Below are 144179 nucleotides of genomic sequence, written 5' to 3' on the forward strand. Positions count from 1 at the left end.
TCCTCCCACATCCCAAAAACATGCATTAATTGGAGACTCTAAATTGCCTGTAGGTGTGAATGTGAGTGGGAATGGTTGTTTGTTTGTATTTGCCCTGCAATTGGCTGGCAACCAGTTCAGGGTGTACCCCGCCTCCTGCCCGATGATAGCTGGGATAGGCTCCAGCACAGCCGCGACCCTAGTGAGGAGAAGCGGCTCAGAAAATGGAAGGATGGATATACAAACACACACAAACACAAACACACACACCCACACACACACACACACACACACACACACAGTGGGGCAAAAAACATCACTGCTCTAGAGATCTGCATGGAGGAATGGGCCAAAATACCACCAACAGTGCGTGAAAACCTTGTGAAGACTTACAGAAAACGTATGATCTCTGTCATTGCCAAAAAAGGGTATATAACAAAATATTGAGATGAACTTTTGTTATTGACCAAATACTTATTTTCCAAGTCACTGATGGTGTAGTGGTACACTCGCCTGAGTTTGGTGCAGGCAGCGTGTGTTCAGTTCCCACTCAGTGACGGTGTGAATGTGAGTGCAAATGGTTGTCTGTGTCTATATGTGCCCTGTGACTGACTGGCGACCAGTTCAGGGTGTAGTCCGCCTTTCGCCCGAAGTCAGCTGGGATAGGCTCCTGCGTCCCGCAACTCTAACCAGGATAAGCGGTGTTGAAAATGGATGGATGACTTATTTTCCACCGTAATCTGCTAATAAATTCTTCAAAAATCAGACAATGTGATTTTCAGGATTTTCTCATTTTGTCTCTCGTAGGTGAGGTATACCTATGATGAAAATTACAGGCCTCTCTCATCTTTTTAAGTGGGAGAACTTGCACAATTGGTTGCTGACTAAATACGTTTTTGCCCCACTGTATATACAGATATTTATACATTATATACATTTTATTATATATAAGAAAGAATATTAAAAAAATAATAATAATATAAAAAAATAAAAACCAAACTTTTTGAGATGGTTATAATTGAGACAATTAGCACTGTATTATACAATAAAAATATGCAAGTATAATACAAAACAATAAAAGTGAATGTAACAAAATCAATTGGTTTTATAAGGTGTCATTAATCCAAAAGTCTCACACACAAACACACTGCAGTACATTCGTATGTTGCTGTGTGTCTAGTAGGGAGTGAAATCAGGAGCCCTAACCCTAACCCAGCCTGGTTGGCTGTTCACCATGCGGTTAGTTAATCGGTAGAATCTGCTCCATGCTCCTTGTGAGTATTTTCATTTTGGATTTGTGTGTTTGACTGCTCCATAAATGGCTGAAAGAGCATGCCAACTTCTTTTTTCACTTCACTTGAGCTTTAGCATATCTGAAGCTCACTCCTGACTCAAATTTTGGCATGCAACAGGAAGCAAAAAAAAAAAATCGACCAAGTGACGACTCATAGAAAGCCAAAGAAAAAGCCAAGAGTTGGTTGCAATGAGGTCTAGCGAGGTCTGCCAATGGCACACGTTTTGACAGTTTTAGATATTTAAATGAATTTTTCCCGAAAATTTGACAAGATTTAAGGCGCCGGACTGTAAATGTTTGCAAGGGAAGTGAATGAGCAGGTACATCCTCTTATGTGACATACTGGCACTGAGCACTAAAACAGAGTCATGGTGGACTGGCCTACTCATCAGCGTCAAAGTGTCCTCCATAAATGCCAAAGTGTGGCTGTCATTACAATCATTGCGTTGAGAATGACGGTTCCTGATCAAAAGGGTAAAGCCATGATTTGGGGCGCAAAATCAACAAAGGTCCCAAAAGGAGCAGTGAAAAAGGATGGAAAAGAGATCAGGAAGATGATGTGTTGATGTGAAAAACACGAGTGTATGGGCTTTGCTTGATCAGACTGACGTGGGCCAAAGTGTCAAGGGAGCTCAATGGAAACATCTGCAAAGTGCGGCAAATGTCATCTCATTTAAACAAAAAAACGGGGAGTTTGGAAGCTTCCAAATGAGTTCAAAGTCGTGATAGAAGAGGACGTTTGGAGGGTTTCGGCTGCGGACTGTAGAGGCCACAAGTCACCCTAACTCAAGTGACAACAACCCGTAACCTCTGGAACCCTTGAAACCCTGTGTGGTCATTTTCTCTCCCAGCGGCTGAAAAGAACTGTGGTGGGTGGGAAAGAAAGAAAGAAAAAGAAAACACAGCCCCTCAAACAGTGCTCATAATACCAATCTTATGTATGTCGACGAAAATGGCGGGCGCGACGGGAGGGGGTAGACGGAGGAAGGCACATTTTTTTTTTTTTTTTTTGAGCGCTTATTGAATTGCCATTACAGCTCCTGAGACTAATTGTAACTGTTGTGTGTCTCTCGGTGGCCTAGGGGGCTCTGGAGTGGCCCTATATACTCTTACCCAGTGGGGTTTTCAGACGAGTGGCCCTGAAAGAGAAAAGGACCACCGTAGATCAATGGCAAACCTTTCACTCTTTCACGGGCCCCGGCTAATCCTTCTCATTTGTCTGCCATTTGTTGAGGCACATTCACGACTCCCTGAATTTAGGATTAAGCCTTGTTTTGTTACAAAAACAGCCCGACTTATAGTGCTGAAAGGGCCGACCAAAGAGCGGCCGATGGACCGGGGTGTATGCGAGGTTGCCTTATACTTCCAGAAAATGTGTGTCTGTACTAGCAGTAGTAAGAATTAGTAACACTTTATTTCAAATGGGAGCCGGTTGGCGTCCCTCGCAACTTTGGGGTGGAGATACAGTTTGTCAAAGAAATGACGTAATGCTACCCTCGGTCTTTGAAGTTAAAGCTAGCGGCTGGTCAGATTAGCACAGCAAACAGAAAAGCCAAGTGATTAGAATCTAAACTGAAATGCGGTGTTTGGAATTAAAAGCATGTGTGAAGTCATTAAGTCACAAAAACAAATGCGACTTCTACTGTGAACTAAATGCGGCCTCGAAGTGACACGCATTCGCACAAAACACGACGTCACAGTGTTTACGAAAGTAAATATGGTCCCTCATCCTGACGCATTTGTGACTATTTCAAGGACTTTGTGCTTGAACTGACTGGTCCCCTGATATATTTAGTTCGAAAGCATTTTCTTTTCACCATTGACTGTTTTCTGTTCTTTCATCTGCCATTACTTTTTGCACTTGTCTATTTGTCGAACAACTGTGACGGTTTTCGCCTTTTGATGAAATATAGGTCAGATGAACTCGACCTGATGCAGTCGCATCGGATACATATCCAATTTATATCCACATACGAAAGACGCCCTGGTCGAATTTGAAAATAAAATCGGAATTGTAATGTTCACACTGACATGAAATTATGGGCAAAAAAAACCCCAAAAACCAACAAAAAATAATCGAATTGAAGTCTTCAATGAAACCAACATAGGCGGAAGCCATATAGTCCTCGCAGAAAACCCAACCTGTGCTTCCAGATTAGCTAACTAAGGAGTGTCGAATTACTCTTACTGTTTTGGAAAATGTAAGACACCAAGAGTAGTCTTTTGAATTTCTTTAAGAGGAGATTATACAGAGCAATCTAGATTTCCACAAGGATTTTTGCTTTTACTTTAGCTTTTGCTGTGATGCCATTACAGAAAGATACTAGATACAGAAACCCATCTATTGTCAAGGAAAAGAGGGAAAACTGATGATAACCACAAAGTCAGAAATGGAACATTGGAAAGTGACTGGCTGCTCAACATAGGACGGACGGACAGCCAGCCAGATAGCCAGACAGCGAGCTAGCTAGCTAGATAAATAGATAGATACAACACACAACTGAACCACTTATGGGGCCATTGAACATTTTCCACCACCCTGGTATGATGGAAAAGTCGTTTTACGCTCATTTCAACAAGTAAACCCACAGAGAGACATAAGAATCAGACTTGAAAGCACACTTTCATAAGGCCTGAACAAACGGATTCAGCACAACCAAACACCTGCAGAGGAAATTTCAGCGACTGCCGCAATCCTGTCTGAACCCGCGTTTGGACGGTCCGCTATCGGCGAGCGGATTAGCCACAGCGTCTGAACGCCTTAGACGGAGCTGGCGAGTGGCACTCTCGCCATATTTCCCCTGAAGCGCTGCCATGGTATGCCGCAGGAATGTGGGTGGCGCAGGCCAATGGCACCCCGCGTCGGGGCATTCCTGGGATGCCTGCAGCCTCGCCAGACACCAGGGGGGCGAGATGAGGACCGCTGTGTGAGTCGGAAAGGGATGAGAAACAAAAGGGAGGCTTTGTACAGGAAATACTATTTGAAGAGCAAGATGTACTGTAAAATAACGATTGGCCTCGTTTGAACTTGAAGAAGACACAGATGGACTGTATTGGATACAGAAACTCATCTATTGTCAAGTTAGAGTTACGGCAGCACGGTGGATAGTGATTAGCACTTCTGACTTAGAAGCTGAAATTTTCCGTGGGTCCCGTGGGATTCTCGTGGGATGGCAGTGAATTTCACCATCAATCACGTGATTCGGCAGGAGCGGGAGCGAAGGTCATTAGGAGCGGGCGAGAGCAGGAACTATGAAAACAAAGTCGCCGGGAATGAACGAAACCATGATGGCGGGAGTTGACGGGAGTGGAAACCATGACGGGAGTGAAACCATGATTTATTTTATTTTTAATCAAATCGATATTTGAACATTTCCTTTCAGTATCGAGCTAAACATTGCTAAACAAAGGGACTAATACGGCTTTTGTTAATAAATGTGGAAGAAAAATGGAGCAGGATTGACTGGGTGAATGAATGGGAGTGGGATTCGGTCAAATTTTGGCTCAGGATTGGGTTCAAACCCTGTCGGAGTGTTTAATTTTTTTTCTTTAATTGCATTTGGGGTTTTTTTTCAAAACACTCGGGATTCGGCGGAATTTTTTTTAAACACTAAACTCGAAACTCGGGATTGACTCTACTTGACAGTGATTTGGTAGGACAAACATTCGAAATTAATCTAAATAATGGGCCACATGCTGCTTCACCATGTCTAATGATAAAGGCTTTATCATCCAGTCACCTGCAGCAGCTGGTTACGGTAAATTTCTATCATACCAATTAAAATCTAAGAATGGTGTGCAGTGACGCTGATCAATTTCGAATTTATTCATGTGCACAACATGAGATTGGTTTTGGATTTTAGTCACTGACAAACGCCAAAACCATGACTGTGTGTGTTCTCTCTGCATGCCAGCGAAAGCAGATCGACTCTGTGCTTTGTCACAACGTGACATCGCTCAGCACTGCACTACTTTCTCGCTAAATATTTTCAGACTTGAAGCAATTTTTTCAAACATACAAATCCGCTTATTTTCTTACTTGCATTGGATTACAGTACATTAAATACCCACGCAAACTAAGTACCACACAGTATCTGGAGTAGAAACTCTGTACTATACTAATAAAGCGATCAAAAGATAACATGCTAACAGTTGTATGCTAGCATAAAGCAAGATGGCAACCTGAGAAGTGAAAGTGCCAAGGAAGATTTAGGGTTTAACTTTGCCAGTAGTCATGGTACTATTTTCATAGATCATTTTACACTTGAAACTATGTAAGTCCCAGGATGCACATGTCTGGAAACAAGGAGTCCTAGCCCTGGAACAACAATGAGTCCCTGCAACTTATCATCACGGAATACAGATACAGTAATTCTACGCTATATCACGGTTCTTGTTTCGCTGTCCCGTTATAGTGTAGATTTTTATTCCAGTTGTTACTTTATTTTTTATATACTATTTGTACAATATTTTTGTTTTATCCATTGCCCCCTCTCTCAATATATGATATGCTTTTATTTTTTCCATTTTAATTTTTTAAGACGATATATTTTCCCAAAAACTATCATGACAAACAATAGTATTGTTGATGCATTTTATGTCACTGATATAATGATATTAGAGCAGAATAATTCAAGGACATACTTTTTAAGAACAAGTAACTCGAAGAATATATTGAACATTTGCATTGTAATGTGGAACAATAAACAAAACCATCCATCAATTTTCAACACCGCTTATCCTGGTTAGGGTCGCGGGGCGCTGGAGCCTATCCCGGCTGACTTCGGGCAAAAGGCGGACTACACCCTGAACTGGTCACCAGTCAGTCACAGGGCACATATAGACAAGGACAACCATTCGCACTCACATTCACTGAGTGGGAACTGATCCCACGCTGCTCGCACCACAGTCAGGCGAGTGTACCACTACACCACTACATCAGTGACCAATAATGAAAACATCATAGATAAATAAAACAAACCCTGTTCACAAATATTTGCACGAACAAATATTAAACATTTGGCACATAGGTACAGTATATACAGTCATTTATGCCTTACCAGGCAATATACCGTCGATCAAGTTTCGAGTTGGTTAAGTAAAAGTGCAAAGTATAGCAACATTAATAACAGCACAAGCAGATCAAACCAACCTGTTTTGATTCAAGCTATGCATTACTTTTCAAAAGTCTGCAGCCTTTCTTTAAACGCGGCTTTGTCAACATGTTTAATGGCTACATCTCTTACCAGGGTAAAGTACAGTATATAATGTGAGTATACATGCGCCATATCCACGGCCACATTTTTATTTGCATTGTTGGACAAAGAGTTCCATAATTGTAAGCTGACAGGAAACGGGAGATGTCCCACCGTATTTATTTATTTTTGTTCCCAGGTGAAGAAATTGTGTTTAAAATGGATTTTGTCACTTTGAGGTTAAGTCACTTTGTTCCGACTCATACAAAGTCGACCTACCAGCTTGTTGATGTTAGCGCGATGGGCCCGTTCATCTGGTTTGAATCCAAAATGTTCGCACATAGTAGCAGTGGCGTTCCATTTATGACGCTCAACTTTCTGTAATTGTGCAGCTTCCGGCTCGCCGTCAGAAAACTTAGCTTGGAGCATGAGTGTGTCTGCATTTGAAAAGCACATGCACGTACGCGCACACGCAAACACACACACACACACACACACACACATACGCACATGCACACACACGCTTCCTCAAATGGCTAGGCGTACAGGTGGACCCTCTCTTTTGTTTTAGCTCCAGCATTCTGAAATTAAAGCGCATATGCGACCAAATTAGTCGCACTTTAGAGCCATGTCTTGTAAAAAAAAAAAATAATAATAATGAATTTTAAAAAAAATGTAAATTACGCACCGGATTTCCAGCACCACGTTCGAATGCTTTCATCCATATCATTGCGTCCTCGGACTCTGATTCATCTTAGTTTCGGCATCCCTGCTCATTTTTGTGCGTCTCAGACGCAGGACGCAGATCAAATGAGATCCCTGTATTTTTAATGAGAACTGACAATATGCTAACATACAGTCAGATAGCAATGTGTGTCGAGAAAAGACTCAAAGGCAGATTAATAGTCATTTACATTCAGCTCATTTGCCATAATGCTAACTGATTTCAAGAAAGTAACCCGAGTAGAGAAAACACTGAGGCAGATTGACACATATTACTACATTTGATTCTATAGTGAAGAAATATTTCTCCTGAGAATTGATCAAATGCAAACATGCTAACAAATGCTACACTAACCTACCATATGAGAACCCTAAGCCTGTACATAAAAACACACTAGGGAAGATTGACAAGCATTTGAAATCTTTTCAGATATTCAGGTACTACTACATTTTAAATTAGACTTGAGATAATGCCAACATGCTAACAGTTGGTATGTTAACATATAGTAATATGACAACCTGAGTACAAAGAATGCTAAGGTACATTGATGAGGAATTTAAATCTTGCCCTGTTGTCAGGTATTTTTCTAAATGAGTATTGATCAAATCAGTTGGTATCCTAACATTTAGCAAGATAAGGAGTGAAACTCATAGACCCTTCACACCCAAAGGGTAACCCGTCATTCTTTTAAAATCCTCAAGCCCATAGTTTTATCCGGGCCTAAATTATATGTGGAGAAACTGCGCCCTCTAACGGCAATATATCAGAATATTTTAAAAAACAACAACAACAAAAAACTTGTCACTTACTCTGTCGGCCTCTACTGGGCATTTAAGGTACTCTATACTCTGCCCAATTCAAAGAACTATCGCTCACTACAAAAAAAAAAAGATACACAAAAGATAGATAGTTAGTGGAGTGACAACAACCCTTGCAAATCGTCACAATCGTCATCTAACATGGATGTACTGCATTCCTAAATAGTAAATGGTAAAACTGAAAGTCTGTGCTCCAATCGGAACTTCCATCCATCCATTTTCTGTACCGCTTATCCTCACTAGGGTCGCGGGGACACTGGAGCCTATCCCAGCTAACTCTGAGCGAGAGGCGGGGTATACCCTGAACTGGTCGCCAGCCAATTGCAGGGCACATATAGACAAACAATCGTTTGCACTCACATTCACACCTACGGACAATTTAAGAGTCTTCAGTGAAACTTCCATGCATGTTTTGGGAATGTGGGAGGAAACCAGAGTCCCCAGAGAAAACCCACAGACACGGGGAGATCATGCAAACTCCAGACAGGCGAGCCCGGATTTGAACCAGGGTCCTCAGAACTGTGAGGCAGATGTGCTCAACAGTTTTTCACCGTGCCGCCCCCAATCAGAACTTGATTGTTCTAATTCAAATCTGTTGCAGTTTAAAGGTAAAATCAACCGTAAACTCCAAATACTCCAAAAACTTTACATAAATATTACATGATTTAGGTTTCACAACGAGCCGTTAGTCGATGTGCCGTCATTGAGCTCAATGTACTGCAAGAGGAAATACTCTATGTTGAAAGGGACCTACGAATAACACACCAGAAGTTGTACAATTAGGTTTAATGCAGCAATTTTTTTGTGGTTGTTCATTCTTACAACCCCAATTCCAATGAAGTTGGGACGTTGTGTTAAACAAATAAAAACAGAATACAATGATTTGCAAATTATGTGCAACCTATATTTAATTGAATACACTACAAAGACAAGATATTTAATGTTCGAACTGATCAAATTTATTGTTTTTAGCAAATAATCATTAACTTAGAATTTTATGGCTGCAACACGTTCCAAAAAAGCTGGGACAGGGTCATGTTTACCACTGTGTTACCTCACCTTTTCTTTTAACAACATTCAATACACGTTGGGGAACTGAGGACGTGCAGAATGTGGTTTGGCATTGTCTTGCTGAAATAAGCAGGGACGTCCTTGAATGGCAGCATATGTTTCTCCAAACCTGTATATACCTTTCAGCATTAATGGTGCCTTCACACAGCATTAATGGCAGATGTGTAAGTTACCCATGCCATTGGCACTAACACAGCCCCATACCATCACAGATGCTGGCTTTTGAACTTTGCGTCCATAACAGTCCGGATGGTTCTTTTCCTCTTTGGCCCGGAGGACACGACGTTCACAATTTCCCCCAAAAAATTTAAATGTGGACTCATCGGACCAAAGAACACTTTTCCACTTTTCATCAATCCATCTTAGATGAGCTCGGGCCCAGAGAAGCCGGCGGCATTTCTGGGTGTTGTTGATAAATGGCTTTTGCTTTGAATAGTAGAGTTTTAAGTTGAACTTACGGATGTCGCATCGAACTGTATTTACTGACATTGGTTTTCTGAAGTGTTCCTGAGCCCATGTGGTGATATCCTTTACACATTGATGTCGGTTTTTGATGACTGCCGCCTGAGGGATCGAAGGTCACGGGCATTCAATGTTGGTTTTCGGCCTTGCCGCTTACATGCAGTGATTTCTCCAGATTCTCTCTTTTGATGACGTTATGGACCGTAGATGATGAAATCCCTAAATTCCTTGCAATTGTACATTGAGGAACATTGTTCTTAAACTGTTCGACTATTTTCTCACGCACTTGTTCACAAAGAGGCGAACCTCGCCCCATCTTTGCTTGTGAATGACTGAGCAATTCAGGGAAGCTCCTTTTATACCCAATCATGGCACCCACCTGTTCCCAATTAGCCTGTTCCCCTGAGGGATGTTCCAAACAGGTGTTGGATGAGCATTCCTCAACTTTTTTGCCACCTGTCCCAGATTTTTGGGAATGTGTTGCAGCCATAAAATTCTAAGTTAATGATTGTTTGCTAAAAACAATAAAGTTTATCAGTCTGAACATTAGATATCTTGTCTTTGTAGTGTATTCAATTAAATATAGGTTGAACATGATTTGCAAATCATTGTATTCTGTTTTTATTTATGTTTAACACAACGTCCCAACTTCATTGGAATTGGGGTTGAACATCCATCCATCCATCCATTGTCTTCCGCTTATCAGAGGTCAGGTCGCGGGGGCAGCAGCCTCAGCAGGGAAGCCCAGACTTCCCTCTCCCCAGCCACTTTCTCTAGCTCTTCCGAGGGGATCCCGAGGCGTTCCCAGGCAAGTCGAGAAACGGAGTCTCTCCGGCATGTCCTGGGTCGTCCCCGGGGTCTCTTTCTGGTGGGACGTGCCCGGAACACCTCATCAGGGAGGCGCCTGGGAGGCCTCTTAAACAGATGCCCAAGCCACCTCATTTGGCTCCTCTCAATGCGGAGGAGCAGCGGCTATACTCTGAGCCCCTCCCGGATGACCGAGCTTCTCACCTTATCTCTAAGGGAGAGCCCGGACACCCTGCGGAAGAAACTCATTCCGGCCGCTTGTATCCGGGATCTTGTTCTTCGACCCACAACTCGTGACCATAGGTGAGGGTAGGAACGTAGATCGACCGGTAAATCGAGAGCTTCGGCTTTCGGCTTAGCTCCTTCTTCACCACAACGGACCGATACAAAGTCTGTATCACTGTAGACGCTGCACCAATCCGCCTGTTGATCTCCCGTTCAATTCTTCCCTCACTTGTGAACAAGACAAGATATTTGAACTCCTCCACTTGGGGAACGATCTCATCCCCGACCTGGAGAGGGCACTCCACCCTCTTCCGACTGAGGACCATGGTGTCAGATTTGGTGGAGGTCCTGATTCTCATCCCAGCCGGTTCACACTCGGCTGCGAAACGTTCCAGTGAGAGTTGGAGATCATGGCCTGATGAAGCCAACAGAACCACATCATCTGCAAATAGCAGAGATGCAATACTGAGACCCCCTCTACGCCTCGGCTGCGCCTAGAAATTTTGTCCATAAAAGTTATGAACAGAATCGGTGACAAAGGGCAGCCTTGGCGGAGTTCAACCCTCACTGGAAACGAGTCCGACTGACCGCCGGCAATGCATACCCAACTCTGACACCGGTTGTACAGGGACTGAACACCCTGTATCAGGTGGTTCAGTACCCCATACTCTCGAAGCAACACCCCACAGGACTCCACGAAGCATTCTCCAAGTCCACAAAACACATGTAGACTGGCGGGGCGAACTCCCATGCACCCTCAAGGACCCTGCCGAGGGTGAGAAGCTGGTCCACTGTTCCACGGCAAGGACGAAAACCACACTGCTCCTCCTGAATTTGCGGTTCGACTTCCCGACGGACCCTCCTCTCCAGCACACCTGAATAGACCTTACCAGGGAGGCTGAGGAGTGTGATCCGCCTGTAGTTGGAACACATCCTTTTTAAAAAGGGGGACCACCACTCCAGTCTGCCAATCCAGAGGCACTGTCCCCGATGTCCATGCGATGTTGCAGAGGCGTGTTAACCAGGACAGCCCCACAACATCCAGAGCCTTTAGGAACTCTGGGCGAATCTCATCTCACTGCAGCACACTGCAGGTTGTACAATAGAGGATAAATTGCATAAGAATTGTTACAGTTACTCGCACTAAAAATAACCTGGATAATGAGCCACTTGCTGCTTCACGAAGTCTGAAGACTGAGAGCTGAAGTCTCAGAAGATGCAGGCGTTTATGTTTTGAACTTTTGGGACATATTTTTCTAGAATATTCTGGATGAATATACCAGAGCAGTGAGCTACAAGTGGTCAGATATCTTTGTCTTTAGACTTGGTGAAGCCGCATGTGGCTCACTATCATTGCCAATGTTATTTTATACTCTGTTACAAATATTTGAAAAATAAGTGTATTGGTTTTGGATGCACAGATATTTGGGGTTTCTAAGTTGAATAAATCGCGCAAACCTGCTTTTTTGTAACTTTGTGAACTTTGCAAAACCTCCACCAGCATGTTGGGAAATCCACTGAAGCAACTACAGACCACAACCCAAGTTAGTGCACTAAATAAGAGGAAGAAGCCTGAGAGGAAAGTGTGCATCAGAGCAAGTACCATGGCCATGATACTGTTGCTTTTCTTCATCCTATATGGTGAGCTTGTCTTCTTCAAGAAAGTTTATATTTCTCCTTAAGAAATAATACGAGGAGAGTTTTATGGGTTTTTAGGAGCTGACGGCACTCACATCGTCGGAGGCAGAGACGCTCTGCTGCACTCGCGTCCATACATGGCTTCACTGCAATTTCGTGGGCAGCACATCTGCGGTGGCTCGCTGATTAGACAAGACTTTGTCCTCACTGCAGCACACTGCAGGATACGCCGGTAAGAAAAAGCATAAAACTACTTAATTATTGGCTCTGAATTGAGGGATGTTTAAATTCCTATTTGTTGTGTTCTTTATCATGAGCATTACATACATTATATGTCTTTTTATACAGTCATGGGTGCCAATATTTTTTAGCACGACTATACGTATTATATGTTCATATACGTTTCAGTGACATGGTACAAGCTTTTCCAGACTATGCAGGATTCCTTTATATTGTGTGCTCGAGTAGCAGGCTGTTTGGGTCGTGTGACGTCACAGCGCCGGATAGTACCGAAGACCGGAAGGCGCTGGATGCAAAAAGCTGAAGGCGCATTCTGAATCATAGTTATCGATTTAACTGCTGTATATCTGCATTATAATCACTTCCAAATGGCAGATGTGGTTTGTAAAGGGGTTCTAGAGTTATCAAGAAAATGTTTAACATTTTTGTCCTCTGACCTTTAAATGCATTTATACAAAATAAATGGTACTAATTATTTTTGTGTTTATGGTAAAGCTTTCCAAGGCAATTACATGCAAATATCTTAAATATATGAACATTTACAATTCAACTGCTCTGATTTAAGAATGTGAAGACCACTACAACTAAACTTTGGACCCATTTCCATCTCCAACATTTATGCAGTGTTACGTTACATAAGTAACTAACTGTCAGTGTACCCCCAAAATGTAAATTAAATTGGAATCCATCCATTTTCTATGGCACATGTCCTCTTATGGGTGATCTGGAGCCTATCCGAGTTGACTTTGGGCAAGGGACTGGGTACACGCGGGATTGATTGCCAGTCAATGACAGGACAGGACAAACAAACTTCCACACTTCATTCACACCTATGGACAATTCAGAGTCTTCAGTGAACCTAACGTGCCTGCTTTTGGAATGTGAGAGGAAGCTGTAGTACCCATAGAAAAAACATGGAAGCACGAGAGCATGGACCACCTCTCGCCCTGAGTCAGTTGGCATAGGTTTCAGCACGTCCGCCACCCTAGTGAGGAAAAGCGGTATGGAAAATGGATGGATGGATTGAAATATTAATTTAAATGTATAATGTGATTTAAAAAAAATAGTGGTCACTGCAGCGCACAGTGCCACCAAAGCGGTCAGTGTCATAATTAATTCATGAAAAGAGTTGAAAATCTTCACAGTGATTCATTCAAGTTTCACGAGAAAGAAAACTCATTTAAAAAATAAGCTAGTCCAAATGGTTTTATTTTCCTTAACATTGCTATTTTGTCAATAAAGAAGTTAAAGTTACTCCCAATGTTTTATCCACAATGAAAGCTAAGCTGCACTTTTGTGACAAGGATGAATATTTTCCAGCTTCTGATGTGCCCGCCTGACCTCCACAATGCTTTTTATTCTTCAATTTAACATTGTGCATTACATTTTCGATGGGGCTAATGGTTAGGACTTCCACTTCTCAGTTTTGAGATTCGGATTTCAAATCTGGGCTGTGGCCTTCCTGTGTAAAGTTTCCATGTTGTCCCTGTGCGTGTATGGGTTTTCTTCAGGTCTTCGTCCTAAATTGTCCGCAGGTGTGAGTGTCAATGGTTGTTTGTCTATGTGTTCCCTGTGATTGGCTGACGAACAGTCCAGGGTGTAGCCTGCCTATCACTGGAGCAGGGCAATATAAAATGTATGGATGGGTATTGCCAGTCGTCACTTTTATATTGATGTTGTCTATTAAGAACCTCGACTCTGTATGAAATCTGCATTAATGTGTACTTTTACAGCGCTTTCACAGTGGTGCTGGGAGTAGACTCCCTGACAGGTAATGAGTCCACCAAGCAGGTGTTCACCACTGCTAAAGACATCCCGCATCCCGGCTACAACGGCCATGAAAACGACATTATGCTTCTGAGGGTGAATACGTTAAATCACGCTGCATCTTTTTGTGCCACAAAAAGCCATGGAACATGCAAAAGACAACTAGAATACTCCTTTGATGAGGTCACACCTATTTGACACCTGTCAGCTCAACGGCAGTGCCATCCTGACTGAGGCGGTGCAGCTGATCGTTCCCAAAAGAGGACGTCTGCAAAGACGCAGCAGGTGCATCACGGCCGGCTGGGGGGACATTGGTGATAACAACACCTTGCCCAACACTCTTCAGGAGGTCAACGTCACCCTGCTGTCGCAGCGCACATGTCGCCGACGATGGCAGACAGTCCCCATCGCCAGGACCATGGTGTGCGGCACCGGGTCCCGCATCTTTCAAGGCTTCTGCTCGGTAAGATCTTGACCGCACGGAACCACTACCATAAACAGAGGTGCAATGTTGTTGGATTCGCATATTAGCATTAGCCAACAGGGTTATTCTGATGACGGGCACACATCCACACGACAATGAACCCTCGCTATTCTAGGGACCAAGTCCCCACGCGAGTCGTAAAAACTTGCGAATAAGGAACAACCCCGTAAAAATGTAATTGCCAATATTGATAGTTTAAACCCTAAATATACCCAAACTATGATCCCAAAACACTTTATCATTTCACTCATTTTACAACATTACCCTTAAAAATAAATGGCTTAGAGTAGCAAATGACAAGATATGCCCAGAAAAGCAGTCTGCCAAAATGCGTGGTTGGAACGGCCACTTCTATCTGAGCACAAGCACTACCATTTTTTAAAACAGATGATGGGTTCTGGAGAAATTTATTTTAAAAAAAAAACAAAAAAACAAGCCTTTTGAGGGAAAGTTTTTTGTCTGTTGTTGCCTATAGAAAATGTGATCACAAAACCAAAAAATTACAGTAAAACAGTAGTAGCTTCATTATTTTTTAACATATCACCTCGACCTTTTACTTTCATCTGCTACTCGGGGGAACCCCTTCTTCGATTGGCTGATAAGTTAAAAAACATCTGCCAAAGAGCTTGTACGTGCCTAAATTCAGAGGGGTTTTGCAAGTTGCCGCGTCAGAATCACCGTGACCTTTCAAATGGCGTCACTTATGCTAGTAGACGTGTGGAGGACATTTGAGGCATTTGAAATGTACGTTCCATGTTTTACTAAAAATTCAGCAAAGATGGCAGCCTGGCCAGTTGTCACATTGCTACTAACAAATCTGTAAGCTGTTGTGTATGTCACGTTTGATGGTAGCGGTCACGTTTGATGGTAGCGGTCACTGGAATAGCCAACCCAGCCAGAAAAACTCGTATGAACTTCATCTACGAGCCAACAAACAAAAGTACCACAAACTGATATAAGGTTTATTCAGTCACATTCTTGTATGACTCTCCTACTTGTGTGTTTGTGTGTGACATGTTCAGGGTGATTCAGGTGGTCCACTGATCTGCAACGGCGAGGCGGCAGGCGTGGTGTCCTTCTCCGGGCGACGCTGCGGGAACCCCAGAACCCCCGACGTCTACACTCGCGTCTCGGCCTTCACTGACTGGATATCCATGGTGTTGAATAGAAATTCAACAAATGACCATCAAGCTGTGTGACATCATTGTGTCCAGTTACACAACTGATGTATTAGTGCTGAGTTTGTCAATGCATGATAATCATTTATGTCGGAATGTCACTGATTTTGCTACAGTATGTTGCACGCATTAGGCACGCTTCAGATGGTCCATTTTCCAGATTAATTGACGTTTTCATATCCAGGCAGAGACAAAGCGGAATTGAAAATAACAAATCCAGAACAGTTTCTTTGAGGTTTTTTTTTGCTTGCTTTACCATTGTAACGAAGAAGCAACCACTGGTCATTTCAGAGGAAGCTTTTGACAATTTGTTTTGGGGATTAAATAAATATTACATATGCATTGACTAGAAACAATCATTTTCAATCCCAATTATTGATGGTTAAATGTTGTAGGGTAACATGATCAACAGGTCCACTTATAGTAGAACATTTTGAATCACTGAACTAGAGGATATTTTCAGTATTTTTTTCCCAATAGTTTGTATAGTATTACATTTTAGTGCTTGTTCCATTAACCCGCCTCACATTAACATTGCCTCTTATATAAATATTATATTTTATATGCAGTACAGTATATATATTATGTAAATTCCAAAAATGAGTTGGTAAAGTGCACAATACGTTTTTTTTAAATATTTGCATAATGCGTTATAGGGACATTAACCATATTTAGTTTGGAAAAATGGACATTCTCCAGCCAATCAGTTAAAATAACACAGAGTTAATTGAATATAAATAAATGTGTATATTAAACTTTTTATTTTTTGGGGTGGTAATTATTCAAATTCTGAAGAAGAAAAAAGAAAAGAAAAATTCTTAAATTAAAATGCATCCAGTATATGTAAGTATATATATGTATATTCGACTGGTAGATTATTTTAATAAATGGGGAAAAATACATTTAAAAAACACTGCACTCATTTTGTTTTGTAAAAATGTACATTAATTTGTATATTATATTGGCAGATCAGTTTTAATACAAGGCGTGTCGGAAATGTTCGAGGACTGGTGTCACAAAAAATACGTACCGTATTTTAAATGCTATTTAAAAAGTACGTAAGTAGTAAGTTTCCCAATTCGAAGTATTTCCCCTGAAGTCTACCGTACTTTTACACCCAATCCATTCCATGCCTTCACTCACTACTAGAAAGATTGGTTGCTCCAGTAAAGCTGTGTTTTTCTCAACCAGGCACTGTTGGATGCTCAGCACATTGTGAGCAGGCACGTTGTCATAGTGAAGCAGTCACAAGTTGCCTGTTTCACCTTTTCACGTGCACTGAATGAAGCCAATTTTGCAGGATCTCTTTGTACACGTTGGTTGATCGTGCCGCCCACATTGATAGGGAAACTCATAGTACAGTATATCTTTTGTGACAAGTCGATAAGCTAATTATTACAATTTAGGAAAATAATACTTTAAAATTCTATACTAATTTTCTTATGTTAAAATGAACATAGTTGGACATGAAATTGGATAAACATGTCGAATGAAAAGGCCAAAAAAGTAACCACACCCAAAACTGGAATTCTACCACGCTCATTTTCTTATGTTAAAAACGTAGTATGAATTCATTAGTATATTATGTTGGTAGATCATTTTCAGAAATGGGGAACATTTTACTTTAAAAAATAACTATTTTTTATGGACGTTTCTGCCAGTAAAAGAAATGTATGGGGGAAAAAAAGGTTTAAAATAATAATAATTTAAAAAAAATTTACCTATGAGATAGTTTCTCATTTTGATTGAATAGCTGATACTTACTATATTGCAAATGTGATTTAATATCTCATAACTGTGACTTAGTATCTCATTTCTCATAGTATCTCACTTTTTTTTCTTTCGTACAAAATTTATACTACAACAATTTTCCCATGTTAAAATTTTAAATACTGCCTACCATGTCCACTGAGCTGGCCCGCAGAACTTGTCCGCCTACATTGCCCAGCGTCCATAGCGCGCATGCCCACGTCTTCTCTGGTTGGCCGGGGCCAAAAGGCATGCTTGGGAAACGAAGTCCTCGCCCTCCATCTCCCGCTTTTCACGCAGCTTTCGCGAGATTTCCCCGAGTCGGGTTCTGTGTGGAGCAGCATTTTCTTTGGCAGACGAACAGAACCGAAATGAAATCTGCGTGCAGGTGAAAGCAGACGAAAAGCTCGTCGGCGACCAGTCAGTGTGTGCTTTTCGGCTGTCAGTGGAACTTCGAAAGGGGCGGATGTAGCTTCTCGCCGCCCCTTGCCTCCCTGAAACGTCTGCATTGAGGTGGCGCTCGGACAAGCGAGGGAAACTGGTAACATGACATTACAGAATTAAACTATGACCTTATATGTTGGATGTAAGCCAGCACAGGTGTGTCGGCGCCTTCTATAGCCTTCGTCTCGTCACATTTGGGACGTACTTCTTTTTTTTTTTTTATGTGTCATTTTGCCAGCACTAGCTGTCGGTTCGACACGGCTGGCGTACCGAACAGGGTCTCGTTAGTTCCAAAGTGTTCCTTAGCGTTGAGCTAACTGCTAGTTAGCCGTGCCAGACGGTGGCACACGCCCACACACATACATACATACACATAATCACTTCCATTGCGATCGACGCAGTTTAGGTGACGTAAATACACAGGAAGTGGTTCCGGAGGATGGGATCGCATTGGCTGAGGGGAGCTGTCGATCTGCGCGCATTACGATGACGTCAGTCGTTGGCGCAATTTGCTCAAGATGTTTTGGGAAATGTTTCACATACTGTAGCTATTTCACTAGCCAACTGAATAACTAAAACAATGTTCTGTTTTCCTTTCAGCCTGTAACCTTCGAATTTGTGGAGGCATGTCAAAGAAAAGAGGCAGGTATGTTAATACTAAAATGCATTTAGGGGATGTTCGGAAATTTAATCTTACGCTCTCACTGCTCTAAGAGTGCAGAGTTCAGAGAGGCAGAGCGCGCCCCATTTTCTAGGAATTTACGAACGAATGTGTTGCCCGTGGGCAGGGATACGTCAGTGCGTTCGCCATATTGAATGTGTCAGTTGTGCCTGTTATCGTCTCGTCCTGTCTGACGCTCCAGCCGCTCCGTCTCCTCAGTCAGAGCGTCAGGAGTGCTCTCCGACACTCCCAATCACTGAACGGCACACTCCAACAACACTCTGAACCCTAACATTTGGAAATTCACTTCAAGTGCGCGCTCAATACTCCGGAAGGTTCGTAAACTCAAGAGCATTGTTGGAGTGTGCCGTTCGGTTATTCCGAGCGCCACATTCTGGGAGTGCCGGAGCGCACTTCCGGCGGTCTGATTTAGGAGACAGAGCGTCAGGCAGGACGAGATGTTTACTGGCAAAACTGACACATTCAGTATGGCTGATGCACTGACATATCCCTGCCAATGGCCAACACGCTTGTTCGTAAAGTCATAGAAAATGGAGCGCGTTCTGCCCCTCTGAACACTGCACTCTCAGAGCGTTAGATTAAATTTATGAACATTCCCTTAGTCTGAAACAATGTATAAACTAAACTTTTAAAAAATCTCCCAAGGGCGGTACGAGTTGTATGGAAAATTATGGTGCATCGATCAAACAAATGTTTCTTAATACAGCATATATTAAGTGCATTTACGATTAAATCTTATTTTTTTATTTTAACACATTTTGTAACACATTACACAAGACATATTCAAACTACGGCCCTTTGCGGCCCACCACCTGTTTTTCAAGCGGCCCAAGGCATATACAAAAATTGTATCCCGTGTCCTTTGCCTGCATTGTAATACTGGCCTTCTACACTGTGTGGCAAGACAGGAGAAGAGAAGATTCGAAAATGTTCTCATTGCTCACTTCCTTGTTTTCCACTAATCACCTCGCCTCAGAATCGCAATTGTTTGCTCCACTTTCTGCTGTTTAGAAAGGTCAGCTTAGTACCAATGGCTATTGTTTTGGTTCTGAACGTGTAGATGAGATTCTGCTGTTGCTCAATGCTAGGGAGGATCTATTATAGCTGAATACAGAGCCACCCAAAAATCCTGACAAATCCTTGACTTGCTGATTTCTTTGAATGTTTCAAAAGTCACTCATGGTTTTGTATTGTTCATTTGAAATTTAATTGAAACATAAAGTGGATCAAATTCACATTGTAAAACCTACATTAACTGAGAATATTCCCGGTACCATCTTTCATTTGGAATGTTCATCCATAAATTAGATAAATTATCCATAAATTAGTGGTACACACATTGATGTTTGCACCACCTTTTTTGTAGCAATTTAGCCACAGTTTCACAAATCCCTGACTATCATCTTACAACATTTTGGAAGTCACTGAAGCACATGTATTTCTGATGCATTTTTCAAGCGTTGGGAGATCCCAATCTCATGTATCATGCTTGTACAAGCTGGTAACGCTCTTGTTAGGGGTGCCTTTGCAACGTAAATGTAATACAGTGGAACATCTTGGTCAAGGTGACATTGTTGACATACAGTACTTATAGGCGAGTCGCTTTCATGACCTGCGAGGAATTTGTGTGCTTGCCAAAGGTGAATGGCTTGACAAAAAAAAGAAAAATGTTTTACTGTACCAGAAATAGCATGTTCCAGACTTACTTAATACTTGGTTTGTATTCCGCAACCATGATGCTCTCTCTCTCTCTCTGTCAGTGCTCTATGTACAATAGACAATCAATAGAACCATTACACCATGGCCACCACGTCAACATTCAACATGGCTGCCACATAGGCACAGGAGGCATGTCTTTTGGAATTGGCTCGATTCATATTGTATATCTATGACCTGGAAATACATCAGTCCCATTCTCTGCCTACATTGCGCCACAGTGCTAGGAAACAACAGCGGCCAATTCTGGAACTAACAGATTTTGTTAACTGCAAATGGAAACCATTTTTGGACACATTGTTCAGTCCTAACGGTCTGTTTTATCCAATATACGCTATATCGTGGTCTGTTTTATCTTGGTAGTTCACTGTAGTTCCTTAAAGGTCATATTTCAGAATGATAACCCCACAGATTTACTGTATGTACTCTCGATGCCCCAAGTCAGAGGCCACCCTCTGAGGGCAATAAAACCCTTTCATTTGGCAGGAAGCGAAGCATCGGGGAGCTGAGCGATGCCGGGAGCCCCGACCCCAACTGCATCCTGGGCGTGCGCATTCAGCACAACTGGCGCGAGAAGGGCAACCAGAGCAAATGGAAAGGCACCGTGCTGGACCGACTCGGTGTTAACCCGTCACTCTTCATGGTCAAGTACGACGGCTTTGACTGCGTCTACGGCATTGAGCTGTTTAAGGACGAGCGCGTGTCTAACCTGCAGGTCCTCTCAGAAAGTGTCGGTATGTCCATGAAAACATGTCCCTTATTATTCTTCTGACAAATGAATGTCCTTTTAGGGGCGTGAACATGCCTGAGAGTCACCAATTGTTTTCAAGTCTGTGTATCCTGGTGAATGTGTTGTTTAGGGGTGCCTGAACACAACCACTCAAAACACCCTCAATAACTCCACACACACCACAAAGTTTAAAAAAAGATTCAGCCCAGATATAAGTTTAATTAACATGAAATTGGGTGGCCATATCTAGCATAACAGGACTCATGAACATGTCTCAAGGACCAATGGCTGAAATTGAACAGGAACTCAGCAGTTTTGGTTGAAGCGGGGATCATACTATAACTAACTCCTACTAGAGAATCGGCCCTAATGAGCCCCAATCAGAACAATGACTCACCTGTTTGGGGGCCTCAATGTGCCTGAAAACTAACAAATGTTTGCAAGTGTATATATCCTAGAGAAAATGTGTATTTTAGAGGTCTGCGATCAACAAGTTAGGAAAGAAAATATCCGCTCCTGACACCAGTTTCACTGAACAACTTGAAACTTGGTGGAAATATTTATCATAACTGGATGCTTAGAAAAAGTCTCAAGGATCCATTCCCAAAATGTAACATGAAGTTGGCAATTTTCGTTTGGGCATTTTGGGTGATTTACAGGGTACATACTGACAAACGCCTACTTGGAGATACACCCAAATGAACCCTAAAAGCAAGCCAGTAACCTACTAGACAGATGGGCGACGCTAAAATCTTTTGCCTATGCGATCTATTGTGATTGGCGCTTTACTCAAAGGTTGATGATCATTTCAAAGATTCTCCTTGGAATTGTGGGTGCAAGTGCCTGTTCATCACTGCTGAAAGCATTAGTTCATTCTAATTATTTTTACTGTGGTTGTACCTCAAATTGTGCGTAATTTTGGGGGGGGGATTCATCTCATGCATCTTTGTGCACAGTAAACAACAGGATCAAGATACCCACGGGGGCCGAGGAGCTGGTCGGCAAAGCCGTGGAGCATCTCTTTGAAAAGGAAGATGGTGAGAAGAACGAGTGGCGAGGGATGGTGCTCTCCAGAGCGCCAATCATGACCAACTGGTATTATATCACCTATGAAAAGGACCCAGTTCTTTATATGTACCAACTGTGGGACGACTATGCCGACGGGGACCTCAGGATTCTGCCCGAAGCGGGTACGTAATGGCGTGTCCAGAACAACCATTTTTAATTGTGTCTCTGGGCTCCCCATTGGAAAGTGTGTCAAGACTAATTATTTTTACTACATTATTTAACCACCAAGATTTGCACCATCTGACATGCATTCCATGAGTCCCCAGCATTATTAGCATACAGTAACTACTCTTTCTATAGGGAAAAGTATTAAGACACCTGGTTCACATCTATAGGTGAACTATACTGTAGGATATACTGTAGACAGATGTGAATTATAAACTGCACTGGAATAAATAGAGACTATACATTAGCGCTTGAAGATTATGGCCAAAATAATAATCACAATTATTTTGATCAATATTGTAATCAGGATTATTAATCCCGATTATGCCTCATGTTAGGGAAAAATTGCACTACTTTTTAACAAAAAATATGTAACAGTTTTCAGTTTTCAAAATGATAGATAATTAAAAAAATAAATGTACAAAAAAAATGCTACTTTCACAAGGGCTAACTGAATAAATGTGTTATTACAAAGTGCAATCAGGAATTGCAATTTAATGGAAGTAAATACAGTTTATGCATAGAAGGCAATAACATTAGGCTCTAAGAACCGACTTTTCATTTGAAAATCCCTGTCGTCAATATAGTGAATTGTCAAGGACGTTACGTTACCATTTTTCATCTTGACCATTGGTCAGTTGTGCACGGTCACAAACTGCAAAGAATAGTTGTGATTTCCCTCTCTATTTTTTTTCCCATTGCGGTCATGCCAGCTGAAAAGTTGAAGTCAAGGCAGCCGCTACAATAATTGAAATTAGTGTCTTACCCTGACACGCCACCTCTCCGCCAACGTGCTGAGAGGTCCAACTTCAAAATAAAAGCGTCATATATTACTACATTGGACAGCAATGCCATTTTAGGCTTTTATTTTTAACTTGGCACTGGGGCGCAGTGCCGGAGCCTAATGAAGCCTTAACCATGTGTTTCGCCCCCTGGTGGCTGGTTGACTAGGTTACGGGCATGCAGCAGTGCCCACATTTTAAATGTAAAAAATCGCCGACGATCAGGCTCATTTAATCGTGGCAGCAAAAATCGTGATCAGGATTAAAATTCCATTAATTGTGCAACCCTACTTTACATTCAGAAGTGAACAGTAACAGTAAGAATTGTACAGCATTGTGTGTAGGAAAATAACTATACATGGATCAATAAGTAGTCTACAGTAAATGCATGTATCCAAGCATGGCGCGGACTTTATATTTTTTTTTTCCACACTGGATTATTTCTAGTTCTGTTTATTTCTATTGTGCGAGGTGTCGGTTATCATGAATAACTGATCAGCAGACCGATCGGATTAATCATATGGCACGTACATTGTGTGCATTAATTTGCCTGAGCGTGCTGCAGACTTTTTCTTATGGACTCTGGATTATTTCGAGTCATTCTGTTTTATTTTTTTATTTTTTGCAAAAGGTGGCAGTTATCATCAGTAATTTGAAAGTAACTATTGCCTAACAGTACAGTCTTCCCTCACCATATCACCATTCACTGTATTGCAGATTTTGAAATTATGTACAGATCTAATTTTAACACATATTTTTCGCTATATTTCAGCGTGAAAGACAATGTCCAAAGTTTAGGATCATTTTACACACTACATCGTTAGTTAATGCAATATAGCCTTCCACCACTATTTAGAACGAATTTTAATCCCTCCACAGGTGGTCAAGGATAGACATAGGCGCCGGTGCACTTTCAATCACTTTACTAAATAAACAGTAAGAAAAACACACAAGTGCATTCATTTACGAGCTACCGAGGGCCACAACGCGATTAGCCACTTAACTATCGCTATCCTGAGCCCACATCAGCGTCACTCAACAAGCCAGGCCCCTGCCTTTTAAAGGCACACACATTCAAAGGCAGATGTACAACAGTGTAGAAAAATGAGGATGGCAAAACTAAGTGGACAAAAATAATACCTGCACCTCATCAAACAAATGTAAATATGAGTCAAAGACAACACAAGTAAACACAAAATGTAGTTTTTAAATGGTTCTTATTATTAAGTGAGAAAAAGAATCCAAACCTACATGGCCCTATGTGGAAAAAGTGATTGCCGTCCCTGTTAAAGCATAACTGTTGTTTATCATACCCAAGTTAAATTTCTCTAGTCACACCCAGGCCTGATACTACCATACACGTTCTCAATCAAGAAATCACTTAAATAGGACCTGCCTTACAAAGTGAAGTAGACCAAAAGATCCTCAAAAGCTAGACATCATGCATTTAAAGTAATTCAGGAACAATTGAGAAATAAAATAATTGAGATCTGTCAGTGTGGAAAAGGTTATAAAGCCATTTCTAAAGCTTTGGGACTCCAGCGAACCACAATGAGAGCCATTATTCACAAATGGCCAAAACATAGACAGTGGTGAACCTTCCCAGGAGTGGCTGGCTGACCAAAATGAATCATCCAAGAGGTCACAAAAGACCCCACAACAACATCCAAAGAACTGCACGCCTAACCTGCCTCAGTTAAGGTCAGTGTTCATGACCCCACCATAAGAATTGAGTTCCAAGACGAAAACCACTGCTGAGCAAAAAGAACATTAAGGCTCGTCTCAATTTTGCCAGAAGACATCTTGATGATCCACAAGACTTTTGGGAAAATACTCTGTGGTCTGACGAGACAAAAGTTGAACTTTTTGGAAGGTGTGTGTCCCATTAAAGTAACACTGCATTTCAGAAAAAGAACATCATACCAACAGTAAAATATGGTGGTGGTAGTCTGATGGTTTGGGGCTGTTTTGCTGCTTAAGGACCCAGAAGACTTGCTATGATAAATCCTGAAGGAGAATGTCCGGCCATCTGTTCGTGACCTGTTCGTTAGCAGGACAATGATCACCACCAGCAAGTCCATCTCTGAATGGGTGAAGAAAAACAAAATTAAGATTTTGGAGGTGGAATCCTATTGAGATGCTGTGGCATGACCTTACAAAGGCGGTTCATCCTTGAAAACCCTCCAATGTGGCTAAATTACAACAACTCTGTTAAGATGGGTGGGCCAAAATTCCTATACAGCGCTGTAAGAGACTCATTGCAAATTATCGCTAACACTCGATTGCAGTTGTTGCTGCTAAGTGTGGTCCAACCAGGTATTAGATTTAGGGCGCAATCACGTTTTGCTCACAGGGCCATGTAGGTTTGGATTTTTTTTTCTCCCTTAATAATAAAAATCTTCATTTAAAAACTGCATTTTGTGTTTACTTGTGCTGTCTATGACTAATATTTAAATTTTTTTGATGGAAACATTTAAGTGTGACAAACATGCAAAAAAATAAGACACCAGGAAGGGGGCAAACACTTTTTCACACCACTGTACTTTAAAAATGCCACACACATTTTGATCAAAACATCTCAACATTTCCATTTTGTTCAGAAAACAAACACCTGCTGCCTGCCGACAGGAAGCCGGGGGAAGAGACTGAGAGCCTGGTGGGCAAACAGGTGGAGTACGTGACGGACAAAGGTGTGAAAAGGACCGGCCTGGTCATCTACCAGGTCCCTGCCAAGCCCTCCGTCTACTACATCAAATATGATGATGACTTTCACATCCACGTCTATGACCTGGTGAAAACCACCTAGAAAGAGAGATCCCTCCCTCACCCATCTTTCGAATTTCTTATTTAAAGCCATTGCAGAATAGTTGACGCTTTCTAATTCATGTACCCTTTTTTTGTTTTTTTCTTTGTATGTTTGCACAGCACAATTGTAGCGTTCAATCTACTTGCCGTGTCTGCATTTCCAAGTGTAAAAGGCCATATTTCTGTTTGCTGACACACAAAGTTGGGATACACCCCACTCCACATTGGCATTAATTGGACTAACAAGGGAGTTAAATCCATTATTTCTGGAATTATACGTACTTAAAAGTCGGGACGAATGGAATACCGCACAAGTGCTTTACAAGACATTTAGTGTTTAGCCTCTATTTGGCTATGTTATGAAATGCATCATTATCGCAGGGTATCTGCTCCTTTAACAACAGTGCATTCTTTGTAATGCTTAGAAGGATGACATTTGCTTGCATCCCAATGACACCATTAAAAAAAAAAAAAAAATCATCAAGTGCCTTCAGGCTCACTTATTTTTTATTAATTTTTTCCCCAATACTTTTCATATCTCAGAGCAGGGGTGGAGGAACCATGTACTAAAACAAATACAACCTCAGACAAATGCTTAACCCCCAAATGCTTATAATACTTTTTTTTTTTTTCCATAAATAGCAGTTTTGCCCTTCTAGGGTAAAAGGTTCCCCACCTGTGTCTTTGAGATCGCGTATAAAGGCTTTTTATTTTTGTTGTTGTGTTCAAGTGTCTTCTCAATAGGCAACTTGCAAAAATGCTTGCAGTCAAGTGTGTCCTGGTGCTTGTTGTGCTTGGCAGTAAAAAAACAAAAAAGATGCAGTATGAAAAACTTTATATACAAAACCACCAGTGGTCGTATAATCTGTTGATATTGTCAGGAGCACTTTATTGTACAACGTTTACATGTTTAGATTAGTTTTTCTCCCTCTGCCCAATAATATGCTTCATTTACAGGCATGATGGTTAAAAAAAAAAACATTGCTGCACTTTCAGTATTTAATGTGTACAAGTTGTGTGAAATTGTTGTGAATATTTCATCCAAACAATAAACAGGTAGCTCAAACCAATTCTGGTTGTAGTTGTGTGATTTCTCAGTAGTTCACCAAACTCATGGGGGTGGAGGATGCCATACTCTTCTAAAAACAACAAAACCTCAGATGTATCATTTATCTAAAATCGAATTTGAATGAAACTTTAAAAAAAGAACATTGGTTATTTGGCTCGAATTTATCTTTGCACTTCATTTCCTCCTGCACCTGTAAACTTATTTTAAGGTAAACAAGATTTTTGCAGAAGTTTGTTATGATTCTATATTCCTGTACACGTGAAGATGAAAAAATCCAAATAATCATTGTGGAACAGGGAGCGGTTGTAGAACCTGTTTTAATAGTGTGAAACTCACCATACAAGACCTACATGGGGATTTTTATCAATCATTGACTCCCTAAAAATAAGACACTCACCAGCCACATTAGCCACTTATTACAAAATGCCTTTAACAAGATTACACTTTTTTTTTTTTTTTGATATTGTCAACAATATATACATTTGGCTAAGGCTAAAATATTAAATTACAATGTGAGAATTAACTTTGTAAAGGCAGAATTTTATTATTGAATTATATTGGCTCTTGTGAGATGGTTCTGATTCATCTACAGTCTCCGAAAAATATTCAAATCTTCAATTTTTCCACATTTTGTGACAGCCTTTTTGTCTCTAAATTCCATACACAACAGCGCACAATGGCAACAAAGGTTTCGTAAACTTAGACTGTACATATTTATTTTTGAAAATACATTGTCAAAAATCCAAAACAAAATTTCACATTGTCAAGTGGTGTTGAATTAAATTAATATACTCAATTTTGGAATAAGGCTATAATGAAACAAAATGTGGAAAAGGTGAAGCACTGTGAATACTTGCACTGTAGTGTATATGCAACTACTGACACAAAAGAAAAGTTTTAAGATTGTATTAATTACGCCATCCATTTTAGCCGAGTTTCGGCAAGAGGTGGGCGACATCCTGGACTGGTCGCATCCAATCACAGGGCCCATAACCATTCGCACCTGAGGACAATTGAGTCTCCATTTAACCTAACAAGCATGTTTTGGGGCAGTGGGAGCATAGCAAAGAAATATCCGGCCAAAAAGTAAATTATTTGAGGACAAATTGAGCAGTAGTTGTTTATTTAAAAACTTTATATTATAGCATTATGTACAATACTACAAACCCAATTCCAATGAAGTTGGGACGTTGTGTTAAAAATAAATAAAAACAGAATACAAATCATGTTCAACCTATATTTAATTGAATACATTACAAAGACAAGATATTTAATGTTCAAACTGATAAACTTGATTGTTTTTAGCAAATAATCATGAACTTAGAATTTTATGGTTGCAACATGTTCCAAAAATGCTGGGACAGGGGAAAAAAAAGACTGAGTAAGTTGAGGAATGCTCATCAAACACCTGTTTGGAACATCCCACAGGTGAACAGGCTAATTGGGAACAGGTGGGTGCCATGATTGGGTATAAAAGGAGCTTCCCTGAATTGTTCAGTCATTCACAAGCAAAGATGGGGCGAGGTTCACCTCTTTGTGAACTAGTGTGTGAGAAAATAGTCCAACAGTTTAAGGACAATGTTCCTCAATGTACAATTGCTAGGACTTTAGGGATTTCATCATCTACAGTCCATAACGTCATCAAAAGGTTCAGAGAATCTGGAGAAATCAACTGCATGTAAGCGGCAAGGCCGAAAACCAAGATTGAATGCCCGTGACCTTCGATCCCTTAGGCGGCACTGCATCAAAAACCGACATTAATGTGTAAAGGATATCACCACGTGGGCTCAGGAACACTTCAGAAAACCAATGTCAGTAAATACAGTTTGGCGCTACATCCGTAAGTGCAACTTGAAACTCTACTATGCAAAGCAAAAGCCATTTATCAACAACACCCAGAAACGCCGCCGGCTTCTCTGGGCCCGAGCTCATCTAAGATGGACTGATGCAAAGTGGAAAAGTGTTCTGTGGTCCGACAACTCTACATTTCAAATTGTTTTTGGATATTGTGGACGTCGTGTCCTCCGCGCAAAAGAGCAAAAGAACCATCCGGACTGTTATGGACGCAAAGTTCAAAAGCCAGCATCTGTGTTGGTATGGGGCTGTGTTAGTGCCAATGGCATGGGTAACTTACACATCTGTGAAGGCACCATTAATGCTGAAAGGTACATACAGGTTTTGGAGAAACATATGCTGCCATCCAAGCAATGTCTTTTTCGTGGATGCCCCTGCTTATTTCAGCAAGACAATGCCAAACCACATTCTGCATGTGTTACAACAGTGTGGCTTCGTAGTAAAAGAGTGCAGGTACGAGACTGGCCTGCCTGCAGTCCAGACCTGTCTCCCATTGAAAATGTGTGGCGCATTATGAAGTGTAAAATACGACAACTGAAGCTGTACATCAAGCAAGATTGGGAAAGAATTCCATCTACAAAGCTTCAACAAATAGTGTCTTCAGTTCCCAAACGTTTATTGAATGTTGTTAAAAGAAAAGGTGATGTAACACACTGGTAAACATGACCCTGTCCCAGCTTTTTTCGAATGTGTTGCAGCCATTTTAAGTTAATGATTATTTGCTAAAAACAACAGCGTGGCTTCGTAGTAAAAGAGTGCGGGTACTAGACTGGCCTGCCTGCTGTCCAGACCTGTCTCCCATTGAAAATGTGTGGCGCATTATGAAGCGTAAAATACGACAACGGAGACCCCGGACTGTTGAAGAGCTGACGCTGTACATCGAGCAAAAATGGGAAATAATTCCACGTACAAAGCTTCGACAATTAGTGTCTTCAGTTCCCAAACATTTATTGAATGTTGTTAAAAGAAAAGGTGATGTAGCCCAGTGGTAAACATGACTCTGTCCCAGCTTTTTTGAAACGTGTTGCAGCCATAAAATTCTAAGTTAATGATTATTTGCTAAAAACAGTTTATCAGTTTGAACATTCAATATCTTGTCTTTTTAGTGTATTCAATTAAATATAAGTTGAGCATGATTTGCAAATCATTGTATTGTTTTTATTTATATTCAACACAATGTCTCAACTTCATTGGAATTGGGGTTGTACAACCTGCATCCCTTGAATTTAACAACTTGGTGAACATCTATTCTATAGAACACACTATTATATTAGGAGCATTAGTGTACTCTTTTTTAATATACAGTATACATAACAGTTCCTCTGAGGTCTTATTTGCGTTTACAATTACATGGCCAAGCCAAATGTTATCGCTGGGCGTATGTGTCCTACCTGGCTTACATTCCCCACCCATGCTCAATAGGCAACAATTCTTGAGGACATGTCAGTCAAGTGCAAAGTGATAAAGACATTTAATAACAATAATCCGTTTGTCCCCAGAGGTGTTACTGTTCACTTGGCGAGGTCTTTAACATATTGCAAGCCCCGAGTGGAATATTCGGTTGCTTTTCTTGGCGCCTCCGACAGAGCTGAAATGGACGACCGCACCCCTGCAACAGAGTCAAACAAAGATTAGCAGCTGTCTTATGCAGAAACAACCAGAAACTTAAACATTGAAAGATATTGGGTGAAAAAAAATAAATACAGTGGTACCACATATGGCCTTAAAAGTCATGCCAAAACGTGTAATGACTGATGGAAATTTACGGGGCTGCTACATGTGATCAGGTCCACAATAATGCCTAGCGCTATTCTGTAGGTATTGCTCAGACTAATACAATTACGTACCAGTCTATTCATCTTCTATTCTTTGGTGGACTTCACCCTTTTGTTCATTGGTGTTACATTACAAAAACAAATAAGCCAAACTCCAAATGGTTTGGATGGTCACTGAGCTGATGTTTTGCATGATAATAGTTCAAAGTCCAAGTTTGTCCAAGCACAGAAAAAGTGAACTTAAAATTCAGTTTTTAAATGGTGATTTCATTTATTATGAGGGTGGGGGGAGAATCGATTCAGTTACCTGGCCCTGTGTGAAAAAGCAATGGCCCCCTAAACCTCATAACTGGTTGGGCCATCCTTAGCAGCAGCGACAACTGAAATCAAGCGTTTTCAATAACTGGTAATGACACTCTCACATCTCTGTGGAGACATTTTGGCTCACTCTTCCTTGCAGAATTGTTTGAATTCAGCTAAAATTGAGGGTTTTCGAGCATGAACTGCTTTTTTAAAACGTCATGCCACTGCATTTTAATCGGATTCAAGACTAAACTTGGATCAGGCCACTCCAAAACATTATTTTTGTTTTTTTAAGCCATTCAGAAGTTGAGTTGCTTGTTTGTTTTGGATGGTTATCCTGCTGCATAACCGAAGTGCACTTCAGCTTGAGGTCACAAATTGGTGGCTGAACATTCTCCTTCAGGATTTTCTGTTAAAGAGCAGAATTCATGGATCAATCAATCACAGCAAGTTGTCCAGGTCCTGAAGGACCAAAACAGCCAAAGACCACCACACTACCACCACCATGTTTGACTGTTGGTATGATGTTCTTTTTGTGAAATGCTGTGTTACATTTACGCCAGATGTAACGAGACACACACCTTCCAAAAAGCTCAACTTTCATCTCGTCAGTCCATATAATATTCTCCCAAAAGTCTAAGGAAACATTCAGATGTTTATTTTGCAAAAGATAAGCGTTTATGTTGTTTTTGGTCAGTAGTGGTATTCACCTTGGAACTCTGCCATGATTTAACAAGGGGGGTAATTACTTTTTCCACACAAGACCAGGCAACTTTGAATCGTTTTTTTTTTTCCCTAATAAATGAAATCATTTAAAAACAGCATTTTAAGTTCACTTCGGTTATATTTGTCTGATATTTACATTTGTTTGATGATCTAATATTTATTTATTTGCTCACCAGAATTCCAGGCCTCTACCGGAGAGAATTCAACCTTGGGTAGCGTTGGAAGCTGAGCCTGTTGAGAAAGATTACATTCCATTCAAACTCCAGTGACATTAATGTTTATACGTTCATGTAGATTCTGAAGTCAGGTCTCAGCAAACGTTCAATGGAGGCAATTTGACTATTATTGACTGTTGAAGATGTTTCACCTTTAATCCTAAAGGCTGTTAAGGTTTTAAAGATTCAGAGTTCTGCCATTTGTCTTTTTTCGACATGCCCCCTCGGGCTGCTCACATGGGGGTTGTTGTTTTTACCTGGAATAGTACCCCTATTTACAGTATGTCTCTGATGGGTATGTCCCCTCACCTGACACACCTACCAGAGACATAAACGGGTCAACTCGACAAGATTCAGAATTGAAGAAGCCATCTGGATTAAAGATGAAATGTTTTCAACAACCAGTAAAAATCCAGTTGCCTTGATTCATCTTTTGTGGATTCAAATTGATATGTAACAATAGTTGTACAGTATGCCAACGTCACCTTGTTTTTAAAAATACAGGGGGTCCTCGGTTTACGTCATTGGAGGTTTTGCAGTTACAGAAGGCACATATTAAACTAAATTGTGGGGCAGTGTAAGAATACATGCTCACATAGGATAATGACAAAACAATGGCACTGATTAAAACACTGCAACGATAATGAGTTGAAACTCCCCCGCATAGGGCTTCTTAATAGCTGTTGCTGGCTAATGGCTAGTAGGAGCCCCTAAGATGTGGCTGATATTTGTCCATGTCAACGACATGTTTTTTTGGTTGTTTTTGTTGTGAAAATTGTGTATATTTCAGTTTATTTATTTGTTTTTTTTAGTTATTTATACAAAGTATGTGAAGTTTGCTTTCAGTGATGGGAGTTACTTGTTATTCATTGTAAATGTAAATCATTTAATGAAAGATATCTTTGCTTGTCCATCATCCTGGTTTTTGCTTTTTTTTTGAGGGGGGGTTTACATGGGCCTTCTTGCCTAGAGCCCCCAGGGGATCTAGAAACACCCCTGCCGAGAAGTGTTTTTCCCACAATTATTGACTAATTATAATATTTTGACATTCTGAACACCACATCATGAACCAGATTGCACAGTGGTGTAAGAATCTGTTATCACACGCCACAACGCGGCACGCTCAGTTACCACCACTTGTTTAATGTATTTATATTTCTGGCCTCCGAGTGATTTTTTTTATACAAACAGTTATAGTAATGACGACATTACTATTCTGCTAGCATAGGTTAGTTGAAGACTGCAGCTCGGAGTAGGTCTGCACAATTAATTGAATTTTAATCATGATCGCGATTTTGGATACCACGATTAAATGAGCCTGAACATCTGTGATTTTTTTACATTTAAAATGCGACCGTAATGAAAAAACTACAATAGAGAGGGAAATCACGACTGTTCTTTGCACTTCGTGTCCGTGCACGACTGACCAATGGTCAAGCAGAACAAAGGAAACGTACCGTCCTTGACAATTGACTATATTGACGACAGGGATTTTCAAATGAAAAGTCGGTGCTTGCAGCGTAATGTTTATTGCCTTCTATCCAATAACTGTATTTGCTTCCATTACGTTGCAATTCATGATTGGACTTTGTAGTAAGCAGCATTTATTCAGTTAGCCCTTGCTAAAGTAGAATTTTTTTTGGGGTACATTTACTTTTTTAATTATATATTATTTATTCTTATTTAAAGACTCATTTTGAACTGCAAACTGTTACATGTTGTTTATTAAAAAGAAGTGCAATAAAAATAAAGATTTTTCCCTAACATGAGGAATAATCGTGATTACAATACTGATAAAAATAATCGTGATTATCATTTTGGCCATAGTCATGCAGTCCTAGCTCAGCGTAAGAATAAGTCCACACACAGAACAAGAAGGTACACTCTGTTACCACTGTACCTGCTGTTTTTAATTTGATTGTTTATACGTGCCCTTCTATTGGCTGGCGGCTGGTCTGACTGGTTAGCACATCGGCCTCACAGTCCTGATTTTAAGCCGGCTTCGCCTGTGTGGAGTTTGCATGTCCTCCTTGTGGCTGCGTAGTTTTTCTCCAGGTACCCCGGTTTCCTCCCACATTCCAAAAACATGCATGCTAGGTTGATTGAAGACTCTAAATTGCCCCACAGGTGTGAATATGAGTGTGAATGATTGTTTGTCGATATGCTCAATCCAGTTCAGGGTGTACCGCGCCTCTCGTGCAGAGTCAGCTGGGATGGGCTCAAGCACACCCACCATTTTAGTCAGGATAAGCAGTATGGAAAAACGAAATACCGCGTCAGCATATGTTGATGAGTGACGTCTGCTCGTTCTGAATTGCGCACAAAACTTAACGTCGCCGCCTTAGACACAGAATCAGAATCATCTTTCAGAATCATCAGAACTCGGTCATAAACCGCTTAGCCCTTGTACAGGTGACGTGTCTCGATATAAGGTTGGTACTAGTACCTCCAGGCCAAAGTACTTCATCCACTCCTCCACAGCGGGTGGTATGGCTGTACTGGCACGCCCCAGGGCCTCGGAGCCCTGTTCAATGGAGCCCAGCAGCCCGGAGTCATAGGCCACGTAGAGAGCACCCCCTGCAATGGTCACCTTCGTGGCCAGTCTGGAATTTAAGATGGCAACAAAGACGTAAGCACACTTCTATTCCAACACGTCACATTCTAATAAAATAATGGTGCACTACTTGGAACGTGTCCTCAGTTTATTTTATTTTTTTATTAATTGTAGATATTAACTCGTTGATGTAAGACGTTCAGAAGGTTACAAAACAGAATGAAACCAGAACATATAGTAATAATGTGTTAAATTGGTACTGACTTAATTAATTCGATAGCCTAAGACAGCTAGTTCCGCCTGTTAAAACTGGCTGTCTTGGTTGCACGTCTCCATTTAGCTGACTCCTAAAACGTCAATAAAACACTGTGCACAAGAAGAAAAAAAACACTTACTTGATCACAGGGAAAATTTTTGCTGCCATGTTTCACAAAAGAGAGCTTCTCTTTCAAACCAATGCCGATTCTTGGTTTAAGAAGCGCACCAAAAACAGACAGTAGTGAAGGACACACTGTATGTCCATGAATGTGTCAATAAAGGTTCATTCAAAGTAATGGGGTTTACGACTATTGTCGTAAAACTGTCACAAACAGGCACCACATGCTTTATTTTATTTTTAATTCTTACATTTTCAGTCCCCCTCCACTTTTTATCCGTATACAATTAAACCAACTAAAGTACATTCTTAAACATGTTCATTCAAAATATTTTCACGAATAAAACGACAGTAACGATTTATACAGCCGGACGAAGAAAAATGTTGATAGTACAAACGTGTTCCATGACACGAGTTAACATGTCAAAACAATGTAATGCAAACGTACATTGGCCTAATTTATGACAAGCATTTCTTTCTGGCAAAAAAAAAAAAAAAAAAAAAAAAAAGGAGGGCGGGCTTTCTGGCATTCGCTCACGCGTTGTGAGGATTCCCACATAATTTCTAGGTAGGACACGCCCTGCTCCAATATTACTGGCTCCAGGACACGCGCGGCTGCACTATAATTGGCTGTTATATCCATGTAGACATGCCCTACTGCTTCCAGCTGGGAAGAGATGTGATTAAGTGCGGCGTCGATAATATTTCCCACTCACCGTAACCCACCCTAATACTAACCTTAACCCACCCTAAGCCTAACTATAACAAATGTCTTTGTTTTTATTTCGTACAAATGTGATGCTTCCGATGTTCACCTCGTAATATATCTGCACTGCCTCCGCTTCCCCCGACGTAGGAGCCAATCATATTGCAGTGGGGCGTGTCCTGCCTGGAAACTTGTGGGAATCCTAATAACGCTTCGCTCACCTGCTCATCTTCCGGTCACATGATTTCGACGTCATTCGTGTCGTCCGATGTTGCGAGGAGGGGGGCGTCGCTCCTCATCCCTACACAACATTCACCTTTCGAAGGGAGGCCACCGCTTCACTCCAAGTGGAAATAACACACATTCGGTTATTTTCTCTTAAAGTAGTGTAACTTCGCAGCTACATGTTTTACATGCATGAACGAAGCGAACATTCCTTCCACTGTGTGCACTGGGCCAACAAGTGCTGGCATGCAAATAGGTAACGTCACAACATTTTTGGCTGATGACAATAATAATAATAATAATAAATGTTATATAAAAACAGAAAATCACTACCAGGTTAATACCTTCTTTTTCCATTTGACTTCCTTAAACCGATTTAACGTATTTCAATAATGCAAGGGCATACAATTAATGTTCAATTATTTGATTTGACTGCACAACACACCCTCTTTTGCACATGCCAAGAGGGGAGGGCTCACATAAGAGCAGCCTTGGATTTGCAATACACTTACACTTGCACTTGCAAGGGAATTTAGGAAGTCGGGTGTCTTTACTTACCGACGAATATAAATTACAATTATTTTGCAACATGAAAACGTTGACCAAAGTCCTGCTCACGAGTGTTGCTGTGGCTCTGCTCGCTGTTAAATGGAACGCTCCCACGTTCAATGCGGGTAAGCTGGGTCGCTTCTGCACAATTTAAAAACAAGACCAGCAACTTTTTTTTTTTTTTTTTTTTTTTACAAGAATAAGACGTGGAGGCTTTTAATCGATGCCATCAGTGTTGAATTGCTGTAACGTCGTTATCTGAGATGTCAAGTTTGAAACTATATTTTCTAATTACATAGGAAATACAGTAGTAGTATTTGCAACTTTATGTAGTTCAAATGTCAATCTTGCAAGACACTGCTAGAAATAGGATGCAATAGTGGATGTCGTAAACAGTGATGCAATGCTCTCTCTCTGCTGTATTATTGCAAAAAAAAAAAAGTGATTATTAATATTCATTACAGTTCTTTTATATTGCATGATTTAATTATTTGTTTAGGGAGTTATAGTTATCTAGTCGGCACGGTGTACGACTGGTTAGAGCGTCAGCCTCACAGTTCTGAGGACCAGGGTTCAATCCCCGGCCCCGCCTGTGTGGAGTTTGCATGTTCTCCCCGTGCCTGCATGGGTTTTCTCCGGGCACTCCGGTTTCCTCCTACATCCCCATAACATGCATTAATTGGACACTCTAAATTGCCCATAGGTGTGAATGTGAGTGCGAATGGTTGTTTGTTTGTGTGTGCCCTGCAATTGGCTGGCAACCAGTTCAGGGTGTACCCCGCCTCCTGCCCGATGATAGCTGGGATAGGCTCCAGCACGCCTGCGACCCTGGTGAGGAGAAGGGGCTCAGAAAATGGATGGATGGATATTTAGCTATTTAAAATCAAAGATTATTTATGAAATCACCTATTGTTTTGTGCTCATTATTTAATTGTACATCGTGTTTGGGAAGTCACTGTCAACTTTTTCTTTTGACTTTGACAGTGACTTTCCGAACAACCTACCTGTATAATAATATTTTATAATTGCCTATTGATAGTTTTCCTATGATGTCACACAGCTTTGGACACACCCTCCATGTCGGAGTTTGACGCATTGTTTTGTTCTTGGGCTTATTGAGCGTTTGAATAGATAAAGTCTCATATATAGATAGATAGATAGATAGATAGTCAATGTAAAAGAAAATGGTGAAATACTGTGTGGTGTCTGTCTGCAACAATACAGGTGGTAGGGGCAAAGTCTCATTTCACAGTTTACCGCCCTCAATTCTGAATCAGGGTGAGAAGACTGAACATTTGTCAAGGAAAAGACAGAGCGTGACTTTTACAAATCAGCAAAGCTGAGCTCACTTCAGTCAGATACCCACGCCATACATTCATGTTTTTTCTGAAAACTTTGTTGAAGGTAATCTTTAACACTTAGCAACGTTAGAAAACGCTTGCAACATAGTGTACATATCTCCTCTTACAATGTTTATATTTTAGTTCAGTACGCCTAAATAACACGGATTTCTAAAATACAGTATGTACTGTATCTCACGCTTGATATCGGTCAATGGTTGCCGTGTTGTTATATAAAAAGTGCACACAAATCAGAAATGTAGGATTCTTTGATTACCAGAATGGCAGCTGACTCCCACCATGCTAACCACTATGTAGCCTTGAGGCTAATTTTTAGGCCAAGTCAATGCTGTATAAGGTAAAGCTGTCAACTGGTCTGGGTCATGAAGTGAAACAGTCTGCGTATTATTTCTATTTGTCTTCGCACACAGTAGTTGGTGAGAGATGTTTAAATTGTGTGTGTGTGTGTGTGGGGGGGGGGGGGGGGGGGGGTAGGGGGGGGGGATCGTAGTTGTTTTCGACGGCCACTTTGTCATCATGTCTTGTGTTTGTCACTTCATCCAAAGTTTCTCTATACCCTTTCAACTTTTTACCCCTAATCTTAGTACATCTAAGGAAATTGGAAAATTCATAACATAGTTAATATAAACTGATTAGGGTTACAAAGAAGGAAAAAAAATGAACCAACGAAAATTAACAAGTCGGTCTGCTAGTCTTTCCACTTCAATTGTTAAATTATAATGTTATTATATATTATATACAATTATTTAATTATTTAATTATTATTATTATTATATAACATAATATTTAAATAGAATTAAAAATGTTTTTACTATATTGAATTACATTTCTTTGTATACATCTTGGTTTTATGTATGTACATATACAGTACATAGTATTGCCCCCTTCTCAAATTCTTATATTTTTGAATAGTTTCCCCACTTTAATGTTTAAGATCATCAAACAAATGTAAATATCAGACAAATAAAATCCAAATGAACTTAAAATGGTGTTTATAAATGGTGATTTAACTTATTAAGAAAAACAAATATTACCTGGCCCTGTGTGAAAAAGTAATGGCCCCTTAAAACTAATAACTGGTAGGGCCAACCTCAGCAGCAACAACTGAAATCAAGCGTTTTCTATAACTGCCAATGAGTCTTTCACATCTCTGTGGAGATATTTCTGCTTATTCCTCCTTGCAGAATTGCTTGAATTCAGCAAAATGGAGGGTGTTCGAGCATGAACGGCCTTTTTAAGGTCATGCCACTGTATTTAAATCAGATTCGAGTCTGTACTTTGACTAGGCCACTCCAAAACCTTCATTTTTTTTTTTTTTTTTTTTAAGCCATTCAGAATTTGACTTGCTTGTGTGTTTTGGATTGTTATCCTGCTGTAGAACCCAAGTGCACTTCAGCTTGAAGTCACAAATTGGTGGCTGAACATTCTCCTTCAGGATTTTCTGTTAAAGAACAGAATTCATGGTTCCATCAATCACAGCAAGTTGTCCAGGTCCTGAATGAACAAAACAGCCTAAGACCATCACACTACCACCACCATGTTTGACTGTTGGTATGATGTTCATTTTCTGAAATGCTGTCCTATATTTACGCCAAATGTAACGAGACACACACCTTCCAAAAAGCTCAACTTTCATCTCATCAGTCCATATACAGTAATAGTCTCCCAAAGGTCTTGGGAATCATTCAGATGTTTTTTTTTTTTTTTGCAAAAGTAAGATGAGCATTTATGTTCTTTTTGGTTAGCACTGGTTTTGACCTTGGAACTCTGCTATGAATGCCATTTTTGCCCAGTCTCTTCCTTATTGTGTCATGAACTCACCTTAACGGAGGCAAGGGAGGCCTGCAGTTCCTTAGAAGTTGTTCTGAGTTCCTTTGTGGCCTCCTGGATGAGTCATTGCTGTTTTTGTGGCGTAATCTTTGTAGACTGACATCTACTCGGAAGGTTCACCACTGTTCCATGTTTTCTCCATGTGAGGATAATTGCTCTCCCAATGGTTCGCATGAATCCTCAAGCTTTAGAGGTGGCTTTTGTTTCCCTTTCCAGAGTGATAGATGTCAATTACTGTATTTATCGACTGTTCTGGAACTTCTTTGGATAGTGTCATTTTGTTGCAGCTTTTTTTTTTTTTAGATCTTTTGTCTGACTTGATTTTGTCGGGACAGATTCTGTTTAAGTGATTTCTTGATTGAACAGGTTTATAGGTAGCCAGGCTTGGGTGTGATCAGTGAAAATTACCAACAACTGTGATGAGCCACAATTAATTCATGATTTAACAAGGGGGGTAATTACTTTTTCACACAGGCTCAGGGAACCAATCATTTCCCCCCCTAATTTATTAAATTACAATTTAAAAACACCATTTTAATTTCACTTGGGTTACATTTGTCTGATATTTACATTTATTTGATGATTTTAAACATTAAAGTGGGGAAACTTTGCAAAAATATAAATTTGAGAAGGGGGCTAATACCTTTTCACGGTACTGTATATGCATACAGTATGTACATGTATATAAATGATCACCTATTGAAAATAAAATAATAAGCATCGTAATTACTTTTTTTGCAAATCGCCTATACTGTCCTGTGGTGTATAATGTTTTTTTTTTTCAGGCCCATTAATTAGAAAGGACATGCCCCTGTGTGACCTGTGTACAATTTAAAAGTTTTGTTCCCTGCAGGAGAGTTTGGGAAGAGAGGCACAAAGTTAGCATGTAATCACACATTATTTGGCATCCTTGTGACTCAGCATCCATGACTTATTTAGAGCATGATTTAATTAATATAACTCTCAAAATTAGGTTTTGTGCTAGTTCCAGACCACATGAAAATACCGCAAGTCCGATTTGACTAGTCATTGCTAGACTGTGCTAATTGTTGACAAGATTAAAAAAAAAAAAAAAAAAAAAAGGTTAAAAAAAATGAAAAGATCAAAGTGTGGACCCATCAAGGGGTCCGACACAGGGTGCTGTTCAAGCTAGCATGACCACTGCTCTGCGGTCAAATATCTCGTACGCCTACAACAATAGCTTATCTTTTATCAGTCTGTCTTGTCACTTTGAGATTACACACGGTAGGTGCTGTTATGTGTCAAATGAGTAGATAACGTTGAGGCCGTTCTAACAATTGGACATTGGTCTTATTATCAGCACTTCCTTTGACATTGAAATCGGAGGAGCTGAGGTGTAAACCTCATGTCAGTGCCAAAAATGTCTTCTCATAATCAATTAGTTGTGTCATGCAGCCTTGGTTGCAGTCATGCATACGGTGGCCTGAAGTCTCGCAATATGTGTGACTAACAACCATTTTTATGATCTTTGCCCAGGATAACTTGTTGTGGAGGTAGTATCAGTGCTGTAACACAGATGGCACAACTCTCCTTTGTGTAACGGAATGCTGCAATGCACCCTGATATACATTCACACCAATGGACAATTTAAAGTCTTCGAATGAACCTAACTTGCCTGTTTTTGGAACTTGGGAGGAAGCCAGAGTACCCAGAGACAATCCATCCAAGCATGGGGAGACTGCAAAACCCACAGGAAGGCTGGAGCCGAGATTCGAACTCTGCAAAGAAGGAAAGCAGCTTTTTTGCCTGCATGCTGCCTCTAGTTCTTAGGAGATTTTTGCAATTTTTGGTTAAAAAAAAAAAATATTTGGAAAAGAGATGAATCTCAGAAATGTGAGGCAGACAAACCACTTGTTTGCCATGTTGCTCTTTCAACTTTAATTAATAAAGAACAATGCTTAAATCTGACAAACATCTGAGTGCCACACTGGCTTACTCTGTTGCTAACCAAAACAGCAGCACCCACTGAGGTATGGACACAGCCTGTCAGGAGTCTTGCCGCATACTGTCTGGTCAGTCCATCCATCCATTTTCTGAGCCGCTTCTCCTCACTAGGGTCGCGGGCGTGCTGGAGCCTATCCCAGCTATCATCGGGCAGGAGGCGGGGTACACCCTGAACTGGTTGCCAGCCAATCGCAGGGCACATATAAACAAACAACCATTCACACTCACATTCACACCTACGGGCAATTTAGAGTTGTCAATTAACCTAGCATGCATGTTTTTGGGATGTGGGAGGAAACCGGAGTGCCCGGAGAAAACCCACGCAGGCACGGGGAGAATATGCAAACTCCACACAGGCAGGGCCGGGGATTGAACCCTGGTCAGGTAGACGAACCCAGGTAGACGCTCTAAACAGTCGTCCACCGTGCCGCCTTGTCTGGTCAGTATTAAAGAAAATGTTACAGATGTCGTCAAATTTCTACTACCCCAACAAAACAGGTTTTCAAAAGTGTGATGGGTATTTTGGGATCCTTTACAAAATTTTAACTGTACTGAACTGAATTACACTTTTTGATATTAATAGTGCATTTGATTTTCTTTCAGAAATCCTCCAAGGTGCCAGGGTCTTGGTGACCGGGGCCAGCACTGGTATTGGTGAACAAATGGCGTATCACTACGCCAAGTTTGGCTCCCAGATCGTCATTACAGCAAGGAGAGAACAAGTCTTACACCAGGTTGGTAAAAGAGATTTTTTTGAAGGCGCATTTCACATGTCGACCATCATCCTGTGGCCTCTAGGTGGCGGAAAAGTGCCTGAGCTTGGGAGCTCAGAAGGCCCTGTACATAGCAGCGGACATGAGCAGTGACTCTGACCCGGATAGAGTGGTTGATTTCGCTCTGGACCAGCTCGGAGGTCTGGACTACCTCGTTCTCAACCACATAGGACCAAGCCCCTTCAACATGTGGGAAGGAGATATACAGCACGTCGAGTGGCTGATGAAGGTAATCCATGACATTGTAACAAGATACTTGGCAGAAGTTAAAGTCCCCTGACGTGAAACGTGGGAAGAGCATTGATGATGATGATTGATGAGACGACTTGGGACTTTTCCACCTTAAGAGATAATATCAGGCCAGTAACACAGGCAGGATGTGTATCCCCTTTAACACTGTCTGTAAAAACTGTAGTTCTTTCTGTGACTTCCGTGTTGCTGTAAATGACATAAATGACACCGACATGGTATATGAGAGGCCTGAAGACCCCCCCCCCCCTTTTAATAATATAAAAGCTGTAATTTTTCTGCCTTTTTTCTGTGCTGCCATTCTGAATAAGTAGCATTGACACTGGGCGTACCAAGTCGAACTGGCGAATTGAGAGGTAACGTCAGAGTTGTGATATAACAAGGAAGACCGCTGAGTAGCCCTTTTAACACTGTCTGCAAAGGATTTTTCAGAATTTTTTTCAGTGTTTGCTGTTCGATATAAATGGCACAGACACAGAATTCAGGGAGAAAGTTCAAACCAGCAATTTTCCTCATTTGGAGATAATTTTCTGCATTTGGAGGTAGAAACAGCACTGTAACAGAGGCAGAAAGACACCTGTGTAGCCCCTGTGACAGTAACTGTAAATGCTGTAATTTTTCTAGACATTTTTCTGTGTCACTGTTTTGTATAAACGGATAGACATAGAACAGGGAGACCAAGTCAAATCAGCAGTTTTCTACCTTGGGAGGTAGCAATAGAGCTGTAACAGAGGCAGGAAGACACTCATGTAGCCCCTTTAACACTTCCTGTGAAAGATGGGCTTTTTCTTCATTGTTTTGCACTGTAAAATATGCTAAATTACTTAACAGCACTAAGTGAACATGTGACATCCCTGTGTACGATTCTTTGTCCCAACAAAAGGTCAACTTCTTGAGTTACGCTCAGATGGCCTGGAAAGCTCTCCCCTCCCTTGAGCAAAGCAAAGGCTCACTCGTGGTTGTTTCGTCTCTTCTAGGTGGGTCCACAACCTCCCCTCTAAAGACATTTCTTACTACATTTTATTTGGAATCACTATTGTAACTTATTTTCATAAGACTATTGTTGATACCCCACCAGGTAAAGTAACCAGTCCCTTTGTGGCTCCGTACACGTCAACCAAATTTGCCTTGAATGGTTTCTTTGGGGCTCTAAATCACGAGTTGGCCATGAAGAGTAGCAACGTAACGATCACGATGTGTACACTGGGCCTCATTGACACTGACTCAGCCATGGATAAAATCAAGTAAGTCTGCGGTGAGAGCACGTTGACTGGGGCAAGAGCTCTATTGCTCAACGTTTTGAGCACAACCAACTGTGTTCACAGCTCAGATTATAGTTTCTTACTGTTTAGAGAGCTACTGTACAAGGGAGTTTGGAGTTGAACTCAAATATAGTCCAAATACATGTAGAACTGTTGTAGTATTGGAGGCACAGCAGCATATCATGCACTGTCATGACTATGGTAATGCAATACTGAATAGGGCCCCTATTTCTGGAATGATTTGCACACATTTTAACAAACAAGTCCCCCGCAACCAGCAGATTATTTTCAGGATGTTGCGGCCAGTCATGTAGAGTAGGTGCAGCAGCATATCATGCACTGTTGTGACAGCAGAATCATGCAAACAAGACTAATAAGCTTAGTTCACCAGCATGCTGCCAGTGTGTAGTTCCAGGAATTAAAGTAAAATCTTGTAACAAGTAATTTAGAGTTGTATTGGAAGTACCGCCTGTCATGCCCTGTCACGACTACAGTATTCCAATGCAATGCTGCATCAAGGAAAAACTTTGGCCAGCTTCATGCATATTTCTCTACAGATTTACAAACATTTTAGTTGAACATATAACCCCCTCACATGAAGCACTTTTTTTTCCGAAATGTAAAGCAGCTGTCAGCAGTCATAAGTGTTCCAACATCCATCCATCCATCCATCCATCCATTTTCCTCCCCTGGTCTGAGGTCGGGTCGCGGGGACAGAAGCTTAAGCAGGGAAGCCCAGACTTCCCTCTCCTCAGCCACTTTGTCCAGCTCCTCCGGGGGGGATCCCGAAAAGTTCCCCTGCTAGCCGAGAAACGGAGTCTCTCCGGCATGTCCTGGGTCGTCCCCGGGGTCTCTTTCTGGTGGGACGTGCCCGGAACACCTCATCAGGGAGGCGCCTGGGAGGCATCCTAAACAGATGCCCGATCCACCTCATGTGGCTCCTCTCGAAGGAGAGGAGCAGCGGCTGGACTCTGAGTCCCTCCTGGATTACCAAGCTTCTAACCCTATGTCTAAGGGAGAGCCTGGAGACCCTGCGGATGAAACCCATTTCGGCTGCTTGTATCTGCGATCTTGTTCGACCCACGACCAACGCTCATGACCATAGGTGAAGGTAGGAACATAGATTGAGCGGTAAATCGAGAGCTTCGCCTTTCGGCTCAGCTCCTTCACCACGACAGACCGATACAGTCCGCATTACTGCAGACGCTGCACTAATCTGTCTGTCGATCTTCCACTCCATTCTTCCTTCACTCATGAACAAGACCACGAGTTACTTTAACTCCTCCACAGGATGTCCTCCCTGACCCGGAGAGGGCACTCCACCCTTTTCTGACTGAGGACCATGGTCTCAGAGTTGGAGGTGCTGATTTTCAGCCCAGCCACTTCACACTCTGCTGTGAACCGTTCCAGCGACAGTTGGCGATCACGGCTTGATGAATCCATCAGAACCACGTCATCTGTAAAAAGCAGCGACGTAATACTGATGTAATCAAACCCCTCAACACCCTGGCTGTGCCTAGAAATTCTGTCCATAAAGGTAATGAACAGAATCGGTGACAAAGGGCAGCCTTGGCGGAGCCCAACTCTCACTAGAAACAAATCAGACTTACTACTCACTACTCTGACACCGGTCGTACATGGACGGAACAGCCCGTATCAGGGAGTCTGGTACGCCATACTCCTGGAGCACCCCCCACAGGACCTCCCGAATGACACTGTCGAACACCTTCACCAAGTTCACATAACGCATGGAGACTGGTCGGACGAACTCCAATGCACCCTCGAGGACCCTCCTGAGGATGTAGATGGTCCACTGTTCCACGCCCAGGACGAAAACCTCACTGCTCCTCTTGAATCCGAGATTCGACTTCCTGACGGACCGACCCTCCTCTCTAGAACCCCTGAAAAACCTTACCAGGGAGGCTGAGGAGTGTGATCCCCCTACACTGTAAAAAACAAAACAAAAAAAAACCTTGATAAAACGTTAAAAAATATCATGGTAACTTGATACAAGAGATTTTTGAGTTTTCTCAACTTTTGCCTACTGTTGTTGACTTAACTAAGGTTTACAAGTAATGAAACGAGTTCTGCCAACTTGGATTTTTTTGTTGACCTAATTAGGAAAATCCTGTAAGGCTAACGAAGAAATTCTGGTTTCAATGCCATGTATTTCTGGCTTCACCAAACAGACATTTTTGTTGAATAATCGTACAATTCTTACTCCAGTGAGTTAAAAATGTACCTATATGAATAAAGTAAAATGTATGTTGCTGTAATTAGATTTGAAAAATGCTCATTAAGTAGATTTTGAAAAAAAAAAAAAAAAAAAAATGTAATCAAAATTCTTATTTATTTTGTTTAACAGTGCCTCAAGTACATTTCAGAACGTCATGGGTAATCGGGTCAATTTCTGTAATTTACTTTTGGGTGCTTTGAGCCCCACAGCACAGACGTTAACATTGAAGTCCAGAACCAATAAAGAAAAACAGTATGCGAAAAAAAAGTGTCCAGCTACATATAGTAACTCATGCACAGACCCTGAGCCGAACGTAACCACTTGTACATAGAATAGTGCCACAAATGATTGGCTGTGTACCCATACACTGAAGTTTTACATGGGCATAACTATAATGAACTTGAGCAGTTAAAGGTTCATCGAAATTTCACCATCAATGAACAGGGAACTCACTGTTAAAACACCAGTTCTGCGCTTCGTGTGAAGTGGGCAACACTTCGACAAAGCTTGTAAAATACTGCATGACAGAATCTCACCACATATTGTCAACAACATAGATTTCTCTGACTAAAATTGACATTTCTAATAATGATTTATCCACTTAACCTTCACATTGTTCAACCAGGTCAAAATGATCCATTCTCTGTTTTGAATGTTCCCTCCTCCCCCCTTCTTTTTTTCCTGCCTTCATTCTTCCGCTCCTTCCATCTCTTTTCCCCCCTCCCTTTTTTTTCTTCCTCTCTCCTTCTTTCTTTGCTCCCCTGCTTTCCTCTTCTCTTCCTCCTTTCCTTCCTTCCTTCATCCTCCCCACTTGAACAAGCTAAAGAACACAAGTTAAAGTCATGCCTGACTTCCCCATTAACAGTCACATCAATAGCTTTGTTTTCAGAGACCTTATGCGCTGTGAGCATTGGGTGCCACCAAGCTCAAAAAAAGATGGCCTGAATTGCTTCAAAGGTATACCTCATCTGCTTTGGATGATCAATGTCGAGGGCATACAGAAGGCCAAAGATGTATGCCAAGGCCGTAGAGAGGTCTGGAATGTTATGTAGCACGATGTCCCCTTCAAACACAACTGCCTGGTCTCGCACAGATGTATCGGCATTGTCATCTTGTCGGATGGTGAGGATGGCAACAGATGCACCGTTCAGCACTGGTTCCAAAATATGAGTGTCTTGAAGAGAAGTAACAGATGCATTATTGAGAAAAACTAAAGACGAAATACATTTCTACTGATTTGAACTTAAACTTCCGTACCATGCTGGTCATTTGACTCATGGAAGTTTTAAAAAGAAAACGCATATTTTTCTTTTATTAATGACACAGTAGATTTCACCCACCAACCTTGTAATGAGTTTTGTAGAAAAGTATTTTCTCCTACTGAACACCCACCAACAATGCCTAGATGCTTCTCAGCAGAAAAAAGGGAGCGAGAGTTATAGAGAACTGCAATCCTCACCATAAAATTACTCTATGTGGACAGCACTGAGGAGGTGTATATTTCCATTTTGGATGAACTCATCCTTTAAAACACCTCATGGGAATTAGTTTTACTTGCATTACTTTTTCTGTACTTACAAAGCACTTCAGGAAAACCTTTGTTGCATCTTCTCGGAGGAAAATGGGCAGGGCTCTCAGTGCTGCTGTCTTTCGGTGGGACACAATGTTGGATGTCTAAAGAGTATTCAGTGGAAAACAAGCATTTCAATTAGTATGGTAACGTAGTGTACTTTATACACAATGTAAAATCAGAACTCTTTTACAGTAATGAAGATAAATCACAGGCCAGACCCAGCAACATTGAACATGGTGCACTCTGCACCATGTTCAATGCCTGATCATGTTATCAACAGTAAAACCTACTTCAAAAACCTCTCGTGAATACGTCTTTTACACACGAATGGAAATACCCTCAAAAACCAGTATCAATATACAAATGCATATTATCATGTTCCAGTGTAGTGTACTTCTTTAATTATCGTCAGTCTAGTCTAGTCTAGTATAATAATCCATCCATTTTCTCTACTGGATATCCTTACAAGGGTCGCGTGCGTGCTGGAGCCTATCCCAGCTATCGTCGAGCGAGAGGCGGGCTACACCCTGAACTGGTCGCCAGCCAGTCGCAGGGCACATAGAAACAAACGACCATTTGCACTCACATTCACACCTACGGGCAATTTAGAGTCTTCGATCAACCTACCATGCATGTTTTTGGGATGTGGGAGGAAACCGGAGTGGCCTGAGAAAAGCCACCTAGGCACGGGAGAACATGCAAACGCCACGCTGGAGGGGATGGGATTTGAACCCCAGTCCTCAGAACTGTGAGGCAGATGTGCTAACCAGTCGTCCACCGTGCCGCCCTAGTATAATAACTCATGCCTAATTTGAAAAACAGAATTCCTGAATAATTTAGGACAGCCTTACCTCCTCAAAAGAAAACAGCCCAGGCCATCTCTCCTGGACCTCAGATACCAAAGGCTGGCACTCCATGACTTCTCTCCGCCTGAGGGAAAATGTTAAATGTTAAACTTAATATTGGGATTGAAATCTCCTGCTGTCTGAAAGTAGCCTTATTTACATCACTTTCATATAATTTACGCACGTCTACCATACACCGACCCATGAATGCGTCTGCAGGACGACGCCTGCCTGCACCTGCATAATTTACATGGACGGGAGTTTGTTTGTTGGTCAATGTTCACATCATATCTCCACACAAGGATAACACTCAACCCATTACAAAACGGGTAATAAGCTAATACGCTTTACTACGGCAGACGTGCATTAAAAAAGCCAGTCTGAGATACCGCCATTTAGTGATGAAAGTCTGTATCTGAATATCAGACATGATTAACATTAAACAGTATCAAACATTACTTTTTGAAATAAAACCTTAGCATAGAAGTATGTGAAGGGCTGGAAATATCTTAGTTAGCTTACCATGCTAGGACAAAATGGTTGTCCGTTCCCGCTTCTGTCCAGAAAATGTTCAAACGCTAGAATCAAACTGCAGACCAGACAAAAATTCGTAATGGTAGAAACAATTCAGTTCACATCCAACTGTCCACGTTCGGTCAAGTTTTCTTCGGGGGTTTCAGTTAAGAAATTGTCAACGGACTATCATCACACGGCTCATGTTCAGTTGGAGGTGAGTTCGCCGCTCGGTCGAGTTCAAACTGCTTCAGACCGTGTGCACATGCGCACTTCAGTAATGCTGTCAAGTTTCTCACAGGTTACTGATTTAACTCAAAAAATCTACTCAAAAGTCAGTAATCTTTGTTGTGCTATTTAGAAAATATGAGTTAGGACAACAATGAGAGAAATTTGTTAGGCAGACAAGTTTTTGTAGGTGGTAAATCGAAACCTGGATTTCTGAGTCAGTTGAGTTTGAAAACTTTAATGAGATCAACAATGACTAGTTATCGTTTTTACAGTGTATAGTTGGAACACACCCTCCGGTCCCCCTTGCTAAAAAGGGGGACCACTACTCCGGTCTACCAATCCGGAGGCACTGACCCCAATATCCACAGCATGTTGCAGAGGCGTGTCAAGTGTGGCCTTTAAACCCCCTCTCCCCAATGTAACAAACAATCAAAGAGACATCTCGCCCGTCTATTCCAGTGACTTAATCCATTCTCACAATATGCATGGATCCACCATGGTTAAAAGTGCAATGCTTCTTTGCGTCCTAGGAATGTCAGTCACGTACCAGCCTACCCTGCCAGTGAAGCGGCATTGAACATCATCATGACAGGAGCCACTAGAGAGCGGGAGCTCTTCTACCCTTGGTATACCTACATCATCACCCTTATTAAAGACTTCTTTCCCGACACCAGAGACTACGTAATGCAAAAGTCCTACAACTACAGCCCATGAAAAAAGATTTACCGTAATTTCTTGTGTATAATGCGCATCCATGTATAATATCCATCCATCCATTTTCTGAGCCGCTTCTCCTCACTAGGGTCGCGGGCGTGCTGGAGCCTATACTAGCTATCATCAGGCAGGAGGCGGGGTACACCCTGAACTGGTTGCCAGTCAATCACAGGGCACATATAAACAAACAACCATTCGCACTCACATTCACACCTACGGGCAATTTAGAGTTGTCAATTAATCTAGCATGCATGTTTTTGGGATGTGGGAAGAAACCAGAGTGCCCGGAGAAAACCCACGCAGGCACGGGGAGAACATGCAAACTCGACACAGGCGGGGCCGGGGATCGAACCCTGGTCCTCAGCGCGTGGCAGACGCTCTAACCAGTCGTCCACCGTGCCGCTCCATGTATAATACGCACCCCCAAAGTTGACCTTAAAATTCTGGAAAACCCTTTACCTATCTATAATGCATTTTTACAATGCATGATTTTGCTTCTACCCATATGATGAAAACATGAAGTAATTTTGGTATTTTGTTAGTTTTTTTCCCCAATAACTATGAATCATGCGCACTATTGACGTTTGACAATTTTTGGGGGTAAAAAAATTTGCATTATACACGAGAAATTACAGTATGTGAAGGGCCACAACTGCCATCACTTCCAGTGGGGGCTTAAGCATTTTTAAAAGTTTATATTTAAGATGTATTCTTATGCCGCGATTGGCTGGCAACCAGTACAGGGTGTACCACGCCTCCTGGCCGATGATAGCTGAGATAGGCTCCAGCACGCCCGCGACCCACGTGAGGAGAAGCGGCTCAGAAAATGGATGGATGGATGTATTCTTATGTGTTACTGTTTGGCTGTGAGTTGATGTATTCAACAATCCAAATTTGTCGTTCTTTTGAAAGTTAACTTGCTGTTACCACATGCAAGCAGATCATGTTTCTAAATGCAGAACTGTACACACAAACTGAGCTATTTTCTCGTTCCACATCAAGCTTTTCAAAGAAATCCAGTGACTCTATGGCATTTTATTTCCCTCCCAAACCTCAAACCAAGAATAATCCTAATCAAAAGCCATCCATCCATCCATTTTCCAAGCCGCTTATCCTCACAAGGGTCGCCATGGGGCAAAAAAATAATTTTTTGAAAAAACCTCTCAGTTTTTCTAATGTGGCATGATGAGTGAGGAATGCTGCCTGATAAGCAAGTTGGGAAAAGAGATTGTAACCGAGAAGGTGCTTCTTGTTACTGACTACAAAGATGAGTTATAAGAAAGATTTACAATAAACAGATGATAATTGAATTACGCTTGCTTCTCATCTCTTATTCATTAAAACTTCTACATATTAATTCATTCCTCTACCGTTGCGCTTATCCTCACTAGGGTCCCGAGCGTGCTGGAGCTTTTCCCAGCAATGTTCGGGTGAGAGGCGGGGCACACCCTAAACTGGTCGCCAGCCAATCACAGGGCACATAGAAACAAACAACCATTCACACTCACATTCACACCTACGGGCAATTTAGCGTATTCAAATAACCTAACCTGCATGTTTTTGGGATGTGGGAGGAAACCGCAGTGGCTGGAGAAAACCCACGCAGGCACGGGGAGAACATGCAAACTCCACACAGGCGTGGCCGGGATTTGAACCTCAGAACTGTGAGGAAGTTGTCCACCGTGCCGCCACTATAAACTACATTTGGGGAAAATTATTTGTAGGTGTAACAGAAATTCACCAGAACAAGGTAATCAGATAATAATCTCCCGAGACATGGTGAAGCAGCCTGTGGCTCGTGCTCGGAGGTATTTTTGAAGACTCTGTTCTACGTAACAGGAAACAATTGTTTGTAATGACAAAGCAGCTCAATGTGTAGTACAAGTGTAACAACGGCTGCCATGTTAGTCAGGAGACCTAAGCTGCATTCTACACGTCCACTCTGCAATTTCTCCTCGGTCTTACAGTAAATAAAACACATGGACACAGTATTTATGGCAGTTATGTCAAAATAATTGCTATGACATTATGTAAACAATATTATGTAATACTGTATTAACAAATAAACAGCTTCTACAGCATTTTTCTTCACTATTTTCTTGTTTTAAAGCACAAAATTATCATTGGACTTTAGACTTAATGTTTGCCTGCCTCGCAAACAATTTGATCCGAGGTATTACGACAATGCAATAGCTCTGTATCTCCTGTGTGTATTCATATATTACCATCCATCCATCCATCCATTTTCTGTAGCGCTTTTCCTCATGGGTTGCTGGTGAGCTGGAGCCTACGCCAGTTGACTTTGGACGAGAGGTGGGGTACACTCAGGACTGGTCGCCAGTCAATCGCAGGGCACATGGAAACAAACAATTCCCACTCACATTCACAACATGGACAATTTAGAGCAGCGTTCTCCAACCTTTTTGAAACTGAGAGCTTTTTCTTGGTTACTGACAAATGCGAAGGGCTACCAGTTTTGTGAAATGTGGGACAAAGTCTGAGTACTCTGCAAAACCCCACACAAAAACATTCAAACTCTACACAGGAGGGCCTGAGCTGATCCAAAACCACTTGGCAAAGTGCTGCCCATATACAGTACTGTATGACCATAGTGACCAGAAAAGCTGCCAACAAGATGTGCAGGTTAAAAGATTTCCATAAATTAAAAATCAAATCTAAATCACAATAAAACACTAATAAGACCTGAAGTGAACCTGAATAGTCAAGAACTGGGCCTTGTGAATGTACCTTGAAATTCCACATGAGGGCAGTAGTGCCATGGTAGAGAGGATTCCACTATCAGAAGATCACAATTTTCAATGGCATCCTCCATCACAAAAACATCATAATGAATGTTAATGTTGATCAAATAAGATAAACTTATTTAACATCTAAGATGTTCTCATTTTGTTAGAAAACCTCCCTAATTGTATCAGTTCCAACTTCCACAGTGTTTTTGTTCGCCATCCCCCAAATCTCAGCTCTGCTCTATTTTGTCATTCTAAAGATGGCCACGGTAGTGACTGCAGACTTCCAGGAGATGGAGGTTTTCTCGCAAGGTTCCTTCTTTGTCTTTGTTCTTCCCTTCCAAAGGCACCACAGGCAACCTGTGAAGCTGTTCGCTCTATCCATCCTGGTGGTCATTGCTGTATTGTCCTACATCCTAGAGGTTGTACCCTGCTCTTACAGGGGGGGCTTTCTCGTACTGTATGCCCAGAGGCAGTACTCATTGCCAAAAAAGGGACAATGGAAAGTCAGGGTATGTTTAGATAATACGTTTTTGAAAGGTTCCCCTTACAGATGACAATATTGTCCATCTTTTCCTGTTCGTTTTTCCTATTCCCCTTCATCGGAGCTGCAGAAACGAATTGTCTAAAATGGTATTTTTAATACACTGCCTCTATTTTGGTTGAGAATGGGAGTATAGTGGTGCCGTGCTATATTTCAGATTTTCTTGTGGACCACATCTGATACATGTAAAAATCTGTGCGATATTGCACAAATCTGTGGATTATAGCAATTTTTTTAAAGGGTTTTTACAGAATACTTATTGTATTGGCCTCGGATGTGGGAAAGGAGATCAACAGTTGCAGATGAACTTTTCAGCTGGGTGAGCAGTAAAACACAACAACCGATGAACACACAGCTCACACCCAAACACTCAAACAAAGACTTGCTGATGTCACATGGCACCCCATCAGGCCCTGCCTCTTAAAGGCACATACACGTTTCCAGATTTTGTCATATTATTTGGTAAATATTGATTCTGAACTTCTCCAAATGATGTGCGTGGCACAGTTGCGAGCTGTTATGTTGTGTTTTTGTAGTATAATATAATTTCGTGATTACGTGATCGGGGTGGATTAAGTCGGGTAAATCCCGACTGAAGGTCCAGGTTCCAAATGCACAGCCCGCCAATGGTTAAAATGATCAACAGCTTCATAACTGCTCCACTCTCCAGTAAGAACAACAAACATTCCGCTCATCTGCAGCGATATTCCAGTGGGTATGACTGATGGAGAAAAGTTATGAAACGCATGTTCACTTTGTCCTTATCTTGACACGCTTGATGATTTGAGAGGATTGTGGAGACTGCATAATACCTCTTGAGATGCTGGGGGAAAAAAACGTCACACTCCTTCTCTGTCACAAATATGCCAGGTAGGAGAGCAGTCATGGCCTCGAGGAACAGCCAGAAACACCTGCAACAGATTAGTGTCCCTAATGCAAGGTAATAAATCCACTCATCCTTCTCCAGCATCTCCTCCTCCTTGCACAGATTGCTGGGGAAAGGATGCGAAAATATCTTGGAATAGCGTTGTAGGGTACTTATATTTACTCTCCGCTGTAAATAGAGCTTGATTTGCTGCATAGATTTCTTTCCTACATGATCGTTTTTATTATTGCTTCCAACAGACACGGATGAAGCTGGCCTTGTTACTGTCAGTGTTGGGCAAGTTACTTCCAAAATGTAACATATGTCCATCCATTTTCTATAGTGCGTATTCTGTTCAGGGTCCATGGGGAACGAGAACCTATCCAAGCTGACATTCAGGCGAAAAGACAACTACATCATGAACTGGTCGCCAGTAAATCACAAGGCATCTCTCTCTGGTCTGAAAGGTTTTCATGATGTCATCATTGAGAGACAACAGACAATATGGCAGCTCTATTTGGAAGATGATAAATACAACTCTCATAAGAACACTAACAAGCATTTAGGTACACCTTATTGTATGACAGGATTTACAGGTTTGAAGAGGACTTGAAGTTTAAGACAAAAAAAGCGACAATTGCCATAGGCTATACACTACAGTAACAATAAAATGAAAAAAAATTTTAAACCAGTCTATGATCTTAAATTTTATATTTGATCAAGAAAAACCTTGCTGTTAAAGCACAAATGTCCCTTTTCAGGGCATAAATATGGTCTTCCCAGCCATGGTCATGGTACCGTACAACTCCAGCAATCACGTGGCAGCCTCAATTTATGAACATTTCTTGTGCTGCTTCTTGGAGCACGAAGGACACTGGGTACATAATCCTCCATGCAGCAGTCAACCATCAAATACGTTATGTGCAATAATAAGACACTCTAACTCGGAAAAGAAAACTTGTGTATGAGTGAAAATCAATTGCCGAAGTAGCTTCAACATATTGGAACGTGTTATAAAGCCATCAAATTTAAATCCATCAAATCCATCCATTTTCTGTACCACTTTATCCTCAGAAGGGTCGTGGGCAGGCTGGAGCCTATCCCAGCTTTCTTCGGGCGAGAGGCGGTTGTACACCCTGAAACTGGTCGCCAGCCAATTGCAGGGCACATATAAACAAACAACCATTCGCGCACACATTCACGCCTACGGGTAATTTAGAGTCTTCAATCAACATACCATGCATGTTTTTGGGATGCGGGAGGAAACCGGAGTGCCCGGAGAAAACCCATGCAGGCACGGGGAGAACATGCAAACTCCACACAGGTGGGGCCGGGATTTGAACCCCGGTCCTCAGGAACTGTGAGGCAGATATGCTACCCAGTCTACCACCGTGCCACCCTACAGTATGTGATTGTTTTAAATATGCATCACATAATTGTTTAGTTTCACAGTAAACTTCAGCTGGGAGTGGCAATAAACAGCCTGAAGCCTCCTTTTTTGGTGAGAATTGTTCAATATCTCCAGCTGCTGCCTGTTGTGTTTGTTGAGTTCACTGCTGCAATACAGAATTATTGCACTAATACCAATTTTGTTTGCTTGCAAGTCAAAGCAAAAAAATCAGCTGAATGATGGCTCTTACTGTATCTCGGAAATTGTAAGTAGGTTCACTCATATCTCAAGGCACTACTGTCCATGAATATATAACAACCTTAAAATAGTTAAAGTAAAAAATGTTATTTCATGCACTTTAACTATTTACAGGATGTCAAATAACTTCAGCCAGTGGACATACCTTTAGTATAAACATTTTATACTAAAGGTATGTAATATTGTGTAGGTCATATATTCAGTACATGTAAAGGAAAAGCACTGGAAAAACTCTTAAGAATACATTTATAATCCATTCAGAACTAATGCGACTAATAGACACTGTTATTGATTTAAAAAAAACTAACCAAGCAGATGAATTATTACTTCCTTAAAGTCTAATATTCATTAATCGCCTCTTCAAGCCATTGATCTGCACCATTGTGTGCAGTGATTAATTTTGAAAAGAATGTTAATCTTCCTGAATAACGAGCTTGTGCATGACCTCTGAAAAGTTTTCACAAAACATTGAGCTATGATAACAAAGGCCGAGAGTGAGCAAGCGGGAAGAGGCGGGAGCGGGGGGCATGTCGGAAACCTGTGAAAGGGAGCGTCAGTGTGAATAAAAAGTGTGCGTGTGAATAGGTGTCCAAAGTGGCCCCTGACCTCCTTCCCCCAGGTCCATTCAGAGCAGCACAATGGTTGACACCTGTGTCCTTTCACTTGCGCCGCTATTATTATTTACATCAGTCGCTTACGGTAAGGGAGGGAAACAGAAAGAGGCCAGAGGTGCCTTCAAATGCGCTCCACCAGCCTGATGGCAACAACGCCATCATCATCCTGACTGCCTGCCCATCTCTCTTAACTATCTTTTCTAATTTCAAACACAAACAGATATTTTCACAATGACACTTTAACGAAATCCCCTACTGGAATGCTTTAAAAAAAAATCCTCAAATACTCTCCTGACGAGAATGTACGTTCAAACCCCATTTCCTAGGAATTCGGGACATTATGTAAAATGTAAATAAAAACAGAATACTAGGATTTGCAAATCCTTTTCAACCTATATTCAATTGAATATACGACAAAGACAAGATTATTTAATGTTCAAACTGATAAAAAACTGTCTTTGGTATGTTTACCATTGTGTTACATCACCTTGCCTTTTATCAGCACTCAACAAGCATTTGGGAACTGAGGACACAAATTGTTGAAGCTTTGTAGGTGGAATTCTTTCCCATTCTTGCTTGAAGTACAACTTCATTTGCTCAACAGTCTGGGGTCTCTGTTGTCGCATTTTGCACTTCTTAATGTGCCACACAATGGGAGACGGGTGTGGATTACTGGCAGACCGGTCTAGTGCTCGCACTCTTTTACTACGAAGGCACGCTGTTGTAACACATGCAGAATGTGGCTTGGCATTGTCTTGGTGAAATAAACAGGGATGTACCTTGCTTGGATGGCAGCATATGTTGCTCCAAAAGTTGTATGTGCAAGTTACCCATGCCATGGAAATTGGCCCACCCCTCATACCATCACAGATGCTGGCTTTTGAAATTTGTGACAACAATCCTGATGGTCCTTTTCCTCTTAGGTCCGGAGGACAAAACATCCATGATTTCCAAAAACAATTTGAAATGGGGACTTGTCAGACCACAAGACACTTTTCCACTTTGCGTCAGTCCATCTCATATGAGCTTGGGCCAAGAGAAGTCAGCGGCGTTTCTGAGTGTTGTTGATATATGGCTTTCGCTTTGCATGGTAGAGTTTTAACTTACATATGTAGATGTCGCTGAGAAACTGTGATCCATCCATCCATTTTCAACACCGCTTATCCTGGTTAGGGTCGCGGGACGCTGGAGCCTAGCCCAGCTGACTTTGGGCGAAAGGCGGACTACACCCTGAACTGGTCGCCAGTCAGTCGCTGGGCACATATAGACACGGACAACCATTCGCACTCACATTCACAACAGTCACTGAGTGGGAACTGAACCCACGCTGCCTGCACCAAAGTCAGGCGAGTGTACCACTACACCATCAGTGACTAAACTGTGATAACTGACAATGGTTTTCTGAAGTGCTCCTGAGCCCACGTAGCAATATCTTTGAGACAATTACAGTTTTTAATGCAGTGCCACCTGAAGGATTGAAGGTCACAGGTATTCAATGTTGGTTTTCGGCCTTGTCGCTTATGTGCTGAGATTTCTCCAGGTTCTCAATGTTTTGATGAAATTATGGACCGTAGACTATTAAATCCCTAGAATCCTTGCAATTGTACGTTGAGACACACTATTCTTAAACTTTTGGACTATTTGCTCAGCCATATGTTCACAAAGAGGTGAACCTCGCCCTATCCTTGCTTGTGAACAACTGAGCCTTTTGGGGATGTTCCTTTTATACCCAGTTATAACAATCACCTGCTTGGTCACCTGTGGAATGTTCCAAACAGGTGATTTTTGAGCATTTCTCAAATTTCCCAGTCTTTTGTTGCCCCTACCGTAGCTTTTGGGGAATCTGTTGCAGCCATCAAATACAAAATGAGAGAATATTGGCAAAAAAACGTTAATAAGTTTGAATGACAAATAGCTGGTCTTTGTAATGTATTCAATTAAATATAGGTTGAAAAGGATTTGCAAATAATTGTATTCTTTTTATTTACGTTATACACAACATCCCAACTTCATAGGAATTGGGGTTTGTATTTCAGGGGTACCAGATGTGTCCTAGTTGTGCTTCTTCTTGTTTTATGAAAATTGCTATTAGGCTAACGAAAGGGTAGTCCCGTCACCTTAAATCATACTCCCTACTAGGTAAGCCCATGTTGAGTCATGTTGTGTTTTAGAAGATTTTTATGCTAGGTGTGGCTTCACAATAAAGGCCATTCATTGCCAGCTTAGTGCCTCATTCTTGTCAGACTGCAAGCTACTGATGCATCTGTAGCCAGGTAAACTAACAAATGTAGCACTTCACCATTTTTTCCCTTGCTATTTGTCATTAATACTGAGTGGTATTCCATTGCAAAAATGAATGTGTGTGTGATATTTGCAGCAACAGTCCTTGTTCTTGTCATGATTTCCTTTTCCCTGCAATTGTGCTGGTAAGGCAGAGTCACGACAAACATGGGTGGCAGGCTGAATTATTGTTCCTTTTTTGTTTCATTGGGGAGGGGGCGTCCAATTAACAAAGGATAAGAAGTGAACCGTAAACACCCGCAACAAGGCCCAACAAACCCACAAGAACAAGAGCTCTCTCGCTCCCTCTCTCTCTCTCCTTCAGGCTCCCCTCTGTTGACCCTCTCCCTCCCTACCCCTCACTCACTCTCTCTTCCACTTCGCTCACAAAAGGACGGCTCAGAGCTTACAAAGTGCCAATTAACACTGAATGTTTGGCCCTCGCACCTCCCTCTCTGAACTGCTGACAGCTCTGGTGTTTGGGTTAATACTAAAGGGCTGCAAAGAATTATAATTCTCCTTGCCCCCTCCCCCTCTCCCTCCCTCCTCTCCTATCCTTTTATTTGCTTTCCAATGGGGTGGTTTTACAGTTCAATGAACAGTCAAAGGGTGATATAAAATGACTTTCCAAAGAATTTCATTTGGGGATAAGAGGGGTTGTGTAGCATCGGGGCAGCAAGGGGCAGCACTGGCCAAAATAAAAAGTGGGGTGGGGAGGCACTCCAATGAGAAAAGATCTTTATCATATATTCATTCACTGATATCTGTTCATAAGAATATATGTTCCCTTTTCTTCTCCTTCATCATCTTTTTCTTTGTTCTCCTTCGCGACCGTTCTCATGAATGTCCAAGTCACATATTCACACGCATTCCCGGCTACTGGATGGTCCCATCCGGGATGAAGATAGCAGCTCGGGTCGTTTATCACATGCGAGGCTGATGGCTCGGCTATGCTTGTTATTCTTCCGCCAATAAATCAACCCCCCGAATGAAAGGGCGGCCAATGAGATGAGGTGAGAGGGTTAAACTGGAGAGAAACACAGACCGCTGGACGTTTTTAGGGAGCTTCTGCTGCTGCTCAATTCCCTGCCCAATCTGGGCCCGCCTCTGCAATTTATGACCTCGCGGGGCCAGGTCTAGACTCTTGTCTCTCTTTGCTCGGCGATGAGTCGCCACATTAAACTGGGTTATTCTGAGGGATCCATCAATCCAGCATGGATAGAATGTGATATGATAGCAGCATGGATAACTCCTATTGAAAGGGGAAGTTCAGCATTTGGGAGCAATAGCTACTGTTGGTTAGCTTAGCTTGGCTTAGCATTGGGGCTTGAAATAGACCGTCATCTTAACAACAATACTGACAAAGTTATCTAACCAGCCCTTTTACAATTCATTTTTCAGCATCTTTTCACTTTACTATGAAGAACTACCAGCATAAATTCAAATGAGGTGATTGAGCATATCCAAGTCATTTCTTGGCCATATGCTGATCTAAAATAACATTGTCGGTGTCCTATGTCTGCTGATTGTAGAAAGTGACACTTGCTGCACTGTGGTATGGCAAATACACTAATATGAAACATAGCTTGTATTTCATAGCGTGAGTCAACATTTGGGGATACACCCACTCTCATTTAGCTTATGCTAACCCTTGGCATCAGAGCCATGCAGAAAGAGCCGACTCTTTTTAGCGAGCTTTTTCCAAAGGTGGGCTCTTTAAAAAGAGCCAGAATTCCCATCATTACACTAATTACACCATTGATACATGGAAAAGAAGAGAGCCTTATACCACTGCGTATTACTTGGTTTTAATGAACCAAATATATGTGCAATAATGTTTTGAATTGATCATTGAACATGGGTCATAATCAGGTCGCTAAATTAGGCATTTAAATATTAACTTTGCTGATTTCAAGGTATTAGTGCAATAATTCAATAATTTTGTGGAAACCTCATGTTACCTTGCTACCAATTTTTACAATCTGTGAGGAACAACAATTTGGGAGGCATACAATCCAACCACCTCTAATGAGTCATAGTCCGTTGATCCGGAGTGCCATGCATTTTAAAAAACAAACAAAATCTCAGAAAAACTACGAGGGAAAGCCCACTAATTCTAATAATATATAATAGTAAATATGTGTTTGATCATTTAAAAAAAAAATAATTCATACATTTAATATGGCTCAGTGAGATGACTGAAATGGCCCTGATAGGAAAACGATTCCACACCCATGCATTAAAGAAAGCCTCTCCTATTAGGATGCCCTTTATTGGCTTCAACAAAAGACGCTACTGGTCCTGTGGCACCAAGCCAGACTGGCTTTATTTACATTCAAGCGAGGGGAGCTGACATGACCTGACACGGTTCCTGGTTCCACCAGTAAAGCCTGGTTGGCCCGGGCCACCAGCCTCAACCTTGAGACCTTGGGGTCAAAACAATCTGCAGCGTTTCACAGATGAAGGTGGCTGCAGAGACATGTGACTGCACTCTTTGCTTTAAATCCACAGCTCTGGGATTGACTTAAGATAAGAGGAGCACAAAATGGGAACTTATACCTTGGGGTCATGAGATGGAGAATTCAAACAAGAGCAGGCGAGGAATCCAATCTCTATAATGCCTGACACTTGATCAAGTTACACTATATGTGCAGTTTATCTGAAGATTTACACAGAAACAGGTGCTCCCCCCTTGCGGAGCGAACAGGCAGCAAAGTGCACTTCTCTATATAATCTGATCCACTCTGACAATAAGTTATCAACAAAGCTAAACTCAAGGTCAATGATGGGGCAATGTCCAAAAAGGATCATGAGAAATTCTGAATGAAAGTAGTGCAGTTCTTAAGTTTGTTTTAGGCTGTGCACATACTTGTGGGTTTGTACTCTGGTCCAAAGAACGTTTGCACTTTAGGACTCATTTTTGATACTGATTCACTTTTGCTTTCATACTGGCTCCCCAGTAAAAAGCATATGAATGAAGTCACAACCTGAGTAAACAGCATTTGTGACTTACATTCTGTATTATGTGAATACTCTCAAACCTCAAGCTTTCACAAAACAATAATGCTGTCTGTTGAATTGCGTACCTTTCTAGTGACATTTTTACCAGCTGATATGTCAAGTGTTTGTAAAGACCCTTGAGAATGAATTCAGATATTTGTTTCTAAATACATTATACATGTTTGAAGATAATTGCTGAAAACATATGCAAAGACTGAAAACTATGTAGTGCTGAATTGTAGAAATATCTGTTTTCGTAGACGGTGCATCTGCGGCGGAGTGCAAAAACTAGTACATCTTGATTTTCGTGCAAGTGCAACGCTCGCTGCGCATGTTTGCCAACCTGGCAGACTGATCTATGACAAGTTGGGCATTCCGGCGCAAAGTGGGCGTGTCCTTTGACATGCGCCAAGCCCAGTGACAATTCGGTGGCAGAAAGTCGGTATACAGTAAACTTACGCCTGCTCAGACCGCGTTTAACTTTTGGTGCACCCCAAACGACTGGTCCAATGCGGTTTTGGTGAATTTCATCATGACACAGATTCTGATCACCGCGGACATGTGTGGTGGATGTCAGACATATTCCATTCATAAGTATGGCATTGGGCATCAAACCCTCTGAATCATTGTAGAAATCAATTCATTCAGCACATTATAACAATAATTATACTTTACGCTGATCTGATCGCCGTTATCGGTATCGGCCGATAATTAGCATTTTATGCTGATCGGCTTTCATGTCATTAGTCGCCGATACGATCAATGACGTCATCGATTGGCTCCGTACAAGACATTTAACTTTGCGTCTTCGTCGCGTATGAATTCAAAAGCTAGTTTATTTGTAGACTTGTCACGTGTCTTGTTGCACAGTACTGTAACTATCTGACGGCCAATAAAGTTTTTTCAATCTTGTCGGTGAAAAAACACGTTGTCGGTGTGGGACTATTTTGCTGTGTCTCAGACAAACAACACGTACGTTATTTGCAGTCTGTGCACAACTGAAGTACGTCCTAGGGAACGTCATCTAAATGCTTCAACACAACAAATTTGATCGAGCACCTGAAGAATGTACACGAGGAGGTGTATGCCGCAGTTCAAGCAACGCAGTGTGTGGTGGGTTGTGGGGGGTCAAACGGACTTGAACTCTGGACAACATCCGTCCATATAGCTGGGACAGTGAGAAAGGTAGAGTAAGCATGTCATTAACAGTATTTAGTAAAGTAATTTAATTGCAGTAATCTAGCACCCATTATTTCTGTCATGTAATGTTGATTTGACCTAAACTTATATCAGTGGCCAATACTTGAATGCTCCCGAGAGGTCATTGGTGTTTTAACTTTTGTCTAAGATGCTGGAGAATAATTTGAGCTGGGACGGCTCCAGCATATCCGCGACCCTAGTGAGGATAAGCTGTACAGAAAAGGGATGGATGGATACAGTATACAGTACACAAGTAAATACAATAAATGAACAAGTCATGTAAATAGACACATTGCTCCATCTTGTGATCGGCTCACTGATCGGTTATCGTTTTTTGTTTTTTTTTAAACTTGCTGATCAGTGATCGGCCCCAAAAATCCTGATCATGTCAAGCCTAATAATAATAATTATTATTATTAATACACATTATTAATTCTACATTATTATTACATACTTAGTTTCACATCACAGGGACTTTAAGTCTATTTTACATATAAACCACAGACACACTGCCATTCTGACACCTATATGGCAGCCTTTACTGATATTTGCAATTTATATGTGCTTTTTAAACATCATAATCAGAATCAGAATCATCTCTATTTGCCAAGTATCTCCAAAAACACACAAGGAATTTGTCTCCGGTAGTTGGAGCCGCTCTAGTACGACAACAGACAGTCAATTGACAGAGAACACTTTGGAGACAAAAAGACATTGACAAAAAAAAAAACAGTCACTGAGCAGTAAAGGGTTGGTAGTTATCTGGTAATGCCGGTACATTATTATTATTTTTTTGACAATTGTGCAAAAAGATGCAGAGTCCTCTAGCACTTAGAGCAGTTCGAATGACTAATATTGCAATAGTCCGGTGCAATGAACATTGTGCAAAGGGCGCCGAGACTTCAAGGAGTGTATGTGGTTTAAAGTGACGAGTAGTGCGATAATCTGGGACAATGTTGGTTGTGCAAATGTTACAGATACTCCTCAATCAGTGTGCAAATGGAGCAGATGCTACTCTGGCATGAGTGGCCAGTATATCCAAATAGTGCAGCATGGCGAGACAACTACAGTGAGTGCACGATTAATGTATGATTGGCCCCACAGAAATGTGACAACGAACTCAAGTCAAACAATTGCCAGCATGTTGCAATGGAATTGTAGGTTAGGTGTTTAAGAAGTTGATCGCAAGAGCGAAGCTGTTGGAATGTCTGCTAGTTCTAGTTTGCATTGATCGGTAGCGCCTACCTGAGGGAAGGAGCTGGAAGAGCTAGTGACTGGGATGCGCAGGGTCCGAGAGGATTTTGCACGCTCTTGTCTTAGTTCTGGCAGCGTGCAAGTCCTCAATGGTGGGTAAGGGGGTACCGACATTTGCACAGTAAAGATTGTAGTCATTTTATTTAAAAAAAAAAAAATAACCATACATGTGGTACAATTTCCCTTGTTCTTCAATGTTTCACCTATTTTCCTTAATTTCTCTCAAACCCACTGGAATTTCCCAGTGTGATCCCCGTGAGCGCCGAGCAGGACACAGTGGACTTGAACACATCAGAATCCGGCAGCGGATTTCTGGACTGCTGTGCACCAGGTTCGGACCTGTGACTGTAACTCTTCAAACCGCCCCGACCCGACTGCTGTTTGGGACGATTTGGACATAGGGGTGAATTGCGGGTCAGCCATGGAAAAACGTCCTTTATTGTCCATATCATAGAATGTGGGATGGACAGAAGAGTGGGGAAGAGAAAGAACCACAGTGGTGCCCTGAGATATGAGTTGAATTTGTTCCATGACCACACTGTTAACTCATAACACTCATATCTCAAATCAAATTTCCCTGTTGAAATGAATGGAAATGCCATTAATCCATTTTAACCTCCCCAAAAAACATTTGTTTTACTTTGTTAGTAAAAAAAATAATTGCACTCTGTAATATCGTGCTCTATAAAAACATACAGTAATTATATAGTTAAAGAGAATGTAAACAACTAAACATGTTTTGCCACAATTTCTGCTTCAATTCAATGGATATTGTGTTGCTCCTTCTGGTGTGTGCACCTTTGCCACCTGGGGGCACTACAATATGGAAAATAAGTACAGACACACAAAGAACAGTTTCAAATCTGACTCAGTCAGATTTAGTAATAGTAGTCATTTTTCAAAATGTGATTGTTTTAAATACACTTTGTAATTATCTTTGTTTTATAGAGTAAACTTCAACTGGAAGTTGCATTAATCATTGCAAAGCCTCTCTTCTTTTTTGAAGAAGAAGTGTTCACTATCTGCCAAACTGCTGCTGATTGTGGAGTGAGTTGAGTTCACAGCCACCATAAAAGCACTCTGTTGTCAAATTGTTCCTCGCAGGTCAAAGGAAGAAAAAAAAATTGTCCCGAAGACAGCTTGTATCTTGGAAAAAAACTCATAAGTCCACTTGTATCTCAAGAAAGACCGTGTTGCTGCAATGTCCTGCTTTGCTGGGTTCCGAGTGAAAAGCACAGACTGATTTAATCCTGGCTCCACTGTCTCTGATACACCAATTTTGTGGAAATGTATATAAGAGGCTTCTGGCTTCTCGGTGCATGAAGAGAAGAGGAATATGAAGGTAGGTGGACACCCAATTTTGCACTTCAGCCTCAGCCGTCCGATTTTTTAACATTTCCATATGCTTGACTGAGAGACACAGCTAGGATGAACGCGGCTACCTTTAAAGCTCAGCCAGCACCCTCAACACAGTATTTGTATCAAACAGCGTTTCAAAAGCACGTCTTCTATCATGTATGCAGCCAACTCTAAAAGTCATCGGCTAATGAAAATCATCCCTGACACTTTGCAAAAAGCTGCAGAGATTAGGAACAGTAGTGGAGGGATACAGTACCTGGCATAGTCAAAGGCAATACGGGTTATCAAACAAGATGATTTCTACCAGATTTGAGGTGTCAAAGTTCTGTGCTGGGAGTGATTGATGAGTGCACGGTAATTGTCCATTGTGAGGAGATGTCAGAGTGAGGCGGCGTGTCACCTCACAGTGAGAGTAAAAGAGCCGGTGAATGGAAGTGATTACGTGTAATATTCTCCATCTGGCAGCCATTGGCCCGCAAGACAACGTTCAAAGAGGAGGAGATGGGGAGAGCTGCAACACTAATTTGCACGGGATTTACAAATCTCCTGATCTAAAAAAAAATGGTGCACATCTTGTTCCATTCCCTAAAGATAATCACTCATGAAATGAATGAACAAACAGCATATACAACATGTGTGTTCTATGGAAAAAACAACCCTACATATACTGTATACCACTAATGTTCTATTAATCTATTTATTGTTTGTGATGGAAATTTATCAGAGAAGGCTGCTACATTTGGTCAGGTAATGTATTTTCTTTAGACTTGGTGAAGCAGCATGTGACTCATTATCCAGGATTATTTTTGAACACCCTTTTCCAAGTAACAGCTCAATGTTTTTGGGAAGTCAGACAGCAGAATATATTTCAGTATACTGTATACTGCATTCTGTGCATCTCTGCCCGATGCAATTTCACCTCTTCCTTGCGAGGATTAACAGCATTATAGAAAATATTGCCACAACATGCCTCGTCGCACAAAATCCCGCAATCACAAAGAGCTGTAATACCCCTTGCGGTGCTTTTGTCAGATTCTGTCGATATATCTTGCCTGCTGTCTGAGCGCCATCATAAGCCACCCAACAAATGGACGGCAGTGTGTCAAAGTACAGCAGCAGCGAGGTCACAAGTGATCAAAGCGTGCTGAGCAAGCATTATCTGGTCCCAATTACGTTCAATCATGGCATTTTGGCAAAGCGAGCGAGAGAGGGAACTCCAGCATAAGCGCAAGAGGCCAGATGAGCCAAGGTGGTCCCCCTGACCTTTCCGGCGTAGCGATAGGAAGAAAAATTGTCATTTTCTTCAATAATTTTTTTTTGAAATAACTATAATGTCTGACATCAAGCATCAAGTATACTCCTGTCAAACCTCTTACCTTTAATGAGAGTACAAAAGTGGAATGCCTCGAAAGTGATACAATTTTGAGTCTAAAAGCATGGAATTTAAACCATTATCATGAATGACTTCAGCTAAGCGAGCATCTGCAGCAGCGGTTCCCAAACATTTTTGCAACACCAACCAGTTTCATGTTAAGCAATATTTTGACAAACTGGCATAGAAACAAATAAAAACAAATAATTAAAACAACAACTCACTAGTAAATGTTGTTGTAGTGAGTGGGAGCCCTGTACTTGTTTCTCTTCAATAATTTGGTGCCATCTTGGCGTAATGGAAAGCAGTAACATTTGAGATGTGTTACTTACGTCAAGTCTACGCCATAATTGTGTTTTGGTCACTGTCATTGCAGAAAATAACACTTGACAAAAATAGGATGTTGAAAATGTATGCAAGGTGATGTGTGTGTTTTTTTTGGGGAGGAGGGGGGCAGTTTTAAATGTTTCATTGCATTATTCGTGAGCCTGTTGCCACATATTATGCAGAGAAGGCTTGGTGTTAGAGAACCACCTGTAGTGATAAGGCCGTATTAAGTAGGACTGCTGATATTGTCTCTTGAAAGCACCTTTCTTTATCTTGGAAAGTGTCGGCTCTTCTTCATCTGTCTCATCATTTGGCCGTGTTCCCCTTCAGAAAAAGCTCTCCAAAGATATTTGTTTTTACTCCGTTCTCCTACCTTGTAGGCTGACCTTTTCCTATATATACAGTATATATCACATGAGCGAGACAAGCAGTTTGACGTGTTCAGCGGCACAGGCGGATGCAATTGATTTTCAAAATAAAACTTCTTTCAGATTTATCAATAAAATAATTTTGTTCAGTCTCGCTCTCTGCAGCCCAGGACTAATAGTCCCAAGGACTGGTATCGGTCCATGGGCAAATTGGTAGGTGACCACTGATTTTAAGGATTAATGGAATCCCTAGTGTTTTGTGATGCATAACAGAAGGTGTATGATGATAACCATAAAACAGTAAATGGAACATATCTGCCTGCTCAGTAAAATAGAAGAAATAGACTTAATTAAATATCAATAACAGTAAAAAATATTTTTACCAAGGAGATAGGAATTGAAATAGCATACCGTATGTTGTTGTTGTCAATTACTTAAACAGTACGTAACGACAAAGCAACGACAAAGCACAAGATGTGTTGTTGTTGCTGACCTAAATACAAAACTTACTAACACAAGATACCACTATGTGACAAAATATCATTGGTCAAACACTTTCCTATTCCCTCGCTGTGATTTGTATGTCAGTTGTCTTCAAAAGGTTGCATAATGTTACTATATTTTTGTTTTTTTACTCATGCGCAATAGGTAAGAACGTAAAAAAATGTTCACTTAAAATGATCCTTTATGAGCCCAGAACAAATGAATTAATTTTAGGTGATTTCTATGGGATTTTTTACAATTTTTTTAGTACAACACGTCAACCCGTGTCATAGAACAGGTTATTTTCCACTTAGGAAACTTTCTGTATATTTGGATGAACCAACAATTTCATGGAAAAATTAGAAACATGCATGTGATTACACACAAAGAAATGAGCCATATGTTATACGTCTAACCCTTTATCATTTTACACATAGTGCTCCTTATGGGTTAAGAACTGCTTAATGGGTCAATGACAGTGTCGATCATGACTTTAAAGCTACTAAGAATCAGGGCTTGGAATAATGAATGGTGGCTAATGTTTGACAATGATGATGATAAGTTGGGAGAACTTAAAAAGCTGATCAGGTTCAAACAAAGGCTGATCATTGTATACCAAAGGAACCGAACAGACTACATTTCCCCGCCTATTGAATGCTGACAGAGTGAGAAGAGATAACCACCAAGGCATGACAAAAGGGATTTCTCTCACTAAAGATTTTACTCTGATTTGCGTGTGTGAGCGGCTCCCGCCTCCTCCGATTGGCCGGCAGACCTCACGCAAAAAAAAACAAAAAAAAAAAAACACTGACTCTCCAGTGTCTACCTCCTCTTTCTATTCCCCACCACTGCGGCCCACACCCATCCCCCGCCTCTTTCTCCCTCCCCCGCGCCCTCTTGCCCTTGTGACTCTCTGCCGCCCCCCTGCCTTTCTCCCGCTCTCGCTTGCTGTGACCCATCTTGCACCTCCCGAAGCCCACAACAGACGCTCGGTGTGTGAAGAAGGTCAGGAGTTCAGGCTTGGTTGAGGCTCCAAACCTCCCCGTGCACAGAGGAGGCCTGCCCCGTGGGTTTATAATTATCTGCCGTTGGCATTCAGCACTGGTTCAAGCTCAGTGCAAGCGCTGGCACCAGTGTGCGTGTGTGTGTGTGGGGGGGATGCGCTTGCCTAAACACTTGGTGATTAGTTGTCCCTAATTGTCAGTTTCTTGTTCCTATTACATTTCTCTCCCACTGTCTGCCTCTCTCCATCTCAGCGCTTTCAACATCTTTACATACAACTTTGCGTTTGGTTTGTTATCCTAAAACTACACTCGGCAGCGTTGCTTTGTGCTTCATTATACTCGAGACCGCTCTTCGTGGTTTCTCACACAAAAAGTAAAGGTCATCGTACTGGTATGGCAGTATATTAATTCTTTCTGTAATTTAAATTTTCAGTACCTTTTCCACTAATCAGTACAATCCAGAAGAGATGCACTTTTTTCCATAAGTTTTTCATAAACGGGTACCAAAAAACACGTTTTTGCAAGCAAACGGTGCTGGACCGGTTAAGGTGGGGACGTGGACTTAGTACAGTACGCTTATGGGCATCTCGTCAGTAGCCAGGAAGGAGACTAGCATCTCTCCAACAAATTGCTGCCGTTTATACATTTGTCTGCAGCTGAACTCGATCTGTGACTCTCCGTCTCCAAAGTCCAAGTCCTTACAGAGGATTTGTTTCTATTTCCAAATTCATATACTGCAAGATCCTGTCAGGTACGATTTGGAGTAGCATGTCAGTCGAGGTTCCAAGTAGGTGGCAGCGATACAGTATGGGGACGTAAACCACTGCTAGTCACTCATTGTTGACTAGCTTCATCTCGGCTGTGTCTTAGTTCTCTTTGGTTGACCAGATTCGTCCGTGTACTTACTTTGTTTTTACAAGTATAGCATAAAGATTTTAAGGTAGATTGCTATAAATAACACATAAAACACGCTAATGTTAGCGTACCATGTCCGTTCCAGATCCAGATGATGCTTTGTTATAATTCACAGTTTTCCACCTTGCAACCACTTTTGTCAGTGTCATCAGTCTTCTCTGAAATAAAATGTGTCTCCTGACTTTGGCCAACAAGCCTATGATGAGATTTTAATTTTATTATATTAATTTTAATAGAGATGAGCATAGATACAGTATAAAGCAGATCTAGTCCAAGAGCAGTATACACAGAGGAAATACAACACATAACACATACAATACAACACACAATAAATACATTTGTAAATCATGTTCAACCTATATTTAATTGAATACACTACAAAGACAAGATATTTCATGTCCAAACTGATAAACCTAATGGTTTTAGCAAATCATCATTAACTTAGAATTTTTTAGCTGTAACACGTTAACAAAACCTGGGAGAGGTGGCAAAAAAGACTGAGAAAGTTGAGGAATGCTCATCAAACACCTGTTTGGAACATCCCACAGGTGAACAGGCTAATTGGGAACAGGTGGGTGTCATGATTGGGTATAGAAGGAGCTTCCCTGAATTGCTCAGTCATTCACAAGCAAAGATGGGGCGAGGTTCACCTCTTTGTGAACAAGTGCGTGAGAAAATAGTTGAACAGTTTAAGGACAACTGTTCCTCAACGTACAATTGCAAGGAATTTAGGGATTTCATCATCTATGGTCCATAATATCATCAAAAAATCCAGAAAATCTGGAGAAATCACTGCATGTAACCGGCAATGCCGAAAACAGTGAATGCCCATGACCTTCGATCCCTCAGGAGGCACTGCATTAAAAACCGACATCAATTTGTAAAGGATATCATCACATGGGCTCAGGAACACTTCAGAAAACCAGTGTCAGTAAATACAGTTCGGCGCTACATCCGTAAGTGCAACTTGAAACACTATTATGCAAAGCAAAAGCCATTTATCAACAACATCCAGAAACGGCGCCAGCTTCTCTGGGCCCGAGCTCATCTAAGATGGACTGATGCAAAGTGGAAAGGTGTTCTGTGGTCCGACGAGTCCACATTTCAAATTGTGTTTGGAAATTGTGGATGTCGTGTCCTCCGGGCCAAAGAGGAAAAGAACCATCCGGACTGTTATGGACGCAAAGTTCAAAAGCCAACATCTGTGATGGTCTGGGGCTGTGTTAGTGCCAATGGCATGGGTAACTTACACATCTGTGAAGGAACCATTAATGCTAAAAGGTACATACAGGTTTTGGAGAAACATATGCTGCCATCCAAGCAATGTCTTTTTCATGGACGCCCCTGCTTTTTTCAACAAGACAATGCCAAACCACATTCTGCACGTGTTACAACAGCGTGGCTTCGTAGTAAAAGAGTGCAATACTCGACTGACCTGCCTGCAGTCCAGACCTGTCTCCCATTGAAAATGTGTGGCGCATTTTCAAGCGTAAAATCCGACAACGGAGACCCCGGACTGTTGAACAGCTGAAGCTTTACATCAAGCAAGAATGGGAAAGAATTCCACCTACAAAGCTTCAATAATTAGTGTCCTTAGTTCCCAAACGTTTATTGAATGTTGTTAAACGAAAAGGTGATGTAACACAGTGGTAAACATGACCCTGTCCCAGCTTTTTTGGAACATGTTGCAGCCATAAAATTCTAAGTTAATGATTATTTGCTAAAAACAATAAAGTTTATCAGTTTGAACATTAAATATCTTGTCTTTGTATTCAATTAAATATAGGTTGAACATGATTTGAAAATAATTGTATTCTGTTTATATTTATGTTTAACACAACGTCTCAACTTCATTGGAATTGGGGTTGTATAACAGCACAATCGCAAAACTCCTATCGGTCCAAATGCTCAGCTTTTATTTGGAACGTACACTTTACGTTAAAATGTTTTTCACAGAGAATAAATAACCAAATCTGTTTTATAATGTGCAAGAGACAAATGCAGAGGAATAACTCGTAAAAGGGTGCTTTCTGAGGGAGCACCAGAGCTTCTCTCTGACAGCAGATGGAAGAAATATGCCGTGAAAACCTTTCAAGCAAACAGACAGGGGGACCTGAAGTTATATAGATGTCTTTCACAGATGTCTGTCTGGGCCACAAGCATTGTCATGGGAAAACCAGGTGGATTTGAACGGACTGTTTTCTTGCCGTTAGGTGTTTTTCATACAAACTTGAATTTATATTGTATTTGAAATCCTTAAACCTAACCCAGAAACAATGCCGAAACCGATCCCTAACCCTATCTGCTGCAGATTTCCTCTATGAACACAGCTGGTTCCAATGAAAGTTACTTTCCATCATGCAACAATATTGGCAGGGACAGACAGCGCTATAAATGACGTGAGATAAAACCATTTCTCAGTGCCTTCAGAGATCTCTCCGTGCCATTTGTCACTCACACTAGACATCTCTGCGAGATTCCATCATTGCTGCTCATGAAAGCACATCTTAAGAGCTCCAGACGGACCCTGAAGTGGTCTAACAACTGAAGGGGCGATGTTGGGGAAACAGAATGAGAGCAACAGCAGCCAGGCAGATGTGAGGCCTGGATGGCTGCCAAACAGCGCCCCACCATCCCAGAGAAGAGACTTCATCTCAGTACGAGTAAGAGAGGCAGAGGAGGGTGGTGAGGATAACAGCAGGGAGTGAGCGGATGGAAAGGGGGACAGAGATAGACCCTTTTATAAAGGCTAAGAACATCTTTCAAATCTCTTGGCAACTTTACAGCATGACTGCACATACACAGTTCAATCAGCAGCACCAGCTGATCCTACGGAGGAAAAAACACACACATTGAATTGAACAGTGAATGGCTTATTATTCTCTAACATTTAGTGGAAAGTAGAATTATTCCTTTGAGTCTCCCAATAAAGTCTATATTTAACTCTTGCACAGGTGGTTGAAATAAAAACCTGCATTCAACTCTTTTGTTTCTGAGAGGAAGAAATTCAGATTTTTGCCAATTTCCAACTCCTGCGAGGGATGAGACATGGTCTTTTGACAGGTGTTTGTTTGAATATCAAACAGAACCATGGAGGCCTGCAGATGGTGGGCAGATTGCATTCCAAACAGCAGCTTCGGTCCTGCAATGTGGAGGGAGAGGGAGTCTTTCTTCAACCATGATCCTCCAGGGGGGAATGCATGAGCAAATCTTGTGTCTGCATTACAATAATCTTCATTACTGACTTGAAAGCATTGTGTTGGTGGTAAAGCTACTTTCGAACTGCATGGCATTTTTGCTTAATCGTGAGACTCTGAATGTTATAGTTATCAGCGCATATTGTATATAAAAAAAAGTACCTGAAAATAGCCAAACATAGAGTTGGAAAGGAAATCAAAAACCAACAATAAAGAGATGAGTGCAACTGACCTAAACTTCAATAGACTTCCTGCATGAAATTAAACCTTGTGCACGCACCACATCACTTGTTTCAATTGTGTTCAATTTGTTTACACTTGCGTATGAAGCAGATTAACTAATCTTCTTGGAGGTTTCACTGTAAAGTATATTTTGCTACCAGCAGCGATGGTAGTAAGAGTGCTGAACAAATGCTGGTGTTAAAGGACCAGGTGGAGCTGCAGCTTCATTGAGATCGTGACGCAACATGTCGATGACTCAATTTAGAAAAAATTGAAAGTCTTTGCTCTTCAATCTCAGACTGTTCAGTTTATGTCTACATGTTGTAAACTGGAATCTTGTATCAAGCTTTCTTAACAAATACAGACCTTGCCAACCTCGGTCAAGGCAAAAGTCTATATTTCTCCTCAAAGGTCAGATGACAAAGATGTCATGGGTCAGTTAAAATTCATATTTGCATTGTTTATCCATCCATCCATCCATTTTCTGAGCCGCTTCTCCTCACTAGGGTCGCGGGGGTGCTGGAGCCTATCCCAGCTGTCATTGGGCAGGAGGCGGGGTACACCATGAACTGGTTGCCAGCCAATCGCAGTTGCATTGTTTATGTTATGTAATACATGCACGTACCTTCCAGCAAGTTTTCAACCATAGTTTAGCTAAAAATGAGGTTTTTATGACGCATATTGAGCCCTCCCCGATCATTACCCGAAGCTCAAGACACAGGGGGTGTGGTTACTCTGTCCACCACAAGGGCTACCAGAAGTGACGTTGCAATTGACAAACACAGCGCGCTACGCACGATACGCAATGGCGAGCAACGTCTTGCAATACGAGGAGGAGGAGGATTTCGACATACAGGAGTACCCAACTGAAATTGGCATCGTCAAAGCGTACGTTTGTCGTCACATGGTGACGACGACGAGCAGCCTTGTAGCAGCTGTACAACAGAAAAAGAGAGTGGCCACTGGCTCCGTGTGACGGTATGTCAAAAGCATGTCTTTTTATACACTCATGGCTTGAAATAATGCCACCCCAGGGATGTCAATATTTTTTAGCACGACTATACGTATTATATATTCATATATGTTTCAGTGACACGGCACAAGCTTTTACATTGGATGCAGTTTTCCTATATTTGTGTGCCCCTCGCTCGAGTAGCGTTATATCACACGGCACAGAAAGTCTGTTGGCTTGTCATATAGGCAAAAGTACAGACAGTACTGAAACGTACTGCGTGGGTCTTTTTTCCTACTCCACAGGGCATAGTAACCATAATAGAGGCGTAGGTATATACAAGGAAATCCTCACCTCTTGTCTGCGCCGCTTCGCTGCTGCACCATGGCGGCTGCGAGATTTAGTGCGCTTGCTGGCTGGTTGAGGTCCCGATGGCCGTAGGAAAAATAGTTGGCACCACAGCTGGTTTCAGGCTCTACCTCTGTATCCAATGCTTTCTGCTAAGTCTTTCTCAAAACACACCGGTTCTAAGTGATCAGCACAGAGTTCGGAATGCTTGCTAGGCACCCATAGCTGACCACGTTTCTTCCCCTGTCGATTGACTTTCCCTATCCACTGGTCACGTATTCCTTTTTCACTTGGAATGACAAAAAAACTCTTGCCACCGCCTGAACCATTTGTACAACCAAATGCCACACAATAAACCATCGTGACGTCGCTAAATCATGTGGCAAATATGCAAGGACGGGAACAACAGCATGAAACGATAGCACACAACGCCGAATGAACAGGCTGTTTGGCTCGTGTGATGTCACAGCGCTGGAAAGAGACGAAGACCGGAAGGCGCTGGATGCAAAAAGCAGCAAGCTCATTCTGCATCATATTTATCGATTTAACTGCTGTATATCTGCTATATAATCACTTCGAAATGGCAGATGTGGTTTGTACAGGGGTTCTAGAGTTATCAAGAACAATTTTAAAATCTTTGTCCTCTGACCTTTAAATTTGTCTTTCACCATCAAAACAAAGAGTAGACTGTTAACCCTGAATATCTCATCTCTGTAGTCCTTGTTCAGATTCATTTTCCCTGTTGAGTGGACTCGCTGTGGTTAGCTGGCTCAAAGGCCGATTTGCTGGAGAAATAAAATTGAGAGTGGGAGGAAGGTATGAATAGCTGGCAAGGTGTACGTTGGTGAGTCAACACTGAGCCCTGCCAAAAAAGGTCCAAGTGCTCAGAGGCGAATGCAGAGGAACGTTTGTTGGTCCTTCACGCAATGGCCTTTAGAAATCCAACTTCTTTGTAGTATTTATTCACATTTCAAGTGTGATGTGTCAATATCACAAATGTATTAAGGAAGAGCAGGAAGCTTGTTGTGGAAAAGCTCTGGAAATTAAACAGAAGAAACGGTGTTCGGACTGCACATGCTCTCACGTTGCCTGTGCAGACCTTTCCTGAGGAATGCAGCCAACATTAACAAGAGCCAGGCCACAGCTCAGAGTTCCTACCTACACATACATCACCTGTTTGGAGCTGGTTATATAACCTTTGTAGAGGACAACCGGACAAGCCAAATGTTCTTTTACATCTACAGGTTTTTTTGTTCTTCAAATTTAGTGTGTTCTGTCTCGATTTTCACTTCTAGTGAGGTTCTCTGTGTCTGGGAACAGAACCAGAAGGAATACATTCAGTAATTTCGGTAAAATGTAAAGCTATTTTTTTTATTGTAGATATGTTTAACAAGGCAATTCTAGATCATCTCAGAGGTTCTCACAACATTTACCAGATGTGCTTGGTTCCGACGCCAAGTCTCCACCAGGAGCATGCACTTACCTTACCCTGAGAGTGGCAAACCAGCACCATGCGTAATGCCTGCACTGTTTCATGCAACAGGTAGCCTTCATTTCCGCATTCACCCCCGCAGTTTGGTATAAAAAGACTGATTTGCACATCCCTCACTGTGAGAGAGAATCTGTTAACCCCAAAGCTCCATTGTGAACGTCCCCGTGCTGCTTCCTACTGTAACAATGACTCCCTGCCCCCCACCCATTCCTGAACTCGACCCATACCTAGGTACAGACATCAAGCTATTTTCTTAAGCCTGATACAAGACAAATGAGCTCCTACGGATATGACATGATGGCAAATCTGTCTTAATTCGAGTAACATGGGTGGAGAGAGGTCAACGCTCGCTTGGACGTTAGAGAGGTGGGGACTGGGAAGTGTAGTCAAGCTAAACTGAGGACTTTGTTTTACTCTTAAGGTACAGTTTGACCACAGTAACTTTATCCCAGAACAAGGAAACATTGTGTGTTTGGACCATAGGAACCAATTTGAGTTCCAGGGTAATATATTGGGGCCAAAAGAAGACCCTGTTAGCGGGGGAGTACTCTCAAGAAAAGTATGTTGTTGTTTTTTTTACCTCTTCAGGTTCTTTAGATTGAAATTACTTCCAGTAAGGTTCTCTGTGTCCAGGAACCATTGGGGTACCAGAAGGACTAAATAAGAAAGTTAAGAATTCACTTGGCGTAGGAGTAGTGCATTTCTGGTTTTGAAAATCTATGCTATGTTTGTGATGTTTCGTAACTGTGAGTGCTTCCTTTTTTATACCAGAATTTCATTTAAGATCAATAAAATTTCTACCTGACCTAACAAGTACAGAGGACAAAAGTTTGAGGAACTTCATGAGGAAACGAGAGGCTTTAGGCTCAGTCTTCTTCTTTAAGTCAGACAAGGTAGTGTTATGAGAATTCCTCCTCCTCTGAACATTTTCAATGTACTTGCACTCCAGAAACCACGACATGGGTAATTGCAAAAAGCCTTTTTTTAAAAAAAGAGCCACATGCTAATATGGCCCGATATGATGACAACAGAACTTGAGCACATACTGTAACCAATTGAAGCAAGTGACTTCTTACATGCATCAGCTGATAATACGAATCTTTGTCCCCAATTGGCCAATAAGATGGTGATTTGCGAAACCTCGCCCTGACTGTAAACTGCCTTTGGAATTCTTGCTTACAAAAAGGTGAGGAAACTTTAAACAAAAAGCAGGACGGAGTCTTTGTGGAAAGAATTTGGCTCCTCTTTCAACCGCTGGTGTGCTCTTCGCACCTCATGTCAAGAGAAGAAAAATCTCAGGAAGAAACAAACTCAAAAACTGCAAAACGCCAAACCTCCTGCTGCCTGCTGATTGATTGATTGATTGATTGCGACTTGGTTTTCTTTGTCATTCTTAAAGGCCCTGAAGAATAAGGGTAGACCTCCGGGTTAAAAGCGGTTTTACAGTTGCACAAAATGAGTTATGATCTAGGGGGAAAAGGCGCCTAAATGAAAACAGCATGATTGTTCTTGACCACTGTAAATAATACCTTTTGACATTGTTTTTATTAGTTGTGACTTTTCCTGTCTTACTATCCTCTAGTTCTCTCTCCTCAATCTGCAACTCTTTAGACTGCCTTTTTGCTTTGACAAGAGAAAATCAATCACAGTCGTCGGTATTGGCAACCATGCGGAATTGGAAGAGAGGTGGCTGCGGGGTCAGCAGCAGTGGTTATTCTATTACCAGAGGTGGGTAGAGTAGCTAAATATTGTACTCAAGTAAGAGTACTGATACTGTAGAATAATATGACTCAAGCAAAAGTAAAAAGTAGTCATCCAAATATTTACTTGAGTAAGAGTAAAAAAGTACTCAATGAAAAAAATACAAGTAATGAGTAAAGGCCTCTTTATACTCCCGCGCGGCCGACAACGCCCGCATTGCATCACGTGACCGACGAATTGCCCCACACGGCCCCTCTGCGTAGCTTGACGCGCACACGGCAAAAATAGTTGCTGTGCGTCAAACGCCGCGGAGATCATCTCTCGTGATTGGTCCGTTTTAGTCACATGCTGTGATGACGTTAAAAATTAAACCTGTCATCTTGGTTCATTTGTTCTAGCAGACACTGTTCCACGGTCGCCATTGTTGTTGCTTTGTTCTTTGTGACTGAAAGGAAAGTAAAAATGGCTACTGGAAATGGCCCAAAAAAATGCAGAGGAAACGGCACCCTGTGGTGTCCAAGCCAATACCGGCAGTAGCGACACCCCTGACTTGGAGGTGAACTGCAGTACATTTTTAAAACTGCACGCGTGGGTTGTGCTCGAGTATAAAGGCAAACTACGCGCCGGATAGCCGCAGTGACGTCAGCGCGGTCGCCGTCCGCACGTGTAGAAAGAACATCCATCCATCCATTTTCTGAGCCGCTTCTCCTCACTAGGGTCGCGGGCGTGCTGGAGCCTATCCCAGCTGTCATCGGGCAGGAGGCGGGGTACACCCTGAACTGGTTGCCAGCCAATCGCAGGGCACATACAAACAAACAACCATTCGCACTCACAGTCACACCTACGGGCAATTTAGAGTCTCCAATTAATGCATGTTTTTGGGATGTGGGAGGAAACCAGAGTGCCCGGAGAAAACCCACGCAGGCACGGGGAGAACATGCAAACTCCACACAGACGGGGCCGGGGATTGAACCCGGGTCCTCAGAACTCTGAGGCTGACGCTCTAACCAGTCATCCACCGTGCCGCCTGGTCCAACTAAATGCAAACAATTAAAGAAGGATTTTGCAGTGTTAAAACTGCTAGCAAGACTTAATGTAGGCTGACTTCACTAAACCCTCTCGCCCCTTGACTCTTTGACCAAAGCCACGGCCCTCACTAACATGGCCGTTCATCATCAATTTATTATAAAAATGTGTAACCATGATAAATAGTCACTGAGAATGCATACCCAGCTTCAACAAAAAAAGCAACGCTAGCAATGTTAGTGTAAGCTAGCATTAGCATTGCAATCAAGCAGACTTTAGCCACAGCTGCTACGTTGGTAGCATGACATATTCCTAACGGAGTGTTACTATAACACTAAAAGTTATCGGTTTGAAATGTTGTTGTTTTTTTTGTGGGGAAAAGTACAATCAATTAAAACTTTTTTTTTTTTTTTCTGGTGGTGACTATTGCGCCATAGTTACAGCAAAGTTTATGAAGCCCAAGGTAACAGGTCAGTGTGGGGCCATGATGAGTTGTGAGCATGCCCGTGAGTGTACAGTAAATGATTGACCCCTAATCAGTCACGCCTTCGGTCTCAGATTGGTTGTTTTTCTTCAGGTGTGGTGGTTTCTTGCAAATGAAATTAGATGCACATGAAGGTGCGAGAGGTGGTTGATTTTTTTTTTTCACAGATAATTTTAATCATATACTACTGCCAGTTCATACAACAAAAAGTATTCTAAGACGGTTTGGTCTGGGAGGCACAAGTGGTTGGTGCACATAAACTTAGTGGTTCTTTACATCACTGACTACTGGGCTAGCATGCATGTAACAGCGTTTTTATTGGGTTGTTGTAGAATGGTTGGTGAATAATTTCACAGCTCTGTTGAAACTTTTTAATAATGATAAGTTTATGTTTAATCTACAACTGTGTCATATAAATATATCCTTAGGTGCAGAAACAACAAGAAGACAAACCTTGCAGTTAATTCCTTATGTTGATAGCTGAATACCCCATGAGGGAGAAATGATAATAAGAGTTAATGTTCGTTTTATGGATGCGGTTAGAGAAGACAAGTGTCCTGTTTCCTGCATCCGCTTTTCTGATGAATGCACTGAGAAGAGCGGTCGGCCATTAGTGACTTCCGTTGCAGACACTTATAATGGTGAAATAGTGGTTGAGCCGATTAAGAGGCAACCACTTTCGTATTCACGATAATGTCAATTGAGCTTGTCAAGGATGAAAAATTTCAGGAGACAGTAAAATACACCGAACAACACTGTTCTCTGTGGTAAACACGCAGCTTTTAAAAGTGTAATTAGGCCTTTAATGCCAAACACATGGCTCCCAACCGTTCATGAGCCTGATTTCCCCTCTTCCAACAAATTTCCCCCCCTCGTTCAGTCGGACACACTTTTCACATAGCTGGAAATCTAACCACACAAATAGAAAGCACGCTCAATGGGGTGGGGGGAAAGTCGAACTCAGCAATTGAGGAAACAAATTGTTATTTTCCTGTGCTCAAAATTACGGAAGCGTATTGCATTCACTTGGATTAAAAAAAACCTCATGTTTTTCTGAGTAATGTTTTTTGAGGGCTTTGTTTTTTTGGAATATTATTTTTCTGTTTTTCTGACAAATTCTTTTTCCACCTGCTTTTCTGACTATTTTTTTCTGTTTTTCTGACAAATTTTTTTCACCTGTTTTTCTGAGTATTTTTTTCCAGCTGTTTTTCTGACTATGTTTTTCTGACTAATTTTTTTCCACCTGTTTTTCTGGCTAATTGTTTTCTGAGTTATCGGGACACATCGAACTCACGCGAGAACCTGCGAACTGCAAGTGACTCTTTGCGGACTCAGTAATGGCGGATTACTGCTGGGTTTCTGATTGTGGTACATACGCCGGCGAAGCCGATTCCGCCGCCTCAGTTGCACACCATGCGGGTCCAGTATTTTCATCAGTCTCCTGATCGTCTCTTGAGTCACCACGTAGCCAGCCTGAATGCATTTTAAATCCATCATCTTGTATCCATGGAGCATACCATATCTGTCCAACGGATTCTGGACAAACATTGCTGTATCTAGCAGATGAATGGGCTTTCCTCCTGAACAAACGCAAAGTCCGCAGGTGCCTGCGTAATGTCGACAAACCAATAACAATACCATCTATGTGACTCAAAGACAGGAGTATCTCCCAGTGTCTTTAACCCATATCAAAATAAAACTTGATCAAACTAAATAAGCCAGGTCATGCTGCTTACTACGGAGTCCACAAAGAGTCATTTGCAGTTTGCAGGTTCTCGCGTGAGTTCAATGTGTCCCGATAACTAAAAAAAACAAAGCCCTCAAAAAAAATTACTCAGAAAAACAGGAGTTTTTTTTTTTTTAATCCAAGTGAATGCAATACACTTCCGTACAAAATAGATACAAGTTAAATGGAAAATAAATTTTAAAAATCTTGCATGTACTAAATTGGCTGTGCTCTTTTTCCATCGAGAAAGAAAGATGGACCCTACGTGTGGTTTTAAAAGAAGTTGTTCCGAGACAAACAACACTTCCCACCCAAACCACTCACCAACCAGCTCCATCCTTCTCCTTCTTTCCCACAACTGCATCCTCTCTGTGCACCCACCTAAAGCATTTAAGAAATCCCCCTAGAGAGAAAGATACAGTAATTGGTCACAGATTTGTGTTGGCTGGACACAAAGGGAGCTCCTATTCACCCCTGTGCAGCTGTCTACTTCCCATTCTCCCATCTCTGCACCCCACTTACTACGTTTCGACCAACGATCACTAGTGAGGCTAATGCCGGGCCATTCCCGTCGCCCATAACACACGGCCCCTTTCACTGCCACAATAAAGACATTTGGACACATGCGTCCCGTGACCCTGACCCAGAGCCTCCATACACCCCGAGGGCTCGTTGACATCTATGAGACCTTTGAATCTGTTCATGAGTTCTCTCTGTGATATATGCTCTTTCACCAATTAGGGATCCACCAGCTTCCCTTGAACACCTGTAGCGAGATGCTTTTCTAATTCACACAAGGATGTATTTGGACATTGCCTTAAAATAATACAATGAAACCAGATTTGTGATGAGACTTAATTAAATCGAGAACAGTTAACTGGGTACTGCTTCTGGTCCATTTTAAAATGACCATCTCCATTTTTACGAGGCTAGAGGAGGTTCTAATCAGATTGCTTCGACTGGTACACTCCAATAAATTGCACACTTTTAAAGCTGATTGTAAAATCTGAAACATTTCCATCTTTCTTTCAGGTTTACCGTTCTGTATGAAAGACACCATCATGGAATATGGGGGGATGAAGTCGAACTGGCAATTTTCGGCCTTTGAAGGTTGTATCAGAGCCCTAAAAGAGGTGCGAAGGTGACTGTGAGAAGATAATTCTGCAATGTCGAGGCAGATTAAGCAATCGCTTTTGTTGAAAGCAGATTTATTTGGCTTACATTCACATTTGTTTATTTCAACATGGGCTAAAAATGTTATCTTTTTCTGCCGTCTATACAAAACATCACACCCACTGAATTACAAAAAAAAGTTAACTCAAAACTAAAGTTAAACCATACAGTAGATCATGAAATATGATGTAAATATGACAGTGATTGTCTGTGCAAGACCACCATTTGCCCCCCACTCCACAACCACTCTCGCATCTCTTCTAAATAGGGCCAATAATTTATAAGTCACGATGCCAATAGAAAACAGTTTCACGTCACATTTTTTCCCAGAAACACCACCCTGTGCAGCCACACATATTGCACATACCAGAACCCACCACTGAAATGGTGCATTTTATGTGTATCCCAATGATTTCCAACGAATGTGCCATGGGACATTATTGTAAAGCGAGGTGTACAGAAAATTATTATTTTTTATTTAATTGGTACAATAATTAGGTATTTGAAATAAATCATGTATCTTTGTTTGTTGGCGTGCTGTGATATAGACCATGAAATAAGTAATGATCAGTACCAAATGCCAGTGGAATAGTGTTGAGGTTTCACTACCTTCCTTTAAACCATTGGGGGAGTCAGTCCAAACCAACAAAATGGTATGGAATGTTTTAGAAAGGCCTGAGCACACGGTGAAAAGGCCCTCTTGAAGTTGGTTCATTTCCTTGTCATTATAATTCTTAAGCCAAATTAATCAGAAATTTCGAGGGCTTTCCCTTACTTAAAACTCACCACTTTTAACTACCATATTCCTCCTGAAGCTTATGTTTTAATTTGCAATTCGGTAAGAATTTCTTCATGAGTAAAGCTGCAAAAAAAGTCTCAAAAACCCACGCCTGAAAATAAACAGGAAGTCTGATATTTTGGTTTGAAGTGGCAATTTTCGGGTCATGTTGACCATTTCCAGGAGTTCTTCAAAAACTAACTAGAGATTAAATCCCATGAGATTGAATTGGAACCCCGTATATTCGACAGACGGCCTGTTCATCGATGCTTGCAGCTTTAATATTTTATTTATCATTGTTCACGTTCCGTGTTGTTGCTGCCTAATGTTGAAACTTGTGTCACGTGCATTTTGGACGTGTGCATATTTTTCCAGGTGATAAGAAACACAGTGAGATCAGATATGCTTCATTTGAAAAAAACATGAATTGTTAAAAATCAAAACCCGATATAAGCACCGATTCTGAATTGGACACTTAGAGCTGCAGTTTAAATCCAATCCAAATAGATTTTGCCGGCATTCTCCTAGCCTACCTTGCATAATGTATCACATACTGTGTTTGTATTGAATAGCAGGATGACTAAAACAGACATGAAAGAGAGAAAAGAGACAAGAAATTGGACACTGCTGAAAAAAAGAAATGGGGGGGAGTTGGAGGAAACAGAATGGAAGAGTGAGTTTTCAGTTTGGAAAATAAGGTGATTACAATTCCAGTCACAACCAGCAGCAGTTTGTGCAGTGATCCCAAATTTCTCTAGCAACAGAGAAAAGCTGCTCCCGAGGGGCTCGTGGGAAGCCATAGGTCAACCACCCCTTTCCTGACTCACCACATGTTAAAGGAATTCCACGTTGCATTGTGGGATATGACACTAGTCACCCCTGCAAAAGCACAGCTAAATTACTAACACATACACTTTCAAACCTGTTTGCAAAGTGAGGGAAAACAACACGTTCAAATGAACGCATATTTTTGGAGTAGCACAATAGCTAAATGAGTTTTGAATGTGCTTATTTAAAATTGGGCTTTTATCTCCCAAGATAAATGATGACCTCCTTCAAAGTGTGGTGCGGGAGAAAACAATGTCCCAGATTTACTTAGAGAAATCACTTCTTATCTATTTGCTAAACCGAGACAGCAATTGTCACAGTAAACAATGAGCAGATGTAGATTGTTCTCTTGGAGAGGCAGCAAATGCTTGGGAGTCATTTTAACATTCCAAAAAGCAGCTGCAGCATCAGTACGATTTGGTCACGTTGTTTCTTCTCTTGTGTATATGTTCAGGGGCTTGATAATGTCTGATTGTTAGTTTTCGTATGGCGATAAATCAAATTTGTAAGAATGTGAATTTAGGACTCAGGACGTTTTGTGCTTTGTAATTGCAAAATAGTTTTTCATTTCTAACAAAGAAGAGTAGAAAACCTTTTTTTGTTTTTGTTTTTTTAAATCAATCTAAGGTGTTACGAATAGTATCTGATCTGGTTTGAGGTCTTTCCTCTTTTACTCTTCACTCGAGAGGGGTCCGGTTATAACGGTGAAACCAAATAAATGTATAATCGCTAGGATTATAAATTATATAGGATAAGCGATGTTGCGAATGGATGGATGTATGGATGATGCAAAGCTATGTGGTTGTTTTAAATACACGGTGTGTAATTCTCTTTGTTGTATGTTTAATTACAGTAACCTTCAACGGGAACTGCCAATAAATAGCTTGAAGCCTCTTTTTTGAAGTATTGTTCACTATCTGCCAAACTGTTGCTCGTTGAGAAGCGAAGTTGAGTTGAGTTCACTGCCACAACACAACGCTCGTATCACAAGTTTGCACTCGCAAGTCAAAGGAAAAACGCCAAAAAATTATGTCAATTCACTCTCTCTCAAGGCACCATTGGACTTTCGAGGGTTGTGCACATATTAGGTTGTTTCATAGTGCAGGGTTGTCAGGCTGTAGAGCAATGTCAGGTTCCGTGGCTTTTAACATCAGAGCTGATTGACATCTGTCAGCCAGCCAAATATAAAACAAACACAAGGACCCGACAGAGAGTGCGACATACTGTATATGGGCGTCACTTTAATAACTCTCTAGTGAATTTCCGCTCCATCTGCCTGTCCCTGAATATCCCTGACATCAACAGCTCAATCCCTGTGAGGCTACGAGGGGACTATATGGAGCCACAGAAGGCCCGGGAGGGCTTGGACACAGGTGGTGCACAGCAACTGGCACGGGTCTGTACATACAATCACACACAGCTTGCACTGGTGTACATTCTCTGAGTATTGTCTTCCACATGCCATCCAACTGTATGTATATATACAGTAAATACATTTACATGCCAACATCAAAATGGAAGATTCGAAAAACCACAAGTATGGAAATGCAGCACATACCATATGATAGACCGAGATACATACAGCACATGCACGCTTCGACACACCCAAACCTACTTGTATATCCCCTTTAAAAATCATAATGTACACAACACTCCTCCGACACTGTTTTCCAGATTTCTACGCACATCTGGTGTACACACGTGAGCACAAAGAGTGCCTGTCGCTCACAAGCAAACGGAGACTGCTTTTTTTTTCATTGCACAATGGTCTTAACATGCACACCAAGGCAAATATCACACCTACATTTGACGTAGCTCAAACAGGAAAATAAAAATGGGCTTCTTCCTACTGTGTCTCCTGATGCTTGAAAGCCTTTTAGTCGAAAGAGTAGACTGTATCGTTTTGTCCACTGGTTGACATGACATTGCATTTTGGAGTTTAAAAATGCAAATGTTTTGAAAATGGGTCTCAAAGTGGACGCTTTTTGAAAAAATTGGCAGAAAATGTAAGTGATAGCAGATCACAGTGCTGTAGTGGCTTTTATGCCCGGGCAATAGATATTTCCTTACTAAGGGCCATTGTGAACTGCTGGCCTAGCATGCAAATTAAAGAGTTTGTCTGTATGGACATTTTGACAAAGTTGTCTGGAGGTAAAACTTTTCAAAAATGCAAAGAGAGGAGCATTGCTGATTTTACTCTGGTTCTGTATACAGTACTTTGTTAATTTGAACAACTAACATAACTCTTTCATTGCCTGGTCTATTTTATGTCATCTTTGTACTGTTTCACTTTCATGCATTACATACTGTAAATGCTTCATGGTGCTTGAGTCATCCATTTTACTTTTTCCGAGCTGAAACACTATTTTCCGAGGTTACATAAGGCAAAAAAACTAACTGCAGAAGATGTAAACACACGGCAACTTTCCCAGCGAGATTAACAATGACAGCAATTGAATCTGAATTCCAGAGCAATGAGGCAACAAATTAAAACAGGCATTAGTGGTGAATTTGAGCTCTCTTTCGGAGTAACATGACGCATGACTGACAGTTATGCAAACCCTGACAATTGTCTCTTTTATAGGATCACAGGATTCAAACTTCTGTGGAGAATCACAGTTATGCAGCTTGTGGTTATCCAAGGAGGGTTCAATCATTCATAGCTGAAACCTCCTGAATGCGGACTGTGATGAATACACAAGTGTCCTTAATTTGAAACCTTGCTGGAAAGGACTAGAAAAAGTTGATCTCGGTGGGTGGGAATCATTCAGCCAGCAAGCATCTCTATTACAAAACAACACGTCAAGACAAGACACAAAAGTGAAGACGCTGTATTGCAGACTCCAACCACCTCCACATGTTTTTCTTATTAGCATCAGAGAGTGTCATGTGGGCTGTTGTTTATTAATGTTTATTGGGCTAATCTAAATCAGAGCTTGCCTGATGTCCCTGGTTTGGTTGCACCAAGGCTGTCATGCTGAGCCAAAAATGCAGCTCTGCAGTCCTATATGGCCAGAAAGCAGAGGTCCTAGGCTTTTTTTTTTTTTAAATACTTTTTGGCTTGACTCCATCCTAAAATGCAGGGACCGAAAACAACTGTATACAACCAGAAGATGGATGAGGAACTGAGGCTTGATCCCTGACAATTTTCTACCTGTGGAGGGTGTATCATTGCTGTAACAGCCTGGTATGTGTAAAGTAAAGCTGCACAATATATCGTTACATCGTCATCGCAATGTAGGACTGTGCCACTAGTCACGCAGCAGCTCTTGCGGTGTAGGAGGCAAATGAACACAACATGTTCTCATCTAATTTCAAGGGCGGCTGATAAGGTTGGACAATGTACTGGTACGTACTGTAAATAGTACTGTGATACCTCGCCTTCGAAGACGGTACGTAGTAGCTGTGTGCAGTTTTACAGATAGTAAAATATTTTACAAATAAGAGGGAAAACGTGCGTGCTTCAAGCTGTAGGAAAATAGACGCATAAAAGAAAGAGAATTAAACAACAAATGTCCGCTACCTTAATGCTAACATACTGTATTCCGAAAAGCCATAGACATGCTCCAATTACTTGACACATTTAAAGGGAGCCTATCCCAGCTGATTTACAGTGAAGGGTAGACATAATTCGGTATACCCTTTAAGTTAAACTGCTTTATAACACAGGAGAAGTGAAAGAATTAAGACGGTTTCATGCCATTTAGAGTAAATCTATAATTTATGAGCAGTCACAAGAAAGATATTTAACTTTAATCCACATCTTTGTGATAGTTTTCTTTGTCCGGCATGAACAAAGATGATGGATTTAATGTGTGTGTTTGACAGTGCGAGCAAATACCCAGGGCAAATAAACGCACCCCACATTTGGATCAGTAAGTCAGTAATTCGTTCTGTTAATGCTGTAGCATGAATGTTAGGTGGGTGGTTATTTGTCAATACTGCAAGCCTCGTCTTGCCTCTTGCCTTCAGACTTTTTACTGTACATCACTCATCACTTGACTGTGCTGGAGGCAAAGAGAATAGAGAGCATTCATGTTAGAGATGATCTCGGTGCCCCTCTAACACAAGTGTTCGTCTCTCACAAGAAATTGGAGGCAGCGTGTGGTGGAGGGTGGAGTGACTCAAAAATTTGACAAATTGCTGAAAATTGCCTTCCCACAGTCATTCCTGTTTGGACACACTTGGCACATCTGGTTGTGATCTGGCAACAAAGGTGCCGTGGAGAAGGGCTGGGCTCTCAGAGTGGTGTCACATATTATCCACTCTTTCTCCTCCTGGTTTTGTTTGCAAATTGACTGAAACGCAGCCCTCTACCCCCTCTCTCGTGGTGGGGTGCGATGCTTGGCAGTCGTTGCGTCACGGCATTCCTGAGCTCCTCTCCCAACTTTAGGGGTATCAGTGGCTTGTAATTGAGGTGTCTGCAAATATGAATTCAGCGCTGTGACACTGCGAGCAGAATACTCTACAAAGGGCAAAGGTTGCTACCCGCCAATGTGACAACTTCAAACAACCCCCAAAAGATAAAATGTCACCATTTGGTACACATGCATGAACATGTATTGGTAAACCGATGCATGAACACAAAGCTTTCCCTGGAGGCTTACTATAAATGTAAATATCTAATGCCAAGATAGCCAATAATTGGCAGTCATTGAAGTGAATGGGATCTGATAAACTCATCACTTTTGCATTAGCCCATTTTATACTGGTAAATTAATAAAGGTGGCATTTTGGGTTGACATGTCAAGGTAGTAACAGAGGCGGGAAGTGCCTGTGTGTCGCGGCAATATCCCTATTCACAGGGTTTTGGGTCTTCTATTATGCCAATTTTGTGGGATCTCAGCAAAAAAGGGGCTAACATGAAAAACCAAAGGCCAAGCATAGCCAAATCTTTTACGATTAATGTGGTTCATGGGCTCCGGTGTACTGAAAGGGCTTTTAAATTATTGCTTCAATTACCCATTCACACAATGATGATTGTGCATGCTGGCATGGAGGGATGTAACAGCCTCAAGCACAGGCCAGGGAGTTCAGTATTTTGCTTAAGGATTCTTTAACAGGATTAAATCAGAACCAGGAATCAAACTTGCAACCAATTACAAAACAGCCACTCTAGTACTCTCTATGACTATTAGAACCACAACCTTGAATCATGTAATCAATACAGTGAAAAAAACCATGACACCTACAATACCCAAACGTTTAAATCTACAGTAGTAGCGAAATCAGAAAATCACAACTAAAACCCAAACTTTACCCATGACTTCAACTATGACAATAAAGAACAACATAAATAAAACATTGGCCACAGCCATGATAGGCCATGACTACAACCGTGACCACAACCAATAATACTAATAAAGCCCATAACAACATTGACTTTAAGCTCCTTATACAGAATCCAATTTCTCAGCTCACAAACAACTTTAAAGCATGCAGCAGATCATTAGGGGTTAAAACTATATCCTAATTCCATCACAACCCCTAAAACCTATGCTCAACACTCAAAAAGCAATTTAAAATTGTGAGCGCCAGCATTTTGGTCCTCGCAAAGCTGAACCTTGAATGTCAGACCCCCATAAATACTTTGTAGGTATGTGACTCAGATGGGTGAGTGTGGTACAAAGAGGTATCATTCTGCCTCTTAAAAATCCTCACCTCATTGTTTCACTGGAGTTTTGACTAATGTGCATTCTCTGGACAACATCTGCTCAGATGATTTCATGCTTTCTAGGTCAGTACTGCCCATTTTATAATGTCTGAAGTGAAAAACACATGACATTAATCGCCTGAAACCTGCTCCACTTGCTTAAATGTGTCTGGGAAAGAATTCTGGTAACACCTTTAAAAGAACTGCCCTTTATTGATAGTTTGTAATACACAAGACATAGCAATCTTTCTAAGATGAATCTGTGCACTGTGGGTTGTGCATGCTAGAATCAACATATGCTAGAATGTAAGGAAGAGGTGAGGCCATGGATAAATACTTGCAGCATTGTCAGTCATGCAGCTGCAGAGTTGGGAAGAGGAAAAACGGGGTGCACAGCTGCACACTGAGGCCTCAGCTTCTCAAGTTGCATTTGCCTCGGTTTCCTGCCCCGAACCAAGCAGGCCTTATTAGACCATCCCCCACCTTAATTATCTATGATATCACCTCTACATCATGCTTAAAGGTGGTCCACGGTTCCCCTGTCATCCCAACCGGTGCCACCAGTTGGTGTTTACTTAAGAACTGGTTCTTCTGTTCCTGTCCGCCTTTCTGTCCATCGACTGCTATCACCACATCTGCTTCAGTTTTGACTTCCCCCACTTTGTTTGTCCATCTGTATTTGTGTTTCTTCCCCCCTCCTTTTCCTCTGTCCCCCATCAGTAAAGGGAGGCTGAGGAATGATCACTCAGACTTTGATGCCGCTGGCCCCTGCCCTGGTTTCCACGATATGAGGGCCCGAGCAATTACGAAAGCGCTCCTAGCTGAATGCGATTATTCTGAAATACTCCTGTCAGGATTAGATTGAAAATGACGAGGTGAAGGAAGTAAAGGTTGAAGGAAATGAGCTATGGAGTATTCTTCGGACATGAAGAGAATATGTACCATATACGACTATCAAATGAATATAAAGGGAAGAAAATTCATAATTAATATTAATGCTAAGAACCACCGAGAGAGGCGGCACGGTGGACGACACACATTTGCCGCACAGTTCTGAGGACCGGGGTTCAAATCCGGGCCCTGCCTGTGTGGAGTTTGCATGTTCTCCCCGTGCCTGCATGAGTTTTGTTTGGGTACTCCAGTTTCTTCCTACATCCAAAAAACATGCATGGTAGGTTGATTGCAGACTCTAAATTGCCCGTAGGTGTGAATGTTTGTTTATAAGTCGCCTGCGATTGTTTGGTGACAAGTTCAGGGTATACTCCGCCTCTCGCCGAAAGATAGCTGGGATAGGCTCCAGGCATGACCGCGACCCGAGTGAGGATAAGAAAAAGGATGGATGGATGGAAACACCGAGAGAGATGAAATTAAAAAAATAAAAAATCCAGCTCTATATGAACCATGCTTCCCATTTCAAAATGATAAATTGGTGCTTCAAACTTGTTTTTGGCATGGGCCACTTTGTTGCTATGGTTTCCCTTCAGAGGGCCATTATGACTGTAAAACCATATACATACAAAGATGTATTTAAAAAAACAAAACAAAAAAACCCTAATTTCGCTCCATTTCCCTGCTCACTTAATTTATTTTATACAGTATGAACAGCACACATGCAGTATCGGGAAAGCTGAAACCTCAAGAAATGACACTGCATTTATTTGTTCAATTTTTGTACAATTTTAAGGCTTCTTTAGCAAACTGAAACAGTATTGGGATGGGGTATAATCATACCCCTTTTTATTCCAAAACGACGGAAAATAAAATTTGATCTTCATCTCCCAGAACCAATTACTTGGAGCTAATAGAAGAGGTGGTGCAGCATGCTTTTGTTTTTTTTTTTTTTTTTTTTTACTGGCACTGCAGTTCTCTAGGGAGTTACAGTATAGGAACACTGTCTCCTATTACATGGAATATCTTTCAAATTTGCCATGGATTAATGTTAACTCTTTCATTCAAACAATGACAGCAACTTGGCCAGTCCCCAGTGGAAGACCTCTGTAGATAATAATCTTCTCACAATGAGTCAGCTCATCACACTGATTGCGCTGTGGATGCTCAGAAGTGCATGTGATTTGTAAAACCAGCTATTGAAAGCGGCGACGCCACTGCCGTCTCTTACTGCAGCTGGTCACTGATATTGAAGCCAGGTACCTTATTGGGGTGATACCATTATTTGAAAGAATTCCACTGTTTCATTTTTATGTAAAATATATTACAATCCTTGGACAATCAATCCCTCTGACATCTGATGACTGAATCATTAAGGCTGAAGGAACTTCTTTTATAAGGAGATTCCACAAAATTGGCGAATCAGAGCTGTAACAGGAGACCATTTATCCACCCCTGCCCGCAACACGTTCACAGAGAGACACAGCATCCCACAATCTGCTAATTAGATGCTTGATGAGGTTAGAGCCAGCGACTGGACATGACATAAAATACTTGAACAGCGACAATTGCTTTCAACGCAACAGGGCGGGAGAAGTGAGTGTATGGTGTTAAACTTCACACCCTTTTCCCAGCATTACGGAATTCCCTTACACACAAGTATTGTCCTGCCTCTGTTCCGGCTTTGATACAACCTCTGAAGGTAAACAAAATGCTGGGTCAACTTTGTCCTCACTCCATTTGGTGCCAATGTCATTTATATTATTAAAGTAGCAATATTAGCAATATGTGCATGTACTCTGACTCGACTGCTCCCGCCCGCCGCCCGTGCGTCTATGATTGACAGACTACTCGGTCATCTCTTCTGTCTCTACAGTCTATGATGGGCGTTTCCTGTTGCACCGTGAAAAGATGTAAAATAGTAATTAAAATTCAATTTGAGGCAAAAGATGGGGCCAGAGGGATGATTTTTTTCAAAAGATCATTATAATAACATTCTACAGTCAGGTCATAGAGACAGTTTTAACATATAGTGTATCACAATAAGTTTTCTTTAAACGGCAAATTCTACCTTTAACACGTGACAAAACATATTCTTGACATCTGGCGGAACACCCCACCCCCAAAATAAAAACACCCCCATTTGTTGAGCCATTAACATTGCATCGTCAAAGAGAGCAAGCCATTTCCAACATAGATTGGTTCATAATTTGTACAAATAACAGGCCTACATGGGGAATGATTTCCACCCAACAGTTACGCTATGGGGATGCTGGAGAAGAACCACTGCTTTGAATGTGAGCCCACTTAATTGATGTAACTTCAAGTGTATAATTTTCTTACATTTTTCTTCCCTTAACACCTCTTGCAATAAGTGTCACAAAACAGCCAAAGAAAAAAACAAAACATGAGTCAATTCTTGAATGCACACTGAACTAAGGTCTTGAATGTTTTGTGCAGTTTACCGCGTTTTCCCCAAAGATTTTGTTTTTCCAAATTAGATTTCCAGAATGTTTACGACCACAGAGGTGTTCAAATTTAGAGGCTTCTCTGTATAAATGTATTACTACTTATGACAGGGTGGCAAATACCGTAATGCCATGAATACATGCACTGAACACTATTGTGCATCCATACAGTTTCTGTCACCTCTTGTGGTCCGGGTCACGGATGAAGCCGGGGACTAGCCCAGTTTGGATTGGTCACCAGTCATAGGGCACAAAAAGACAGACAACCTTTCGATTTCAAAGTGGGAGCACAAATGTTAGGTATGTGTAGCACAAAACCACCGCTGACAGCTGAGATTCGAAACCCAGAATGTGCCAGCCACATGCGGCAACCTATTTTCATGGGACTTTTTCATCCCGAAACAATCCTACAAGAGCACACTCATGTTAAACAAAAGAATACCTGCACTTAACATTGTAGACCAGAACCACCCCCCACCTGGTCCCCTCAGACCGCCCCACCCCACGCTCGTCTGAGATCAACAAAAACTGCCTGGCACCTTCTTTGTGCCGTGAGAGGTGGCAACAACTGCTTGCAATGTTTGTGAGGGAGCACAACTCGGCATGCGACGCGAGCTCGAGCACAAAGTGTCGCGTGAGCACGGACGTACAAGAATGCGCCGGTGCACGCGGCACACGGCCGTCGCTCGATTTAACCTTCCACTGAATGCCAGTGCGACGCCAGCCAGACTTTGTGTGGCCGCATACCACTGAGAAGAAGATATGGGGGGAAAAAAATCTGCGGCCCAGCAAATCTTACAGATTACGTGGCTCCTCTCAGCTCATGGCTTCAGTAATGCCCCCAAATCCAATGGTGCAATTTGGGCCTTTTATCTCCAGCGAAGAAATTAATCTCTGTGCCCACTTGTTGATGGGATGTGTGTGTGTGCCTTTAAAATTCCTACATGTGTTTGTGTGTTGGTAACAGATAGTCAAGGCATGGGAGAGGGGATTACACGTAGGAATAGCAATGGATCAACTGAAACACAACATTGGCTTGATTTTTTTTAATTGCCTCTCGCCTGCGATGAATGGCCCCCGCAGCTGTCTGCGTGAACAGCTGCTTGCCTAAAATGTTTGGATGGAATACACTCTGGGAGTAGGGTGGAAAGAACAATGCTGCATGAATCATATGCAAGCGGTGAGGTTTTTTTTTTCTTCTTCCCAGTTTTACAACCCATTCAAGGAAAAAAGAATCACTTTTTGTTTGACGCTCGCATCTGTTCCATTTCCCTGGGCGCTTGCAGTGACGCATTATGTATGCAACAAAATGAAATCATACATAAAGTGAAATGCTACAATGTCTCTTTTTTTCCCTTTTCAGTTTAGAATTTGTGAGTTTACAAGTTTAATTTATTGCTGTAGGAAGAAGCAGGGTACTGCAAAGATCCGATGATGCAGTACGTTTGGATAGCTTGCATGTTTTTCAGACTTTAATTAAGCAGTGTTGTTTGGCTCTCCCCCCTTCTCGCTTTGCCCCGAGGCCTTGTGTCTGACTTCTCTGCATCCATAAATCACCAGAAACACAGTCGTGTATCAAGCAGCAAGCGTGCCTAGTTGATCTCCCAAAGTTAATCGCATTCACATCTCCTAGTTGTCTTTGTAACCTACCAACACATGACAGGACAAAAGCCAGACAAAATAACACCCATAAAATTGGAAAGTAGACCAATATTTTGGGTAAAAGTATGCAGTCATACAAGCTTTAGGACATTGAATAATAACAATCCATAACATCACACAAAGGCACGTCACGAAATCTCATTGCATTCTGCATCAAAGGATTAACTGTGTCTGTTTTTCTTTTTCTTTTGGGTGTCTGTAAAACTTTTTCTGGAAGAAGGACAGTGGTGAGAGAAAGTGGGAAGGAAAAATATCCACTGGAAGTTACCATCAAGTGAACGAGCATGCAGAAAAGAGCAAGTGTTTCAGTTTCCTGATAGCTGTAGATAACTGTCTTTTTCTTAAGCTGCTTTGTAACCAGTTTGTCAGTATGCTTCAGGTCATTGTCCATTTGGAAGACCCATTTGCGCCAATGCTTTAACGTCCTGGCTGATGTCTTGAGATGTTGCTTCAGTATTTCCACATAATGTTCTTTCCTCATGATGCCATCTAATTTGTGAAGTGCGCCGGTCCCTCACGTACCCAAACAATACCACAACATGAAGCTGCCACGCCTGTATTTCAGTTAGGATGGTGTCTCTGGCATTTTAGTCACATCTGTTTTTGATGTAGGACAAAAAGATACACTGGGTGAAGATGCAGACTGCTACGGGAGCCCCTTGCGATAGCTGACGACTGGCGTGTTTAAAAAGAGCGTTAATTAAATTTTTGCGTCCCGGAATTTTTGCGGAAGGGAAGATGAATGAATGAATAACAAAAAAATTTTTTTATATATATATATATATATATATATATATATATATAAAACCAGTTCAGGGTGTACCCCGCCTCCTGCCCGATGACAGCTGGGATAGGCTCCAGCACGCCCGCGACCCTAGTGAGGAGAAGCGGCTAAGAAAATGGATGGATGGATATATATAAAGATTAAATATATATCAAGCGTGCAACCCATTGATCTGTTGCATTCGTCATTTGATATGCTTTTTCAGGCCTTTACTGCAGCCTCTTTCAGTTCTTGTTTGTTTCTGTGTTTTTTTTCCCTTCAGTCTCCTCTTCAGGAGGTAAAATGCATGCTCTATTGGGTTAAAGTTCAATGTCTGTTGCTCAGTAACGCCAGTAGTTTCTTTCTTTTTCAGGACATTCCAAATTGTTGTTTCGGTTATGCCCAACGTTTGTGCAATAACTCTGATCGATTTTCCCTCTTCTCTCAGCTTCAAAATGGTTTGCTCTTCTCCCATAGACAACTCTGTGGTCGTCATGTTTGCTTTACAGTAACACCAAATGCAGTTTTCACTGGTGAAACCCAAAGCGAAAAACAAGCACTATCTAATGTTTACTCAATCAATCTAAAAGGCAACACCTGAGCAACTAGAAACACCCATCAGTCACATGTTCCAATACTTTCGCTCACTTGAAAAGTGGGTGGGTTCAAACAAAAAGTGCCCTGTCCGGAGATGTTTAACACATCTAGATCTAAATACCATGAAATAGAAGCTGGAATTCTGAATGTATGTCTCATATTCATCTTTTGATCTGAAACCCAATGACCTTGCCGTTCCAATTCTTTTAGAGGGGACTGTACATACAGTATAAATAATAAATATGTTAAGATATAAAAGTGGAGAGACAAATGGAGGTGGGACTCGGGGGTTGGATGTGGATCAACAGACAGACCTCTCATTCACGTTACAAACATACTCGGCTTACACTGGGGCCAGCCAGTGACTGCGCTCTTCTGTTTCGCTGAAGGAATTTGTAGAGAATACAGGACGGTTTCCAAAAGTGACATATGCTTTCAAGCCTTCCAATAATCTATAAACCCCAAGAAACACATATGTAGTGGTGTGTGTGTGTATGTGTTGGGGTGGTGGTGGGGGGGTCTGTTGTTTGCAAGCATGCGCCGATCTGATTAATGTGCTTCAATCATTTTTCCATTCGGTGCGAAGCGCCCAGCCCAGATATGTTGGAATTAGGCCTCATCGCTCACTACCATCCTGCCCTAATCAAAGTGCCGATTCTTGAAACAGACAGCTGCTGTCATGTGCCTTGATTCCAATGGCTATCTGTCCCCGTGGCTGCCCGAGTACTTAGTTGACCAGCTGAGGTTGTTGGGGAACGAGGGGCTGACGGCGTCTACCAATTGAAACTGCTGTTAGAGAGGGGCGCTTCAATTCACATATACCATCTTATACCACAAGCATACTGAAGGTAAGTTTACCTGTTGTCTTCTTTCTCTGCATTACAGCTGAGGAAGCTTATTGAGAAAATAAATCTCAGACATCAGTCACTAATGACGGGCTTTGAATGCTATTTTCAATGAAAATCGTCACTAAAATGGTCTGCAAATCAACCACAAAGTAGCCTATTCAAGGGTGGCTGACAGTCGCAGTAAGGTAATCTATAGTGTCTACTTTCTGTGCGTGAGCAGAATGGACCTATATAACTGTACATTTTGATATTTAATTTCAAATAAATGTTAGAAATATCTGCTATATTTTCTATCCTGAAAATACATTTCCCAGCAAAGCCCGGTTAATTCCTCCTCTAACAGGTCTGAGTGCAATGCAGTGAGGCAAGTTGGCTGGTAATGCTGCACATGATTGCAACGTTCCTCCACATTTAACATACTAAAACCAAGTCAAGCTCGAGGTAGCATTCCCTGAATGCCTTCTTGGTTTTAAGAGATTAAAGATTTTAAGAGATTAAAGTGGCCAAATATATATGTATCCTGCAATGAGTTATTGTCTGCACAGTTATTCCTGGTACGGGCTAGTTATCAGGGTGGGCCTGGGCAGAAATAATAGTGTTGAGTACTGACTACAGACTGGGCTTACTCATTTTACTCATATTGTAACAAATTTACATTGAACTAAAGAGTGGGAAAATAACCACTGCTGAAATCAAACTAATTGCAACGTAGGAAAGCAGTACTCACACCTGGGTGGTCTGTACAATATGGCTAAAATGTAGTAACTAAGTTGACATCTACAACAAAAGAACTGAGTGAACACAGCAGAGTCCGCTGTGTTTAGCCTTAGTGTGAAGAGACTTACCTCCCAGGTACAGACGAGAATCTCCCTCTGAAATGTTTGTCACCGCATCACGAAACAGCCAAGTGTTAGTTATTAGTAAGTACATAACTTATTGTTTAAGTTTTAATATACAGCGATGTACTTCATTTTACAAAAACATGCTCCATCAAGCATTATCAAAGGGTGACTTATGGTATTACTTTTAAACTTGTGTGACCGTTATAATGGTAAAATGTTATTTCAAAAATTGCCCGGACAAGAAAAAAAAAAAAAGTTTTATGAAGGCCACAGTTTGGCTCTTATTCTGATTAAACATTTGTATTTATCATTTTCTATGGGGGAAAAAATACCCAGAATTGATATTATTCTACCTTGGAGGTTCCACTGTATAATCTCAACAATATAATCTTGAGTTCATCCAATTTTGAAAAAAAAAGGTAAGAACGTTACAGTCTGAAAACATTACAATTTCTCGATTAGATGCACATTCAAGGATTCAAGATCGAGGGGAGCTTAACCATCAAAACACATACACACAAACACAAAGACAGCCCTTTGGGGTCAAAGTTCAAATGGGCCTGAACTCCCCTCTCACCCTGTCTACTGAGAACATCACAGGTCCCTCTGTGTGCTGCTCTCCATTTATTTTCCCCATCATTCCTCATCAGGCCTGCATGACCCCATCACCCCAGAGCTAGGGTTACCTTGTCAGTTGACTGTCTATTCACGAGCATGGAACTTGACGCTGTGTCGACAGTTACTCTGCAGAAAGGAAAAGGAAGGAAGAGGAAGAGAGTCACTTGTATGTGATTGCAACAAAAACATAGAAGATACAGCTGAATGACCAACATTTGTTGTTTCCATTCTTGTTGGCTTGATAGGACTATCAGCAGGAACCGGTATTGACCAATACAGCCTAACCATTTTATGAATAAAACAACATTGATTTGAGTCCATCTGTAGAAGCTGTTTGCAGTGAGTGATGACATAGACTGCTGCGTTAGCTTCTGTGTTAGCTTTTGACAAGTTAGTTGTCATATGCTACTCACTCAAAAGGTAAAGTGTACTATGTATGTATGCAGATTGGTGGTTGATTTAATTTTTTAAATTATTTATCAGTCTGTTAGTTAACGTTTAAAAAAAAGATCTGCGAGGTACATCAAAGATGCAAGGTTTATTAAATTAAGAATGTGTTTACAGACTGTTTATTGTTTCTAACTTCTGCTTCAACTTGTATGACTTTTGTTCAAATTAATGTGTTCTACTTTAGACATTCCACTGTTCTGATGTAAAAATAAATCAATGAGGGCACTAGGTTTGAGATGATTTACATATGATAATTGTTGTTTATTCAAAGGAGAAGGCCCACATAAGAGGGCAAACAAACTGCTTGGATACCTGTTGAGGGGTACCTATAAAAACACTGCAGACCAACCTGCTCCCTCCCTTCTGCATGCTGTCAGCTATCATTCAGGGTTCTGTAAGTGGGATGCTTGAGTGGAGATGCTATCACCCTTGGCCCATATGCATTCACACCATGGTTGCCATTATCTCTAGTGAGATAACAGATCTCCTCGACAGGCGAGAGGCCTGAACCAGACTGACACACACACACTCACTTTCGGAATCTGCTATCTCATTCCTGTTCTCTGTTACTGTTACTAGGCCTTTTCATTTCAAAGACAGGTTCTTCGAAAACAAACAAAACAGCCCAATTTGTTATGCTTCCTGTTTAAAATTCAATAAGTGTGTCTTCTTGTCGCTGAGGCGGCAAAGAGCGTGTGCTACTACGTGATTGCAATCGCTGATGTCGGCCAGCGGCAGAATCATGAGACGCCTCTCAGATGACGGCTTTGGATGAGCATGTAATTCAGCAAAGTGTCGGAAACATCCATCCATCCATCCATTTTCTTTACTGCTTGTCCTCACTAGGGTTGCGGGGTGCTGGAGCCTATCCCAGCTATCTTCGGGCGGCAGGCGGGGTACACCCTGAACCGGTCGCCAGCCAATCGCATGGCACATAGAAACAAACAACCATTCGCACTCACATTCACACCTACAAGGAATTTTAGAGTCCTCAATCAACCTAAAAGGCATGTTTTTGGGATGTGGGAGGAAACCGGAGTGCACGGAGAAAACCCACCCAGGGACAGGGAGAACATCCAAACTCCACATAGGCAGGGCCGGTATTCGAACCCCGGTCCTCAGTACTGTGAGGCAGATGTGCTAACCAGACGACGACCGTTTCGCCGTGTCGGAAACATGACAGTTCAAACATTTCCTGAGACCATTTCCATTTTTATCACTTTGTAAACATTGCATTTCCTGTTAAACAATATTGCTGAAGGGTTAACCAGCCGTGTAAACTCAAAGCGAGAACAGGCAATTGAGCAGAAATCTTGTCATCATAAAAAAAATATAATAATAATAATAATAATGAATTTCCTGGCGGCAAGGTGGACAACTGGTTAGAGCGTCAGCCTCACAGTTCTGAGGACCCGGGTTCAATCCCCAGCCCCGCCTGTGTGGAGTTTGCATGTTCTCCCCGTGCCTGCGTGGGTTTTCTTCGGGCACTCCGGTTTCCTCCCACATCCCAAAAACATGCATTAATTGGAGACTCTAAATTGCCCGTAGGTGTGAATGTGAGTGCGAATGGTTGTTTGTTTGTATGTGCCCTGCGATTGGCTGGCAACCAGTTCAGGGTGTACCCTGCCTCCTGCCCGATGATAGCTGGGATAGGCTCCAGCAGGCCCGCGACCCTTGTGAGGATAAGCGGCTCAGAAAATGGATGGATGAATTTCCTCAGCTAGTATCTCGGCATCTCATAGGCGACATGTCCTAATTTGTCACTGGGTGCACCGTCCAGTAAAGACAACTAAACCACTCACTACGTCCACTGAAGACAAATCCATCTATCCATCCATTTTCTATAGTGCTTTTTAGGGTAGCAGCGAGCTCTAGCCTATTCCCATCTGATTTTTTTTAAAACGGGTACATCCTGGACAGCTCGCTAGCCAATCACGGGGCACGTATAGAATAGTAGCTCAGATGTGTGGAGTCTTGCTTGAAATGTGGGTGTTTTAAAAAAGATGCAGTTAAAGACAGTGAGGTGGTTATTCCAAAATGTTGTATACGCCCATGTTTGTATTCTCCCACATTTTATTTAAACTCCACTTTCACTTGGCAGGACTTTAAAAATACTGACATTATTGTTTATTATTATTCCTTACATGTGTACAAACAAATCCCTCCCCTCCCCCCCACAGCAGTTGAGTAAATAACCACACCAGCCACTATGTGTTTAAATAGGGTATAAACACATTGAGGGCACTGGTGCAGATACTGTGGGTAACGTCAGAACAGTTGCACGTTGTGGTGGTCCCGAGCCGGCGGTGTTTTTCAGGCCCTGTCCACCAGACCACAGCACACTGGGCCCAATAACAAAAACAAGCATCCTGGTGTGGAGCTGGTCCCACAGTGTGAGGACCGTAATGAGGAACATGTGGAGCTGCCTAGACACACAGTCAGTGGAAACCCAATCCTTCAACCCCCCCTCCCTCACTTCGGACACCCCACCCACCCATTCCTTCACCCATCCCCCATTCCTTCTCGCTTCTCACTTGCTCACGTTGCTTTAGTTTTGGAACCTTCTCTCGAGTATAAATCCTTTGTGGAACTTATACTGTACGTCTCTAGAAATTATACAATGCATTACTAAAAGTCTTTTAGTTGGCTTTAGAGTTGCTATTTTCTGTGTCCCGCAATTAAATACAGTCATGAGGAAACATGGTAAAAGAAAGATTTCTTTCTCCTCACATCAAGCCTGACAGGCGGTCCAGGACTTCCTTTCATGTGTTGAAGTCATCCTTACCGTGCACCTGGATCAATTAGCTGTTTGCTTCACTGATCATTGGGCTTGTGTTCATTAGTAGCTCTCCAGGTTCCGGATGATCTGCTCTACAAATTTAATTTCGCTGCTCTATCATGACTTGAGCTTTTTTTTTTTTAACATCCAGCGTCAAATGTCACTATAAAGTGCCTTCAGTGCCCTCATCTGAATCACTCAGTCATCGTGAAACTGTAGGTGTCAAACTCAAGGCCCAGGGCCAGATCCAGCCCACCACTTCAGTTAATGTGGCCCGCGAAAGCAAATCATGTTCGTCGACTTCATGTTGCTTGCTGAAATACAAAAATTGCAACTTGTCTTAACCTTTAATAATATTGAGAATTTCATCCCTTTTTTGTTACCAGTACACCTTTTGAAATAAAATTAATAATAGTTCAACAGTTTTCCTTAGCTTCTGATGTCAAAAGCAGTTATCTATCAATTAGTTGTGTATTTGTAATAATATGAGGTGATTATACATTTATACGGTTTCACAGTCATAAGGTAAACCATAAATACTATGTGGCCTGTGAAAAAAATGAGTTTGACTCCCATAGCAGAATAATGAAACGCTGATGTCTTATTGGCCAAACATTTGCACACAAACCATTGTGTTTTCCCTTCATTTCATAGCATTGTTTTTTGGGATGTAAGTTATTTTGGCATGTCCCTGCACACACTGCTCTGTTAAACACAGTGTGTGTAATAAGTGGTTAAACAAAACAACAGTTTTGTTTAACCACTTATTACACACAGTTTTTTTTACATAGTTTCATTGTCCACATGTTATTTGATAAAACGAGTCATTGTTATCATATATAATCTATGTTCATACTCATTGAACATTTTGCATGTGTCCCTGAAATTGCTGTCGACCCTGTCAATATGGGGTAACTGTCCCTTTAAGAAAGTTTCAGTGATATTAGACAAACATTTTGTCTTTCTTCAGTGGAGGCTGAAACAGTGGATAGTTGCAGAGTAAATATTTACACTTAAGTTTTGTCATTTTCATTATAACGTGTGTAGTTGGATGTTGTCGAACTTAACATATCCACTCTGTCATAGTGAAATATCAATTGATAAACTCACATACAGTAGTTTGCTGTTTACGTAAACATTGTCTACTTGCTTAATTTAAAAAAATGTGGGAGGTTAACCAAATATGCATTTATAACAGCATAACATATACTATACCTAATACAATAAATAAGAAGTTCAATGAAAAACTACAACTTATTGGGGTGAAAGGGGGAATTCTCAAAAGCACCTTATGGTGACATTGACTATCCTGCTGTTTTAATCTGAAATAAACCATGGTCTGTCCTTTTAGGAAATGCCGTCAACTGGTCAGGAGGACGGGGAGTGTAGCAGGTGAGCGCAGTAGCATTTGAAGATGTTCTACACTACATTAACACTGGCCCCCAAAAATCCAAAACAGTCCCATCTAAACTGTCAAAGGGAGAACTAAATCAGCATTTCCATCAGTAGTTTGGTTAACTGCGCTATGATTCTGTAAATTCTTAGGATTAGGATAGCTGCATCAGCTACAGCAACATGCCTAATTTGTCAATAAATAGAACAAAAGTTGGATACAATCCATGAACGAGTGACACAAACAGCAAAAATCTCTTTTGTGCTTTTTATATTTTTCCCATTCCACTCTAATGTTCCCAAGTGATTTCTCTGTCTACCTTTAACAAATGAACCGTACCAGGACAAGAAAAAACAACGGTATTGGTTAGATATTTGTGGATTTGTTACACATGTTGGGTGTTTACATTTTGAACACAAAAATGTATTTTTTGTTTGAGAGCGACACTAATAAAAACTGAAAAAGGAGAATATACAGTACATGTTTAGTGTTCATTGACCAAATACATTAGCAATGGTGGACCGTTATGCTTCTCCATCAATATGTCCAATGCCCCTTGACATGTGTCCAATGAAGTAATACGAGTCAAATCTTTGCAAAACGTCACGTGACCAAACCCAGAAAACAGGTTAGCAGACTTCCTGTGTATGCTGCAATAACGAGCATAACTACGGGTTGATGACATGATGGTTTGACCTAACTGTACGGTAAAATTGTGTTTTCTTTATGGCTGGTCTCTTCGGACAAAAGTTAAATACAGGACATGTATTGTATATCCTTTATTTCTACAAATATGATATATGTAAACACAAATGAAGTCTGAATATCGGATATAGTCATCTCGGACGGCTCTGCGGTGACATCTTGTGTTAAACAAGACAATTTAGATGTTTAAAGTTCCTACGGTGCTTTGTCCCAGTCACCTGCTATAGGGTGCCACCATTTACCCGTGCCGGAAGGAAGCTCTTTTACCTTCTTTGCTGAATGCGAAACTAGGTATTGAATATACCCTATTTAAAGTTTAAAACAAAAATGTGGTTTGGATAACCAACTACTAGCCTGGCATACATATTACAGCACTTTCAGTAATTTTTGCAGGTCTGTGTGAATGTAACTTTTCAAAATTGCAAAGAAAAAACATACCCGTTTTCACCTGGTTGTTCTGATGTAAACATACCCTCAGTCTACATTATTTAGGTGGATTTAAAACGTCAGCATTCAGACCATCAACTGAGCTAGCCCCTGAAATTAGCTGAACAAACAGAGTAGAGCCGAGCTCTCCAAGGAATAAACTTGGCACACTGGGTCTAGTGTGACAGGGATCCTTGTAGCTCAGAACAATCCAAAAGTTCCACTTGGGTTGAGCTGTCTTCGTTTCCCCCCTCCACTCGAAATATCAGCCCCACATCAACATGGGCCCGTAAAGACCTTTCACAAGGCTGACAGGCCACCTGAATCACACAATTGTGCGGCCGGAGGGGCCGGCATGTGTACAGAAGACGCAGTGATCCAGCAACTGTCTGGGTTCACTTCTCCTCTCTCTTATAAAGTCAGCAGGCCCAAATGTCCCAGCGGTACCAAAACAACACATTAACTTTTAATCCATTTCGAGAAAACAATTATGCAACTGTTGGGTTTTTCATAACGCCAACATTTTATAAGGTAATGGCTGGGCGCATTAAAATTCTTGGTTCGCATGGCTCAAACAGCCTACAGCACGTCCCAGGTGAGGGCTGAAAGCTTGAGTGGCCGTGTCTTTGCAGATGGTCCGGCAGCTGTGCAAATGAAAGATGAAGTGTCGTTGAAGGAGCGAGAGAAAGAGCGAGAGAGAGAAGTGGAAAGTTGGCCACAAAAGGGAAAGAGTAACATACAAGTCACTCGCTGAAAAAGTCATGGAAAAATTAATGGCGGTCAGAGATTTGCAGTGAAAAAAAAAAAACAACAACAAAAATCACTGACTTGAGGATTTTACTCCTCAGCCACAATAACAGGTAAAACAAATGTTTGATAGATAAAACAACCCTACACAGTGATAAACCAACTAAGAAATTAAAGCAATTTTGATAAAGGGGGAAAACGTGTACTATCTTGACCTTATCACTTATCATGTGAGCCATTAGGCAAGTCATATTTGCAACACCATAACATTTTGTTTTACCAAAGCAGAGTTAGATATAATGTTAGTTTGCACCTATAACTGTCACTGAAGCACCTTCAGGAGTGAGAAAACAGGGGACAGACTCCTGGCCTGATGTTGTAAACGCACCAACATTTGTCTACAGGAGGAGGAAAGAGGTGTCAAAGAGGACAGATGCACTAAATGCTTCGTACTACAAGTCTGAAGCATAATGTCCTTAAGCTGCAATGCCTGTTTCAGTTATATGTGATAATACATGTTTTATTCACTAATAAAAAAAAAAGAAGGTTGTGCTTTTGTATAGCTATTATACAGAATTACCGTAGTACTGTGTTCGGGCCACACTGGCGTGAAGAAAAAGTTGGGGAGTCAAGAATGTCTAAGATTTACTGTATGTGAAAAATTCTGTTGCAAGAAGCAATTCCTACTTGAAGGAAAAAGTTCAACTGTTTGTTACAAGGATATAAATTTGAAAAAAGACGTTTTTACATGCCCTATAAAAAAAGACATGCTTTTTTTTTCTTCACTGTCTCACATGAAATTAGACAAAATCTTTCCTGTTTTAGTTCAATTAAGATTAAGACCAAAATTATTATTATTTATTAATAATAAGTATTATTATTGTAAATAAGAGTTTTTTTTTAACAATTATTCATTCCTTTTTTTCAAAGTCAGAAGTTTACATACGTCTCATTAGTATTTGGTACCATTGCCTTTAAACTACGGGTATATGACTTGCGTCAAACTATTTGGGTATCCTTCCACAAGCCTCTCACAATAGTTCGCAAGAATTTTGGTCCATTCCCCCTGACAGAACTGTTGTGACTGAGCCAAGTTGGTAGGCCACCTTGCTCACACATACCTTTTTAGATCTGCCGATACATTTTCAATAGGATTGAGATTAGGGCTTTGTGATAGCAACTCCAAAACGTTGACTTTTTTTTTAAGCCACTTTGTAACCAGTTTGGCAGTAAGCTTCGGGTCACTGTCCAATTGGAAGACTCATTTGCGCCCAAGTTTTAACTTCCTGACTGATGTCTTGAGATGTTGCTTCAGTAGTTACGCGTAATTCTCTTTTCTCATGATGCCATCTATTTTGTGAGCCAGTCCCTCCTGTAGCAAAACAGCCCCACAGCATGATGTTGCCACCCTGGTATTTGAAAGTTGGAAGGTGTTCTCAGGCTTGCAAGCTTCCCTCATTATGACCTAAAACAGGTCAAATAGATAACTCCTAAACCAGCAGGCTGCGGCTTCACAAAGATGTAAAGTTTTTAAAGTGCCTCATTTACCAAGTCAGAAACAACGGAGGAAACAATGACAAGTGACTCGCAGTCATAAGAGACACAACTACCATGGGCTCACATTCAATCACCACTATGTTAACCTTGGACTACGAAAAAGAGCAATGTCACACATGGTCATCTGTGTCTACCTAAAAATGTCAACATTTCAGCCTACAAGAACTCCACTTCAAACTTGTCATGTTTCAAGTCTGTAAACAAAAAAATTAGATATTTAACACCATTTTGTGTGGCTGAATTTGATTTGAGTCATGTTATTTTATTAAGATTTAATTCATAATAGTTAAACTTATATTGTTGTTCAATACTCACCAGTTACTCAGTACTTCAGTAGTTATGTTTCACTAAATACTTAATCTTACTCAAGTATTTTTATTTAAAAAACATTTTTTTACCTTTACTTGAGTAATATTATTATAAAGTAACAGTCCTCTTACTTGAGTATAAGATTTTGGTAATTCTGCTCACCTCTGCTTAACAAACTCTAATTCTCCAATTACAACGTCACACACCATGAAGCACTTTTGCAATGTCCTCACCCCCTAAGTAAATTGCCACTGGATGTAAATATCAAGTGGTTAGTTAAAAAAAAAAAGTCCTCCATTGTCCAGCCATCGCCTCTCGGCCCCCCAGTCCGCGCTCGAAACCCCTCCCCGTAGAACCGCCCTGAAAACAGGGGACCTTTTTGAATGACAGCGCTTGGGGAGCAAGACGAATTTTGCTCTGATTTCCCCCGCAGCCGCAGCGTCGATGAGAAGCAGTCGAGGAACTCCATTCTAACTGAATGGATTGGCATGGGGAGAAGCGGACCTCAGATCACGGCTAAGCTGCAGCTTTGGGACTGTGTAACGCTGACGATGGTTGTTATTTCGCTACTCTATCCACCAGGTAAGTGGTGCGTGAGGCCAAATCCGTACTGCTCCGCTCCCAGACCGGCGTGCGTAGCAGCCGCGCTTGCTGTACTCACCCGGATCGGGAGAAGGAACAAAAACTTTTTTAAATGTTTCCGAGCGTTATTTTTGCTCAACTTTAACTAACTCACGTTTCCCTAACGTGCAACTATTAAAATTAATTCTCGTCAAACTATTGTGAGTAAAGAAAGTTAGTAAAAGCTTTTGAGCCCACCGCCGGGACAAAGTACCCCTGCCCCTAACTTCTTTAGACAAGCAGCGCAAGTTAACTCAACTTTGCCTCACCTTTTAGACTACATTGGTCCGAAATTTGAAAAAAAATAAACCACACCATCTTTTAAACACCCCACCTTGCTCTCGTTAATGTAAATATCGCTGTTTAACTTAAAACACAATTTAGTTTTTTTTTTTTTTTTTTTTTTTTTTTTTTTTAAAGCGAGGGGTGGGGGGCTTATGGTTAGCTAGCTAGCGTCTCTTACTAGCAGGCATTCGAAAATAAAAACACAAAGTTGGCGTTTTTAGGGCAGCAAACGAGGCTAATTGGGACATAGAATGCTTGATTTGTTAACACGTCACGAGTGGAACGAGGATACCCACCTTGTCGTCGAAGCAAGTCGCACTGACGTTGTTTGTGCTCGAGTTATGAACGTTATTAGCTACCATGAATGGAGGCGATGGAGGGGGGTGTCCACTGTTGAGCCATTTGGCACGACACGATTGAAACCAAACCGCTAGCTAACCACAAAGTCGTGTTTCGATAGGATGGAGATGTTTATATCTTCATTTTTTTCCAAATCATAGTTTTCCTTCTTACTTTTGTTTGAATGTTGAGAATGTAAATAATTCGTATTAACTCCTTTGGTATAGGGAAAACACTCAAAAAAAAAAAAATATTTTGGGACCCACAGGCTGGAATAGTTAAAGTAGAAATTACATCTTTATGTTTGCTTTTGTTTCAAAAAGTATTATTTAACAGAAATATAAATTTGTTGCAAAAGTTGACTGGATGTGGCACACAAACTTCTAAGTATTAATGTCGCTGGAAAAGTTGTTTGACTGTTACTTTTTTATTGTTTTTATTTATTTGTACGTATCACTGGTGGTGGAGTGGTACACTTGCCTGACTTGGGTTCAGTTGACCGTGTGAAAGGTCATCCGCATCTATTTTATGTGCCTCGAGATTGAGAAGTCACCTTAGGAAAGATCCAGCTCACCAGCAACCCTGAACAACAACATAGAAAACATATAGAAAATTGATGTATATATTTTTAGATGGTATTTTGACATACAATATATTGATCACAGGAGTTGTGCCTCAGTGGCGGTCTGTGGATGAAGCGCAGCTTCCCACAGCTGACGTCATTTTTGCCTACTTTGGACAGCAAACAGGCTGACCCTGAATAAACAGTGGTGTTTGCAGCCAAGTGGAGCACATTATTTTGCCTCCATTGCTTCAAGGTGAAATTAATCGGCTATCAATTTTAACACATTGAGGAATTTATAATGACTGACTAATTGATGATCGTGCCCATCTCTTTGTAGACATTCCATGTCTCATTGTGACCACAGAAAGGGCAACATTGGGAGCTAAACATCTCCTTTCAAAACAACGCATCTCCATCTTATATAAATGAATGCGAGCAGACTCTTGCTGGTCCTCATAGTGGTCGTTTCTGGAGATGAACGGAGGCTGACGGTTTCTCATGGTGGTGATTGTCAGAGGGTGTCAATCAGGGCAGACTCTGCTGACCCCCGATACGAGGCAGCTGATGCCGGTTGGAATTCCGAGGAGAGATGTTGAATGCCTCCAGCTTGACCTCCTTTACCACATCTCTGTTTTATCAGGGCTAGTGTTGAAGTGCCGCGGCAGTGACGTGCATTAATCATCTGTCACCCCCCCCTCTCTACTCACACAGAGACACACCTCTGTGAAAGGGAAGAGTTGGTGGTGCGAAATATTCCCATGGACAGTGTTGATAGTATCTGTCCAAGATGTGAGCCTTGGCGAAAACTGATGATACATTGTTGTCCTTGATTACCTCTGTCAAGGTTTCTGAAACTTTTTTTTAAGATGGCAAACTATCAATATACATAACAATGCATATGAAACAAGAATCAAAAACCTCTGACATGAAATTATGTACCTCCTCTATGATCATAAAATAGCTTGTAGCATTTGAATTGTCCAATCCCTGTACAACACGTTTTACATTTTCATTGTAGTTTTTTTTTTTTTTTTTTTTTTTTTAAAGTAAGCTTGAGTTGAAGTGCATAGGCCAAGGAAGAATCGATTGTGTAAGCATTGTGAAATTATTTTTTTGGGTGAACGATACATGGATTAGGCACAGGCATCATAATCAATTAATTCATCGTAAATAATTGGTTGATTGTGTAGAAATTATTGTTGATTAATCTTGCCTTGACAAAGACAAAATGGAGTTCATTACTAGGCTGCCACCAGCAGAGGTACCATTGTTTCTATTTCATCCTAGTTTCTGGTCTTTTTAAGAAGAACATAACATCACCTACAGAAATTTTTAGCTACAGACCGCTGAGTAGCATTTGTGATTCATCCAAGTTTTTTTTCTTCATAAATAGTTAATTCTTCCCAATTATTTTTTTTGTCAAATGATCATCCCTACTAAACAACTCTTTGCGACATACTGTATTTTGAGCTTCTTCGTCTATGATCATATAGTCACTAGGTGGCAGCCGATGACCATGAAATGCCATGGACATTTGCCAACCCTCTATTAAGTTTCTGTGAAATGTGTATCTGTGGTTTTTTTGTTTGTTTGTTGGAATTCAACAAACAGCAAATGGGTGAAAACAATAACTCTCGCCTTTTGGAGGTATAACCAGTAGGTGGGAGCCTATGAAGTTTGTTTAGCCCTGGTGGAGGTCAGCACTCATTGACACTCGAGTCGTAAAGTAAACCCTCCGTAGATGGCTTTTTGCACGTATCATTTTTTTGCCCCCACTCCCATAAAACAGACAGATAATTTATCCATAAGACTCCAGTTTTAAGACTGCAAGTTTCCAAACAGCATGGCCTTGAGTGATAGCCTTCGTGTTATCTGCCCACCGTACGCCAAGCCCTGGTGTGCCATGTAGTGTAGTTTAATGGACCTCGAATACCTCTGTAGCAGCCAAATCACGTTCAACACCCTCAGGCTAACCAACACAGGTTGGTTTCCCTCTAACCGTGGAGGCTGCTTGCGATTTCTGGGAGGGCTCTTTTGAAGACGGAGCGTTTGGAAATTTGTTGGCTCAGGTTTTAATGACTTGGTGATAGTGGAGACTTTTCACTAGGGGGGCCAGGTGTACTGAAGTGATTAGATGGGCATAACAATCCATGAATTCTGTCGATTCTGTGGAATGATATTGGGTCATGACCCTAGATTCAGGATGATTTTCATAGTCGTTTTTAAAAAAAAAAAAAAAAAAAAAAAAATTTTTTTAGTACGTTTGAGTGGCGGTGCTTGGGCCAAGGAAGCATCTATTTTGTAAACATTGTGAGATTTTTAATTTCTCAATGAAAGTAATGCATGCATTAGGCACGAGCACGATAATCGATTCATTAGTCGTTAAGAATTGGATGAAGGCTCTGGGAAGTTGGACTACATCCATAGCAGCATTATTTTTAAAACAGGAGTTCAGAACATTCAGAAAGAGGTTCTGCCATCCCTTTAAAAATAATAATAATCGTTATTTCATTTTAACATAATCAAGTACATGTACCCAAATGACAGAATTGTTCTGGTGCTGAGCCCAATTAGGATTGTTTGGCCTTGGTGGAGAAGGACGATTACGGATATCTTGGTTATCTCTCTGACGCTCATGGCTCTGGTTTTGTTTTCCAGCCTCTTGTCAGCAGTGTCGCATCCAACGCTGCAATGCTGAGTACGTGGCATCTACCTCACCCTCCAATGGCCTGCAGGAGGACATGCCGCCCGACGTGGACTACTGCATTGCGTTGCGGGCCTACGCCTTGTGCACCCGTCGGCAGGCCCGGAGCTGCCGCGGCGACCTGGTCTACCACTCAGCCGTCTTCCGCATCAAGGAGTTATTCTCCCAGCACAACTGCTCCAGCGACGGACCAACATCCTCCGCCAAGGTCCCCAGCACATCCCGGCCGGCCGTGTCGGAGCTGTGCAACTACGAGAACCGGGTGCTCGCCGCCGGTTCGGGGGGCCAGCAGAAGAAGTACGCCCACTGTGGATTATTCGGAGACCCGCACCTACGGACTTTCCGGGACGAGTTCCAAACCTGCAAGGTGGAAGGGGCGTGGCCGCTGATCGACAACCGATTCCTGTCCGTGCAGGTGACCAACGTGCCTGTCGTCCTTGGCTCCAGCGCCACTGCAACCAGCAAGGTAAGGATTGCCTGTGTGCTATTATTAGAACTAAGAATGGGCATAACAATCAATTTAAATTGACAGGCAGCTTAGTAGGAATGTTCAGAGCGTTCAAAGAGATTCTCCCATCCAATTAAAAATCTTAAAAAAAATAACAAAATCCCAATAGTCAATTAAGGAAATCCAGTCAACCAACGCGCAACTACCTTGACCCAGAACTACTACAAACAACCACGGAGTCTGGGTTGTGGAACGTTAGCGTGCTAGCTCAAGCCTCAAACCTCGCCGTAAAGCACCAGAACGTGAAGTTAATCGTCATTCCACGGTGCCTCTCGAGTCTCCCCGGCATTCCTGCCGTCTCGCAGCGGCCTCAGATCTACGAGGGGGGAGAACTAAAGAAAGAAAGAGAAAAGGGGGGGGGAATGAATAGGGAGAGTCCTTCACCGGTATTGAATCACTGACATGCTTGAGCGCTCTACCTTTAACACATGGGTGGTCATATGGTAGTGATTAACGCTCACTCAAACATTCTCCTCCGCCGCCGCAATCTCGAATGTTTTTGTCACCCCTCTGGCCAAGTAATTAGCCCCGCACTTTGTGTAAATATGGAATGATGTGGAAAAATAGAAAAATAATTGGAAAGGAGTGTCTTTCATGTCGTAATTACTGAAAGAAGTAGCACTAGCACAAGAGTATCCCAAAACCTTTCACCTGAACCAAACCTAGTCAAATATACCCAGCACAGTCATAACACGGAGATATACTCTACATAAAGTGATGATAAAGAATACACATGGTTTCATCACAACAAAATAAATGATGTGGCAATTTGCAGATCAATACAGCAGCATTTTACTCTTGACAGTTGGCGATCTAAGGAAAATGAACCCGCTTTGGGCCACACTTTGGGAAACCCTGGCCTAACACAAATACTTATATTAGGGTAATTAAAGTGGGGCAATGTTATGAAATTTTAAAGAGTATACCCTTTAAAACTGACATAAGCAGATGTCTCGGGGAATGACACTTTTACGCAATTCCAATACGCTACTCTAAGGCAAAAGGTCTTTATTTTGCCTATAATACATTAAACCAGAAACAAACCCCATAGATCAAAGTAGTGTTGTGGTGTTTTTTTAACATTTATTTATTTTTATTTTTTTTTAAAATAGCCTTACGCGAACCTGAAAGTGAGTGGAGGTGTATCTCTGCAAGTACCCGCATTTCCCCCATCGCGCCCTCAGAGTAGGTTTCAACTTGCCAGACAGGAAATCATCCGTCATGGTGCAGTATCCTTTCCAAAAGTGTAAACTTTGTCAAGTACTTTCAAAGAAACGGCCGCTTCGGGGGCTCCTGATTTGTTTATTTCGTTTTTGGAGCTCAGCTGGAATACAAATCACTGTCACTGCTCGTACAAACGCTGGCACGACAGTCTGACTGGGGAGGGGGAAGAGAAGATACTGGCTCATATAACATGCTGGTCATTGTTGTTTTTCAAAGTTGGGTTCAAATGGATGGAGGGTTGGCCATAGATTATTTCACCCAGGAAAAGAAACAAATGGGATTTAAATGTTTGGTTCTCTGCTGCCACCTTGTGGTTATGGTCCTGCATCCACCTAATTTAGGACGATGAGGGGGAACCTTGTTTTTCCTTATTAGGGGCATTTCAATTTTTTTTCTTTCCGTCCGGCTAAGGCCAAAATCAATTGATGAAAGAATGATGCGCCGAACACACAAACATTTAATTTGAGTGTTTTGGGTGGATTTTCCCAAACCCTTCTTCTGAGGTTTTACTAGGATCAGAGCACAGAGGTGTGACGATCCTTTTGAAAAGTATTACTATTCTGGCAACTAAATCAACTTTTGTGGGGCCTCAGCATGCTGTAAACTCACAATCATTTTACAAACGTGCATTCTGGTGAAAATGTACAACAACAACAACAAAAAAAACTCTCTTACAGTGACCTCTTATTGCTCTGTTTATGGTACTTGTTTTAAGAAATCTTGCCAAGTCAAATTTTCCTGTTCTATTGGCAGTTTATTTTGTTTAAATGAAATAACAAACCTAATTTCATTATTTTTTTTCCATCTTTTTTTAAGCCCAGTTTGTTTGAGTAGTCAGTCATGGTTTGATGGTGTCGTTTTTAGAGGATTTGGGCCATTTACGGTTTGCTTATAGAACTGCATGGTGGTCCGGTTGAAGACGTATTTACAAAACACTCAAGTAAATGTGCTATTGGTATTAGTTGTTAATAGTGCTGCAACTTTTATTTCATTTAATTTAATTATTTGTAGAACCAAGTATTCTACCAATTATTCCAGCGATTACTGTTGGATGATTGGCTAAAAATGGGTTTAGCATCATTAAACACATTAATGTGATTGAGAGGTGCAGGTATTATTTTGTCCACCTGAGATCGGCATCTTTACGTTCCACTGTAGTCGCTGTGACTTTTGAGTGTGGCATGCGTTAAAAGGCGGGGCCTGGCCTGGCGCGTTAGGACGGCATCAGCAAATGACAACGTAGACTTTGCTGGTTTATACGTTAGCCAGCCTGCACGTTGAATGACTCGGCGTGAGTTGTGGCAGGTGGATCATTGACCATCTGCGGGGGCAATACAGTACTTTCTAACGAGCAATGGTAGGCTATATAACATGAGCTAACATCGCTACGTTACATAGTGTTGGCAACTGTAGATGTGCTGTTGTGGTATGCATTGCACTTTGATCTTCTTTGTTAAGTATGAAATCATCCCAAACTTTGGACATTCTCTGTCTTTCCTCCTGGCTCTTTGCCATTGTGCCACTTTATTTCCATCTGCAGTAACAATAGTCCATGTGAAAAAATTATCCCTGCAAGCTTTGCGGCAGAGATTTAGTTTCGCCTCTTTTGTAATAAAATTATTCGAGTTATTCAATTATTCATTGCAGCCCTAGCAGTTAATGTTATTTTTTCCCCTTCTGTTTACAGATCACGGTCATCTTCAAGTCGTATCATGGCTGCACGGACCAGAAAGTGTACCAGGCTACCACAGATGACCTGCCGTTGGCCTTTCAGGATGGCACTCGTAGCGGCGGCGAGAGTGGTAGCCTGACCATCGCGGAGCGGGGCGGCTCCGGAGCAGGCCGCCAGGTGAAGATCCAGGCGCGTTACATCGGCACGTCCATCATCGTGCGGCGCGTGGGCAGCTACTTGACCTTTGCCATCCGTATGCCCGAGGACACGCTGGACTTTTCCGAGGACAATGGTGGCCTGCAGCTCTGCCTGCACGGCTGCCCGCGCAACGAGCTCATCAAGGAACACACGCTCGGCCGCCAGAGCAAGCAGCACCGACAGCCGGGCGCCGCCACTGAGTTGGGTCCGCTACGGCCCCCCCACCAGGGCTACACGGTGGAGCGAGCCACGGCCAAGTGTCGGGAGACTCTGCAGGTGGAGGACGTTTACTTCCAGTCCTGCGTGTTCGACCTACTGACCACGGGAGACCCCGAGTTCTCCATGGCGGCTTACGGTGCCCTGGAGGATTTAAGGGCGCTGCCACCTAGCAAACTCAAGCAGAACTCCCCGAGGAGTCCGCGTCTTTACAACAGAGGAGCGTCACAGACCGTAGCAGTCAACGGCCCAGCTTCCGTTGTCACACTCGTACTCCTCATTGTGCTGCTTTTGTAAAAAAATATATACAATACATTATTTGGAAAAAGACTGGTGGAAGCATCACCAGCTTGAGGGAAGACTGACAAGAACGCCATCCTAATATTTGTTAATTCGGAACTGTTATAGCTTTTGAAGGATTGCAATATGGCATGGATTCACACAAGACAATAACCTGTTCCGTCATTTGCCTTTTTTTTTTTGTACATACAAACGCTTCACTCCATGTTTGTAATATCGTGCACACTCTGCCATGCAGCGTCTCCAACCATAGCAACAGCACTTACCATTATCAACAGGCATGTTTTGTGTATTTAAATGTTATTTCACAGCATGGCATGCTAAATACACAAGCTCCAACAACTGAATGTAAAAACTACCTATCCACCTTACAGTATGTAAACGTGATTCATTTGGTCATTCTATAAAACACTCCCCCTTCAAGCTGTTTGGCTGCAAGTTTTAAAAGGTAAAGGGATAAAAAATCTTTATATAATAATATATTAAAAGCGTGTATATATGTGTTTTATATTGTGTACATTTGCTGATGTATAGTTGTTTTATCTCTAATATGTTTTACATTTGTTGTGTTCTCTAGGCTATTTTAGTAAATAAGCTGTGTTCTTCCCTATGTAATTTTCCATATTAAAGTGTTGGACAGTCCTACATTATTTCCCTGTATTTTTTCCCCCCCTCTCTTACTTTTATAGGTTAGTGAAAGAGGAAGATGTGAGTCAGTTACGTACTGTCAAGGTGGTCCTCTTCTATCCTATCGTTCCTTCCAGGGGGAGCATGACTTGGCATTTCCTGCTTTAAGATTGAAAAAAAAACAACAACAAAAAACTCACAGTGTTTGGGTCAAGACCTTGTAAACACAGTTTAAATATGTAAAACATGGAAAATCTAACTTTAAAATAAAATCGTAGTTCTTATTCAGTCCTGATGGGGTCATCAGTCCATAAGAGCTGAAAGCTAAAAGGGACTTTTGATAAGCAATGAAGCTTAACGTCTACCTGCACTATTACATTTAGAAAGTGTCATTATTGTACAGGTCTTGTGTTACATTGCAAGTGTAAGACTATCATATACATATGAAAGAAAATCACTGCAGACAGCATCTCAAATTATGTGTGTGAAGGTTTTTCAGTTCAGGCCATGACATCACAGACAATTATGATGATGCACCAATGTGTAATAGTTAAAGGAAAATATCTGAAAAGCAGCGTACCACTTATCCTGTCCAGTTCAGGGCCACAGGTGAGCTGGAGCCTTACCCAGCTGACTGGGTGAGAGGTGGCGTATCAATCACAAGGAACATAGAGCCAAAACACAACTATGAACAATTTACAGTCTTCAGTAAATGTATATTTTTAAATGTGGTACAAATAACCCCATGAAAAAAGAAACGTGCATGTAAACTCCCTGACATGGGATTCAAACCCAGATTCTTTTAACTGTGTGGCAGAGGTACCAAACACGTGCCAATTGTGGTCACCCACATTACTTCCTGCTTCAGGGAAAATCATGTATGGTTGAAGGGCAGAGCCTCACCTGCATCATGAAGAACCTAATACTGTAACAATTAAATACAATTCTTCTAAAAGTTCTGTAGTCTGTGCTTTGTATATATATATTTTAACCCAATAATGATGATCCATGATTTCAGTCAAAATGACTGAATTTGCATATTTCCTGTTCACGTCCACGGGCCAGACGCGAAGTGCAGCAGCAAGGAGCCGAGCCTTGGAGATTGCGCAATCCTTCACCATCTATTAGTACTTGCTGGACTACAACAGAGGAGACAGTTTTTATATGCACTCTAATCTTCCATAGTCATGTCAATGTATTTAATATTGGTATGTTCCATATTTAGTTTTCCTGATCACATATCCAATTCAATTTATGTATAAAACAGTAAAAGTACATTTAAAAACAAGTGTGGGCCAAAGTGCTGTACATCTGTACATTTAAAATATGAAAATAATCAAAATATCAAATATAGCACTAATAAACAGCATAACATGGCAGATAAAGTGTAAGGCAGACAGTGCTGTGTCTTATAAACATTGTAGCAGACTTACTATTAGGTCTATTAGGGCTATTGCCTGAGACCGCAAGAATTCTAGGGGCCATAAGCGTCTCATAAATATGGATTATTTAAGTTTTCTTTAATTTAAACCAATAATGATTGTTTTTGTCTTAATTCACACGCTTAAAAAAATACATGAAAAAGCTAAATCTATCATGATCGTTTTGACCGCTTCCGCTTCCCTTCTCATGCAATGGACTCACCCATTTTCTTACTGCACATGTGCAGACTTGATAAAGGAAGACAAACGTGTTGAACCAGTTGTCAGCAAAATGAAGCAGCAGCTGCAGTCCCTGCATTCTAAAATTATGCTCCAAATGAAAGCCAAACGTAAGAAATTATATCCAACCTCAAACAATTTTTCAAAACTGGAATTATGGCATTCAATCAATAAAGGAAGACAGGGGATAATCTGCTTCAAACATCAAGGCAAAAAATAACTGTTTACCAGTTCTTAATGTCAGACTGCTAATTAAATAGCAAATATGCCACCCCACGTGTTTGGCTTATGCTCTAAATTTGTAAATCTGACTCTACCAGCAATAAACCTCACCGAACTTCACTGGGTTCGGGTATGATTATGAAGTTAGGGTAAGGTAAGAAATAGGGTAGGGTAGAGGAGGGTTAGGGTTAGAGTACGACAATGGTTTAATTGGGTTCCTTCCAGGATAAAACAGACGAGACGTCATACTAATATTAACATTTCCAATTCACAATTAGGAAATGCTGACACTGCCAGTACCAAATCCGCTTTTTGTCATTTACAGCTTGTTTTTATGGAATCTGAATAGTAAAATCGCATGACATCCTGTTTTTTAAAAACAATATTTTTTCCACATACAAATTGAAACTGATCTGATGTGGTCGGTAAAAATATCAAGTATGCCGTTTGAATAAGCTACGTGATTTACGTGCAGTGTGAACGAGGCCTTAGAAAGAACTACTGAATGCATGGCATGTAGCACCAGTAGCGAAAGTAAATCTGCATACATTAACAATTCATGCGTTCTAATTAGCAAGACATGCACGGAATGTATTTAAATTGTCAGCTGAGAGCAACATGATTTGTCACACACACCATCATACTTAATCCCCTCACGTCCTGCTTAGTCTTACGAAGCGAGGATTTGGAACATGACGCCGCTGACGTGTCACCACACTTCATTAAAAGGGCCTCGCAGATGCTATTCTGGAGAGGATGCAGCAGGTGACTGGATGGATGCACGTCCTGCCTGACTCGTGACTGGCTCTTGAATTTCGGGTTTCTGGCGTCGGTGTCACGGCAAAGTGACGCCGATGTTTGTGGCGGGGGAGGGAAAGGCAGACGCTATTTTTAAAAACGCTGCAGGCCTAGTCTTGATTCATGTCATGTATTGACGTGACAGGCAGCGCCACGACAATACCATCGTAAACCCACGAGAGAGCCTTTCTCTCTCCCGCATGTTGGAGGTTTTTGTGACAACTTGGGTGCATACAAGGTGGTTCAAATCCATGGTTTCAAAATATAGATCCACTTTGGGAAAGGTGCAAAATCCCTTCATCCGAAAGCTGGGCATAGGCTAGCGTGTTCATTTTATGGTTTGATTTTTCTAATTGAGTGAAATGGAAATTTGCCAGAGCAGGCTGTTCTTGTTTTTAGTCTGGGTGAAGCAGCATGTGGCCAAGGTTTTTTTTTAAATTTTTTATTTATTTATTGTGTAGGCTGTGTTCAATTACTGTAACTGTATACAATTGTAACTTTCTGCCACTGTCTTCTTCTTCTTTTCCTTTCGGCTTGTCCCTTTAGGGGTCGCCACAGCGCGTCATCTTTTTCCATGTAAGGCTATCTCCTGCATCCTCCTCTCGCACACCAACTGCCCTCATGTCTTCCCTCACGACATCCATCAACCTTCTCTTTGGACTTCCTCTAGCTCTCTTGCCTGGCAGCTCCATCCTCATCATCCTTCTACCAATATACTCACTATTTCTCTTCTGGACGTGTCCAAACCATCGAAGTCTGCTCTCTCTAACTTTGTCTCCAAAACATCGACCCTTGGCTGTCCCTCTGATGAACTCATTTCTAATTTTATCCAACCCTGGTCACTCCGAGAGCGAACCTCAACATCTTCATTTCCGCCACCTCCAGCTCTGCTTCCTGTTGTCTCTTCAGTGCCACTGTCTCTAATCCGTACATCACGGCTGGCCTCACCACTGTTTTATAAACGTTGCCCTTCATCCGAGCAGAGACTCTTCTGTCACGTAACACACCTGACACCTTCCTCCACGCGTTCCAACCTGCTTGGACCCGTTTCTTCACTTCCTGACCACACTCACCATTGCTCTGGACAGTGGGCCCCAAGTATTTCAAGTCCTCCACCCTTGCTGTCTCTTCTCCCTGTAGCCTCACTCTTCCCCCACCACACCTCTCATTCATGCACATATATTCTGTTTAACATCATGGTCCACGGGGATTCCAGTCTAACCTAATCTGTCACCCTATCCATCACCACTGCAAACAGGAAGGGGCTCAGGGCTGATCCCTGAACTTTCTGCCACTGTACCTGTCCAAAATGGCTGTCGGCTAAAATCATGTTATTAAGGGCTTTGTTACTTCTATATATGTGCTCATGTTTTTTTTAGTTTTAAGTTTTTGGTAAAGATCAGGAGAGACAGAGTCAATTTCACAATAAGCTGCCTTTGAGACTTCCCCATTTTACTGCCCAAAATCTGAGATTTTGAACATATTAATTGTATTAAGATGTGATGCTGTTAGAAATGCATAATGGTTACGCTCTCATACTTAAATAAATATTATAGAAAGGTATTATCAGCCACTTACAATAAGAGACTTTGAAGTTTCATTATTCTGCTACATTTTCATGATGAGGATCCCAAAAACGCTTCATTGTGATAGTGACTCACAATGCAAAGACAGATGAAGCTTTGTTTTAACACCTGCAGCTACTGTACTGCTGTGTAAGCACTTCGTTAGCAATCAAAATCATTAGCACTGAGTTGTATCGCAGGCGAATACCTCATAGTGTTTGAAATGAAATTTAAAACCATAAACAAGCGACACAAACGCAGTCAATTCTTCTCTTTGACATAATTTTCAGAGGGTTTTAAACATGTTTGTGGACCCTTTGAGAATGTGTACTGCTTGGTAGAAACAAAACTGCAACTAAAACTATGAAGAACTTCCACATACAGTATATATGCTCATTTACCCTGCCTTGACTTTCCCCGTAAACAAGGACAATTACCACGCTAATGAGGTGAGAAGAAAAAAACGCGTTGTGAGTGATTGATATTCTCAATAGGGAAATTAATTTGATATTAATAGAGCACTTGGCAAGATAAATAGATAATGGCGTGTGAGTCTTCTTGATTGATGGCTTCCTTTATGCCAGGTGCTCTGTTAGGCGAAAGAAATAATTATGGAAATGGAGATTTTTTCTTTTTTTTTAATTTATGGACTCACGTTCGATAATATACACAGCGTTTTCACAACACTATGGAGCGTTGGACGTGAAGTTTGGAATTTAAACTAAATTTTCAGGGAAAACGCCTCAAAATAGCAGAACACATTTGTATGGCAACTGCTTGCACACGACAATTACATTTTGTTAGACAAAAATACTACGTCGGTCCAACCTTTACTTAAATTATTATTATTATTTTTTAGCTAAATTAAAAAACGATGCACATCTCCACAGATATTTTCCAATATGCAAAAGTCTTGATGTTGCACTTGTGCATCAGCCATACAGTGGTGTTTCATGTTATGAGAATTAAATACGACAATAAGATAAAGATAGTCCTTCCCTCTGGTGAACTTCTGGGCCCTTATTTATCGAGCGTGCGCCCAAAGGTGTGCGTATGGACATTGCCATGGAAGGTATGGGATTTATCAAGTTGCACATATGCCTCGGGATGTGCGTAAATTTACAGACCGCTCTGACCACGCGTATGCACAAAACATTGTGATAGAACAGTCAAACTACAAACAAAACGCAATTACAGCTGGGTCACATTTCCACTTCTCTGACAAGTTCCTCAATCGATGTTGATCACGCAGTGATATTTATTGTCTCTGACCTCTTTTACGGAGAGGGAAGTCAATCCTGCATTCTTAAAAGGATTGTTACTACCATACATGGTCAATTGGAAGCGTTTCTCAATGCAAATGAGGCTCAGAGTGCGTAAGCGTGGCAGTTTCGAATAGGTCGCATTTATCAACACACACTACTTACTGGTGTGCACGCGACAGGTGCCCACACGTTTGATAAATACAGATTGTTTTGTACTTACACACATTCTAAATTTCAGTTGTACGAACAAACTCAGAACCGGTTCTACACACTCTTTGATCAATGAGGGCCCTGGCCATTCGTCAACCATCTTTGTTTTGAGAATTGTTTTGCACTTACAAAAGCTTACCAGTGGGTGACGGTGTATGAGATGACACACTATAGTGACTGAAAGTATTCAGACCCCTTTAAATTTTTCACTCTTTTGTTATATTGCAGCCATTTGCTAAAATCATTTACGTTCACCTTTTCCACATTAAAGTGCATACAGCACCCCATATTGACAGAAAAAAAACAGAACTGTTGAATTTTTTGCAGCTGTATTAAAAAAGAAAAACTGATATATCACACAGCCATAAGTATTCAGACGCTTTGCTCAGTATTTAGTAGAAGCACCTTTTTGAGCTAATACAGCCATAAGTCTTTTTGATAATGATGCAACAAGTTTTTCACAGCTGGATTTGGGGATCCTCTGCCATTCCTCCTTGCAGATCCTCTCCAGTTTTGTCAGGTTGGATGGTGAATGTTGGTGGGCAGCCATTTTCAGGTCTTTCCAGAGATGCTCAATTGGGTTTAAGTCAGGGCTCTGGCTGGGCCATTCAAAAACGGTCACAGAGTTGTACTGAAGCCACTCCTTCGGTATTTTAGCTGTGTGCTTAGGGTCATTGTCTTTTTTGAAGGTGAACCTTCTACCAAGTCTGAGGTTCTGAGCACTCTGGAGAAAGGTTTCGCCCAGGACATCCCTGCACTTGGCCGCATTCATCTTTCCTTCGATTGCAACCAGTTGTCCTGTCCATGCATCTGAAAAACACCCCCACAGCTGGAAACGTTCCGTACCCACTGTATATCTATATACACACTAATTACATAATAGAAATCAGCTTTTAGAATAGCTGTCTGTCTGATGAACAACTTTGAAATCAAGACTCGTACATATAAATGAAAACAACTTTTGAATAGCTGCCCCCTGGAGTGACCGAGTTCCAGAAATGGTTTGAGTTTTTTTGTTATTGTCTCTTAATAATTAAGGTAATTCATTTATTATTTTATGACAGTTAATTTTAACTTAAAATGGACCAGTACAAGTGAAGAAACAAATAATTGTGGCAGTTAGACTGCTGGAAAGATGAGTTCAATTTTAATTATTTTTTTATGGGTGGAAAGATTGCGATGGCCCTTAGTATCAGTATGAGGACAGATATGTTGCATTAAAATTTGCTGGAGCCTGCAGGTTAAATGGCGCATGGGATGTTGGTCAGCGGCACTTGTAAACTCATTTGGCTGTTCACGTGCGATTATGTTTGCCCCCCCCAGTAAATGATCACCTTCTGTCGCTCGTGCAGCTCCTGATAACGGCCATAACACCTCCATAACCTTCTCGCCCAAACATCCTGCCTAATGATGCACTGATTGTTACACTTGGCACACAACGTTTAACTTATGTGCCTTGTTAAGTGAGTCACCACTGCAGAACAGAGTGGGAACGTACTCATTTTTCAGGCCTTTCTGGGTTATGTGTCTGTGTGTGTGTGTGTGCGTGTGTAGGGAGCTCCAACTCTCTCCCAGCGCAGGCTCCCTCATCCCTGACCAACTCCATGTGTCCACCCAGTAATCAAAGTGACAGCCAGTAAGTGGACATATCTCACCTACTGGCTCACACCACAATGTGCTTGCTGACCTACATATCACATCAAGCGCTCTTTGGCAACTGCGACGCGGGTGGGGGTTGTGATTGATTATGATTGGATGTTCTATATTAATAAACACGCAGCACTGCCGGCATTTAAACTCTTAACTGTCATTAAATTGAACCACATACAAGTATGTTGTACCATCGCAATATCAATGATGGCATTTAAGAGTTTGACCTCCACCGAGACCGGAATGTCCGAATTTGGATCAGCATCAAAGTGTGAACTTTGATCATAGTTTCTAAAAAAAAATTAAGGGCAAAGATAAAATATCTTGCAGCATTAATAAATGTAGTAAATACTGAATCCTTACCTTAAACCCAGTCCAGTATTACCTTACGATTTTAATTTTGATGACAATGCAATTATTTAAAAATATATATATATTTTAAAAATACAATAACTAGTAGATAAAACCTGTATCCACACCTTTATTTGGATCCGCTTGATAGGCTACCGACTGCATGTTTGAATTTTGTAAATACGATTAATACATCCATCCATCCATCCATTTTCTCTTTCCGCTTATCCTCACTAGGGTCGCGGGCTGCTGGAGCCTATCCCAGCTATCTTCGGGCGTGAGGCGGGGTACACCCTGAACCGGTCGCCATCCAATCACAGGGCACATATAAACTAACAACCATTCGCACGTACATTCACACCTACGGGCAATTTAGAGTCCTCAATCAACCTACCACGCATGTTTTTGGGATGTGGGATGAAACCGGAGTGCCCGGAGAAAACGGGGAGAACCAGTGTCCACCGGCCAGCCGATGAATACATTTCTTTAAAAAAAGAAACGAGGATATATCTTGCAATTACATATAGCAATCAATATAACTTACTGACTGAATGACTGACTGACCAAACAAACAAACACATACATTTGGATCCACAGAAATGAAAAGAAAAAAGGGGAAATATTGCAATTACAGCAGAAAAATATTAGTAATTACAAAAATGAAATAGCTTCATCTGAAACATGACAACCTACTAATTATGGTTGTATCTAACCATGACAGAGTGAGTAATGTCATCTTGGTTTTGAAGACGTTTGTGCACTAACAATGGCTGACCAGTAGGTGGCATTGTATGGGATTATACACTACAGTAGTGTGTACTGTGTTAACTGTTTTGCATATATCAGTATTTGACACCATCCATCCCATCCATCCATTTTCTGAACCGCTTCTCCTCACTAGGGTCGCGGGCGTGCTGGAGCCTATCCCAGCTATCTTAGGGCAGGAGGCGGGGTACACCCTGGACTGGTTACCAGCCAATCGCAGGGCACATACAAACAAACAACCATTCGCACTCACATTCACACCTACGGACAATTTAGAGTTGTCAATTAACCTACCATGCATGTTTTTGGGATGTGGGAGGAAACCGGAGTGCCCGGAGAAAACCCACGCAGGCACAGGGAGAACATGCAAACTCCACACAGGCAGGGCCGGGGATTGAACCCAGGTCCTCAGAACTGTGCGGCAGACGCTCTAACCAGTCATCCACTGTGCCACGGGTTCAATCAAACCAAATCATCATTTAATGATGGTCTGCTAGCTTAATACAGACAACTCATGAATATGGAAGAACACAGCTTTTGAAGTGTCTGATGTGCAACTTTTGACCTGCATAATGCCTGAATATTGTAATTACATATATATATATATATATATATATATATATATATATATATATACACAGTGGGTACAGAAAGTATTCAGACCCCTTAAAAATGTATCTTTTTTATATTGCAGCCATTTCCTCAAATCATTTTGTTTCCAGATTAATGTACACACAGCACCCCATATTGACAGAAAAAAACGGATTGTTGAAATTTTTGCAGCTTTATTAAAAAAGAAAAACTGAAATATCACACAGCCATAAGTATTCAGACCTTTTGCTCAGTATTTAGTAGAACCATTGAGTGTAATTATTATTTAGTATAACCATCGACTGCATATTCCTGAATATTGTAATTCATATTTACGCATTTTAAATGAAGAACATTGTTGAAATTATAAAAAATGAAAAATATTTTTCAGATCTCATCTTCTGCATTACCTGACTTTAATAGTTTCGATTTTGAAAATATAGAAATTTATGCCTTTTTTTCAAAGGAGAAGGACCTAAAATGTTTTTGCGACATTAACAAAAAATGGAAAAAGCCATAAAACCATAATTTTTCTACATTCGCTACAGTATACACCCACCTGCCCAAATGCATATTGAAATGTGAATCAACAAAACATGCATCCACACTGATATCTGATCTGCCCCTGCATTTTCCTTGGTTAAGCACTTTTAGCATAATGCTAACAAACAGCGACGATAACGTATCCTCCCTTACGGGAGATAAACATCTGGCCGTATTAATGTTTTATTTGTATTTACATCGTCACAAAACTTTTAACAACCGTTCCCCCTGGAAAGCGCTCGGAAATTAAGCATCTGCATAATAAATCCCACTAAGTTACGACAATTTGCAATTCGCTCCCTCAACAAAGGCAACATTATACCCTAATTTATAATATCCCAAGACGAGGGGCTGCGCAAAGGCCGAGAAGATAAGAGTTTATCAGGAGGGGATTGATTTCCATTAAGTGATTGTAATAAAGATGAACTGCCTCGTGCATGCTGACCAAGAGCCACACTTTGTGGTAAATGGGACAATTTATTTCATGAGCCACTGGCTCTACGCCGTGTTTTTTGGCCTCCCAATCAACAGTAAACTCATTATTAATCAATGACATTATCAGTGTTCAATCACAGGATGGCGGGGGGAGGGGGGGGGGGTATTTAGAATGCTAAATTTCATCTAAACAGATTTTAAAAAGACCAGTTTTTAAAGTGAGAGCAATAATTATAATGCATTTTATGAGAAGGGGAAAGAGTAATGTCATCTTGGTTGTGAAGACTTTTTTTGTCCACTTACAATGGCTGACCAGTGGGTGGCAGTGTATGGGATGACACAAAAGTGTCTACTGTAGTTACTGATGTGCAACTTTGGCATTAAGAATCAGGACTATAGAAGAAAATAGCTTTTCAATAGTTGTTCACTGTCATGACTGATGCGCAACTTTGACATCAAGATGTATCTATCAAAGAACACAGCTTTAGAATAGCAGTTCTCTGTAGTGACTGATGCACAACTGACATTAATATGTTGACATATAGAAGAAAACAACTTTTGATTAAATCCTCACTGCAGTGACTGATGTGCAGTTTTGAAGCGATCACTATGCATGAAATGAATGTTTATCAAATTTATTTTTTTCTTGTTTATATTTGTATGACAGCCGCAAAACTCCGAGTGACTCAAACAACAAAACAACACACAAAAAACATCCAGTTTGATTTTTTTTTATTTATTGTAAAATTGGAAAAAAAGGAGAGAAAGAGAGAAAAAGCTGCAATAAACATTTCCTTATTTTTTTTTAATACACATCTTTATCATACCTTGGACTGCAAATGAAATCACTTTCAAATAAATAAATGAATAAACAGATAAATAAATAAATAAATAAATAAATAGACAAATAACATTTTACATACTTGATTGACAATTAATTATAAAATAATTAATCATCAGTCATGAATATGAAGTCATCTAAGCAGCAAGTCTTAAGAAATTTCAGCGAGGGCAGGAGGGAATGTTTGTTTGGTATCTCAGGCTAATAATCATAATCATAGTAATAATAATACAGAACGTGTTTTTTTTTAACTCCTTGTATATCATATATATATAAAAAAGATACTGCTTTTCCCCTGTCAGTTGATCCATGCTGTACTGACATCGCCACAAAAACAGTTGGCAATTAATTATTAAAAAAAGAAAACATAAGGAAGAAACATACAACCTGTAAACTGCGTTTGTCCTTCCACGTTTACATAGTAGTACAGAGTTGCCTCTATTGCCCCCTGTAGGTCAGTGAAGTGTACTCCACAGACTTCGTCTTATTCCTTTGTTTGCTTTGTGCTGACAAACCAGAATATCTTTTAGAGAGCAAATCTGTTCACCACCCGCCCCTCCACCCGACCCATATGTAAGCCCGCCCCACAAAGAAAGGTCCTGTGCTGATTTTCCATAATATACAGATTCTCATATTTAGAATAAGATACTATCCTTAGCAATCCAACCATATTGTTTTTGTAGTACCATGATTCATAATCTTAAAACCCACCCAGCCCCTGTTGAGCATGCTCAGAGATTGAAAAGGGCACTAAATGTGGAACATGAAAGAATGAAGCGATGGGAAAACAAGACCGAATCATGAATGGACCCTCGCACTCCCATGTTGAAATTGGGAGGTGCGCTAGATGGAGGACTAGATGAGCATTTACAGAGTTGGAAGGCAATCGGAACATCAGGAGCCAAGTTATTGTGTGCATAAATTTCTGTCAGAAGTGGACGCTTGTGAATCTTGCACGGCGGGACGTTTGGTCAAGATCTGACCTTGTGGAACTGAGTTATGAGAGTTGAGCCGTCAAACTGCGCTGCCATGCTCCACCAACCAGCAGTGATGAAAACTCTGTGTTGTGATGTTTGGTAATTTAGCGTCATTGATATGATGGTGCCTTGAGATTTAGTTTAATTCAGATTAATTCATCATAACTCAAATCAACCCAATATTTTTTGTGTGTTTAGAAATCAGGAAAATAGCACTCTGTCATATTGTGCTTTATTAAAACATAGTGATTACATAATTAAATACAATGCAAAGATTTAACCAGTTTGTGCATCATGAATAATTAATTCTGCGGCTCCTTCTGCTCTGCGTGCCTAGGCCACCGGGGAGCAATATATCACAGACATGCCGATATACAACTGATCTCAGTCAACTGCAGTACTATTAGTCGTTTGTTCGCGGAAGATCAAGGAAATATGCTTGTGAGAACTGTCATATTGTCTGTCGAACTGTGTTGCTCCACTGTTAGTTGATAAGTATCAGTTGCTCAAAGGATTACAACACTGATTCTATTTGTTAGCCTATTTATCTAGCATTTTTTTTGCATTGTTTGTTAGCATTAGGTCAAGCGGACCTCAACTGGGAGTGCCAATATAAAGCTTGAAGCTTCTTTTTTTGAAGAATTGTTCCCTATCTGCCAAACTGCCGCTTCTTGTGTCGTGAGTTGGGTTCACTACCACCATTCAGTGCTTGTATCTCAAACTTTTGCTTGCAAGTCAAAACTCGTAATTAGGGACACTTATATCTATATATATATATAAGGCACCACTGTCTATGGTTCAAATCTTTTTCAAGCACATTAGGAAATGGCCAAAATTACCTCTTCTAATCCAAAATGGCTGACCTCTTGTGTCTTTTCAGGCATTTTGTGGATCTACTACTGATAGACATGCCCACAAATTACATGTTGCTAATTGAAATTAGCTTTGGGGGCTGAATTTTCCAAAGATTTCCGAGGGGCGCTCAGGAGCCAATTTTTGAGGGTCACTCTCGGCACTCTTACCAAACATAATTTTTAACCAGGATGAACGTCTGCAAAAATATTTTTTTTTTTTTTCTTTTTTAGTATGCGAATGCGTTCAAACCAATTTATGAGAGTGATTTACTTGCCTGAAGAATTGCAAGAAAACAGAGAGACAGAGCAATTTCAAAAGGCCCTAAAACCTGTTACAGCATAGTGAGTCTTTCCACCTTTGCTCGTTCCACTATTACAACAACTGATGTGCTTCCATCGTTTCCTTGCTACAACATACATGACGATGCTTCTCCCCTCTGCTGTGTTCAGTTGTGTTTCGATCAAATTTCGTCTGCCAGCCCGCCCCGCCATCCGACCCCCCTAACTCATTACATTTCAGCCACACACAGCTGGCGTCTTCAATTTGCATTAGCCGAGCTGTTGTGAAGGCCAAATTTAATTTGATTTTAATAATTCACACCACTCTATGGCAGAAAATCCCATAAGCAAAAAAAAAAAAAAAACCCCAAAATAAATAAAAAATATTTTTTTCCCCAGGATTTACAAGGCCTCGTATGGCTGGGAGAAAAAAAAGGAGGGCATCTATCACAGCTTCACTTGACATTAACAGTAACGGGAACTCTCCAGGGAGCCTGAAATCTACAGTACCTGCTTCCCATAATGTTATACTATGTTACAAAAAAACATATATTGACACAAGAAATACAGTGTTTTCTCATATACTGGGTAGGGATGGGCGACACGGTACCCTACTGGTTAGAGCGTCTGCCTCACAGTTCTGAGGACCGGGGTTCAATCCCCGGCCCCGCCTGTGTGGAGTTTGCATGTTCCCCCTGTGGGTTTTCTCGGGGCATTCCGGTTTCCTCCCACATCCCAAAAAACATGCACGGTAGGTTAATTGAAGACTCTAAATTGCCCATAGGTGTGAATGTGAGTGTGAATGGTTGTTTATATTGTTTGTTTATATGTGCCCTGCGATTGGCTGGGCACATATATATATATGTATGTACCCGACCTCCTGCCCGTTGATAGCTGGGATAGACTCCAGCACTCCCGCGACCCTTGTGAGGATAAATGGCTCAGAAAATGGATGGATGGGCGGGGATGATTATTTCCTCAAATGCGTTTATTCGGGCATCATTATGGATGAAGTCATAACCTTCTTGAAGCAGTTAACGCAAACTGGAGCCCAATAATTGGCTGCAACCAGCAGAGGCGCTGGTTTGCTGTGTAAAGAAGACCAACGTGACATCAGCTGTGGGGAATTGAGCTACCTCACAAGCTAATACCTGAAAACAGAACCTCAGAACATTCCATTAGAAAATATACATTTTAAAAAACTTATTTGGCTGTTATTTTTTTCCATACACTCTTCAATACTACGCAGGGAACTTTATTATAACAAGTCTCCACGCTTTAATTAATCTGAGAGACTGTTTACGTGACCCGGTAGGTGCTGCTGTTTTGGCTAGCGACTGTACATGAACATTCGGTTCTGGAATTGCCAGTAAGATAATCTTTAATACCACTCAGGCAACTTGTTTACAACCATGCTGTAAGACTTCACAGTTGATTCAGCTGAGAGAACGCTATGATGTGACGCTAGTGCTGCTGTTTTGGTTAGCAACCCGATGTGAACAATAGTGTCTATCAGCTAACATAATTACAATTAGCAAATGTTTTTTTTTTAAATTTATTTTCACCGATGAATTATCTATTTTGGGGAGGAGATTATTTGTTTCAAGTGAGTTTATTGACGTGGTTTTTACTAGAGTGGAGACTGTTATTTGAGGATATACGGTAATTTGTGGAAAACCTTTTTCCAAATTAGTCAAATGATGATCTCAGAATCAGAATTCAGAATGATGATCTTTAAGTGATGGTATTGCCAAACATGCCATTGAGTTATTTATTTCAGGTTTCAAGTCCCCATTAAAAAGAACTACTTACAATTTTACACTCGAAATAAAATGTAATCTGGGAAAGAAAAGAACAACTATTAGAGAAGGCAGGCTGCTTTATGGAGATAGAAAAGGATTAAAAACACACACAGAGACCGATTGAAATGCAAACAGCCAATTAAAAGCCTATTTCATTTTGGAAGTTACATCTTTTGCGCATCTTGGCTATGATGTGACGCTAGTTTAGATATATGGCGGCCATGCGTGACCGGCAATTAATGGTAAGCGCTCATTTTGTCTGCAGCAGCTGTTGGCTGATTCACCTACAGGCCTGCCGCTGTCTAATTGATGGATCATTTTGCTCTTAATTTGACCTCCTAAGGCTGCTAATGCCCGGCTGTGTACGAGCTCTCATGGCACCATTATACCCTCTGCGGAGAGAATACAGCTGCTCTTCGGTAGAGAACAACTCATGTAGTTGACTCTTTATACACACTATGATCTAACTATGCATTGGTAACAAAAAAATGCTTGCAAATATCTCAATCGTATTACACCAGAACAAAATGAGCAAATTTGATTTGCTTTCGCGGGCCACATAAAATTATGTGGCGGGCCGGATCAGGCCCCCTGGCCACCAGTTTGACACTTGGGATCAAGAGGTCCAGGATTTAACCCATCACAATCCTTCATATAAGCAGTTTTATCATCATGGCTTTATGAGCAAATGAGCACGAATCTAGCATTGCACAAGTTTTCCTTCTGTCAGAAACAAAGTGGAAACGCTGGACTGGTCACCAGCCAATCGCAGGGCACATATAGGCAAACAACCATTCACACTAACTTTCATACCTATGGACAATTTAGTCTTCAGTGACCCGAACATGCATGTTTTTGGAACATGGGAGGAATTCTGAATTTTGTAAAAGAACATGCAAACTAATCACTGGAATGCCGAGCTGAGATTCGAACACCAATCCCTAGAACTGTGAGGCAGAAATGCTAACCACTAGCTCACCGTGCTGCCCTCGCTGAAACATACGTTAAAGTGGTGCCTTGAAATATGACTTACCCGACTGACGGGTTTTTTCAAGATACAAGCCGTCATATTCTGACGCTTTTTTGCTTTGACTTGCAAGCGCAAACTTGAGATACAAGCGCTGTATGGTGGCAGTGAACTCAATTCACTTCACAATAAGCAGATGTTTGGTAAATAGTGAACAATTCATCAAGCTTCAAGCTGTTTAATGCCACTCCCCGTTAAGGTTTACTGTAGGGCTGGACGATATTTTGTTTGAACGATGTACGTGTGCGCAACAGTCACATCGCAGGATCTGCTGCAATGTTGGTGTACTGCAATATACAGAGAATCAACCTTAATATTAAAAGTGACCAGCAGAGGGACTTGTTAGGACATGCTCAAAAGATTAAAATAATTGACACCTGCTGCAATTCCTATTTCACTCTTCAGAATGAAACTAGGCAGGCACACGGCAGCTGTGTGAGTAACCGCGGTGCGTTCAGAGACACTGAATGTGTTTTTTTGTAATACAGTACATAATTGTAAAAATGAACTCCTAAATAAATTGTTATTTGTATCAGAATGCTTAAGTTAAAACACTCTACGATCACACTGTGATAATATGGAATTTATTTTGTTTTGCGGCATAAAAATAGATATAGTCACCCAGTGCTGCGAAGAATGCAAAGTTATCAATGTCCTTTCAACATTGTTCCTGTCATACTGTGTTGCGTGTTTCCGTTGGCACATTAAGGACAAAAGTCCTGTTTTGTTTTAATACCTCATTTTAAAAACGCCCTTCAAGCAACACGTTTTTCCTCATCTGTTTGAGATTATAGGATGAAAGCTGCAGTTGGCTACTAGTATGGACTGAATGGGTGGTCATCCCACTCAAGAGGTTCCATGGTTAGAATATAGTAGGAGTCATTATCTGTCCCTCGAGGTACAAATGAAAGCCGTTGGTCTGAAAATTATTACTTATTTACGACGAATAATGTATCTTTGTTGCTCTATCTATGCCAGCGACGTATAGTGACAGGCAGAACAATTAAATGCTCTTCCACCAGATGGCAAAAGGTCCAATTCAACTGTGTGTCCACATGTTGCCATTCATAAACAGAATAATAGCTTTGTGTTCAACTACACAGGCCCAGATTTCACACTAAGTAAATTTGTGAGTAAACTGAGACTAGCTCATCGTCAGTACAGTATATACTTTTTGTGACATTTTTATGTGTTGATATGCGTGGGATTTTTCTCAAGTAATAGATACAGTATATGTCTTGGCCACAAAAGGTCACGAAACACGCGCTTAAAGGGTACCAAGTGACAAGACTGTACTTTTTTTCTCTCCCTTTTCCAAACAGTTTCTGTCAGTTCTTTGCGAAGCCAGTCTTCCGATGATTGATTTGGAGACATCTATGTTGCAACAAACGACAACTGTATCCACCAACCATGAGAGAAAAGTGAACTCCATCAAGCCAAATTTATAATTGATTGCACATACTTCGCTCCCCCCTCCCCATCTGATCAATATTACCATCATCCTCATTATGCAGCCCTGGGAACTGATGGCTCCTATTAAGAGTGAGAGATATGCTGGCACCCGGAGGCGAGGCGACAGGGGAGGACGCTCTCCCCGCTGCGAGCAGCTGGAGAGGCTTGGCAGCAGGAGAAGGCGCGACCCGTGCTGGCACTGCCTTGACTCGACAGTGGCGACGATGTTTACAACCGCTGTCAGGTCCATTTGTATATTTTTATGAAGACGTTACAGACACTGCGTTGTTTTACTGCGGCGCACGTGCGGCTCAGCCGGATGGCACTTTTAGCACACTGCTTTACGGTCAGATTATCTGGAATATCAAGGCTTTAATGATGCAACAAAAGGAAGAAAGGAAGGTAGGAAGGTAGAAAGGAAGGGAAAAAGCATGATGGATAAAGTGAAGAGCAGCCGCCGTATTGCTCTTGTGAAGTAACAAAGTACAAATACTGAAGTAGATTTTTCAGCTACTGACAACTTTTTAGGTCTACTCCCTACATTGGAAAACGGATATCTGTAATTTCTTCTCCTTAATTTGTCAAAATAGGCTTGTTACTTTTGTCAACCGCCGCAGATGATGACACGATGGGAAAAAAGACATTAATAGAGATAAAGTCAACCACAGTTGACAACACATACAGGTAAGATTAGCTGATTTAGCATTTTTGTTTTTCAGTTCATGTTACCAAAGTTATGGCAACACTACACTCATATCATGGACGGGTAATCCTCACAAGGTGATTTGAAGGCAAGGTGTGTGTTTGGCGAGTGATGGTTTTGCATAATGATGGCTTGTTCGCCTAACCGAGATAAAGACACACTTTTTAACAATTTGTCTCCAGACAAATGAACTGACCCATTTTTCTTGCAAAAATGATCCTTCGGTATAATGAAATAAAATTCTCTCTTGATTCTTTAGTGATTCTAAAAGTGTGGTACGAGTACCACTAATGGTTTACGTTTAACTTCAATATATTTGCATTTAATCTTTAAGAAGTGTTTGTTTTTAAACATTTATGTACATGTTTTATTTAATGTTTATGTGCAATACACTTTAATTGGCTGATTATCTAAGTACAGTTTTTTTTATATCATCCTATATTTAAGCACAGTACAAATGTTAAAGCTGCATAATGTTCCAGTGGCTTATGATAATATTGAATATACATTTTAGAAATAAAACATTTTTGATGAACATTTAGGTCCAGTGATCTGCTGTATTTTAATGTTATTCATAATGGTGCGAAGTATTTTTTCAGGTGGTACTTGCTGTAAAACATTTCAGAACCACTGCTTAATAAGTTAGTTTGTTGTAAAATTAATTACATAGCAGCTTTTTGGCATCTTTAAAAATTTAACTTTTGCACAAAATCACCAACGGCTGGTTTCCCACAATATCAATATGGCGGCTTATTTGTGATTTTATTTTCACAATAAATTAAAATGAAATGAATAATGAAGATGAACTTATGCCCATTACAATATCTATCCCACATATTCTACGCCACTAAAATTGTATAGCTAATTTTTTTCATGTTTTCGTTTTAATATTCTCAAACCCATTAGTTATGAAAAAAAACATTATTTTTCTCTTTTCTTTCTTTCAACCTGAAGCAATGTTTAAATTTTTTTTTTTACCTTAATATCATTAGTAGTACTGCTGTCTCATGAATTAATACGATGCGTTACTGTTTCTGAACAATACAAATGTGTTTGGTCCTTTGGTCCCTTTTTTGGGGTGAAAGATTCTCAGTTGTACTGTTGCTAACGGAAACCTCAGTGACCTCCTCCAGGGCTAGTGGCGCCGCACTTGCTGCGAGACGACACAAGAAAAAGAGGGAGAAGAAGAAAGACGGTCTTTCCGCCTCCCATCTTCGCCTTTTGTGAACCCTCATTTGTCCAAGGAGCAGTAAAGCCACAAGCGCATCTCTCACTTATATATATATGTGTATAGAATATGTATATAGAAATCTATTTGTTGTTGCTGCTTTTTCCTGTTTGTTAGTTTGTTGCTTCGTTAACAATTCAAGTCTCAACAAGAAAAAAAAGTTCTGTTGATCAAGTCTTTTTCGTTTCATTTTTTCCAGTTTTTTTTCCTTCCTTTTCTTTCCTTTCTCACACTGTGCCATCTGTTAGCGTCCCTGGCGACGTGCCTCCTCGTCTCGTTCCGCCACTTACATCTTCATAAGTAAATGCTGATATGTCTTCCCAAAGAAAAAAATCCTTACGTTTTGATTTTTTTTTTTTTTTTTTAAAAACATATGTTGCTTTCCGAGGAAAAAAAGAAGAGATAAGCCCCTCCGAAATATCTTCACGTGTCGTCTAAAACCTGAAAAATAGAGCAGTTTTCAGATTGGATTGCTTGTCAATTTCTTCAGCGTTGAAGGCTTTAATATGGCCTTATTACATCAGTGTAATGGTCTTCAGATGGCTAACCCAAACTGGCATAGCAATTGATCTTTGTCACTCATGACGCCGGCAGAGTTTCTCATAATTAAAATGCTGGTTGGCTGCTTTGCATGCTAAAAGATGGGAAAATTCTGCACCTAAACGTATTATTGGCAATCGTATTCTGAAACATTTTAGGTCTACATATATCTGCCTCGCGGTTTGTTTGTGCAGGTGTAGCGTACCTGTGCTGCTGCTGCTGCTGCGGTGAATACTAAAGGTAGGCGGTGTCAGTAAGGGCGGCTGGCATCCTTCGGTCTCTTTAGCTGGACTTTCAACCTCTTCATGCCAATCTGAAAGCCATTCATGGCCTGGATAGCTGCCTGTGCACTGGCGGGGTTGTCGAAGCTCACAAAGCCTGTCCAAAAAAAAAAATTTTTTTTTTTTTTTAAAAAGTGAACAAAGTGGTTAACCAACACATACTGTATACACACACAGTACCTCATACATCATTGGACGATGGTTGAAAGAAGAATGAAGACAACAGTGTTGTTGAAGTGATTTGCTCTATGTTTCTCCAACCAATTCAAAACAAGAGTCCATGCTATAATCTGTCTAATAGATCATGGATGTGGTCAAGACAAATTGCAGCTAGCAAACAACCAAACCAATCTTTACTAATGCTTGTTACCAAACATCTGGATCACGCAAACCCAACCAATGAAATATTAAAATCAAGGTCAGTTATGAGGCATATTCTTGGTCTCAGCCTCTAATTGAATTATAAAAAAAATCTGTCACTGTCAGATTGAAAAACAAATAACAAAATAATGAGTCACTTTTTTATTTTTGACTGACAATTGTAAATGGAAAGAACAAATGATACACAGATTACTGGCCAAAAGACTCAATTTGACTTTAAACCCGGAGGTTTGGTAGCGAGCATTAGTGAAGATAAGTTAGCTGCCACAATCAGTTCAGACCATGACCACGATCCATTAAATGATCCATTAGCCAAAATTATTTCAAGGACAAATGTGCTTGAAGAGTTATTGTAATTGGTTACTTGAATTACATCCCACATGGAAGCTACAGTATGCTGTTTGTCTGATTGCTTATATTTTCAACTTATTCATGTCCGCATGGAACACCACGTTGACTAGTGGTGGCACGGTGGATGACTGGTTAGAGCGTCAGCCTCACAGTTCTGAGGAGCGGGGTTCAATGCCTGGCCCCGCCTGTGTGGAGTTTGCATGTTCTCCCTGTGCCTGCGTGGGTTTTCTCCGGGCACTCCGGTTTCCTCCCACATCCCAAAAACATGCATTGTAGGTTGATTGAAACCTCTAAATTGCCCGTAGGTGTGGATGTGAGTGCGAATGGTTGTTTGTTTGTGTGTGCCCTGCGATTGGCTGGCAACCAGTTCAGGGTCTACCCCGCCTCCTGCCCGCTGATAGCTGGGATAGGCTCCAGCACGCCCGCGACCCTAGTGAGGAGAAGTGGCTCAGAAAATGGATGGATGGATGGATGTTGACTAGTAGACTTGGAGCAAATCACTTCAACAATAGTTTATTTTTTAATTTCATATTTTTGATCTGAGCCAAAAAAATCATTCATGAAAATCATGCATAATCTGCGTCCTCTTCATTTTTTATTTTTTGATTCCCAATTAAAAATGGAAAGAACAAATGATACGCAGATTACAAATGATCAATAGTCCTCTTTGTAAGGGCAAACTTTTTATTTGTTCAGATTGTGCAAGTGTACCTAATTAATATTGGTGAGCGTGTTTCAAAACGACTTTGCCTGAGACACAACCCCCTTGAAAAAGCCCCCCCCCCCATACCTCCCACCCCCGCATACTAAGATGCACTAAACATCCTGTTTCCATCATGTGCAAAAATCAAGCCTTGAGAAGTCAGTGACCAGAAACTGCAGTGGAGTGTGTCTCCGCTTGATGCGCTCCCCCGTGTCTGGGGTGCCATTAGGAACACTCGGTGACCCGTGAAAAACAGCAGGGGTTTTTACTCGTCCTCCCCAGCCACCTGGGAGACGAGTCTGCTCGGCTCCCGCTTGGCCCATTAGGGCGAAAAGATGGGTGGCGAGGATGCGCGGATATACCGCAGAGGAAAGGGAGGTGGGCGGGAGGATGGGGGAAAGGAGGCGATTTGTGTTTGAGAGCAAAGATGGCACTGGAGCCGCTTCCTGGCCTGCTCTCGCCTCCATTCCCCAGCCCCTAAGTAAATCCAGCATTCTCCACCAGTCCCTTTCCCACAGTAACCAGCGTCACAACTGTGTGCACTTTCATTTCTAATGAGGTTGAACGATTTTTTTGTAGTCAATGCTAAGGTGATCATAGTCGAGTTGATGTCGACTCATCGATGAAGTCATTTATATTTTTTCAGTTCTCACCTGGCTATCACTGCAAGAGTTTCCAGCAAGCCACCAATACAGCACTATAGTTAAAAAAAATAGAATAAAATAAATCACAGGTAGAGTGACCGTGCTACCGATCGTGTTGCGTGGATTCTTGCAAGAGTTCTGTAAGTTCCGACTGTCTATGAGGCGGTGAAGGTGTCTTGAGTGTGACTTCTGATTGGATGATTAAGTCAGTGGGTGGACAAAGTGGAAGGATGAAGAGCTTACTGTCTGCAGGATGAAAGCAAGCAAAGCACTAGTTAGAGTTTTGGGGGGGGGGGGGGGGGGGGGTGTAGTTACGGCTGATATTGTCCATTCATTTTTACGAAAAAGAGGTTGTTGATCGACCAACGCCCACCCTCATTTCATCGTCTAAGCAGACATTACAGTCTCTGTCTTTTCTCTGTTCCAGAAGGGCGCTTGGTGAATTTGCTAAGTGAGGATTTCGCTGTCCGTCAGCTAGCGTTCGCGGGTGCCTTTACAGATGGGGACTTTTATTATATTTTAGGATCGACTTGCATATTTTACGAGTGACTTTAATTTTTTTGTTAAATATTTCCAAACCCTTGAGGCACCACAGATAGTTTGCTGGGCAGACACATTACCTGTTGCTTTCAGTGATGCATTTTTGTTGGTAATGCCAAAACGTGATTGGCAATTAATTGACTTCAAGATAATGGCTATGCAACCCCCTATGGTGGAATATGGTTGGGTCTGGAGTTTATCCTCCTAATCTGTGTTGGTGGTGTTTATACAGAACAGCAACAAGGGCTTTTACCTGTACAGACAGTGTAAAACAGGCTACACGGAAACAAAAAAAAAAGCGAGATACTGCTGCGCCAGTGTGTGCTTTCACACATCAACACAGCATCCCGCAGTCAGGTTATTAGATGATGTCAGGGCCACCGTTTGGTGTACAGTAGTCTAAAATATTTCCCCGACAATTGGTTTCAATATGGGTGAAGCGAGTGTTAGGTTTTAAACTTCCAATACCCATTCTACTGTTCCCTTTTCACACAGAGTACTACTACAGAGATGTCATTTTAAAATGTGAAGGTTTTGTTACTTTGTTAAAGTCTTACAATCGTAAAACATTACATGGCTTAACACCTTCCTATCTTGGTGTTTCATTCTGAGACCTATGCTCGCAATATGCTGGTATTTTAGTCTAGTCTAAGTCAGTCTAGTGCATTCTTTATTGGGCTCCAGTACTCTGGAATGCCCTACCCGTGGGAATTATAGTGGCTACCTCTATAGAAAGGTTTAAATCCCGAGTTAAGACTTATTTTTGGCTATTGCCCTCAGCATGACATCTGGATTTTGGCCTGTTTTACTCCACCTCTCCAACCCGCCATGGGCGGCTCCCCATATTCTGTATTGGCTCCTTTCACACAGAACGCAGTGTAAAAGCGACGCCTGTCTTTTTGTTCAGCATCAATCCAATTCATTCCCTCTTTTTGCCACTTTCCAGATTAATTACACCGACGTTTCTGCTCCTTCCCCAGGCCTAACATTATGTTGTAAATGCATGGTGTATACGTCAATACTGCAAATAGGTCTTCTTTTATGAATTTATATGTTATTAACTTATTATTAACTTTTTCTATTGGCCAAATGTTCTCCCGCTGTGGCATTTTTACACAAACATTATTCATACCATGGGAACATGTATACTACTTTTGGGATCTTTTAGCTTGAAATGAAACAACAGTGTGGCAAAAGACTCAAAATTTAAGATAGTTTTATTAACTTTTTACTGAGTTGGGACTATAAGATATTGATTTTAAGTAATTACAGAAAAGATTGTAAAGAAAAGAAACAATTGCCTTTTCATCCACACACTTCAAATGTAGGCTATCACCGTAATGCAAAAATATTGCACTGAGCAACAGCAGAGTTAACAATGGGAGTTGTGTGTCTATATGTGTGTCTATTTTTAAGTCTTCATCAAAGATGAAGGTACACCCATTTACAACCCCAATTCCAATGAAGTTGGTACGTTGTGTTAAACATAAATAAAAACAGAATACAATGATTAGCAAATCATGTTCAACCTATCTTTAATTGAATACAGTACAAAGACAAGCTATTTAATGTTCAAACTGATAAATGTTATTGTTTTAAGCAAACAATCATTAACTTAGAATTTTATGGCTGCAACACATTCCAACAAAGCGGGGACAGAGTCATGTTTACCACTGTGTTACATCACCTTTTCTTTTAACAACATTCAATAAACGTTTGGGAACTGAGGACACTAATTGTTGAAGCTTTGTAGATGGAATTCTTTCCCATTCTTGCTTGATGTACAGCTCCTGCTGTTCAACAGTCCGGGGTCTCCGTTGTCGTATTTTACGGTTCATAATGCGCCACACATTTTCAATGGGAGACAGGTCTGGACTGCAGGCAGACCAGTCTAGTACCCGGGTTCTTTTACTACGAACACGGGCAGAATGTGGTTTGGCATTGTCTTGCTGAAATAAGCAGGGGTGTCCATGAAAAAGACATTGCTTGGATGGCAGCATATGTTTCTCCAAAACCTGCATGTACCTTTCAGCATTAATGGTGCCTTCACAGATGTGTAAGTTACCCATGCCATTGGCACTAACACAGCCCCATACCATCACAGATGCTGGCTTTTGAACTTTGCGTCCATAATAGTCCGGATGGTTCGTTTCCTCTTTGGCCCGGAGGACACGACGGCCACAATTTCCAAAAACATGTGAACTCGTCGGACCACAGAAAACTTTTCGACTCTTAGATGAGCTCGGGCCCAGAGAAGCCGGCGTCGTTTCTGGCTGTTGTTGATAAATGGCTTTTGCTTTGCATAGTAGAGTTTCAAGTTGCACTTACGGATGTAGCGCCAAACTGTATTTACTGACATTGGTTTTCTGAAGTGTTCCTGAGCCCATGTGCTGATATCCTTTACACATTGATGTCGGTTTTTGATGCAGTGCCGCCTGAGTGATCGAAGGTCACGGGCATTCAATGTTGGTTTTCGGCCTTGCCGGTTACATGCAGTGATTTCTCCAGATTCTCTGAACCTTTTGATGATATTATGGACTGTAGATGATGAAATCTCTAAATTCCTTGCAATTGTACGTTGAGCAACATTGTCCTTAAACTGCTTGACTATTTTCTCACGCACTTGTTCACATAGAGGTGAACCTCGCCCCATCTTTGCTCGTGAATGACTGAGCAATTCAGGGAAGCTCCTTTTATACCAATCATGGCACTCACCTATTCCCAATTAGCCTGTTCACCTGTGGGATGTTCCAAACAGGTGTTGGATAAGCATTCCTCAACTTTCTCAGTCTTTTTTGCCACCTGTCCCAGCTTTTTTGGAACGTGTTGCAGCCATAAAATTCGAAGTTAATGATTATTTGCTAAAAACAATAAAGTTTATCAGTTTGAACATTAAATATCTTGTCTTTGTAGTGTGTTCAATTAAATATAGGTTGAGCGTGATTTGCAAATCATTGTATTCTGTTTTTATTTATGTTTAACACAACAGCCCAACTTCATTGGAATTGGGGTTGTAGTTCATTCAATGCCGTGGATGTTTATATTCGTCACCGGAATCCAACTGTTTACTGCCACCGACAAATATATTCGTCAAGTACATTTTTCAATAGGTGAGGGTGGAAAAGAATCTCGCCCAACTTGTCTGTAAAATTCAGGTTTGTAATCCATTGTAATGACTTAGAGATCCCTATAAATGGCGGCGTTGCATCGCTTTGGATTTGAGATCAGCATAGCTTTTGAGTAGAAGATAAAGATTAGGTGATTAATATCGGCTTGGTAAATCGATCATGAGGGAGAGAAATGGCAACACGGAGGTCAGAATAGTTTAGCCACTTCACACTCAAACAGATTACGTCTATGTATGGTATAAAAAGACGATGTCTCGCCATAGGTAATAGAAAGTGTGTGTCATGATTGTGAGATAAGATGACACATTTGATTGAGTCAATGAGGAACAGCATGTAAAAAAAGCCATTGACATTCAACCCGAGAAATGTGATGAGTGAGCCTCAGTCATGGCACTTTTCTTAGTTGCATATCTGTAATTTATATTTTGTCATTTTATGAATTGATTGTGGCGGCATGGTGGACGACTGGTTATCTGCCTCACAGTTCTGAGGACTGGAGTTAAAATCCCGGCCCCGCCTGTTTGGAATTTGCATGTTCTCTCCGTGCCTGCGTGGGTTTTCTCTGGGTACTCCGGTTTCCTCCCACATCCCAAAAACATGCACGGTAGGTTAATTGAAGACCCTAAATTGTCCGTAGGTATGAATGTGAGTGTGAATACTTGTTTGTTCATATGTGCCGTGCGATTGGCTAGCAACCAGTTCAGGGTGTACCTCGCCTCCTGCCCGCAGTTAGCTGGGATAGGCTCCAGCATACCCACGACCCTCGTGAGGATAAGCGGTGTGGATAATGGATGAATTGATTTTCTTAGAGCCAAAAGTGACCATGTGAGCGAGTGATTGAGCGTTGCTGAAGAACTCACCAAAGCACTTGCTCTGGTTGGTCGCCCGGTCCATGAAGACCTTGGATGAGATGACGGTGCCAAAGGGCAGAAACATCTGCATGAGTTCGTTGTCTCCAAACTCCTGTGGCAGGTGGTAGATGAACAGGTTACAGCCCTCCGGACCTGGAAAAAGACATCAGATTGACTGTTGGGAATTTGCTTTCTTTTTTTCACCCTTCAGTGCACTCTTTCAGGTCGAATCCATTAAGATGAGTCATGTTCCTGGGCTGAGACATTATGAGGAGGACTCACTACATTACTGATATGTGGAAACAAGTCAATGCAACTTCTGTTGTAAGTGATTGGACAACAATAAAAGTGCAGTGTCTGCATAACACTGATTAGCAAAGAGGGAAGTTAGTTGATAAAATATTGGAAAGGGCAGCATCTCACATAACACCTGAACATATTATGGCATTTTACCCAACATACTGTATCTTAGGTATTACAGATCAAAATCAATAACGTTCCAGCACCGACGGACATCAATAACCCCAGTGAGTTTAAACGTAGGTAAGACAAAGATTTTATCTTTGACCTCAGCTATAACCTGTGTAAAATTGCATCCAAAAATCAATCTAAGTTTGAATTAGATTGTAAGCAATTCTGTCCAGTACTGGATTGAGAAGGAAGATGTACAAATTTGGCAATTGACCAAAGCCACCTCGATGATTCCAAATCAATAGTGCTATTGCTTTGCCATATCCCAAAATGCTTGAAAAGGGTAGAACATAATTTTCTACTAGTGAAGTTTATGAAATGTGAGGCACTGCAGCTCAGATTTGCACCACTTTGTGTTTGGCGATGTGTCCAGCCACTCTATGCACATAGAATATAAACCACAAATTAAAATGTACAATGGTGCATTGAGATATCAGTGACCCAATTTCCGAGTTTATCGAGGTACAAGCCATTGTTCGGCCAATTTTTTGCTTTGACTGTGGGTTGCAGGCGTGCTGGAGCCTATCCCAGCTGACTCTGGGCAATAGGTGGGGTACACCCTGAACTGGTCGCCAGCCAATCACAGGGCACATAGAGACAAATACTGTAACTCAGTAAAAACGGTTTGCAGATATCACTGGAGTCATTGTCAATCTTTATTTCATGTGAAGCTACTGCATGTCAATTACATAAGTATATGTACAAATGTACAATTACATAATTACATACCATACATGGCTGGTCATGCTGTACCCCTCGCCCCCAAAAACGGGTGCGACCAAAACGGGTGCGACCAAATCATGCGCTGGTGTGACCAACTGAGCAAGTACCAATAGTGTAGAGTCCTGTCAGTGGTTGCTTTTACATTCTATTAATATATTTGAATTACTTTTTTTAAGTGAGTGATTGCATTTTTTATTGAAATGTTTTAATTTATTAAATTATTCAGTAACTGTTAGTTTAAATTAAACGTGAATTTATTGTTCTTTATTTTTTATTTTCACATAAGCATATTAGCTTCCATTAAAACAAAAAAGTATTCTATTAACATCCAAGTCAAACTCATTTTTTGGGGAGTCGTAAAGAGGAACTAGTTTTGTATTAAAACAACCACAGGTTAGCCCATTTAGCTTAAGGCTAACAAAAAATGCAAAACGCCATAGACGGGGTAAGGAGACACATTGGTGTCGCAGTGTTAGTGCTTGGATGGTTAATTGCCCGTAGGTGTGAACGTAAGAGCAAATGGTTGCTTGTTTATATGTGCCCTGCGAT

The 144179-nt window shown here is 41.3% G+C and overlaps 6 protein-coding genes across 10 annotated transcripts in view; 4 read left to right on the plus strand and 2 right to left on the minus strand.

Annotated features, from left to right (window-relative positions):
• The first annotated feature begins 12134 nt into the window (after positions 1 to 12134).
• On the plus strand, positions 12135 to 16628 carry LOC133406247 (serine protease 57-like). Its single transcript, XM_061683725.1, has 5 exons — positions 12135 to 12216; positions 12292 to 12445; positions 14187 to 14316; positions 14429 to 14683; positions 15727 to 16628. Exons 1-5 carry the CDS (start codon positions 12180 to 12182, stop codon positions 15901 to 15903), a joined length of 753 nt encoding a protein of 250 aa, XP_061539709.1. The 5' UTR covers positions 12135 to 12179; the 3' UTR covers positions 15904 to 16628.
• A 1247-nt stretch (positions 16629 to 17875) lies between these two features.
• On the plus strand, positions 17876 to 26543 carry LOC133406276 (spindlin-1-like). Its single transcript, XM_061683776.1, has 5 exons — positions 17876 to 18172; positions 18676 to 18721; positions 20960 to 21207; positions 22160 to 22393; positions 25819 to 26543. The coding sequence occupies exons 2-5, from the start codon at positions 18702 to 18704 to the stop codon at positions 26022 to 26024; spliced, it is 708 nt and encodes a 235-aa protein (XP_061539760.1). The 5' UTR covers positions 17876 to 18172; positions 18676 to 18701; the 3' UTR covers positions 26025 to 26543.
• A 40-nt stretch (positions 26544 to 26583) lies between these two features.
• Positions 26584 to 35306, minus strand: micos13 (mitochondrial contact site and cristae organizing system subunit 13). Its single transcript, XM_061683777.1, has 4 exons — positions 34915 to 35306; positions 34412 to 34568; positions 31924 to 31981; positions 26584 to 30555 (listed from the first exon to the last, which is right to left on the minus strand). The coding sequence occupies exons 1-4, from the start codon at positions 34941 to 34943 to the stop codon at positions 30458 to 30460; spliced, it is 342 nt and encodes a 113-aa protein (XP_061539761.1). The 5' UTR covers positions 34944 to 35306; the 3' UTR covers positions 26584 to 30457.
• Positions 35307 to 36322: 1016 nt separating this feature from the next.
• Positions 36323 to 50030, plus strand: hsd11b1la (hydroxysteroid (11-beta) dehydrogenase 1-like a). The gene is made up of 6 exons (XM_061684370.1): positions 36323 to 36500; positions 42135 to 42265; positions 42330 to 42533; positions 43437 to 43530; positions 43632 to 43797; positions 49744 to 50030. Exons 1-6 carry the CDS (start codon positions 36416 to 36418, stop codon positions 49925 to 49927), a joined length of 864 nt encoding a protein of 287 aa, XP_061540354.1. The 5' UTR covers positions 36323 to 36415; the 3' UTR covers positions 49928 to 50030.
• A 56892-nt stretch (positions 50031 to 106922) lies between these two features.
• rgmd (RGM domain family, member D) lies at positions 106923 to 115805 on the plus strand. Its single transcript, XM_061683635.1, has 3 exons — positions 106923 to 107121; positions 111008 to 111519; positions 114473 to 115805. The coding sequence occupies exons 1-3, from the start codon at positions 106923 to 106925 to the stop codon at positions 115166 to 115168; spliced, it is 1407 nt and encodes a 468-aa protein (XP_061539619.1). The 3' UTR covers positions 115169 to 115805.
• Positions 115806 to 129158: 13353 nt separating this feature from the next.
• The window catches only part of celf5a (cugbp, Elav-like family member 5a), a 325603-nt gene continuing 310582 nt past the window's right edge, over positions 129159 to 144179 (minus strand). For all 5 annotated transcript variants that reach the window (XM_061684864.1, XM_061684866.1, XM_061684865.1 and 2 more), the window contains exons 11-13: positions 142446 to 142589; positions 135763 to 135935; positions 129159 to 135458 (exon numbers count right to left, since the gene is read on the minus strand). In XM_061684864.1, the coding sequence (XP_061540848.1) occupies positions 135808 to 135935; positions 142446 to 142589 (272 nt within the window). In that variant the 3' untranslated portion in view covers positions 129159 to 135458; positions 135763 to 135807. The remainder of the gene's footprint in view (positions 135459 to 135762; positions 135936 to 142445; positions 142590 to 144179) is intronic.

This window comes from Phycodurus eques, chromosome 8, assembly GCF_024500275.1.
Source record: "Phycodurus eques isolate BA_2022a chromosome 8, UOR_Pequ_1.1, whole genome shotgun sequence".
NCBI classification, from domain to species: Eukaryota; Metazoa; Chordata; class Actinopteri; order Syngnathiformes; family Syngnathidae; genus Phycodurus; species Phycodurus eques.

Bases quoted from the DNA above. Each gene is read 5' to 3' on its own strand.
- LOC133406247 (XM_061683725.1), top strand. From the start codon at position 12,180: ATGGCCATGATACTGTTGCTTTTCTTCATCCTATATG. The intron at 12,217-12,291 runs GTGAGCTTGTCT...ATGGGTTTTTAG, and splicing joins GCTTTTCTTCATCCTATATG to GAGCTGACGGCACTCACATC. The intron at 12,446-14,186 runs GTAAGAAAAAGC...GTACTTTTACAG, and splicing joins GCACACTGCAGGATACGCCG to CGCTTTCACAGTGGTGCTGG.
- LOC133406276 (XM_061683776.1), top strand. From the start codon at position 18,702: ATGTCAAAGAAAAGAGGCAG. The intron at 21,208-22,159 runs GTATGTCCATGA...CTTTGTGCACAG, and splicing joins GGTCCTCTCAGAAAGTGTCG to TAAACAACAGGATCAAGATA. The intron at 22,394-25,818 runs GTACGTAATGGC...CATTTTGTTCAG, and splicing joins CAGGATTCTGCCCGAAGCGG to AAAACAAACACCTGCTGCCT.
- micos13 (XM_061683777.1), bottom strand. From the start codon at position 34,943: ATGGCAGCAAAAATTTTCCCTGTGATCAA. The intron at 34,569-34,914 runs GTAAGTGTTTTT...CTTAAATTCCAG, and splicing joins AAAATTTTCCCTGTGATCAA to ACTGGCCACGAAGGTGACCA. The intron at 30,556-31,923 runs GTGAGCAAATAA...ACTCTGTTGCAG, and splicing joins GGTAGAGGCCTGGAATTCTG to GGGTGCGGTCGTCCATTTCA.
- rgmd (XM_061683635.1), top strand. From the start codon at position 106,923: ATGACAGCGCTTGGGGAGCAAGACGAATTTTGCTCTGATTTCCCCCGC. The intron at 107,122-111,007 runs GTAAGTGGTGCG...TTTGTTTTCCAG, and splicing joins TTCGCTACTCTATCCACCAG to CCTCTTGTCAGCAGTGTCGC. The intron at 111,520-114,472 runs GTAAGGATTGCC...TTCTGTTTACAG, and splicing joins GCGCCACTGCAACCAGCAAG to ATCACGGTCATCTTCAAGTC.
- hsd11b1la (XM_061684370.1), top strand. From the start codon at position 36,416: ATGAAAACGTTGACCAAAGTCCTGCTCACGAGTGTTGCTGTGGCTCTG. The intron at 36,501-42,134 runs GTAAGCTGGGTC...ATTTTCTTTCAG, and splicing joins CGCTCCCACGTTCAATGCGG to AAATCCTCCAAGGTGCCAGG. The intron at 43,798-49,743 runs GTAAGTCTGCGG...TTTGCGTCCTAG, and splicing joins TCAGCCATGGATAAAATCAA to GAATGTCAGTCACGTACCAG.